A 144,179-nucleotide genomic window follows, 5' to 3' on the forward strand; every position below is an offset into this window, starting at 1 on the left:
TATGTCTTTTCTCCTCAAGTCAGCATAAGACTTCAGTCTATCTGAGGCAACCTTCAAATTAGCTTTGATTAATGTAACACCCTTTACCCGTCTGCAGTGTAGCCGAGCAAGGCATGCTACACGGCGTGTCAGAGCACCTAGTCTGTGCTTAACTCATTTCCTGAACTCAATTTGATTTTAAGAAGTCTTTTATGTAATAATCATATCATGCTGATATTATTTTCATACTTTAATAAAATTAGTGTTTCAAAAATGGTAATAAAAATCTGGCGAGGTCCCATCTGTATTTCGGATAAACTGTCCTTCCAAACCTGTTAAAAATAGTTCGATATGATAATATCAAAATCTCAATTATTTCATAGTCTCAATATTTCAACACAGTCTGTTGATTTTTACAATATTTAAATAGTTTTAAAATACAATCCATTTTAACTTAAATACATCCAGAAAATCTCCTTGTTATTTAATATGTACAAAATATTACAAACTTTAGAGCTTTCATAATATTACAAAATACAGGCCGAATTTCAAAAATACAATAGAAGTACAAAATACAAGATATCCTAAGTCCTACCATGTATGTAATGCAGTGCATATGACTCTGGACTCCTGTGCAGATCTGATGTCTCACCCGGTCATAGGTCTGCTGGGCTCCCTAGCTGTGTCTCCAATACCTACGCATTACAAAAGCAATGTGCTAAGCAATTTTGCTTAGTGGTGCCAAATATAAAGAAATATATACTAAAATAAAGTAAACAAATTATTTATGAATTTATGACATCGATATTCTTTACAGTTGTTGATTCTACTTTTATTTGCTAACTTTTCATTTTTGCTAATTTTGGTGGTGCTGTATGTTAGAAGACTGGATTTAGCTATTTGAATTTAATAGTGCTTAAATTAACTGCCCGTGTAGCCTATACACTGACCAGACTGGATAAACGGATATATTGGCATTGGGTACCTAGTACCTTGGGTCGTCACACCATCAGTCACAAAGTGTCTCCTAGTGTGCAAACAGTGTGGCTAAAAAGCCATATAGTTAATTTGGCGATAAGCCAAGTATAATAATACAGTATGTATAGCCGTAGGCTATTAAAGTCACAGTGTGGCATAATATGCCGTAAAAACACAGTATGACATAAAGCCATTTACAAAACAGCTATCAGAATCCTATTGGCATGCCAACCTATCCAAACTAGTCAACTAGGCAAACTAGGGCACATTATAAATTAATTTTTTAATTCTTCAATTTCTTGAGTTTACTAGCTATTATGTAATTTCATAAGTCAATGCATATGTTGACCTTTTTAGGTAATATAGATAAGTTGTTTCTAGCATCAACATATCACAATTTACAATTCAATATGTTGTCAATATAATGCAATTGACCTTTTTTATAAGTTGGCATTCATTGCCAAATTACCTTAAGCATCATTGTATGTAAATGTCAAATTTTTAATTTTTGTGTGCTAGATTGGTCTAGCTTAAAGTTCTATTTCTCTTAGTTTTTAGCTTCTGGTCAAAGAAGCAAAATTGTAGCTCTATGTCTTTCTGCACTCTAGTCAAAATTTCAGATCATTCTGAGTTGTATAGACCAAGATATGGTCAATTTACTAAAGCTGGACAGATTACACCTTTAGTACAAAATTTGGTCAATTTTAGGTCACTTTTAGTTCTGGCAGTTTTGGTACCCGAACTTGTGCAAGCTATTTGACTTGGTTATGGCCATTTCTGGGCTTTGGTATCTTTATAAGAATTGTAGCTATGTCTAAGCTATCCATGGTAAAAATTTCAGGTCAATTGGACCTGTTTGGAGTGAGTTATGGTCATCCCAATAACTACTGTTCATATGGTCAAAAATCTGGGTTTGCAAGTTTGCCATTCCGGATTTGGTCATTTTTAAGGTCAGTTTCTAGGCAGAATTTTGGCAACATTTTTGCATGAAAGTTGGCCTATTTGGTGTCTAGTTTCACCCCCCATTGGCCTCATACCAATTGGGTTCACAGTTTTGCACTTATAACCTAATTTAGGTACTGTCAACAACACACAACCTGCATAAGATAATTACACTTCTAATTTGACAATCCTTCTCCTCCTCATGACTTCATTATTCATTCATAGCACTTCTACAAATACTAAACACAATTCCAACAAGTATATTGGGCAGAACACTCAAGTGCTCAATGCACACAATTCACCATTAAAGTCCAACATTCAATTCCACCAAAATACAACATACTTCAACACCAATATTTCACATACATATCCATCAAAACTACACATGCTGCCCACTATTTAACACCATCACATTTCATCAATAATTCACATAAACTCACATACAATTTCATAGTATTATAGGCTGCCAAACATGGCAGTTTACCAAAGTATCAAGACCCATTTTCAAACCTTTAATTCAAGCACTAACATGCACATCCTTGGATATTAACTTACTACATCTTCCATTTGAGTTAATCAACCTTAATTTCCATCCATTAGAGGTAAGAAAAACTCAAACACTACAAACCTTCATGGCTGCTGAAAATGGCTCAATTCCAATACTCAACAATTCATCAAATTTTCTTCACCAAACAACATCCCTTAACTCAAGCATCACTTTTACTAAAGGAAGGAAGAGAATTGGACACTTACTTATTTTTGTAGCTTGCTCAAACCTCACTAAACTTCCTTATTTTTGCTCCAAGTATGCTGCCAAAGGTGTGTAGACAAGGTTTAGTGAAGGAACCTAGTGAAAAAGATGACTTGATCAAGGTTGCATAGAGGTCCTTCCATGGCCGGCTATGGAGTTCTTTCAATGGTGAGAGTTTCGGCTGGTTCTTGTGAAGGTTGAAAATGACCAATTTCTACCCAGTAAGACTTATTTTATGTCTCTCATAATGTAGTTAGTGGAGCACTAAACAATAATTTAATGTTTAATTATACAAGGTTTCCTTTATTTGCACATTTATCTCATTTTTTTTCACTATTTACATAATATATCACAATTAAATTTTTCATGACATTTCTAAAGTGTAATATCATTTATTTTAAATGGACATTGAGGTCAAAAGGCAACTCTAGGTGTCAAATGACCAAAATGCCTCTCTTCGAGTTGTATTCCCGATTTTTCGATAACACCGATTTTTGTCTGTTTCTCAATTTTTCATTTTTCTTTGTACTAATTTATTAATTTTTCTTTGATATTTCTAGTGTCAATTACATTTCAATAAACCTTTACCTATGTCCCAAGATTTAATTTTGAGGGTTCCTCACGGTCCTAGGGTAGGCAACGGCCTTCCCCGTGCGGTCACCGATCGCTGTGGTGCCGGCTCGTTTAACTTAGTTTCATTTTCTTTGTGACACCCCTTACCCGTCTAAAGTGTAGCCGAGCAAGATATGCCACTCAGTGTGCCGGAGTACCAATTCATGTTTCTACTATAATTTATCCCTTTTAATTCATTTATTTTCAATTTTTGATAAATCTGAAATTTTCTGCAAATTTTATAGAAAATCCGGCAGAGTGCCGGCTATAAATTGGAAAAACAGTTCTTCTGAACCTGTTTAAAAACACTTCCAATATAATTTCCAAATCCAAACTCCATTATACACATTCAAGTCAATCTCAAAATCTCAATCTCAAATCACAACACTATTTTTAGAAATTTTTCTTTTCTGTTCACATCATCACTGAAAGCACATTCATAAATATTTCTCAACATAATATACAGAAAATTTCAATAATATGAAATTTCACATATTTCTATTATTACATAATTACAAGAGCTTATAGTTACAATCCAAAACTAATACAAAATGCAAAATACAAAATGCTACCCAAAATCCTAATATCCTACCATATGCAGTGTAGATGTGAGGTGACTCTGGACTTTGAATGTAGCTCTGAATACTCACCCTGTCTGATGTCTGCTGGGATCCCCAGCTAGGTCTCCAGTACCTGCGCTTGGCAAAAGCGATGTGCTAAGCAATTCTGCTTAGTCGTGACAATATAAAATAAAATAAAATAACTAAAATAAAATAATATTCAGAATGTGTGTTTACATTTTTGGGTAGACTTAATTTCTGATATTATTTACAGTATTATCTGTTTAAAATTTTGTAAGGTTTATTATCATTGCCTGAGTTACCCATACTAGTTGACTGGACTGGATAAATGAGTAAACTAGCACTGGGCACTAAGTACCTCGGACCATCACACCATCAGTCACATTGTGTCTCCCGGTGTGCAACAGAACAGCTAATAAACTGTAATAATCATCAGGGTAAAAACCCAAGTATACCAACTCAAATAACATAACCAAAGGCTATTATGTCACAGAATGGCATGGGAAGCAATGAAACACAGAATGGCATGAAGCTATATGCAGTACTGCTAACAGAACCCTATTGGCATGCCAACCTATCCAAACCAATCTTGCTAGGTATACTAGGGCATTTTACACTTTTAAGTTTCACAATTTTTGAAATTTAAGTTTTAGTGTTACTATTCCATTCATTGGTCAACAAAAATGTTGACTTTTGCATAGGCAATAGGTACATTGGTTCTAATACTCCCAACATACCACATTTTGCATTCTAAATTTGTTGGTATTGATTGCCAATACCATTTCTAAGCTTAATGTTAATTGGACAGAATTTTCAGTTTTCATGCTTTGTCTTGACTGTTCCATTAGTCATTTTTGCAGTGGGAATTTTGCAAAATGATCAACATGAAAGTTGTTCCTTATTTTGTCTAGTTGCATTTACTTTTTCGAATCACTCCATTTGGAGTTTTTTTTGCAAGTTATGGCAAAAAAAAACACAACTGGATGGATGATGATTTCTCAAATTTCTGGGTGACCAAATCTATAGTGTTAGGAACAGTGACTGTAACTCACTTTTTGAATATGTTCTGGTCATAATTTGGGTTAGGTTCCTTCATGAAAGTTGTTGGTCTATATCTCATATTGTTTCTGGTAAAATTTCAGGTCAATTGGACCTTTCTACACTGAGTTATGGCCAAATGACCAAACACTGTTCATTTGGTCATTTTGCCCAGGCAGAATGCAGGTCACCCGGATTAGAGAAAACTTTTGGTCAGCTTGGTTTGGTTTTCTGGGCATGGTTTCTTCACCAAAGTTGTGCCATTATGTGTCTAGTTTCATGTCCAATTGGCCTTGCACCAATTGAACTTCTACAATTCAAGTTATTGCTGCCCAAACCTGCTGGACTCATGCCCATTCTTGCAGGTCACCAAGGGCAGCCACGCCAAACTCAAATCCCACTACACAATTCACTCCATTTTTTATTCAAACAGAACCAAATGGTCATTAATTGACCATTAAAACCTACTTTCATCATCACATGGTCAAGGTCTCATTTTCCACCCCAAACCCTATCTCAAACATTACAAATCATGTATTACCATTACACTCCATCACTCCACTTACAAGATGCATATTAAGGGCAGCCATACTAGTATGTTAGGTCCACAAAAATCATCACCGTATTACCCTAACCAAGGCTGCCGAAATTTAAGGATTACATACAAATGGTTTTCCATCAATTTCCTTATCATTTGCACTCATTCATAGTCTTAATACATGAATTTAAAGTGAAAGAACAAGGTTAGGTCACTAACCTCTATGAAGTGCAGTTTCCCACTTACTAGGGTCCTTGTTTTGTCACACCCTACCCCTCTGTAAGGCATAACATGATCCCGTAGTATACCTAATGAATTACCAACTTCGTCTACTGATAACCCATTAGATACACTACAAGGGATTTTAAAAACTTTTCTTACTTCTTTTACAGTGGTGAGCACTATTTACAGGTGTTAAAAACCTTTTTGAACTGAAGTGATAGAACTAACACATTTGAATTATTTGGAATTTCTGTAAAAATTTTGGCAGAGTGCCATCTATATTTTGGATAAAACAGTTCTTCAGAAAAACCTGTAAAAAGCACTTCAATATATATTTCCAAATCTCAACTCCATAGTAATTTTTCAAAGACTGAGATACCAGAAATATAATACAATTTTTACAAGTCAAAATAACTCATAATTTATTTTATAACTTACCACTTTTGAAATTCTTCAAAACCTCACCAAAACTTAAATTTCTTGCTGCCTATCTACTGCCCAAGTTGTATAGAACAACTTTAGTAAAGGACTCTTGAAGAAACTAGGGCTTGATCATGGAGGATTGGAGCTTCATGCATGAATGGCCATGGAGTTTTCTTTGGGATGCATTCGGCTGGTTCATTTGATGGAGGTTGAAGATGATGTTCAGCTGTCCAAAGTGTCTTTCATAGGCGGTCCAAGCTGCCTTAGTGGAGCACTTAATTTATTTTAATGTTTAATTATTCAAACTTTCTCAATTTTCATTTTTGTGCCCCAAACTTCCATCATTTATACTATGTACCACAATTTTAATTTTCATGACATTTTACAAATATAATATCATGTATTTTTAATGGACATTTAGGTCAAAAGACAACTTGGGGTGTCAAATGACCACAATGCCCCTGTTCGGGTTGCATTCCCGATTTTTCGGTAACACCGAGTTTTGTCCGTTTTTCGATTTCTCACTTTTCTTTGTACTAATTAATTAATTTTTATTTAATATTTCTAATAATATTTGTACTTCAATAGGGGTCTATTTAAGTCTAAAAAATATTTTTCAAGGTTCCCTGCGGTCCAGGGCTAGTCAACGGTCCACGCCGTGACTTCCCGGTGCGGTCACCCATCACTAGGGTTCTCGGCTCGCTTAACTTAGTTGCATTTCTTTACTATTATTTTTCCTTTATTTTTCTTGTATTTTCTTTTCTTGTATTTCATTATTTAATGTCTCCTCACTCATATCGAAGTGTAGTTCTAGGCATTCTAGCTGTCCGGACAACACTGGTCACCGGAATAGTAGAACGCACTACCAAACTTAGGGGTGTTACAATTCTCCCCCCCTTAAAATAAATTTCGTCCATGAAATTTTTCCCAATAGCCATCTTACAATAGTCATACGTTTATTTTTTCCTTTCTATATGATCATATAATCTTCTTTCTCTCGAATTTGTATAAGACTTTTAACAATCTAATACAACATTTAATTTGTTTGTATAACACCAATCTTCTCTTACTATTGTCCTGTCTAATATTTCGATTCATGTTCCTTCTTAAATGACCCTTGAGGTCATGTTAGAATCAATTATCTAGTCATTGGTCCTCTGACCATTCTAGTCCATAGTCTTCCTCACATTCGTAACATTTCTTTGTTATATTTGAACCAACTGTTCGAATTTTTACTTCCATAACTCTTTTTATCTGTCAATATTCTATAACTTACTTTCTTTTGTACTGAACTATAACCTTTCGATATTCTAACCTTTGAGTTTTAGATCCCTAAGTAGGATTTTCAAACTTATTTCTAACAATTAAATTCTGTCATGGCATAACTATACCAAAACAGATGCCGTTGGCAACTATTCTTATCTAGGTGTACTATCAGGTAGTACGTAGCTCTACACAATAATCCCAAGTCAGTAATGTAATCTGCAGCTTACAGTATAGACATCAAGAACATTTCATAGTTACTACGATACATCCCAATAGATCAAATTTTTCTATCTTTTATCCTTTTCGAATTCACTAATATCCCGAACTTATTATGATTACAATATCCATTAACAATTACTAACAGTGACATCCTTGCCCTCATCTAGAGCAATTCCATTACTGCATCTTACTTTTATGTCCTCTTGCCTTACATTAAGTAGGCTCGCCAATTAGCTTTATAATTTATGGTGTGTTAGAAAATACTTTTCGCCAATAAGCTCTTACAAAACTAATTTCACTTATTATCACAATCCTTATTTTAAAGGGCTAATCACTAATGCATCAAAATTTATTCCCTTGTAAAGGAATAACAATAGAACATATAGTTCTAACACTAACATAAAAGTATGCAGACCCCAGGTCAAACAATACATATATATATCTTAGTTACTATTTGAGAAAGTACCAGCAATAATATCAAAAGTCTCTGTCTCTTCTCTCTGCCATATAGCGTATACTCCAGCTGGAGCATCACCCTGTTCTGGCTGATTCACAGTACTCTGACTTCTAGGTGTACTACCCCTACCTCTACCTTTGCCTCTACTAACCAATGGTGAACTCTTTGGGGTAGAAACTTGGGTTGATCCCTTTGGTGTAGTAAATGATCCAGAACGACCTAGATTTACACAATCCCTAGCAAAATGGCCAGTCTCTCCACAATTCAAACATGCTCCTACGGCTCTATAACATACCCCACTATGTGGTTTACCACAAGTTTCACAAAGTCGATCTAACAGCGCATTCCTGGGTTTCTGTTGAGTTTGCTGATCGGATCGAGGTGGTTTCTGTCCAGAAGATCTATCTCTACCGGACTTCTTACTATCTCTGTTATATCCCCTAAAGTTTTTCCTCTTTCCAGTAAGACCACTAGAACTCTGTTCTACTGACTTTCTCTCTTTTTCTGTCTTCTCTGATTTCTTTTTCTCAGAAGTTGCTTCAGATTCAATTCTTTCTAATTCTAGTGCTTAAGAAATAAGTTTAGAGAAGTTGTTATGTTTGAATCCAACCACTTGTAATCTGATACTAGGCTTCAAGCCGGTTTCAAACCTCTTACATCTCTCCCTACTAGTAGAAAGTAAACTTACTGCATAATGGCTCAGGCGGAAAAATTCCCTTTCATATTCAGCCACTGATCTACTCCCTTGTTTCAGACTTAGGAACTCTTGCAGTTTCTGATCTACATAAGCATCAGGGACATATTTTTGTCTGAATTCCGTGAGAAAGTCACTCTAGGTTAGCACTGCAGGTTCTACCAGACTGTGGGGAATGGTTTTCCACCAGTCATAAGCATCCCTCTGTAGCAAAGATACCGAGTATTCAAATATGAGCTCCTCCGTGCAATGCAGTTTCTTAAATACCCTATCCATCCTCTCTAACCATTGTTCAGCCTCTAGAGGATCTACTGTCCCCTTGAACTTTGTAGCCCCATATTTCATCAATTTATCATACTGCCTAGCAGGAGACTGTGGTTGTACCACTGGTGTCTGTATTGGGACTTGAGTAGGCACATTACCAGTCATTTGTTGGAACATTGCAGCCATCTGCTGAGCGAACTGAGCAAGCTGCGATGCTGCGGGCGGTGTCTTCTGAACCACTGACATTATGCAGGGCTGGGGCATCCCCTTGCACCTCAGCCTCTATAGATTGATCGACTGAACGATCACCCTCTTCCATAGTCAATGCGAGGATCTTAGACCTCCTAAACAAATAACACAAGGAGATTTCCTCCCGTTAGTGCATATTTATAATGTAATGTACTGTATGTATCAGACAATGATATTAAGCAGTTGTACTATGAAGAAAGAATATTCAAGTAACATGTGAAAATAGAATTTAAAAACTAGCTCTGATACCACTAAAACATGTCACACCCTACCCCTCTGTAAGGCATAACATGATCCCGTAGTATACCTAATGAATTACCAACTCCGTCTACTGATAACCCATTAAATACACTACAAGGGATTTTAAAAACTTTTCTTACTTCTTTTACAGTGGTGAGCACTATTTACAGGTGTTAAAAACCTTTTTGAACTGAAGTGATAGAACTAACACATTTGAATTATTTGGATTTCTGTAAAAATTTTGGCAGAGTGCCATCTATATTTTGGATAAAACAGTTCTTCAGAAAAACCTGTAAAAAGCACTTCAATATATATTTCCAAATCTCAACTCCAACATATTTCTCAACTCAAATCCATAGTAATTTTTCAAAGACTGAGATACTAGAAATATAATACAATTTTTACAAGTCAAAATAACTCATAATTTATTTTACAACTTTAATGTAAAATTTTATTTTACAACTGCTCAAAACCAAGAACAATATATACATACAGTAAACATACATTACAGTACAAAATGCAAAATGTGGTATACTTAATATACCCGATGATCTCTCAATGTAGTACTAGCAGCCTAGTTTGCTGCCCTGTTAGTCTGTCTACCTGCGACAGCAATGAAAAGCTATCGCTGAGTAAAATTTACTCAGTGGTGCACAATAACAATTTGAAATGCGATATATAAATCTTTTATTGACAGTTCACAAATCAAATGATTCACAATTCCATTTCACAATTTACAAAATTCACCTAACACAAATTTGATCAAGTAATTGAATAATACCGTTTTGCAAATCAATAACACAATTCGATCAAATAACTGAATAATACAATGTTGCCAATCGATAACATAATTTAGGCCATGACACAATTTTTCCACACATGCCGTGTTGTACACCATGACAAGACACACTCACCCCAATAATTGAAATCAATGAGGGAGGAAGCTAGCTGAATAATGAGTACTCATCCACACTCACCTCAGACTGGGAAGTCAATGAGGGAGGAACATAATCACACTCACCCCAGACTGATAAGTCAAAGAGGGAGGAATATCACACTCACCCCATAAATGGAGGAGGAACATAGTAACAGTGTCATGCCAAGTGTGAATCAAAACAATTTCAAATCACAATATTTCATACAAACCATAAATCACATTTTATCTCAAAATTTCCATTTGCAAAGTTGGCAACACAATAATTTCCAAATAATATTCCCAAAACCAAAGCAATAAAAAATTATTCATAATTCATTTCTCCAAATAAATTTGCTAGTAAAAGCAGTGAATATAAAAGTATTGTGCACGGACACAATTTAAAACAATAACATACAAATAATTATAATTTACTTCAATTGAAAATTTCAAAAGAAATAACTATTGTGCACAAACACAATTTAAAACAATACAAATAATCATAATTTATTCCAATTGAAAAATTCAAAAGAATTAATTATTGTGCACAAACACAATTTAAAACATTAACTTACAAATAATTATACTTTATTTCAATTAAAAAATTCAAAAGAAATAGCCGTTGTGCACAAACCTCTGATAACTGTCTCTTGGCTCTGACTCAGTGTTTCCTTCCCCTCCCTGAGTCTTTGCTAACTGAGAAACACAATTTGAAGTGTTTCAGTACTCATTTAAACTGTCTCTAACGATAATGCTTGATAATTAATTCACTGAATTCATTTATTCGCTTAGTCAACCTACTATGTCGACCCTTGGTACATTCTAGGTAATTTAGGTTTTAATGTCATTAATATATCATATTCGATAGTCTTTTAGGGTTGGTACATGTTACCAATTTCAGTTCCGTGTATACTGCATTTTCTTGCAATTTGCTGGATTCCGGGATACTAGTTTGACCTAGCCGGACGACCTAGTTCCCTCGATTTTCGAGCTTCGGTAAAAACTATAAACTTGTAGATCTATGTCTTATTGCACGCGGGGCAAAATTTCAGGTCATTCTGAGTTATGTAGACCAAGTTATGGTCATTTTACTATTGCTGGTCAAATTGCACCAAAATTGGTCATTTTAGGTCACTTTAGGTCATTTTAGGTTCGGCCAGTTTTTGGACCCGAACTTGTGCAAGCTGTTTGACTTGCTTATAGTCATTTCTGGGCTTTGGTGTCTTCATAAGACTTGTAGATATGGATCTTAACTATTCATGGTTAAAATTTCAGGTCAATTGGACCTGTTTTGAGGGAGTTATGGCCTAAACACTAACTGCTGCCCAAATGGTCAATTTTCAGACCTCAATTGCACTTAATCCGGATTTGGTCATTTTTCAAGCTACCTTGCAAGCAGAATTTTGGCAAGCTTCCTTCATGAAAGTTGGCACATTTTGTGCCTAGTTTCACCTCCAATTAGTCTCATACCAATTGGAGCCACACACTTAAAGTTATAGGCCTAAAATGCATACTGCCCTATTGCACTTTCTTTATTACTCATCAAAGCTCACTTTTAGCATTTACCAATTCACACATTCTTACCCAATCTGGTTTGTACCATAACCTAAACATATTTTACCACATATTGTTGATCATTTTGGCAGCTTACAATCACATTCAACATACACCATAAAGTACAGAATTTACCAAGTCCAAGTTACACACAATTTAACTACATAATAAGCTCATTTACATGCCTAAACTCAAACCCTTGTACACATATACAATCTGCCATAGCAAGCACCATAATTCAAACATGTAGTTTCATAAACCAACCCATGAAATAACATTTTTTTGGTTCACAATGCAAGCTGCCAATTCATACATCACACTCCATTAATTTCCAAGCTTCAAATTTCAAATACACATCCACATATACTAAGTATACATCACCCAAATAATTTCCTACACACCTATACATTTAATCAATCTTTTAATCTACCATTTAGAAGCAAGAATAAGCTGTTCTCAAAGTGTTTCCATGGCTGCCAAAAATACAGCTCTCCCTTTAAACATCAAACCTCAAAATTCTTTCCACAATTTAAGTACCCATAACATCCACACAAACTTTAATGAAGCAAGCATCAAAAATACATACTTACCACTTTTGAAATTCTTCAAAACCTCACCAAAACTTAAATTTCTTGCTGCCTATCTACTGTCCAAGTTGTATAGAACAACTTTAGTGAAGGACTCTTGAAGAAACTAGGGCTTGATCATGGAGGATTGGAGCTTCATGCATGAATGGCCATGGAGTTTTCTTTGGGATGCATTCGGATGGTTCATTTGCTGGAGGTTGAAGATGATGTTCAGCTGTCCAAAGTTTCTTTTATAGGTGGTCCAAGCTGCCTTAGTGGAGCACTTAATTTATTTTAATGTTTAATTATTCAAACTTTCTCAATTTTCATTTTTATGCCCCAAACTTCCATCATTTATACTATGTACCACAATTTTAATTTTCATGACATTTTACAAATATAATATCATGTATTTTTAATTGAAATTTAGGTCAAAAGACAACTCGGGGTGTCAAATGACCACAATGCCCCTGTTCGGGTTGCATTCCCGATTTTTTGGTAACACCGGGTTTTGTCTGTTTTTCGATTTCTCACTTTTCTTTGTACTAATTAATTAATTTTTATTTAATATTTCTAATGATATTTATACTTCAATAGGAGTCTATTTAAGTCCAAAAAATATTTTCCAAGGTTCCCTGCGGTCCAGGGCTAGTCAACGGTCCACGCCGTGACTTCCCGGTGCGGTTACCCATCGCTAGGGTTCTCGGCTCGCTTAACGTAGTTGCATTTCTTTACTATTATTTTTCCTTTATTTTTATTGTATTTTCTTTTCTTGTATTTCATTATTTAATGTCTCCTCACTCATATCGAAGTGTAGTTCTAGGCATTCTAGCTGTCCGGACAACACTGGTCACCGGAACAGTAGAATGCACTACCGAACTTAGGGGTGTTACATGTTTTTCTTTTCTTTTTTCTCCGAAAAGAATCTACAAGGTGTAAGAACACTTTTTTGTGTTGGGAGTATAAGGTTAAGTGGGGTAGAAACTAGGGAGATCAAGCTTTGAAAAGCTTGTTTATGGTTAGCTATGGAGGAGGGTCACGGCAAGGAGAAGATGAGGAAAAAGAAGTTCTGATTTTTTTCAATTTTCCAGCCCATTTAATCTCTTTTAAGTAAAGTTATGCCATGTGTCAACATTGGGTTGGTTGGGAGAATTTTAATGACATCATTATGATGTCATAATGCTATTTTCTTTTATTTTCTCTCCTTTTCTTGTCTATTTAATTGAAATTAAATTTTTAACAACATTTATTCATATTTTTTGTTATATAAATTATTTATTCAATTGGACAAGTTGGCAAAAAATCATCTCTGAAGATGAAATGACCAAAATGCCCTCCGTTTGGCTTAACGAGCCAAAATTGTCTGTACCGATTGAAACATTTTTCTAAGCAGTTTCTTGGCATTCTAATGCCATAAGAATCTCAATGACCCTTCTCTGGAGTCCCAAAAATTATTTTATAATTTTTCCCCCGAGTCTAGGGCTCCTAGTTGTGAGAACCGCAACTTCTCACTAGGTTATTCATCACTAGGGCACCGGCTCATTTAACTTGGTTGTATTTTATTTCTAAAATTTTTCCTAAATTTTTCTTATTAATATTTGTGTTTATTATGGTTCCTCACTTTAGTTTAAATATTTTTCCGGACGTTCTAGCTATCCGGACCGACATTGGTCACCGGAACAGTAGACTGTACGGACTAGTTAAAGTGAGGATGTTACAACTCTTCCCCTCTAAGAAAAATTTCGTCCTCGAAATTTACCTGATGCAAATAGTTGAGGGAACTGTTGCCTCATTGTCTCGTCACTTCCCAAGTTGCCTCTTCTGTGTTGTGGTGCCTCCAAAGCACTTTCACCAGTGGAATTTGTTTATTTCTCAGTTCATTCACTTCCCGAGCTAGGATCTGTATAGGTTCTTCTGTATATGTCATGTCCGGTTGGATTTCAATCTCTTCCATGGAAATGACATGTGAAGGGTCTGAGCGATATCTCCTCAGCATAGAAACATATAATACATTATGAATTTTATCCAGTTCTGGTGGTAAAGCTAGCCGATAGGCCACTGGTCCCACACGTTCAATGACTTCATATGGGCCAATGAACCTAGGGCTTAACTTACCCTTCCTTCCAAACCTCAGTACTTTATTCCATGGTGAGACTTTGAGAAACACTTTATCGCCAATTGCATACTCTATCTCCTTTTCTTGTCTGTTTCACCAGGTCTAGTCCTACCAGCTTATCTTTGCCCAATTCAGGCCAACACACTGGGGTTCTACATTTCCTCCCATACAGTGCTTCATACGGAGCCATTTGAATGCTAGCTTGATAGCTATTGTTATATGTGAATTCTGCCAGTGGGAGGTATCTATTCTAACTCCCCTCAAACTCAATGACATAGCTCCTTAGCATATCCTCTAGGATCTATCACATAATTCACATTGTTACTATCACTTCAATTTATTAATTGCGAAAATTCAATTAGTTCTTAGGTTTACCTGGATTACTCGTTTTGACTGTCCATCCGTCTGAGGATGAAAAGCCATGCTAAAACGAAGTTGTGTGCCCCAGGCTTCTTATAACTTTTTCCAGAATCTCGATGTAAACCTTGGGTCTCGATCAGATATGATGGAAAGCGGGATTCCATGCAGTCTAACTATCTCACTGATATACAATTCTGCTAGCTTCTCTAGTAAGTAGTCAGTCCTAACTGGCAGAAAATGTGTTGACTTCGTCAATCTATCCACTATCACCCATACTGCATCATGCTTCTTTTGGGTGAGAGGTAGACCACTAATAAAATCCATAGTGACCCTGTCCCATTTCCATTCAGGTATGCTTATAGGCTGTAGCAATCCTGATGGAACTTGATGTTTTGCTTTAACTTGCTGACATGTCAAACACTTAGTCACATAGTCAGCTATATCCCTCTTCATACTAGGCCAACAATAATGAGGCTTCAAATCATTATACATTTTTGTACTTCCCGGGTGCATAGCATAAACACTAGTGTGTACTTCTTTCAGAATACTAGTCTTCAGTTCCCCATTATCTGGTACACACACTCTTCCTTTGTAGTACAGACACCCATTTGCTTTCACCTCATATTCAGTTTCCTTTCCCTCTGAAATTTTACCCACAATGGCTATTAATTTTTCATTTGTCCTCTGTCTATCTTGTATCTGCTGTAGTAGGGTTGGCCTCACTTGCAACTCAGCCAAAATAGCTCCATCTTGAGCTAAGGACAGACAGGCATTTAGTGATCTTAAAGCTGTGATGGACTTCTTGCTTAAAGCATCAGCAACTACATTTGCCTTCCCAGGATGATAATCTATATCATAATCATAATCCTTTAGGAACTCAATCCATCGCCTCTGCCTAAGATTGAGCTCCTTTTGGGTTGGCAAATATTTTAGACTCTTATGGTCTATATAGATGTAGCATTTTTCACCATATAAATAATGCCTCCATATCTTCAGTGCGAAGATAATTGCTGCTAATTCCAGGTCATGAGTAGGGTAGTTCTGTTCATGTGGCCTTAACTGCCTGGAAGCATAGGCGACCACTTTCCCCTCTTGCATCAATACACACCTTAGCCCATTATGTGAGGCATCACTATAGACCACAAAGTCTTTTCCCGACACTGGCTGTGTTAACACTGGTGCTTCTGTCAACATAGCCTTTAGCCTTTCAAAACTGGCTTGGCACTTGTCGTTCCAGCCAAATTTCACATTTTTGTGCAACAACTTGGTCATTGGAGCAGCTATAAGAGAAAACCCCTTCACAAATCTTCTATAATACCCAGCTAGCCCCAAGAAACTTCTGACCTCAGTTGTATTTCTGGGAGGCTTCCATTCCATCACTGCTTCTATCTTTTTGGGATCCACCCTAATCCCCTCAGCTGATACTATGTGTCCAAGGAAGGAGATTTCACTCATCCAGAAGTCACACTTAGACAGCTTAGCATACAGCTTCTTTTCTTGCAGGGTTTGCAGAACAATTCTCAAATGTTCATCATGTTCTTCCCTGGTCTTGGAATACACCAGAATATCATCAATAAAGACCACTACAAACCGATCTAGATATGGATGAAAGATATGGTTCATAAGGTCCATAAATGCTGCTGGTGCATTTGTTAACCCAAATGGCATCACTAGAAATTCATAGTGCCCATACTGGGTTCTGAATGCAGTTTTTGACACATCTGCATCCTTTACCCTCAACTGATGATACCCTGATCTGAGATCAATTTTTGAAAATACATTGGCTCCCTTCAACTGATCAAACAGATCGTCAATTTTGGGTAATGGATATTTATTCCTCACAGTTACTTTGTTCAACTTTCGGTAATCAATATACAATCTCAAAGTTCCATCCTTCTTTTTCACAAACAGCACCGGAGCTCCCCATGGTGACACACTGGGACGTATGAACCCCTTATCGAGTAACTTCTGCAACTGAATTTTCAACTCCTTTAATTCAGTGGGTGCCATCCTATAAGGAGCAATAGAAATGGGTGCTGTACCCGGCATTACCTCAATAAAAAACTCGACTTCCCTTTCCGGTGGTAAACCAAGCAACTCTTCAGGAAACACATCTGGGAAGTCTCTTACTATGGGTATATCACACAAGTTTGGCTTTGCCTGCCTAGTATCAACCACGTATGCTAGGTAAGCTTCACAACCTTTTCTCATCAATCTTCTTGCAACTGTGGCTGAGATAACATTGGACAGGAATTCTGTCCTTTCACCGATAATAGTGATCTCATTACCCTCAGAAGTTTTCAGAGAAATCCTCTTCAATTTGCAATCAACTATTGCCTGATGACGTGACAACCAGTCCATTCCCAAAATTACGTCAAACTCGTGGAAGGGCAATTCAATTAGGTCTGCTGAGAATTCATACCCCTGAATCCTCAACGGTCAACCTTTATACACCTTATTCACTACCACACTGTGCCCTAGTGGATTTGTGACCAGAATGTCTTGATCACTCTCCTCTACTGGAACTCCTCTCTCTATGGGTAGTTTGATGCAAATGTAGGAATGAGTGGATCTTGGATCCACCAATGAATGCACAGAAGTGTTGTAGAGGGAAAATGTACCCCTGATGACATCCGGGGCATCTTGCTCCCTCTGAGCTCTGATGGCATAGGCCCTGGTAGGTACTCTAGTGTCTGGCCTCTTAGCTGACTCAGATGCAGGCCTCAGTGATGGACCAGCTGCCTCAGATTTACCGGGCTTCCTACCCCTTTGTGGTGCAAGAGCAGGTCTGTCAGCTTGTGTCGGAGCAACAGTAGTAGTCCTCTTCGGAAAATTCTTGATCTGATGTTCTGTCAATCCACACCGTAAGCATGCACTGGTCACTCGCCAACAATCCCCCTTATGCCACTTCGGCAGATCTTGTGAGCGAGAAGATCGGGCTTATCCCCTAAACACCGTCCCTGGAGAGCTGCCCATTGATGGTGTGGACTGGCCTCTCCTAGGTGTGAACTGTGGTCTGGGCCCCTGTGATTGTCCCTGACCCTGTGGTGGTCCTGAACTCTGAGCAGGAAGACCCTTACTCTTCTTACTGGGAGCAGAAAATACACTGGATTGACTCGGACCCCTCTTCTGCTGTCTTTCCCTTCTATTTTGTTCATTGATTCGGACTCTTTCCACTTTTGATGCAGCATCTACTAGCTTAGCAAAATTTGTGATTTCCAATGCCGTGATCATTACTTTGATATTGTCATTAAGTCCTTCTTCAAACCTTCTGCACCTCTCTGCCTCTGTAGGGACTATCTCCCTCCCATATTGGCTCAGTCTGACAAACTTACGCTCATATTCCACCATTGACAATTGCCTCTGTCTCAGACTGATAAATTCTCTTCTTCGCTCTTTTAAATACACCTTGCTAACATATTTCTTCCTGAACTCTATGAGGAAGAATTCCCAAGTGATCCGTTCTGGTTGCACCTCACTAGTTATTATGTCCCACCACTAATATGCATCATCCTGAAGTAGGGATACAACATCCACTAGGTTCTGCTCGGGGGTGCAGTTTAGCTGTTTCAGCACTCTGATGGTTCTATCCAACCAATTTTCTACGGTCATGGGATCATCCTCCCTCTTCCCAAAGAAGTCTACAGCCCCATGTTTACGCAGTTTCTCCAGATGGGACTTCTGTGGTACTGGTGGAGGTTATGGCTGTGGTTGTGGTGGTGGAATTGCCCCCATCATTTGCTTATAGAATTCAGTCATTTGCTGAAATAGCGCACACTGAGGTTGGACAGGTGCCTCAGCTGCTGGTGGAGCAGATTCTCCCCTACCCCCAGATTCAGCCCTGGGTGGAGCACGACTCTCAACCTCTTCATCAACTGCTCTTTGCGAAGCAGGATCCATATTCTATTCAAAGTAAGAAAACAAACAGATCTGCATCAGTGTTACCTCAACACTTACAAATGCAATGCAATGGTATGCACTCTATCTAGGCCTAGAAACGCCTAAACCGATGCTCTGATACTACTAAATGTGACACCCCTTACCCGTCTACAGTGTAGCCGAGAAAGATATGCCACTCAGTGTGCCGGAGTACCAATTCATATTTCTACTACAATTTATCCCTTTTAATTCATTTATTTTCAATTTTTGATAAATCTGAATTTTTTTCGCAAATTTTATAGAAATCGGGCAGAGTGCCGACTATAAATTGGAAAAACAGTTCTTCTGAACCTGTTTAAAAACACTTCCAATATAATTTCCAAATCCAAACTCCATTATACACATTCAAGTCAATCTCAAAATCTCAATCTCAAATCACAACACTATTTTCAGAAATTTTTCTTTTCTGTTCACATCATCACTGAAAGCACATTCATAAATATTTCACAACATAATATACAGAAAATTTCAATAATATGAAATTTCATATATTTACATTATTACATAATTATAAGAGCTTATAGTTACAATCCAAAACTAATATAAAATGCAAAATACAAAATGCTACCCAAAATCCTAATATCCTACCATATGCAGTGCAGATGTGAGGTGACTCTGGACTCCGAATGCAGCTCTGAATGCTCACCCTGTCTGATGTCTGCTGGGCTCCCTAGCTAGATCTCCAGTACCTGCGCTTGGCAAAAGCGATGCGCTAAGCAATTCTGCTTAGTGGTGAAAATATAAAATAAAATAAAATAAAATAAAATAACTAAAATAAAATAATATGCAGAATGTGTGTTTACGTTTTTGGGTAGACTTAATTTCTAATATTATTTGCAGTATTATCCGTTTAAAATTTTGTAAGGTTTATTATCATTGCCCGAGTAACCCATACTAGTTGACTGGACTGGATAAACAAGTAAATTGGCACTGGGTACTAAGTACCTCGGACCATCACACCATTGGTCACATTGTGTCTCCTGGTGTGCAACAGAACAGCTAATAAGCTGTAATAATCATCAGGGTGAAAACCCAAGTATACCAACTCAAATAACATAACCAAAGGCTATTATGTCACAGAATGGCATGGGAAGCCATGAAACACAGAATGGCATGAAGCCATATGCAGTACTGCTAACAGAACCCTATTGGCATGCCAACTTATCCAAACCAATCTTGCTAGGTATACTAGGGCATTTTACACTTTTAAGTTTCACAATTTTTGAAATTTAAGTTTTAGTGTTACTATTCCATTCATTGGTCAACAAAAATGTTGACTTTTGCATAGGCAATAGGTAAATTGGTTCTAATACTCCCAACATACCACATTTTGCATTCTAAATTTGTTGGTATTGATTGCCAATACCATTTCTAAACTTAATGTTAATTGGACAGAATTTTCAGTTTTTATGCTTTGTATTTACTGTTCTATTAGTCATTTTTGCAGTGAAAATTTGGTAAAATGATCAACATGAAAGTTGTTCCTTATTTTGTCTAGTTGCATTTCTTTTTTTGAATCACTCCATTTGGAGTTTTTTAGCTCAAGTTATGGCCCAAAAACCACAACTAGCCGGATTGAAATTTCTCCAAAATTTCTGGACTGACCAAATCTACAGTGTTAAGAATAGTAATTGTAACTCACTTTTTGAATATGTTCTGGTCATAATTTGGGTTAGATTTCTTCATGAAAGTTGTTGGTCTATATCTCAGCTTATTGCTGGTAAAATTTCAGGTCAATTGGACCTTTCTACTCTAAATTATAGCTAAATGACCAAACACTATTTATTTGGTCATTTTGCCCAGGTAGAATGCAGGTTACCCGGATTAGGGCAAACTTTTGGTCAACTTGGTTTGGTTTTCTAGGCATGGTTTCTTCACCAAAGTTGTGCCATTATGTGTGTAGTTTCATGTCCAATTAGCCTTGCACCAATTAAACCTCTACAATTCAATTTATTGCTGCCCAAACCTACTGGACTTATGCCCATTCCTGCAGGTCACCAAGGGCAGCCACACGAAACTCAAATCCCACTACACAATTCACTCCATTTTTTATTCAAATAGAACCAAATGGTCACTAATTGACCATTAAAACCTACTTTCATCATGACATGGTCAAGGTCTCATTTTCCACCCCAAACCCTAACTCAAACATTACAAATTATGCATTACCATTACACTTCATCACTCCACTTACAAGATGCATATTAAGGGCAGCCATACTAGCATGTTAGGTCCAAAAAAATGATCACCATATTACCCTAACCAAGGTTGCTGAAATTTTGAGATTACATACAAATGGTTTTCCATCAATTTCCTTATCATTTTCACTCATTCATAGTCCTAATACATGAATTTAAAGTGAAAGAACAAGGTTAGGTCACTAACCTCTATGGAGTGAAGTTTCCCACTTGCTAGGGTTCTTGTTTTCCCTTTCTTTTTGCTCCCAAAAGAATCTCTAAGGTGTAAGAATACTTTTTTGTATTGGGAGTATAAGGTTTAGCGGGGTAGGAACTAGGGAGATCAAGCTTTGAAAAGCTTGTTTATGGTTAGCTAAGGAGGAGGGTCATGGCAAGGAGAAGATGAGGAAGAAGAAGTTCTAATTTTTTTCATTTTTCCAGCCCATTTAATCTCTTTTAAGTAAAGTTATGCCATGTGTCAACATTGGGTTGGTTGAGAGAATTTTAATGATATCATTATGATGTCATAATGCCATTTTCTTTCATTTTCTCTCCTTTTCTTGTCTATTTAATTGCAATTAAATTTTTAATAACATTTATTCATATTTTTTGTTATATAAATTATTTATTCAATTGGACAAGTTGGCCAAAAATCATCTCTGAAGATGAAATGACCAAAATGCCCTCCGTTTGGCTTAACGAGCCAAAATTATCTGTACCGATTGAAAAAATTTTCTAAGCATTTTCTTGGCATTCTAATGCTGTAAGAATCTCAATAACCCTTCTCTGGAGTCTCAAAAATTATTTTATAATTTTTCCCCTGGTTCTAGGGCTCCTAGTTGCGAGAACCGCAACTTCTCACTAGGTTATCCATCGCTAGGGCACCGGCTCATTTAACTTGGTTGTATTTTATTTCTAAAATTTTTCCTAAATTTTTCTTATTAATATTTGAGTTAATTATGGTTTCTCACTTTAGTGTAAATATTTTTCCGGACGTTCTAGCTGTCTGGATCGACATTGGTCACCAGAACAGTAGGCTGTACGGACTAGCTAAAGTGAGGATGTTACATTCTCTCTTTCATTTTTCTTTGATTTTTCTTGTATTTTTTTTATTTGTTTTATCATTATATGTCTGTTCACTATCACTGAAGTGTAGATCTAGACATCCTCACTTGCCTGGACTGATATTAGGCCACTGGAGCAATAGAACATACAGAACACGTACAGTGGGGATGTTACAATTAACTTCACTTTCTCCTCAGTCTATTTCTCCAGGTCTGGTCCCACAAGCTTATCTTTACCCAGTTTAGTCCAGCACAACGGTGTTCCACACTTCCTCTCATACAATGCCTCATATGGAGCTATCTGAATGCTAATCTGATTGCTATTGTTGTAAGCAAATTCTACCAGTGGGAGATATCTGTCCCAACTTCCCTCAAACTTAATAACACAACTCCTTAGCATATCCTCAAGCACCTATGACATATTTCATGTTATTACCATCATTTCAATTTAATACTTATGCTAATTCAATGAGTTTTAAGTTTTACCTGAATCACTCATTCTAACTGTCCATCTGTTTGAGGATGAAAAGTCATGCTAAAATGGAGTTGTGTGCCTAAGGCTTCTTACAACTTCTTCCAAAATCTAGATGTAAATCTCGAGTCTCGGTTAGATATAATGGAAATTGGGATTCCATGCAGTCTAACTATCTCACTAATATATAACTCTGCTAGCTTCTCGAGTGAGTAGCCAGTTCTGACTAGCAAAAAATGTGTTGATTTAGTCAATCTATCTACTACTACCCATATTACATCATGCTTCTTCTGAGTGAGAGGTAGACCACTAACGAAATCCATGGTAACCCGATGCCATTTCCATTCAGGTATGTTTATAGGTTGTAACAAACCTGATGGAACTTGGTGTTCTGCCTTGACTTGTTGACATGTCAAGCATCTAATTACATAGTCAACTATGTCCTTCTTCATACTAGACCACCAGTAGTAAGGCTTCAAATCACGGTATATTTTTGTACTTACCAAGTGCATAACATAAACACTATGGTGTGCCTCTTTCAAAATATTTATCTTCAACTCTCCATCATTTGGTACACGCATCCTTCCTTTGTAGTAAAAACACCCATCTGCTTTCACCTCTTATTCAGTTTCCTTTCCCTCTATGATTCTGCCTATAGCAATTTTTAATTTCTCATCCATCTTCTGCCCATCCTGTATCTGCTATAGCAGGTTTGGCTTCATTTGTAACTCAGCTAAAATAGCTCCATCATGAGCTAAGGATAAGTGGGTATTCAATAATCTTAATGCTGTAATGGATTTTCAGCTCAAGGCATCAATAACTACATTTGCCTTCTCAGGATGATAGTCTATCACACAGTCATAGTCCTCCAGGAACTCAATCCATCGCCTCTGTCTAAGGTTGAGCTCCTTCTGGGTTGGCAAGTACTTCAGACTTTTATGATCTGTGTATATATAGCACTTTTCACCGTATAAGTAGTGCCTCCATATCTTCAGTGCAAATATGATTGTGACCTTAGCTGTCTGGAAGCATAGGCGACCACTTTCCCTTCTTGCATTAGAACACACCCTAGCCTATTATGGGACGCATCATTGTAGAGCACGAAGTCTTTTCTCGACATTGGCTGTGTTAACACTGGTGCCTTTATCAACATAGCCTTCAACCTCTCAACATTGGCTTGACACTTATCATTCCAGTCAAATTTTACTTTCTTATATAACAACTTGGTCAGTGGAGCAGCTTTCAAAGAAAACCCCTTCACAAACCTTCTGTAATACCCAGCTGGCCCCAAGAAGCTTTTGACTTCAATTGCATTTTTGGGAGGCTTCCATTCCATTACTGCTTCTATCTTCTTGGGATCCACTGTAATCCCATCAGCTGATACTATGTGTCCAAGGAAAGCAATTTCATTCAACCAGAACTCACACTAGGGTAGCTCAGTATACAATTTCTTCTCTTTTATAGTTTGCAGAACAATCCTCAAATGCTCATCATGTTCTTCTTTGTTCTTGGAATACACCAGAATGTCATCAATAAAGACCACTACAAACTGATCTAAGTATGGATGGAAGATATGGTGCATTTGTCAACCCAAATGGCATCACCAGAAATTCATAGTGCCCCTACCGAGTCTTGAATGCAGTCGTAGGCACATCTGTATCCTTTACCCTCAGCTGATGATACCCTGATCTGAGATAAATTTTAGAAAATACGCCTGCTCCCTTTAATTGATCAAATAGATCATCAATTCTTGGCAATGGGTACTTGTTCTTCACAGTTACTTTGTTTAATTGCCTGTAGTCTATACACAACCTCAATGTTTCATACTTCTTCTTCACCAACAGCACTGGAGTTCCTTATGGTGACACACTGGGTTGTATAAACCCCTTATCCAGTAACTCCTGCAATTGGATTTTCAGCCCCTTCAATTCAGTGGGTGCCATCCTATAAGGAGCAATGGAGATTGGTGCTATACCCGACATTACCTTGATAGCGAATTCTACTTCCCATTCTGGTGGCAAACCAGGTAATTCTTCAATGAAGACATCGGGGAAGTTACATACAATGGGAATGTCATGGAGACTAGATCCAGCCTTTTTGGTATCAACAACATGAGCCAAGTAGGCTTCACAACCTTTCCTGATTAGTCTCCTTGTAGCAGTGGCTGAGATGACATTAAACAGAAAATTTGTCCTTTCCCCCACAACTGTTATCTCACCATTCTTAGGAGTTTTCAAAATAATTCTCTTCAATTTACAATCCACTATTGCTTGATGATGTGATAGCCAATCCATTCCAAGGATGACATCAAACTCATAGAAGGGCAATTCAATTAGGTCTACCAAGAACTCATACCCCTGAATCCTCAATGGGCAACCTTTGCACACTCTATTTACCATCACACTATGGCCTAGTGGGTTAGTGACTAGAATATCTTAGTCACTTTCCTCTACTTAAATTCCCTTTTCCATGGGTAACTTAATGCAAATATATGAGTGAGTGGATCCTGGATCCACCAATGCATGCACAGGTATGTCATAGAGAGAGAACATACCCCTGATGATATCTGGAGCATTCTGCTCCTCATGAGCCCTCATAGCATACGCCCTTGCTGGTGCCCTGGCCTCTGGCCTCTTAGTTGACTCTGATGCCGGCCTCTGTGAAGTTCCAGCTACCTCAGATTTACCCAGCCTTTTACTCTTTTCGATTCTGAGGGCAAGCACGTCTCAGTCTTTGGAGCGTTGTAATAGTTCTCCTTGGGCAATCTCTAATCTGATGCTCAGTAGACCCACACTGGAAGCATCCCCCAGTCACTAGCCAACATTCGCCTTTGTGCCACTTATGGCAATGTGGACAGACTGAAGAGATTGTTGGGGCTGGTCCCCTATATAACGTCCCTGGAGAGCTGCCCACTGATGGTGTGGACTGGCCTCTCCTAAGTGTGAACTGAGATCTGGCCCTCTAGGATTGGCCCTGACCTTGTGTCTGACTAGAACCCTGAGCAGGAGGACCTCTGAACTTCTTATTAGGTGCAGAGGATGAGCTGGTCTAACTCGGACCTCTCTTCTGCTGTCTATCCCTTATGTTCTGCTCATTAATTCTGACCCTTTCAACTTTCAATGCAGCTTCAACTAACCAACTGAGCAAAGTCCGTGATCCTTAAGGTAGTGATGAGTAATTTGATGTTATCATTCAACCCTTCTTCAAATCTTCTGCACCTCTTAGCCTCTGTGGGTGTCACACCTTACTCCTCTATAAGGCATAACATGATCCCGTAGAATACCTAATGAACTACCGAACTTCACCTACCGATAACTCATTAAGTACCGTATAAGGGATTTTAAAATAATTTTCTTAATTTTGGTAAGTGGTGAGCATTTTTTAATAAGTATTTAAAACATTTAATTGAGATTAAAAACTAGTTAAAACTTTTGGCCCATTTTATTTTTCCGCAAATTTTATAAAAATTTTAACAGAGTTCCGTTTATATTTTGAGAAAACAATTCTTCAATTACCTGTAAAAGCACTTCCAAAAATTTTCTCAACCACTACTTCAATTTCACAATCAATCTCAACAATTTCTCAAATCTCAAAATTCAACAGTCAACATTTTTCAATTTCCAAAATTCAATCATCAGTAAAATAATATCGATCAATCTCACTCAAATTAAAATAAAACATTTCCATTCATTAAAGATAACAATCTATATATATACATCATACCAAAATCTACAGTATGAAAATTTAAACTAAATTTTATTACAACTTTATGCAAACTTTGTATAAACTGCTCAAGACCGATTTACATGTCCATACATTTATTTGCAATACATATATCAAAATAAATATTTACAGTCAAGGTATAAATTATACCCGATAACTTCAAGCTGATAAATCCTCAATCCTCAGCAGTTCAGTCAGCTGCTCCTCTAGTCTCTATATCTGCGACAACAATAAAAGCTATCGCTGAGTACTAGGACTCAGTGGTGCACAACATACTAAAATAATCTTTATGCAGAACTTAAATCACATTTATTCAAAAATTTGACTGAACATGAGAATTAAATATAAATCATGCATTATGAGATTTTAATCCCAAACAATTTCATTTTGAAGTATCAAATCACATTTCATCAAACCCACAGTTAGATCAAGCCATTCGAAACAAATAGAATCTCAATAGCCAGAGGCTAAAGAGAAATCACATCACAAGGCTAGCTAGCTCAAATATATGGATATCCATTCACATCCTCTTCTACTGGCACACCTTAACACTTCTCCAGAGAAGGAATCAAAATTCGAAACTAATTACTCCCACTAGTCATGCTAGTGAGGTGTTCAAATATATGGTCATGATACTGTGGTTTCAAAACTTATCTTAACAATTTACTAAACATTGTCATTTCAAATATACACAATAACTTTCAACAATTTAAATTAAAACTTCATAAATAATATCACAAATAAACTTTCACAATTCAAAGCAAAAGTAAAATACATATTTCATTCACTTTATCAATGAATTTTAAAGCATAGTGATGTTGTGCACAAACCTCAAGCGAGTCGCCTCTTGGCCTTGACTCGGTTCCTTGGGTTCTTTTCCGGTATTCTTTTCAACTGAAACACACAATTTTACAGTGATTCAGTACCATAACTTAGCATAAATCCAAAAATAAATTTAACTTCACTTTTACTTAACTCTAACGTGCTAAACTCGACGTTCTTGAAATTTTGTGTTTCGAGGTTACTATTCACTACACTATTCAAGTCAAATTGTTGACTTTCTAAGGCTTAATAGGTATGGGAATTCCAACTTCACCCACATACCACATTTTGGTCACTAAATTTGTTGGTTTTGGTTGTTTATCCAAATTCTAAGTCTTTTAGGTAAATTTGATAAAATTTCAGTTTTGGTGTCTAAGGTTGCACTGTTCCATTAGTTATCTTACTGTTGGAATTTGGCAAGACTTTCTTCATAGAAAATGTTCCCTATTGTCTTAAGTTTATTCTCCTTTTTGAATCATTCCAATTGGAGTTTTTTAGCTCAAGTTATAGCCATTTGAACTATGGCTACCGGACTAGACACAACCCATAATTCTGGGCAATTTTTGGTGCTGGCAGTTTTGGGTCACCAAATTGGGGTGGCCAAATGACTTGGTTAATGGCATAACTTGGATTGGTATTCTTCATGAAAGTTTTAGGTATATATCTCATCTAACCATTGGTAAAATTTCAGGTCATTTTGACCTGCCTAGCTCAAGTTATGGCCAAATGAACAAATACTGTTCATTTGGTCATGTTTGTACAGAGGCAGACTGTGATTTTTCAAGTTTGGTCAATTTTTTTCACTAGGTTTTGGTCACTTTTTGGGCATGCTTCCTAAATGAAAATTGTGTCATTTAGTGTCTATTTTCATTCCCAATTGGTCTCATACGAATTGGACTTGTAGAATTTCATTTTTGGTCCCTCAAATGTAACTTGGTCATGCTACCAGCAGCATGACCACACTCAATCCGAATTGGCTTTTGATTCGAACACTCAGAACACACCTCATTAGGTCACAATTGACCATTTTTTTTCCTTAATCTAGGTCCAAGACATCATTTACAAGTTTCTCACATTTTTGTCTCTAACCCTAAGTGTCCCAAAACCCTGACTTACTAAATTATTGCATTTAACCACATTTAAGCATACCAATCTCATTAGCACATCCATACAAGCATGCCTACCATTTAAATTCCATCAAAACTCAAACATATGCATAGTAACCCTAGCTAGCCAAAATTCAGTTTGGTCCCTCAACAATGTTTTTATTTCATTTTAAGTTTATTTCTAAGTTAATTAGGTTATAAACACAAGTAATAAACTCATTTTGCAACTTAAATCACTAACCTTTGTGTAGCAACTTCTAACTCCCCTTGTCTCCAATTTTCTTTCTTTTTATTGCTCCTTTATACTCTTCAAGATGCAAGGATGAGGTTTAGTGGAGAATTTTAGGGGAATTTATGGTTAATTTAGGGTGTATAAAGCTTGAACTAAGAGCTCTAATGGAGGTTTGAGAGAGAGCTTTGGGAGAGAGAGAGAGGCCGGCTGGTTTGGGAGAGAAGATGAGAATAATTCCTTTTTTTTTTATGTTGTTTTTGTCTTATTTAAAAGATTTTTAACTTAGTCAAATTTCATTTTAAGTTTATTTCTAAGTTAATTAGGTTATAAACACAAGTAATAAACTCATTTTGCAACTTAAATCACTAACCTTTGTGTAGCAACTTCTAACTCCCCTTGTCTCCAATTTTCTTTCTTTTTCTTGCTCCTCTATACTCTTCAAGATGCAAGGATGAGGTTTAGTGGAGAATTTTATGGGAATTTATGGTTAATTTAGGGTGTATAAAGCTTGAACTAAGAGCTCTAATGGAGGTTTGAGAGTGAGCTTTGGGAGAGAGAGAGAGGCCGGCTGGTTTGGGAGAGAAGATGAGAATAATTTCTTTTTTTTTTGTTCTTATTTAAAAGATTTTTAACTTAGTCAAATTTGGTAGGAAAAGAATTTTTAATTATGACATCATCCTTGATGTCAAACATGATGATGTCACTACCTTTTTAACTTTTCTTTTTCTTTTTTTTTTAATTTATTTTTCTATTAGTTCTTTAATTTAATTCTCGATTCCAAAATTTTCGTTTCTCCGATTTTATTTGACAGTTAGGTCAAGAGTCAGCTCTCGGGGTCAATTGACTAAATTGCCCCTCGCCGGTTCATCTCGGTTTGCAATTAATTCAATATTTCTTCCGGCTCCCTGACCTAATTATTTGACTGGCTTAACAGCTCTTTTTCGTGATTTTCTCTTTTCCACTATGTTTTTAATAGTCCTAAGGACCATAGCGTTACATTTTACGGTTCGAAATTTGAGTTTAAATTGACTTCGCAGTTGTTCCCGAGAAGGTCACCCATCATTGTGACTCTCGGCTCGTTTAACCTCTTATGTTCTGTTTTTCTTATTTATACTTAACTAATTGACAATTACTAATTATTTGTGTTTATGGCTTATCTAGTTGTCTTAAGTGTGGTTCTAATCCCCTTAATTGTCCGGACTAACACCGGTCACCGGAACAGTGAAATACACCAGGCTATACAAATAGGGGTGTTACAATTCCCCCCCCCCCCTTAAAATAAATTTCGTTTCGAAATTTTACCTAGTATTAATCTCTGAATAGCTGTGGGTGTTATCTCCTCATGTCCTCCAAGATCTGAATTACCCTCTCGGACTGGCCATCTGTCTGTAGGTGGAATGCCGTACTGAAGTTCAATCTAGTTCCTAAGGCTCTCTGAAGACTACCCCAGAATCTAGAAGTGAACCTAGGATCTCTGTCTGATACGATGGATACTAGCACTCCATGTAGTCTCATAATTTCATCAATGTACAACTTGGCCAATCTTTCTAAATTGTAATCCATCCGAACTGGTAGAAAATGAGCAGACTTGGTCAGTCTGTCAACAATGACCCATACTGCATCATGACACTTCTGTGTCCTCGGAAGTCCCATCACAAAATCCATTGTTATTCTCTCTCATTTCCATTCTGGTATTAGTAGTGGATGTAACAACCCAGTGGGTACTTGATGCTCTGCCTTTACTTGTTGACAAGTTAAGCATTTAGAAACAAACTCTGCCACATCTCTTTTCATACCCATCCACCAGTAATGCTCCTTTAGCCCCCTATACATCTTTGTGCCACCAGGGTGCATGGTGAAAGGAGACTCATGTGCTTCTTTCAAAATGATCTGCCTCAATTCAACATCATTAGGAACACATATTCTACCCTGGTGTAGCAATAGACCATAATCTCTGATTGAGAATTCTAGTTTCTTGCCCTGCCGGACTTCTTCCAATAGCTTCTGATACCTTTCATCATTCTGAGCAGCTATTCTGATCTGATCAATCAACACTGGCTGTACATGCGATGCAACTGCTGTTTGCCCATCAACATTAATCTCTAAGCCAGTATGCAATGATCTTAACTGATGTACCAAAGACAAAGGAGTAACATGAAAAGCATGTTTAACTAAGTATAAATTTCATGAAATTAAAAAGAAAACCTTGAGGAAAGAAACCCTTGAATTTTGGTAGCCCTAAATGAAGTATGAAATTGATGTTGAGACTATTGTCGCCTAATTAAAGTGCTGTGAATGATAAATTGTGGTATGGGAGTAAGAAGGAATAAATATTGGGAGTGTTTCTCTTATGCAGGAAATTTGGACCTATGAGTCTAATGTATTGTTTGACCTATAACTGAAGTTGTGTGACTCCAATTAGTGTGAGGCCAATTTGAGGTGAAACTAAACTCAAAATATCCCATTTTTCATGAAGAAATTCTACCCAAATTCTGTCAAAATCTTGGTCAATTTACTGTCCCAATCCGGATACCCAAACACTGAACCCAGAAAAATGACTAAATGAACATATTCATATAGCCATAACTCCCTCTAGACAGTGTTAGTAGTATGCCCTAGAGCATATCATTTAGTATGTATCTTGTACATATTTTTATTAATAAAAGGCATTTCCACTTTTCTGTTTACATAATATATTTATGTGTAATAGAAAAGGTCCATTGATATTTTGTTAGAAATATTATTCTTAAGTTGTTAAGAATATGAGTGACAATATTTCTAGCACAAAGTATCATAAATAGGTTCACAATCGAGGATACTTCATAATAAGGACATGACTTATCCAGAAAGATTGTATTCATGTTTGTTCCCAAGTTATTTATATGAGATATAAATAAGATGGAATGGTGAGTCTCATGCCATATAACAAACATGATAGGCACTTATAAATGATAAGTAGGCCGAACCAGTGACACTTATGACAAGCACATGGAGTTTACTCTTGTCAATTTTTTGTCATAAATCATATCAGTGCATATAATCTTTAGACCTGAGATAGCACAGTTATCTTGTATATATGTAGTTTGAGTTTGATACTGCTTTCATACTTCTACTATGTATGGGTATATGGGCATGTGTTGGCTCCTACTATTTATATATGGAGGTAGGTGTTGATCAAGATGGAATCTGTTTCTCTAAGTAAATAGAGATAAAATCCTATGTTCATTTAATTGTTCTTGATGTTTCAAGTTCCTGGCCAGGACAGATAGATTTATTCAGAAAAGAGTTTCTGATGAGAAAATCTTTTTAATCAAGAACTGAAATTAAAAGAGAACATAAAATTCATAGCAAATGGAGTTTGACATAAACCATGACTCCAGCTTGAGTTGGGATTTTGTAACAGAGAGATTCTAGTGCATGGTAACATATGATTATAGGTTCATTTAAGGTAAACCTTATTACTAATTGGGTGGCCATGGCATGCTATGCTAGGTATTAACCATGGTCTATGAGGTTCATAAAATGATTTAGAGAAATCATTTATGGTAAGAAAGAGTACTGATGATATTAAGAGTTGATATCATGTCTCATTGCCAATTAGTGATGAGCCTAGTAAGTCACACACATACACAAGTTATCACCTATTTAAATATGATTTAATTAATTAAAGAGTTTAATTGATTAATTAAATAGGTTTGGTTTGCAATTAAATTGCAAAGTCCCTAGCATGACTTGAAACCAAATATAGATTATTGGATGTATAGTATAAGTTAAATTTATATTTAAAGTGTTTAAATATGAATTTAATTAATGAGAAATTAATTAACAGAGATTAATTAATTAATTTATATTTGATATAAATTGATTAGAAGAAGAAAAATAATTATTTTGGGTTAAGAACTCAAAATTAAGACACAGGGGCATTTTGGTCATTTCACAGTGTGACACGTGGCACCATGAGATGGTGACACATGGGATTACACATAAGCTTGCCCAATATTTTTTAATCATGTAAGATGATTAAAATCAAGATTAAATATAGGTTTGACACTTGGCACAATGTAATTGGGTCACTTAAACCTAGAGCTAATCAAAGGGTGACATGTGGCAAGGGTTTAATGTGTTAACCTAGCTATTTAAGTGTTGTTATGAAAAGAAAAGCAACCAGCAGCCACTCCTCTCCTTTGTCATGCCACTTTGAGGCTTTTCATCTATTCTTCTTCATCTCTCATCAATTCAAAGAGATTAGCCATCAATCTCTTGAATTAAGAACACTAGAAATTGTTTCTAGTGTCTTGTTTACATCTTTAATCTCTTAAAAAGCAGAACTTGAATTTCTAATTAATAGAAAAAGCTTTAGAAGCTGTTCAAGGGTTGCCATAGGTGTTCTTGGTGTGGACAAGCTAGAGGGATAACATCTGGTGTCCTGAAGACGAATTTCAAAAGCCCAGACACGCTGCAGTGCATCAAGAGGTTAGTGTAATCGTTCTTGATTTAATCTAGGGTTCTAAAATTAATCTGATTAATTTTAAAATCTTAAATGGCAAATACAGCTCCAAAAACATATTAAAAGAGTTTTAATATGTTGTTTATCATTGAAATCAAATAGATTAAAAAAAAATCTTGCATGATGCATGTGACCCTAGGTAAAAATTTTTGAATTCAATGGTATAAACTTGTGTTTTTCACTCTTCCGTTCCTTCATTGATCATATCCATAAAAGCAGCCAATGCATTAGTTAACGCAAATGGCATAACCAAAAACTCATAATGGCCATAACGGGTTCTGAAGGCAGTTTTAGCAATACTCTTCTCTTGTACTTTCAACTGATAATAACCTGATCTCAGGTCAATTTTGGAGAACACAGCTACACCCCTTAACTGATCAAACAAGTCATCAATGCGGGGCAATGGATATCTATTCTTTATTGTCACCTTATTCAACTGTCGATAATCAATACACAAGCAGAGAGTGCCATCCTTCTACTTAACAAACAACACTGGCGCTCCCCAAGGTGACACACTAGGGCGGATAAAGCCCAATTCTTGCAACTGCACTTTCAACTCTTTCAATTCTGCAGGTGCCATTCTATATGGCGTTATGGAGATTGGATCCACACCAGGCATAACATCAATCTCAAACTGCACCTCTCTTTCTGGAGGTAATCCTGACAATTCATCAGGAAATACATCCGGAAAATCACATACAGTAAGGATGTCCCTTAGTGCTAGACTCCCCACTTGGGTGTCTATCACATGTGCCAAGTATGCTTCACACCCCTTTCTGATCATCCTTCTGGCTAGTGCAGCCGAAATGATGTTTGATGGCAGTAAATGCCTCTCCCCATGTATTACCACATCACCGTACAAAGGAAGACCAAAAGTGACTGTCTTCAGTCTACAGTCAATCATGGCGTGATGCCTGGCTAACCAATCCATACTCAAGATGATATCATACTCTTTGAAGGGCATTTCAATCAAGTTTGACAGGAAAACATGTCCTTGGATCACCAAAGGACAGTCTCTATAAATTCTGTTGACCCGGACCTCTTGTCCTAACGGACTAGTTACTAGCACTTCAAAACCCATTTGCACACATGGAACAGCAAGTGAACAGACTATGCTAGCACTAACATATGAATGGGTTAAACCCGGATTAAACAATACAAATACTTCTTGATCAGAGATAGAGAATGTACCAGCTACCACATCGGAAGTCTCAGCCTCTTCTCGCTGTCTCATCGTGTAAACTCTGGCTGAAGCACTTCCTTGTGCTTATTGACCAACTGTGCCCTGACTGCCTAAAGTAGGGCCTATACCTCTGCCTTTTCCTCTGCCAACTGACTGTGAACCTCTGGGAGCAAGACTCTGAATAGATCCCTCGGCAGTAGTAGGAGCTGGACCATATCTTGGAGACGGAGCACTAGTGCAGTCTTTAGCTATATGGCCCTTGCCTCCACAGTTAAAATAGGCTCTAGTGGCCTAATAGCATTCCCCCTCATAAATCTTGCCACAAGTCTCACAGGCGTGAATGTGAACCCTGCTGATCACGACTGGACCTAGGGGGTCTCTATCCGGAAAATCTGCCCCTACCAAATCTTCCACCTCGACCCCGGCTGGGTCCACTAAATTTCTTCTTCTTCCTAGAAGTCTCACTAGAACTCTATTCTACTGACTTTTCCCCCTTGTCTTTTTCTGATTTCTCAGCTTTCTCTGATTTTTCTTTCACTGGGGTTGTTTCTAATTCTATTCTTTCCAACTCTAGTGCTTGAGACATGAGCTCCGAGAAGTTGCTGTATCGGAATCCCACAACTTGCATCCTTATGCTGGGCTTCAAACCCGTTTCAAATCTCTTTCACCTTGCCTTGCTAGTGGAAAGGAGACTCCCAGCATAATGACTTAAGTGGGAGAACTCCCTCTCATACTCTGCCACTGTTCTGTTGCCTTGTTTTAGACTCAGAAACTCTTGTAACTTCTAATCAACAAATGCATCTGGGATGTATTTCTATCTGAACTCTCTGATGAAGTCATCCTGTGTCAAGATCGTGGTTCAAATTAAGCCGTGGGGATGGTCTTCCACCAATCATATGCATCCCCTTGCAGTAGCGACACAGAATATTCAAACTTCAGTTCATCTTGGCAGTGTAGCTTTTTAAATACTCTGTCCATTCTTTCAAGCCATTGCTCTGTCTCTAAAGGGTCCACTGTACCCTTAAATTCTGCAGCCCCATACTTCAGTAATTTATCGTACTGTCTAGCTAGAGGCAGTGGTTGTGCCACAGGTGTCTGAGGTGGAGCTTGAGCAGGCATACCCCCAGCCATTTGTTGAAACATCGTAGCCATCTGGTGTGCAAACTGTATAGGAAACTGCGACATTTGTGGGGCTGGTGCTACTGACCCACTGACATTCGATAAAGCTGGGGCTTCCCCTTGTGCCTCAGCTTCAACAGACTGCTCAACTGAGCGATCCCCTTCTTCCATTTCAGTTCGAAGTTAGGGTATCTCCTGAACAAGTAACACAAGGAGATTTCCCTTTATTAGTTCATATTCAAGATGTAATGCACTGTATGTAACAAATATGGACATTGAGCAGTTGTACTTAACAAGAAAGACACAAATTCTCAAGTTAAAACATACTTCAAAAATTTTGCTCTGATACCACTAAAACATGTCACACCTTACCCCTCTAGAAGGCATAACATGATCCCGTAGAATACCTAATGAACTACTGAACTTCACCTACCGATAACTCATTAAGTATCCTACAAGGGATTTTAAAATAATTTTCTTATTTTTGGTAAGTGGTGTGCATTTTCTAATAAGTATTTAAAACATTTAATTGAAATTAAAAACTAGTTAAAAATTTTGGGCCATTTTATTTTTCCGTAAATTTTATAAAAATTTTGATAGAGTTCCGTTTATATTTTGAGAAAACAATTCTTGAATTACCTGTTAAAAGCACTTCTAAAAATTTTCTCAACCACTACTTCAATTTCACAATCAATCTCTACAATTTCTCAAATCTCAAAATTCAACAGTCAACATTTTTCAATTTCCAAAATTCAATCATCAGTAAAATAATATCTATCAATCTCATTCAAATTAAAATAAAATATTTCCATTCATTAAAGACAACAATCTATATATATACATCAAACCAAAATCTACAGTATGAAAATTTAAACTAAATTTTATTACAACTTTATACAAACTTTGTACAAACTGCTCAAGACCGATTTACATGTCCATACATTTATGTGCAATATATACATCAAAATAAATATTTACAGGCAAGGTATAAATTATACCCGATAACTTCAAGCTAATAAATCCTTAATCCTCAAGAAATTTCATCACGCTTCCTCTAGCTCTATATCTCATGACAAGAATAAAGCTATCACGAGTACTAGGACTCAGTGGTGCACAACATACTAAAATAATCTTTATGCAGAACTTAAATCACATTTATTCAAAAATTTGACTGAACATGAGAATTAAATACAAATCATGCATTATGAGTTTTTAATCCCAAACAATTTCATTTTGAAGTATCAAATCACATTTCATAAAACCCACAGTTAGATCATGCCATTCGAAACAAATTGAATCTCAATAGCCAGAGGCTAAAGAGAAATCATATCACAAGGCTAGCTAGCTCAAATATATGGATATCCATTCACATCCTCTTCTACTGGCACATCTCAACACTTCTCCAGAGAAGGAATCAAAATTCGAAACTAATTACCCCCACTAGTCATGCTAGTTAGGTGTTCAAATATATGGTCATGACACTATGATTTCAAAACTTATCTTAACAATTTACTAAACATTGTCATTTCAAATATACACAATAACTTTTAACAATTTAAATTAAAACTTCATAAATAATATCACAAATAAACTTTCACAATTCAAAGCAAAAGTAAAATACATATTTCATTCACTTTATCAATGAATTTTAAAGCATAGTGATGTTGTGCACAAACCTCAAGCGAGTCGCCTCTTGGCCTTGACTCGGTTCCTCGGGTTCTTTCCCGGTATTATTTTCAACTGGAACACACAATTTTACAGTGTTTCAGTACCATAACTTAGCATAAATCTAAAAATAAATTTAACTTCACTTTTACTTAGCTCTAACGTGCTAAACTCGACGTTCTTGAAATTTTGTGTTTCGAGGTTACTATTCACAATACTATTCAAGTCAAATTGTTAACTTTCTAAGGCTTAATAGGTATGGGAATTCCAACTTCACCCACATACCACATTTTGGTCACTAAATTTGTTAGTTTTGGTTGTTTATCCAAATTCTAAGTCTTTTTGGTAAATTTGATAAAATTTCAGTTTTGGTGTCTAAGGTTGCATTGTTCCATTGGTTATCTTACTGTTGTAATTTGAAAAGACTTTCTTCATAGAAAATGTTCCCTATTGTTTTAAGTTTATTCTCCTTTTTGAATCATTCCAATTGGTGTTTTGTAGCTCAAGTTATAGCCATTTGAACCATGGCTACCGGACTGGACACAACCCAGAATTCTGGGCAATTTTTGGTGCTGGCAGTTTTGGGTTACCAATTTGGGGTGGCCAATTGACTTGGTTAATAGCATAATTTGGGTTGGTGTTCTTCATGAAAGTTTTAGGTATATATCGCATCTAACCACTGGTAAAATTTCAGGTCATTTTGACCTGCCTAGCTCAAGTTATGGCGAAATGAACAAACACTGTTTATTTGGTCAGTTTGCACAGAGGCAGACTGTGATTTTTCAAGTTTGGTCAATTTGTTCACTAGGTTTTGGTCACTTTTTGGGCATGCTTCTTAAATGAAAATTGTGTCATTTAGTGTCTATTTTCATTCCCAATTTGTCTCATACCAATTTGACTTGTAAAATTTCATTTTTGGTCCCTCAAATGTAACTTGGTCATGCTGCCACACTCAATCCGAATTGGCTTTTGATTCAAACACTCCTAACACACCTCATTAGGTCACAATTGACCATTTCTTTCATTAAACTAGGTCCAAGACATCATTTACAAGTTTCTCACATTTTTGTCTCTAACCCTAAGTGTCCCAAAACCCTGACTTACTAAATTATTGCATTTAACCACATTCAAGCATACCATTCTCATTAGCACATCCATACAAGCTTGCCTACCATTTAAATTCCATCAAAACTCAAACATATGCATAGTAACCCTAGCTGGCTGAAATTCAGTTTGGTCCCTCAACAATGTTTTTATTTCATTTTAAGTTTATTTCTAAGTTAGTTAGGTTATAAACACAAGTAATAAACTCATTTTGTAACTTAAATCACTAACCTTTGTGTAGCAACTTCTAACTCCCCTTTTCTCCAATTTTCTTTCTTTTTCTTGCTCCGCTATACTCTTCAAGATGCAAGGATGAGGCTTAGTGGAGAATTTTAGGCGAATTTGTGGTTAATTTATGGTGTATAAAGCTTGAACTAAGAGCTCTAATGGAGGTTTGAGAAAGAGCTTTGGGAGAAAGAGAGAGGCCGGCTGGTTTGGGAGAGAAGATGAGAATAATTTCTTTTTTTTTTATGTTGTTTTTGTCTTATTTAAAAGATGTTTAACTTAGTCAAATTTGGTAGGAAAAGAATTTTTAATTATGACATCATCTTGATGTCACACATGATGATGTCACTACCCTTTTAACTTTTCTTTTTCTTTTTTTCTTTATTTATTTTTCTATTAGTTCTTTAATTTAATTCTCGATTCCAAAATTTTCTTTTCTTCAATTTTATTTGACAGTTAGGTCAAGAGTCAGCTCTCGAGGTCAATTGACCAAATTGCCCCTGCCGGTTCATCTCGGTTTGCAATTAATTCAATATTTCTTTCAGCTCCCTGACCTAATTATTTGACTGGCTTAACAGTTCTTTTTCGTGATTTTCTCTTTTCCACTATGTTTATAATAGTCCTAAGGACCGCAGCGTCACATTTTACGGTTCGAAATTTGATTTTAAATCGACTTTGCAGTCGTTTCCGAGAAGGTCACCCATCACTGTGACTCTCAGCTCGTTTAACCTCTTATGTTCTGTTTTTCTTATTTATACTTAGCTAATTGACAATTACTAATTATTTGTGTTTATGGCTTATCTAGTTGTCTTAAGTGTGGTTCTAATCCCTTTAATTGTCCGGATCGACACCGGTCACCAGAATAGTGAAATATACCAGGCTATACAAATAGGGGTGTTACAGTGGGTACTATTTCTCTTCTATATCCACTCAACCTCACAAATTCTCTTTCATACTCTGCCACTGATAGCTGTCTCTGCCTCAGACTGATAAATTTTCTTCTTTTTTTTTTCCAAATACACATTACTGACACACTTCTTTCTAAACTCCTCAAGGAAGAATTCCCATGTGATCTGATCTGGTTGCACCTCCCTGGATACTTTGTCCCACCACTGATAAGCATCATCTTGAAGCAGGGACATAGCACCCTCCAGGTTCTACTTTGGGGTGCAATGGAGTTGTCTCAGTACCCTTTTCATTCTTTTTAGCCAATTTTTGGTTATTACAGGATCATCCTTCTTCTTTCCTAGAAAATCCACAGCCCTATACTTTCTTAACTTTTCCAAATGGGACTTTTGTGGTGTTGATTGTGGTGCTAGGATTATTCGGATTGCCCTCGTCATTTGTCTGAAAAAGGCCGTCATTTGCTCAAATAACGCCTGTTGGGGTTGTGCAAGTCTCTCAGGTATTGGTGGAGCAGGAGCTCCCCCGCCTCCAGCTTCAGCCATAAGTTGAGCATGACTCTCCACCTCTTCCTCTACTGCTCTTCGTGAGCTTGGATCCATATCCTAACCAAAATAATAAAAAACAAATAGATCTGCATCAGTATCACCTCAACTTTTACAAATGCAATGCATGGTATGTACTCTATCTAAACCTAGAAATGCCTAAACTGTACTCTGATACCACTAAATGTGACACCCCTTACTCGTCTACAGTGTAGCCGAGAGAGACATGTCACACTCGGTGTCGGAGTGCCATAACTTATGTTATTTCATTTTATTTTATTTTATTAATTACATTTTATTTTATTAATTTAGGTTCAATTTATTAACCGGAGAAACTGACAGAGTTTCCCCTGACTTATTCATAATTTTGACGATTTCCACTTGTTAAAAATCTCAACAATGATTTCAATTATATGCATTTTTTTCACAATCTCAAATTTCATCTCAATATTCTCAAACTCAAATTTGTATTCATCCCATGCATAAATAAATAAATGCTCACTTTCATAAAGGAAATATCCAAATTTCATTAATTTATATAATTTACAAATGATTACATAAGCTCATAATTACAATGTCAAATGAATGTCTAACTACAAAATACAAAATACAAAAATTACAGATGAATGTCATACCAAAATGCACTGTAGAGGATGTGCCACTGGACTCAATGCAGAATTGAACTTTCACGATAATCCCAATCTATGGTCTACTGGGCTCTCGCTCTGTATCTCTAGTACCTACGCGTGGCAAAAGGCAAGCATACAACTTAGTGGTGCCAATATAATATAAAAATAAACTAAATAAATAAATGCAAGAAATTATTATTTTTTTCATGCAGACTGAATTTTTTTATAATTATTTGTAATATTCTTAATTTAGTGATTTTTTTATATTCATTATTTAATTGTAATTTTTTATGATTTATTTTATTTGCCTAAATAACCCATACTAGTTGACTGGATTGAATAAACGGGTGAACTGGTACAGGGTATCAAGTACCTTGGGCCGTCACACCATCGATCACATAGTGTCTGCCAGGTGTGCAACAGAACAGCTAACAAGCCATAATAATCATCGGGCATAAAGCCAAGTATATTAAGAATAGCAAAATGGCCATAGGCCATAATATCACAAAATGGCACTAAAGCCATGAATTACGAAATGGCGTAAAGCCATAGGCAGTACTGCAATTGGAACCCTATTGGCATGCCAAATTATCCAAACCAATCATTCTAGGCATACTAGGGCAAGTTGACAAAGTTAAGTATTTGGTTCTTTGCATTTGAAGTTGTGGTGATTACAATTCATATTACTATTCATGTAAAAATGTTGACTTTTTCATAATTAATAGGTATACCATTTTTAAACACATGGTCATACCACATTTTGGGTCACAATTTTGTTGGCATTGGTTGCCAATTGTAATTCAAAGCATATTGGAAGAAATTTCAAATTTTCAAATTTGGTCACTTATGTTTACTATTCCATTGGACCATTCTACAGTGGGAATTTGGCTAAACTTTCTTCATCAAAGTTGCTCTTTAATGTGTCTAATTTATTTTCCCTTTTTAAATCACTCTATTTGGAGTTCTGTAGCTCAAGTAATGGCATTTTTACCATAACTGGCTAGATTGGTCATTGTCTATGATTTCTAGACAATTTTGGTTCTACCAGATTTAGTGAGCTAATTTTTGTTAGCAATTTGAATAGGTTATGGTCAGAATTTGGATTTTTACTCCATGAAAGTTATTCTACTATGTCTAAGCTTGCCATGGGTTCAAGAATCAGGTCATTTGGACCTCTCTACACAAAGTTATGGCCTTTTGAACCAACACTATTTATTTAGTCATTTTCCAGGTCTAGATTTTTTATTACCCGAATTTAGGCAAATTTTAGGTTACTTTAAGTTAGTTTTCTGGTTAGGGTCTCTCCATAAAAAATGTGGCATTATGTCCTTAGTTTCCCCTTCAATTGGCCTTACACCAATTGAAGCTACACAAGTCAACTTATTGCTGCCCTAAACACACTAGACTCAAGTCCAGAATTTCTGGCACCTAGTGCAGCTTGAACATTTTACCATTCAATGCCACAATTCACTCCAAATTAAGGTTAATTCACCTCAAATGGTCACTAATTGACCATTAGAACACTAGTTCATCATCAATTTAGCAAAACCCTAATTTAGTTGAAACCCTAATTCTCAATTTCTGCATCTCACACTACACATGAAAATCAAAGTTCTAATACATATATTCTCATTCATGGCCATCACAACACACATTAATTCCATTAAAATTTATCCAATCCATCTTTAATTCATGGCTACCAAAAATTTAGGGAAAGTCTAACATGCATAATTTGTTAAATATAGTTCCAGACATTCTGGCTGTCTGGACGGATATTAGTCATCAGAAGAGTAGAATGTACAGACTATCTAAAATGAGGGTGTTACATCCTAAGTCAGTACTGGGTGTTCCACCAAACTATAGGGAATAGTCTTTCACTAATCATAGCATCCCCTTGCAGCAAAGAAATTGAATATTCGAATTTCAATTCATCCATGCAGTGTAGCTTTTTGAATACTCTCTCCATTCATTCTAGCCACTATTCTACTTCTAAAGGGTCCACTGTACCCTTAAATTCAATTGCCCCATATTTGATCAGTTTATCATATTGTCTTGCTGGAGGCTGAGGTTGCACTGCTGGTGTTTGGATCAGGGCTTGGACTGGCATATTTCCAGCCATTTATTGGAACAAAGCAGCCATTTGTTGAGCAAATTCTGTAGGAAACTGATGCATAGGTGGAGCTGGTGTAGCTAACCCACTAACATGCTGAGGAACTGGGGCTTCCCCTGTGGCTCAGCCTCAACTGACTGCTCAATTGAGCGATCTCCTTCTTCCATATTCAATTAGAGGATATTCTATCTCCTGAATAAACAACATTAGGAGATTTCCCTCCGTAAGTTTATATTCATAATGTAATGCACCGTATGTATCAATTAATGACATTTAGCAGTTGTACATATAAAAAAAAAAAATTCAAAATCACAATTCAAAACATGCTTTGAAAACTAGCTCAGATACCACTAAAACATATCACACCTTATCCTTATATAAGGCATGACATGATCTCATAACATATCTAATGAATTACCAAACTTTGCCTACCGGTAATCCATTAAATATATTATAAGGGATTTTAAACAATTTCAATTCATTTTTAAGTGTAAAGAAATGTTAAATAATTGTTAAAGAGCTCTTTAATGAGATTTATATAAGAAAACTGTAATTTTAATTAATTCAGAATTTTCAAAATTTTACAGAAATTTCGGTAGAGTTCTGTTCTAAAAATTGCGAAAATAGTTCTTCAAAACCTATTAAAAACACTCTCAATAATTATATTATCCACAACTCCATTAAATTCAACACAACTCAATCTCATCAAACTCAATCAAAGGTAGCAATTCATTAATTGAAAAATTAAAAAAGAAACTTAAATATTATATTAATCGGGATACATAAGTTTACATTATAAAAATTTACATGAACCAAAAATAAAATCTCAAACTTTTTATACACCTACTCAAGTTCTTTACATACATACATACAGATAGATATATATCAAAAGAAAATTTGCAAGGGTATAATCTATATACCTAGTATCAACTCCAAAATAATGCTCACTATATGCAACAAGTAGCTCACTCTGCTACTTTATCTATCTCCTTACCTGCGACAGCATAAACAAACAATTGCTGAGCCAAAACTCAGTAGTGCACAACTAAAAAAAATTAACACATCAATATAAATCACAATATTCCAAAACCAAATCAATTTTAATGTCAACACATGTAAAATCGTACCTTATTTCTAAAACAAGAGAATCATTTTGTGACACCCCTTATCTGTTTACAGTACCTTATTTCTAAACCAAATCACTTTGTGTCATATTCAATGCCGGAGCACCCTATCTTGTCTTGTCATGTACCTTATTAATTTAATGTTCATTTATTTATATTATCCCATGTGTAGAATTTTTTTTATCACATTTCATTTTTATGGAGATCCAAATGGAGTCTCCTCTGTTTTTATTAGCGCATGGCGGGTTCCATTATTTACCTGTTAAAACAATTTATATCCATTTCATATTTTCATATATCATCTCATTGCTCATATCAATTTCCAATACATTATATCATATCATAACTCATATAATTTTCAAGAAAACAAATTTCATTTCAGTCATATAAAATTCAGATACAATAGTTTACAAATTATTTACAATCACAAAATGATTTACATCATTTACTTATATATAATTACTAGAATGCAAAATCTAATATATATATATATATATATATATATATATATATATATATATATATATATATATATATATGAGCCCTACTAAAATGGACTATTGAGGTGATAACCTACACTGTAGCAAATCTGGTCAAAATCTTGTCTAGGCATTACTGCTACTGCTGGTGCTGGTCTCTTGTACCTACACGTGGTAAGAGCTAACGCGCTAAGCATATTGCTTAGTGGTGCATAAATTGAAATAAAAATAACTAACTAATTGAAATAATTATTCTACTTATAACCTTATAAAGAAATATAGAATTTTATGAATTTAAAATCTTTTACATGTTTATAGAACTTTGGAAGCAATTAAGTTAATCAGGATCTTTTCTGTTCATTTATTCCATGTTTAGTCTTATTACTCATACCTGTGATCTCTTTATGTACTTGTTTAAATTTAAGGCTTATTACTCTTATCTGTGCCCAAGTAACCTATAACAAATTATAAAGACTAGATGTAACACCCCTGTTTGCATAGCTTGGTATACTTCACTATTCTGGTGACCGATGTCAGCCCGGATTATTAAGGGGATTATAACCACATTTAAGACAACTAGATAAGCCCTGAAAACAAATATTAAGTAATTGTCAAATAGCTAAGTAAATAAGAAAAACAGAACACAAGAGGTTAAATGAGCCGAGAGTCACAGCGATGGGTGACCTTCTCGGGAACGACTGCGAGGTCGATTTAAACTCAAATTTCGAATCGTAAAATGTGACGTCGTGGTCCTTAGGACTATTGTGAACACAGTGAAATAGAGAAAACCACAAAAAAGAATGGTTAAGCCGGTCAAATAATTTGGTCAGGGATCCAGAAGAAATATTGAATTATTTGCAAACCGGGTCAAACCGGCGAGGGGCAATTTGGTCAATTGGCCCCTGGAGTCGACTCCTGACCTGACTGTCAAATAAAATTGGAGAAAAAAAAATTTTGAAGTTGGAAATTAAATTAAAGAACTAAAGAAAAATAAATGAAAAAAAAAAGAGAGGAAAAAGAAAAAGTGAAAAAGTGATTACATCATGCATGACATCATGCATGATGCAATAAATCTTATAATTAAAAATTTAAATTTTAGGGTAATTTTTGGTCTTACCAAAGGTTAAAAATTTATAAAAGAAAAAGAATAAAAAAAGAGGATTGTCTTCATCTTCTTTCCGTCTCCCATCTCTCTCCTCTCCCTCTCCAAAACCTCCATGAAAGCTCATTTGTGAGCTTGAAGAAACCAAAATCCCACCATAGAAAATTCACTTACCATGATTAAACTTTGTTTGGGCAACTAAAAAAGAAGATTAAAGGAGAAAGAAGGAAGAAAAAGTTGAAGGAAGTGAAGATTGAAAAGCTATATCAAGGTTAGTAAGCTAAACTTGAATTTCTAGTTGAATTAATTGTGTTTATAGTTGAATAAACCTAAAAATATACTTAAAATGAAATGAAAACAACTTTGGAGGACTAGGTTTGAATTCAGCCAGCTAGGATTTAAGTTGAGAATGCATGAGTTTGATTGAATTAAATATGTTAGAAAGCTTGAATGAGTTGAGAAATGGTGTTTGTATGCTTGGAACTAATTAAATGTAACAAATCAAGTGAGTTAGGGTTTTGGACCTAGGGTTTGGTAGACAAAACTTAGAGAATTGGTCAAATGGTGTGTTTGACCTAGTTTGAGTTGAAAAATGGTCATGTATGACCAATTGTAGTATGTTGGAAGTATTGGAATCAAGTGGAGATTCTGATTGGATATGACCATTATGCAGGCAGCAGGACCAAGGTCCCTTTCAGGGACCAAAAATGAAAATTTACCAACCCACTTGGTGTGAGGCCAATTGGGAATGAAACTAGACACAAAATGGCACATTTTTCATTTAGGAATCATGCCCAGAAAGTGACCATAGCACAGTAAACAAATTGACCAAATCCGGAATTGGGTGTTCTGCCCTGTACAAAAATGACCAAATGAACAGTGTTTGTTCATTTGGCCATAACTTGGGCTAGGCAGGTCCAAATGACCTGAAATTTTACCAGTAGAAAGTTGAGACATATTACTATAACTTTTATGAAGAATAAAAACCCAAATTATGCCCTTAACCAAGTCATTTAGCCACCCAAATTTGGTGACCTAAAACTACCAGAACCAAGTTGGTGCCCAAAAAATCTGGGTTAGGCCAATCAGGCTAGCCATGTTCAAATGGCTATAACTTGAGCTAAAAAACTCTAATTGGAGTGATTCAAAAAAGGAGAATAAAGTTAAGACAATAAGGAATAATTTCTATGAAGAAAACTTAGCCAAATTCTAACAGCAACATGACCAATGGAACAGTGAAAAATAGGACACCAAAACTGAAAATTTGTAATTTTGCCTAAAGGACTTAAAATTTCAGAAAACAACCAAAACCAACAAATTTAGTAACCAAAATGTGGTATGTGGGTGAAATTGGAATTTCCATACCTATTAAGCATTAGAAAGTCAACAAATTGACTTGAATAGTATAGTGAATAGTAACCCTGAAACACAAATTTTAAAGAACGCCAAGTTTACCATATTAAAGCTAGGTAAAAGTAAATTTGAAATTATTTTTGGATTTTTGATAAGTTATGATACTAAAACACTGTGAAACTGTGTTTCAGTGGAAAAGAATATCGGAAAAGAACCCGAGGGATCGAGTCAAGGGCAAGAGGCGACTCATATAAGGTTTGTGCACAACATAGAATTTTTGTAAATTTTCTTCTGCACATTGTTTTGAATGAATTGAGATATGAAATTGTGACATTATTGAATTGAAAAGTTTATTATGCTTTTGATTTAAATTGTTGAAAGATTAATTGTTTGTGTTTGAAATGGCAATAAATGTTTAGTAAATTGTTAAGATAGTTTTGAAATCACAGTGTCATAACCATATATTTGAATACCTCACTAGCATGACTAATGGGGGAAATCAGTTTCGAATTTTGATTCCTTCTCTGGCTGAAATGTTGAGGTGTCTGCCAGTAGAAGAAGAAAAAGAATGGGTTCCCATATATTTGAGCTATCTAGCCTTGTGATGTGACTTCTCATAAGCCTTTGGCTATTGAGATTAATATGTTTCGAATGGCATGATATAACTGTGTGTTTTTATGAAATTTGTTTTTAGACTTTTGAAATGAAATTGTTTGGATTAAAATTTTGTAAATCATGTTTTGAATTTTATATCTCATGTTCAGTTTAATTTTTGAATGAATATGTTTTAAATTCCGCATAAAGATTATTTTAGTATGTTATGCACCACTGAGTCCTAGTACTCAGCGATGGCTGTTATTGCTGTCGCAGATATAGAGACTAGAGGAGCAGCAGAGTGAGCTGCTGAGGATTGTGAAGCCACCTTCCCTGAAGTTTATTAGGTATATTTTATACCCTGATTGTAAAAATTATTTTGATGTATGTAATGTATGTAAATTTAGAAAATGGTCATGAGCAGTTGTATAAAACTTGTAATAAATTTTAGTTTGGATTTTTCCTAATGTAAATTTTGGAATGATATATGTAAATTGTTTTATCTTAAATGAAATATGAATGGAAGTATTTTGTTTTAATTTGAATGAAATTACTTAGTAGTATTTTTGATGATGTTGAATTTTGGAATTTGAGAAATAATGTTGAAATTGGTTGGGATGGATGTTGAATTGATGAAGTTGATGAGATAAATCATTCGAAGTGCTTTTTATAGGTATTTGAAGAAATGTTTTCTCAAAATACAGACGGCACTCTGCCGAAATTTTTACAAAATTTGCGAAAAAATAAAATGGGACAAAATTCTTAACTAGTTTTTAAACTCTAATTAAATGTTTTAATACTTATTAGAAAATGCCCAACACTTATAAAAGTAAGAAAATTGTTTTAAAATCCCTTGTAGGGTACTTAATGAGTTATCGGTAGGTGAAGTTTGGTACTTCCTTAGGTATTCTACGGGATCATATTATGCCTTACAGAGGGGTAAGGTGTGACATGTTTTAGTGGTATATGAGCGAATTTTTAAATAACATTTTAACTTGTGAATTTGTGTCTTTTCTTTACTAAGTACAACTGCTCAATGTCCTTATTTGTTACATACAGTGCATTACATCATAAATATGAACTAACGGAGGGAAATCTCATTGTGTTATTTGTTTAGGAGATATCCTACTCCAGATTGATATGAAAGAAGGGGATCGCTCAGTTGAGCAATATGTTGAAGCTGAGGCACAAGGGGAAGCCCTAGCTTTACATAATGTGAGTGGGTCAGTAGCACCAGCCCCATAAATGCCGCAGTTTCTTGCACAGTTTGCACAGCAGATGGCAGCAATGTTTCAACAAATGGCTAGAGGTATGCCTGCTCAAGCTCCACCCCAGACTACTGTGATACAACCACAGCCTCCAGCCAGACAGTATGACAAGTTGTTAAAGTATGGGGCTACGAAATTCAAGGGTACAATAGACCCTTTAGAGGCAGAACAGTGGCTAGAGAGGATGGATCGAGTGTTCAAGAAATTGCACTGCCCTGATGAGCTAAAATTTGAATACTCAGTATCGCTACTGCAAGGGGATGCGTATGATTGGTGGAAGACCATCCCCCACAGCTTGGCTGAACCACCAGTACTGACCTGGGATGACTTCATAAGAGAATTCAGACAGAAATACATCCCAGATGCATATGTGGATCAGAAACTACAAGAATTTCTGAGTTTGAAATAAGGCAACAGAACAGTGGCCGAGTATGAGAGGGAGTTCTCCGGCTTAAGCCACTATGCTGGGAGTCTCCTGTCTACCAGCAAGGAAAGGTACAAGAGATTTGAGACGGGTTTAAAGCCTAGCCTACGGACAAAAGTAGTGGGATTCAGACACAGTAATTTGTCAGAGCTCATCTCTCAGGCACTTGAGTTGGAAAGAATTAAATCAGAAGAGAACCCAGCAAAAGAAAAATCTAAAAAAGATAAAGGGGAAAAATCACTTGAGCAAAGTCCTAGTGGTACCTCTAGAAAGAAGAAGAAATTTGGGTCTTATGGTATTAGAATGCCAAGAAAATGCTTAGAAAATTTTTCTATCGATACACACAATTTTGGCTCGTTAAGCCAAACGGAGGGCATTTTAGTCATTTCGTCTTTAGAGATGATTTTTGGCCAACTTTTCCAATTAAATAAATAATTTATATAACATAAAATATGAATAAATGTTGTTGAAAATTTAATTGAAGTTAAATAGACAAGAAATGGAGAGAAAATGAAAGAAAATGGGATTATGACATCATAATGATGTCATTAAAATTCTCCCAACCAATCTAATGTTGACACATGGCATAAACTTATTTAAAAGAGACCAAATGGGCTGAAAATGAAAAAAAATCAGAACTCTCCTCTTTCTTCTTCTCTTTGCCGTCACACTCCCACCATTGCTAGCCATAAACAAGCTTTTCAAAGCTTGATTCCCTTAACTTTTACCCAATAAAACCCTAACCTAGCAACACAAAAAAGTGTTCTTACACATTGGAGAGTCTTTTGGGAGAAAAAAGAAAGGAAAAAGAGGAACCCTAGTAAGTGGGACATCTCACTCCATTAAAAGTTTGTGACCTAACCTTGGTTTTTACTTCAAATTCATGTTTATGGACTATAAATGAGTGCAAATGACAAAGAAATTGATGAAATATCATTTGTATGCCATCCCTAAATTACGGCAGCCTTGGTTGGGGTATGCTTGTGATGAGTTTTATGGAGCTAACATGCTAGTATGGCGGCCCTTAATATGCATCTTGTAAGTGGATTGATGAAATGCAATGAAAATGCATGGTTTGTAATGTTTAAGTTAGGTTTTGGGTGGAAAAATGGGACTTTGGTCATGTGATGATGAAAGTAGGTTTTAATGGTCAATTAGTGACCATTTGGTTCTGTTTAAATAAAAAAGGAAGTGAATTGTGTAGTGGGATTGGAGTTTGGTGTGGCTGCCCTTGGTGACCTGCAGGAATGTGCATGAGTCTAGCAGATTTGGGCAGCAATAAATAAAATTGTAGAGGTTGAATTGGTGCAAGGCTAATTGGACATGAAACTATACACATAATGTCACAAATTTGGTAAAGAAACCATGCCCAGAAAACCAAATCAAGTTGACCAAAATATTGCCCAAATCCTGGTGACCTGCATTCTGCCTGGGCAAAATGACCAAATGAATAGTATTTGGTCATTTGCCCATAACTTAGTGTAGAAATGTCCAATTGACCTGAAATTTTACCAGAAACAAGCTGAGATATAGATCAACAACTTTCATGAAGAAACATAACCCAAATTATGACCATAACATATTCAAAAAGTGACCTGAAATCACTACTCCTAACACTATAGATTTGGTCAGTCCAGAAATTCTGGAAATATCATAATCTAGCCAGTTGTGGTTTTTGGGCCATAACTTGAGTTACAAAAGTCCAAATGGAGTGATTCAAAAAAGGAAATGCAACTAGACAAAATAAGGAACAACTTTCATGTTGATCATTTTGCCAAATTCCCAATGAAAAAATGACTAATGGAACATTAAAGACAAAGCATGAAAACTGAAAATTATGTCCAATTAACATTAAGCTTAGAAATGATATTGGCAACCAATACCAACAATTTTAAAATGCAAAATGTGGTATGTTGATGATATTTAAATCAATATACCTATTGTCAATGCAAAAGTCAACATTTTAGTTGACTCATGAAATGAATAGTAGCCATAAAATTTCAATTTCAAAGAATTACATAAATTAAAAGTGTTAAATGCCCTAGTAGGCCTAATGTGATTGGTTTGGATAGGTTGGCATGCCAATAGGGTTCTGTTAGCAGTACTGCATATGGCTTCATGCCATTCTGTGTTTTATGGCCTCACGTGCCATTTTGTGATAAAATAGCCTTTGGCTATGTTGATTGAGATATTAAACTTGGATTTTATCCCCGATAATTATTACAGCTTATTAGCTGTTCTGTTGCACACCGGGAGAGACAATGTGACCGGTGGTGTGATGGTCCGAGGTATTTAGTACCCAGTGCCAGTTTACCCGTTTATCCAGTCCAGTCAACTAGTATGGGTTACTCGGGCAATGATAATAAACCTTACCAAATTTTAATCGAATAATACTGCAATAAATATCAAAAATTAAGTCTACCAAAAATGTAAACATACATTCTGCATATTTATTTTATTTTATTTTATTTTATATTGTCACCACTAAGCAGAATTGCTTAGCGCGTCGCTTTTGCCACGCGCAGGTACTGGAGACCTAGCTGGGGAGCCTAGCAGACCTCAGACTGGGTGAGCCTTCAAATTTGCATCCGGAGTCCAGAGTCACCTCACATCTGCAATGCATATGGTAGGACATTAGGCTTGTGGGGTAGCATTTTGTATTTTGTATTTTGTATTAGTTTTGGATTGTAACTATAAACTCTTGAAATTATTTGATGATGTAAATATATGAAATTTCATATTATTGAAATTTTCTGTATAATGTATATTGATAAATGAAATGTTGAGAAATTTTTATAAATGAGCTTCCAGTGATGATGTGAACAGAAAAGAAAAATTTTTGAAAATAATATTGAGATTTTGAGATTGAGTTGAGATATGTGTGTATAATGGAGTTTGAATTTGGAAATTATATAGGAAGTGTTTTTAAATAGGTTCAGAAGAACTATTTTTCCAATTTGTAGCCGGCACTCTGCCGAATTTTCTATAAAAATTTCGGAAAAATTCAGATTTATCAAAAATTGTAAATAAATGAATTAAAAGGAATAAATTGTAATTAAAACATGAATTGGTGCTCCGGTACACTGAGTGGCATATCCTACTCGGCTGCACTGTAGACGGGTAAGGGGTGTCACATTTAATGGTATCAGAGCATCGGTTTAGGCGTTTCTGGGCCTAGATATAGTGCATACTATTGCATTGCATTTGTAAGTATTGAGGTGACACTGATGCATATCTGTTTGTTTTATTATTTTGAATAGGATATGGATCCTGCTTCGCAAAGAGCAGTTGATGAAGAGGTGGAGAGTCGTGCTCCACCAAGAGCTGAATCTGGGGGCAGGGGAGAATCTGCTCCACCAACAGCTGAGGCACCTGCCCAACCTCAGTTTGCGCTATTTCAGCAAATGACTAAATTCTACCGGCAAATGATGGGGGCAATTCCACCACCACAACCACAACCACAACCTCCACCAGCACCACATAAGTCCCATCTGGAGAAACTACGGAAACATGGGGCTATGGATTTCTTTGGGAAGAGGGAGGATGATCCCATGACCATAGAAAACTGGTTGGATAGAACCATCAGAGTGCTGAAACAGCTAAATTGCACCCTTGAGTAGAACCTGCAGGGTGCTGTGTCTTACTTCAGGATGATGCATATCAGTGGTGGGACACAGTAACTAGTGAGGTGCAACCGGAACGGATCACCTAGGAATTCTTCCTCACAGAGTTTAGGAAGAAATATGTTAGCAAAGTGTATTTAGAAGAGCAAAGAAGAGAATTTATCAGTCTAAAACAGAGGCAATTGTCAATGGTGGAATATGAGCGTGAGTTTGGCAGATTGAGCCGATATGGGAGAGAGATAGTCCCTATAAAGGCAGAGAGGTGCATAATGTTTGAAGAAGGGCTTAATGACAATATTAAAGTCATGATTACAGCACTGGAGATGACAGATTTTGCTAAATTAGTAGATGCTGCATCAAAAGTAGAAAAGGTCAGAATAAATGAGCAAACTAGAAGGGAAAGACAGCAGAAGATGGGTCCAGGTCAGTCCAGTACATTTTCTGCTCCCAGTAAGAAGAGTAAGGATCCTCCTGCTCAGAGTTCAGGACCACCACAGGGTCAGGATCAGTCTCAGGGGCCCAGACCACAATTCACACCTAGGAGAGGCCAGTCCACACCATCAGTGGGCAGCTCTCTAGGGACGGTGTTCAGGGGACAAACCCCAGCATCTTCTGCCTATCCGTACTGCCAGAAGTGGCATAAGGGGGACTATTGGTGAGTGACTGGTGCATGCTTACGGTGTGGATCTACAGAACATCAGATCAAGAATTGTCCGAAGAGGACTACTACAGTTGCTCCAACACAAGCTAACAGACCTGCTCCTGCACCACAAAGGGGTAGGAAGCCCGATAAATCTGAGGCAGCTGGTTCATCACTGAGGCCTGCATCCATGTTAGCTGAGAGGCCAGACACTAGAGTACCTACCAGGGCCTACGCCATCAGAGCTCAGGAGGAGCAAGATGCCCCGGATGTCATCAAGGGTACGTTTTCCCTCTATAACACTTCTGTGCATTTATTGGTGGATCCAGGATCCACTCATTCCTATATTTGCATCAAACTAGCCGTAGAAAGGGGAGTTCTAGTAGAGGAGAGTGATCAAGACATTCTGGTTACAAATCCACTAGACCACAGTGTGGTAGTGAATAAGGTGTATAAAGGTTGCCCGTAGAGGATTCAGGGGTATGAATTCTTGGCAGACCTAATTGAATTGCCCTTCCACGAGTTTGACATGATTTTGGGAATGGACTGGTTGTCACATCATCAGGCAATAGTTGATTACAAATTGAAGATGATTTCTTTGAAAACTTCTGAGGGTAATGAGATCATTGTTGTGGGTGAAAGGACAGATTTCCTGTCCAATGTTATCTCAGCCACAGTTGCAAGAAGATTGATGAGAAAGGGCTATGAAGCTTACCTAGCACATGTGGTTGATACTTAGCAGGCTAAGCCGAATCCGTGTGATATACCCACAGTAAGAGACTTCCCAGATGTATTTCCTGAAGAGTTGGTTGGTTTACCACCAAAAAGGGAAGTCGAGTTTGCTATTGAGGTAATGCCGGGTATAGCACCAATTTCTATTGCTCCTTATAGGATGGCACCCACTGAATTGAAGGAGTTGAAAATTTAGTTACAGGAGTTACTTGATAAGGGGTTCATACGCCCCAGTGTGTCACCATGGGGAGCTCCGGTGCTATTTGTGAAGAAGAAGGATGGAACTTTGAGATTGTATATTGATTATCGGCAGTTGAACAAAGTAACTGTGAAGAATAAATATCCGTTGCCCAGAATTGACGATCTGTTTGATCAGTTGAAGGGAGCCGGTGTATTTTCAAAAATTGATCTCAGATCAGGGTATCATCAGTTGAGGGTAAAGGATGCAGATGTGTCAAAAACTGCATTCAGAAACCAGTATGGGCACTATGAATTTCTAGTGATGCCGTTTGGGTTAACAAATGCACCAGCAATTATGGACCTTATGAACCGTATCTTTCATCCATACTTAGATTGGTTTGTAGTGGTATTTAAGAATGATATTCTGGTGTATTCCAAGACCAGGAAAGAACATGATGAACATTTGAGGATTGTTTTGCAAACCCTGCGAGAAAAGAAGCTGTATGCTAAGCTGTCCAAGTGTGACTTCTGGATGAGTGAAATCTCCTTTCTTGGACATATAGTATCAGTTGAGGGGATTAGAGTGGATCCCAAAAAGATAGAAGCAATGATGGAATGGAAGCCTCCCAGGAATACAACTAAGGTCAGAAGTTTCTTAGGGCTAGCTGGGTACTATAGAAGATTTATGAAGGGGTTTTCTCTTATAGCTGCTCTAATGACCAAGTTGTTCCACAAGAATGTGAAATTTGGCTGGAACGACAACTGCCAAGCCAGTTTTGAGAGGCTAAAGGCTATGTTCACAGAAGCACCAGTGTTAACACAGCAAGTGTCGGGAAAAGACTTTGTGGTCTACAGTGATGCCTCACATAATGGGCTAGGGTGTGTATTGATGCAAGAAGGGAAAGTGGTTGCCTATGTTTCCAGGCAGTTAAGGCACATGAACAAAACTACCCTACTCATGACCTGGAGCTAGCAGCAATTATCTTCGCACTGAAGATATGGAGGCATTATTTATATGATGAAAAATGCTACATCTATACAGACCACAAGAGTCTAAAATATTTGCCAACCCAGAAGGAGCTCAATCTTAGACAGAGGCGATGGATTGAGTTCCTAAAGGACTATGATTGTGTGATAGATTATCATCCTGGGAAGGCAAATATAGTTGCTGATGCCTTAAGCAGAAAGTCCATCACAGCTTTAAGATCACTAAATGCCTGTCTGTCCTTAGTTCAAGATGGAGCTATTTTGGCTGAGTTACAAGTGAGGCCAAACCTGCTACAGCAGATACAAGATGGGCAGAAGGCAGATGAAAAATTAATGGCCATTGTGGGTAAAATTCAAGGAGGAAAGGAAACTGAATATGAGGTGAAAGCAGATGGGTGTCTGTACTATAGAGGAATAGTGTGTGTACCAGATGATGGGGAACTGAAGACTAGTATTCTGAAAGAAACACACACTAGTGTTTATGCTATGCACCTGGGAAGCATAAAAATGTATAATGATTTGAAGCCTCATTATTGGTGGCCTGGTATGAAAAAGGATATAGCTGACTATGTGACTAAGTGTTTGACATGTAAGCAAGTTAAAGCAGAATATTAAGTTCCATCAGGATTGCTACAGCCTATAAGCATACCTGAATGGAAATGGGACCGGGTCACTACGAATTTTGTTAGTGGTCTACCTCTCACCCAAAGGAAGCATGATGTAGTGTGGGTGATAGTGGATAGATTGACGAAGTCAGCACATTTTCTGCCAGTTAAAACTGACTACTCACTAGAAAAGCTAGCAGAATTGTATATCATGAGATAGTTAGATTGCATGGAATCCCACTTTCCATCATATCTGATCGAGACCCAAGGTTTACATCGAGATTCTGAAAAAAGTTGCAATAAGCCTTGGGCACACAACTCCATTTTAGCACGGCTTTTCATCCGCAGACGGATGGACAGTCAAAACGAGTAATCCAGGTAAACTTAAGAATTAATTGAATTTTCATAGTTAATAAATTGAAATGATAGTAACAATGTGAATTATGTGATAGATCCTGGAGGATATGCTAAGGAGTTATGTCATTAAGTTTGAGGGGAGTTTGGATAGATACCTCCCACTGGCAGAATTCACATATAACAATAGCTACCAAGCTAGCATTCAAATGGCTCCGTACGAAGCACTATATGGGAGGAAGTGTAGAACCCCAATATGTTGGACTGAATTAGGCAAAGATAAGCTGGTAGGACCAGACCTAGTGAAATAGACTGAGGAAAAAGTAAAGATAATCAAAGCTAACTTGAAGGTTGCCTCAGATAGATAGAAATCTTTTGCCGACTTGAAGAGAAAAGAGATAGAGTATGCAGTTGGTGATAAAGTGTTTCTCAAAGTGTCACACCTTACTCCTCTGTAAGGCATAGCATGATCCCGTAGAATACTTAATGAACTACCGAACTTCACCTACCGATAACTCATTAAGTACCCTACAAGGGATTTTAAAATAATTTTCTTACATTTTGGAAGTGGTGAGCATTTTGGTAGGAATTAAAAACCATTTATTCAAAGTTTAAATACTAGTAAAAATTTTTGTGTATTTTAATTTCGCCGCAAATTTTATAAAAATTTTGACAGAGTTCCGTTCGTAATTGGAGAAAACAATTCTTCAAATACTTGGAAAAAAAACACTTCCAATAACTTTCTCAACTCCCAACCTCCAATGAATCTCAAATCAACTCAATTCAATTCACTTCAAAATAATTCCACAATCCAAATCAAAATTTATCATCTCAAAATATTTAATAACTTCATTCACAAGGCATAACGTATAAAATTCACAAGTACAAGATTAATTTACAGAAGGAAACACAAAAATAATATTATTACAATTTATTTTACAACTGCTCAACTTTACATTGATACATAAAACATTGCAATATTTACATCAAAATAACTTCAAGGGTATAAAATAATACCCGTACAAAAGACCGGTGAAGTTCTCAATTCAATAGCAGCTCACTCTGCTGCTTTCTCCTTGCTCTTATCTGCGACAGCAAAATAAGCTATCGCTGAGTATAAAAATACTCAGTGGTGCACAATAAAAATTTGAAATGCAATACATAAATCATTCATTATCAAAACACAGTTTAAATATTTCTCAATCACATTTCGCAAACTATTAGAGCTCATAATAACACAATTTAGTCAAGTAATTTAAGAAACACAGTGTTGTCAAAATCATACACAACCTAAGCCATGACACAAAATTTCCGATCAATGCCGTGTTGTACACCACGACAAAGCAATCTACAACTTCACTAATCGAAATCAATGAGGGAGGTGGCTAGCTAGCTAATGAGTACTCATCCGATCTCAACCTCAACTGGCAAGCCAGAGAGGGAGGAAAATAAACGATCTCAACCCCATAAATGGAGGAGGAAAAATGTGATACTGTCATGCTAAGTGTGAACACAAAATCAATTCAAAACAATTTATTTAAATAATTTATGAGAAATCTGATCAATTTCCAAAGTCATATTTGCGATTATAAAATGGCAACACAGTACATAATTAATCACAGAAGTCAAATTTTTGAGAATAAAATATTTAAACAAGAATTATTGTGCACAGACCTGACGTGAGTCACCTTTAGACCTTGACTCAGTCTCTCCGAGCTTCCAAGTCTTTTTCAGTTGAAACACACAGTTTCATAGTGTTTCAGTACCATAACTTAGCATAAATCCAAAAATAAATTTAACTTCACTTTTACCTAGCTTTATTGTGCTAAACTCGACCTTCTTGAAATTTTTGTGTTTCAGGTTACTGTTCACTACACTATTCAAGTCAAATTGTTGACTTTTTAAGGCTTAATAGGTATGGGAACTCCAACTTCACCCATATACCACATTTTGGTCATTAAATTTGTTGGTTTTGGTCCTTTTCTCAAAGCTTAAGTCCTTTAGGCAAAATTGTCAAATTTTCAGTTTTGGTGTCCCTAATTGCACTGTTCCATTGGTCATTCTACTCTTGAAATTTGGCAAAACTTCCTTCATAGAAAATGTTCCTTTTTGTCTTAAGTTTATTCTCATTTTTGGATCACCCAAATTGGAGTTTTGTAGCTCAAGTTATGGCCATTTGAACCATGGCTGCCGGATTGGACACTACCCAGATTTTCTAGGCAATTTTGGTGTTGGCAGTTTTGGGTCACCAACTTGGGGTGGCCAAATGGCTTGGTTGCTTGCAGAATTTGGGTTTGTGTTCTTCATGAAAGTTTTAGGTCTATATCTCATCTAATCACTGGTAAAATGTCAGGTCATTTGGACCTGCCTAGCTCGAGTTATGGCTAAATGAACAAATACTGTTCATTTGATCAGTTTGTACAGGGCAGCCTGTACTTTTCCAACTTTGGTAAATTTGTTCACTAGGTTTTGGTCACTTTTTGGGCATGGTTCCTAAATGAAAATTGTGTCATTTTATGTCTATTTTCATCCCCAATTGGTACCATATCAATTGGACTTGTAAAATTTCATTTTTGATCCTTCAAAGCTGACTTGGTCATGCTGCCAGCAGCATGACCACACTCCCTCCGAATTTAACTTTAATTCCAACCATTCCAACGCAACTCATTTGGACACAAATGACCATTTTTCACTTCATAATAGGTCAAAGACATTGTTTACTCATTTCTCACATTTTTGGTTCATAAACCCTAAGTCCCAAAACCCTAGTTCACAATTTCTTTGCATTTAACCAAATCTAAACATTTCAATCTCATTACCACATTCACATAAACTTGCCTAACATAATAAATTCAATCAAAACACATGCTTTTCATCACAAACCCTTGCTGCCAGAATTTCCATCTAGTCCTCCAACAATTAATTTCTTTTCATTTTAAGTTTATTTCTAAGTTAATTAAGCTATAAACACAACTAATTCAACTAGAAAATCAAATTTAGTTTACTAACCTTAGTGAAGAATTTTCTTTCCCTTCAAACCTTTTCCTTTCTTCTTTCTTTATTCTTCAATCACCTCTTCTAGTTGCCAAAACAAGCTTTAACCATGGTAGAGTAATTTTCTATGGTGAGATTTTTGGTTTTTCAAGCTCAAAGATGAGCTTTCATGGAGGTTTTAAGGGTGAGAGAGCTTTGGGAGAAAGAGAGCTACGGGAAAGAAGAAGATGGATCTTTTTATATATATTTTTTTTTCATTTAATGTGTATTTATGGAAAATTTGACTTAGTCAAATTGTTAATTAAATTAAAATTAATTTTGATGTCATATCTTATGTCATTTGGTGATGTCATTATTCAATTTTCTTTTTTTTTTCTTTTTCTTTTATGTGTTTTTTTTAAATATTTAGTAAGACAAAATTATCCTAAAATTTAAATTTTTAATTATTAAGTTTATTGCATCATGCATGATGTCATGCATGATGTAATAAGCTTTTTCACCTTTTCCAATTTTTTTTTTTTCATATATATTTCTATTAGCTCTTTAATTTAATTCTCGATTCTGAAATTTTCTTTTCTCCGATTTTATTTGGCAGTTAGGTCAGGAGTCAGCTCTCGGGGTCAATTGACCAAATTGCCCCTCGCCGGTTCATCTCGGTTTGCAAATAATTCTATATTTCTTCCGGCTCCTTGACCTAATTATTTGACTGACTTAACAGTTCTTTTTCGTGATTTTCTCTTTTCCACTGTGTTCATAAGGTTCCTAAGGACCGCAGCGTCACATTTTACGGTTCGAAATTTGAGTTTAAAATGACTTTGCAATCCTTCTCGAGAAGGTCACCCATCGCTGTGACTCTCGGCTCGTTTAACCTTTTATGTTCTGTTTTTCTTACTTATACTTAACTAATTGGTAATTACTAATTATTTGTATTTATGGCTTCTCTAGTTGCCTTAAGTGTGGCTCTAATCCCCTTAATTGTCCGGACCGACTCCGGTCCCTGGAACAGTGAAATATACCAGGCTATACAAATAGGGGTGTTACAATTCTCCTCCCCTTAAAATAAATTTCGTCTCGAAATTTTACCTAGTATCAATCTCTGAACAGCTGTGGGTGCTGTCTCCTCATGTCCTCCTCTCGTTCCCAAGTAGCTTCTTGGCCTGAATGATGGTTCCACAACACTTTTACTAATGGTATCTGCTTGTTCCGTAGCTGCTTCACCTCATAAGCCAGAATCTTTATGGCTTCTTCCTCATATGTGAGGTCTGGATTCACTTCAATTTCTTCTACTGGTAATACATGAGATGGGTCTGATCGATACCTCCTCAACATAGACACATGGAAGACATTATGTATCTTCTCCAACTCTAGAGGTAGTGCCAACTGATATGCCAAAGGACCCACTCTTTCCAGAACCTCATATGGCCCGATAAAACGAGGGCTTAGTTTCCCCTTTTTGCCGAATCTCATAATCCTCTTCCAAGGAGAAACCTTGAGGAAAACTTTCTCACCCACTGCATACTCAATATCCCTTCTTTTCAAATCAATATAGAACTTCTGACGGTCTGATGCAGTTTTAAGTTGATCTCTGATCACCCTGATTTTCTCTTCAGTCTGTTGAACAATTTCGGGTCCAATCATTTTTCTTTCACCCACGTCATCCCAACACAACGGGGTTTTACATTTTCTGCCATACAAAGCTTCATATGGAGGCATCCCAATGCTTGATTGGTAACTGTTGTTGTAAGCAAACTCAATCAAAGGCAAGTGTGTATCCCAACTACCCTCAAACTCAATCACACAAGCTCGTAGCATATCCTCCAAAATCTGAATTACCCTCTCAGACTGGCCATCTGTCTGTGGGTGGAATGTGGTACTGAAGTTCAATCTAGTTCCTAGGGCTCTCTGAAGACTACCCCAGAATCTAGAAGTGAACCTAGGATCTCTGTCTGATACAATGGATACTGGCACTCCATGAAGTCTCACAATCTCATCAATGTACAACCTGGCCAATCTGTCTAAACTATAATCCATTCGGACTAGCAGAAAATGATCAGACTTAGTTAGTCTATCGACAATGACCCATACTGCATCATGACTCTTCTGTGTCCTCGGAAGTCCCATTACAAAATCCATAGTTATTCTTTCCCATTTCCATTCTGGCACTGGTAGTGGATGTAACAACCCAGTGGGTACTTGATGCTCTGCCTTTACTTGCTGACAAGTTAGGCATTTGGATACAAACTCTGCCACATCTCTCTTCATACCCATCCACCAGTAATGCTCCTTTAGCCCTCTATACATTTTTGTACCACCAGGGTGCATAGCAAAAGGAGACTCATGTGCTTCCTTCAAAATGATCCGCCTCAAATCAACATCATTAGGAACACACATTCTATCCTGGTGTAGCAATAGACCATCATCTCTGATTGAGAACTCTGGTTTCTTGCCCTGCCGGACTTCTTCCAATAGCTTCTGATACCTTTCATCATTCTGAATAGCCATTCTGATCTGATCAATCAACACTGGCTATACATGCCATGCAACTGTTGTCTGCCCCTCATCATTAATCTCTAAACTGGCATGTAATGATCTCAATTCATGTACCAAAGACAAAGGGGTAACCCGTAGACTTGCCATAGTCTTACAACTTAAGGCGTCAGCTACAACATTAGCTTTCCCTAGCTGATAGTCTATCAGGCAATCATAGTCTTTTATCAACTCTAACCATCTCCTCTGTCTCAAATTCAACTCTTTCTAGGTGCCCAAATACTTCAAACTCTTATGATCTGTGTAGATGTAGCACTTCTCCCCATACAAATAATGTCTCCAGATCTTAAGAGCAAACACAATGGCTACCAGCTCTAAGTCATTTGTCAGATAATTTCTCTCATGCGGCTTTAGCTGGCGTGATGCATAGGCAATGACATTTCGATCTTGCATCAATACACAACCTAACCCATTGTGAGAAGCATCGCTGTAAACTGTATATTCTTTACCCGGTGTAGGTAAAGTCAGGACTGGAGCCTCTGTCAAACATCTTTTCAATTCATCAAAACTTTGCTGGCATTTGTCCGTCCACTGAAATTTCACATCGTTTCTAAGTAGCCTGGTCAATGGAGATGCCAACATGGAGAATCCCTTCACAAATTGACGGTAGTATCCAGTTAACCCCAGAAAACTGCGAATCTCTGTGACATTTATGGGTGGCTTCCAATTAAGGACGGCTTCAATCTTGCTAGGATCTACCTTAATACCCTCTGCTGATACTATGTGCCCCAAAAAGGATATCTCCTTCAGCCAAAATTCACATTTCGATAATTTGGCGTATAGCTGTTTCTCCCTCAAAGTCTGTAGTACAATCCACAGATGTCTATCATGCTCTTCTGCATTCCTCGAATAGACCAATATATCATCAATAAATACAACAACAAACTGGTCGAGGTATGGTCTGAAGATAGTGTTCATCAGATCCATAAAAGCAGTTGGAGTATTAGTTAACCCGAATGGCATAACCAAGAACTCATAATGGCCATAGCAGGTTCTGAAGGCAGTTTTAGGAATACTTTGCTCTTGTACTTTCGGCTGATAATAACCTGATCTCAGGTCAATTTTGGAGAACACAGTTGCACCTCTCAACTGATCAAATAAGTCATCAATGCAAGGCAATGGGTATCTGTTCTTTATTGTCACCTTATTCAGCTGCCGATAGTCAATGCATAATCGGAGAGTGCCATCCTTCTTCTTTACAAATAACACCGGCGCTCCCCAAGGTGACACACTAGGGCGGATAAAGCCCTTGTTAAGCAACTCTTGCAATTGTACTTTCAATTCCTTTAGTTCTGCTGGTGCCATTCTGTATGGCGTTATGGAAATTGGGTCTACACCTGGCATAACATCAATTTCAAACTGCACTTCTCTTTCTGGAGGTAATCCTGGCAATTCATCAGGAAATACATCCGGAAAGTCACATATAGTAGGAATGTCCTTTAGTGCTGGACTCCCCACTTGGGTGTCTATCACATGTGCCAAGTACGCCTCACACCCTTTTCTAATCATTTTTTTGGCCAGTGCAGCTGAAATGATGTTTGAAGGCAATAACTGCCTCTCCCCATGTATTACTACATCACTATACTGAGAAAGACCAAAAGTGACTATCCTCAGTCTACAGTCAATCATCGCATGATGCCTGGCTAACCAATCCATGCCCAAGATAATGTCATAATCTCTGAAGGGTATTTCAATTAAATCAGATAGAAAAGTGTGTCCTTGGATCACCAAAGGACAATTCCTATATAATTTATTTACCCTGACCTCCTGGCCTAATGGACTTATTACTAGCACATCATAATCCATTGGTACACACTGAATAGCAGTAGAACACATCACACTAGCACTAACATACGAATGTGTAGAGCCAGGATCAAATAACACATGTACATGTTGGTCAATGATGGAGAAAATACCAGCTACTACGTCTGATGTTTCAGCCTCCTCCCTTTGATGCATGGTATACACTCTGACTGGTGCGCCACTGGGTACTGGCTAGTTAACAGTGCTTTGATTTCCAGGAGTGTTACCAGGACCCCTACCTTTGCCTCTACCTCTAGCAGCTGACTGTGACCCTCTAGGTGCAGAGACTTGGGCTGATCCTTCAGATGTAGCAGAAGGTCCAGACCGACACGGACTAGTACAATCTTTAGCAAAATGTTCGCTTCCTCCACAGTTAAAACATGCACCGGTGGCCTTGAAACAAACCCCACCATGAGTTCTCCCACAAGTTTCACACTATTGCACTAATAGAGCTCCTCGGGGTGCTTGCTGGGTCTGCTGACCAGACTGAGGTGGTCTTTGGCTAGAAAATCTGCCTCTGCTAGATCTACGGGAGCTGGATCCCCCAAACTATTTCCTCTTTCCAAAACCACTCTCAAATGTTTGTCCCGTAGTCTTTTCAGTCTTCTCTTTTTCTTGTATACCCTTATTTACTGCCCCTTCTGATTCTATCCTTTCCAGTTCCAGGGCCTGTGAGATCAACTCAGTGAAATTCTGATGTCAGAAACCTACAACTTGCATCCTCAAATTCGGCCTTAATCCAGACTCAAACCTCTTACATCTATCTCTGGGGGTGGAGACTAAGCTTCCAGCATAGTGGCTTAGCCTTGAAAAGTCTCTCTCATACTCTGCTATGGTTCTGTCTCCTTCTTTCAAACTAAAAAATTCTTGTAATTTCATATCTACATACGCATCAGGAACCCATTTCTGCCTGAATTCCCTCAGGAAGTCTGTCCATGTCAGCACAGGTGGCTCAACCAGGCTGTGGGGGATGGTTTTCCACTATTCATACGCATCCCCTTGCAACAAGGAAACAGAATACTCGAACTTCAGCTCTTCCGTACACTGCAGCTTTCTAAAAACCCGTTCCATTCTTTCCAACCATTGCTCTGCCTCCAGTGGATCCACAGTGCCTTTAAACTCGGTGGCCCCAAATTTCATCAATTTTTCATATTGTCGAGCTGAGGGCTGTGGTTGTGCTACAGGTACTTGCATCTGAACTTAGGGTGGCACATTACCTGCCATTTGCTGGGAAAACGTAGCCATTTGCTGTACAAACTGAGCAGGGAACTGCGATGCTGGAGTAGGAGCTGGAGTGGCTGACCCACTCACGTTCTGGAGTGCTGGGGCTTCCCCTTGAACCTCAGCCTCTACAGATTGTTCTTCGGAATGATCTCCTCCTTCCATTCCGTTTTCCCAAATTTTCTACTTCTTGAGATCAAACATAAGGAGATTGACCTCCGTTAGTGCATATTCATGATGTAAATATGTCATATGTATCAATTAAAAATACTTGAGCAGTTGTACTTATCAATAAAATATTCATACACATAGTCAAAATTTATTAAAAAAACATGCTCTGATACCACTAAAACATGTCACATCTTACTCCTCTGTAAGGCATAGCATGATCCCGTAGAATACTTAATGAACTACCGAACTTCACCTACCGATAACTCATTAAGTACCCTACAAGGGATTTTAAAATAATTTTCTTACATTTTGGAAGTGGTGAGCGTTTTGGTAGGAATTAAAAACCATTTATTCAAAGTTTAAATACTAGTAAAAATTTTTGTGTATTTTAATTTTGCCACAAATTTTATAAAAATTTTGACAGAGTTCTGTTTGTAATTGGAGAAAACAGTTCTTCAAATACCTGGAAAAAAAAAAAAACACTTCCAATAATTCACTTCCAATAATTTTCTCAACTCCCAACCTCCAATGAATCTCAAATCAACTCAATTCAATTCACTTCAAAATAATTCGACAATCCAAATCGAAATTTATCATCTCAAAATATTTAATAACTTCATTCACAAGGCATAACGTATAAAATTCACAAGTACAAGATTAATTTACAGAAGGAAATCCAAAAATAATATTATTACAATTTATTTTACAACTGCTCAACTTTACATTGATACATAAAACATTACAATATTTACATCAAAATAACTTCAAGGTTATAAAATAATACCCGTACAAAAGACCGGTGTAGTTCTCAATTCAATAGCAGCTCACTCTGCTGCTTTCTCCTTGCTCTTATCTGCGACAACAAAATAAGCTATCGCTGAGTATAAAAATACTCAGTGGTGCACAATAAAAATTTGAAATGCAATACATAAATCATTCATTATCAAAACACAGTTTAAATATTTCTCAATCACATTTCGCAAACTATCAGAGCTCATAATAACACAATTTAGTCAAATAATTTAAGAAACATAGTGTTGCCAAAATCATACACAACTTAAGCCATGACACAAAATTTCCGATCAATGCCGTGTTGTACACCACGACAAAGCAATCTACAACCTCACTAATCGAAATCAATGAGGGAGGTGGCTAGCTAGCTAATGAGTACTCATCCGATCTCAACCTCAACTGGCAAGCTAGAGAGGGAGGAAAATAAACGATCTCAACCCCATAAATGGAGGAGGAAAAATGTGATACTGTCATGCTAAGCGTGAATACAAAATCAATTCAAAACAATTTATTTAAATAATTTATGAGAAATCTGATCAATTTCCAAAGTCATATTTGCGATTATAAAATGGCAACACAGTACATAATTAATCACAGAAGTCAAATTTTTGAGAATAAAATATTTAAACAAGAATTATTGTACACAGACCTGACGTGAGTCGCCTTTAAACCTTGACTCAGTCTCTCCGAGCTTCCAAGTCTTTTTCAGCTGAAACACACTGTTTCATAGTGTTTCAGTACCATAACTTAGCATAAATCCAAAAATAAATTTAACTTCACTTTTACCTAGCTTTATTGTGCTAAACTCGACGTTCTTGAAATTTTTGTGTTTCGGGTTACTATTCACTATACTATTCAAGTCAAATTGTTGACTTTTTAAGGCTTAATAGGTATGGGAACTCCAACTTCACCCATATACCACATTTTGGTCATTAAATTTGTTGGTTTTGGTCATTTTCTCAAAGCTTAAGTCCTTTAGGCAAAATTGTCAAATTTTCAGTTTTGGTGTCCCTAATTGCACTGTTCCATTGGTCATTCTACTGTTGAAATTTGGCAAAACTTCCTTCATAGAAAATGTTCCGTATTGTCTTAAGTTTATTCTCATTTTGGGATCACCCCAATTGGAGTTTTGTAGCTCAAGTTATGGCCATTTGAACCATGGCTGCTGGATTGGACACTACCCAGATTTTCTGGGCAATTTTGGTGCTAGCAGTTTTGGGTCACCAAGTTGGGGTGGCCAAATGGCTTGGTTTCTGGTAGAATTTGGGTTTGTCTTCTTCATTAAAGTTTTAGGTCTATATCTCATCTAACCACTGGTAAAATTTCAGGTCATTTGGACCTGCCTAGCTCGAGTTATGGCCAAATGAACAAATACTGTTCATTTGGTCAGTTTGTCCAGGGCAGCCTGCACTTTTCCAAATTTGGTCAACTTGTTCACTAGGTTTTGGTCACTTTTTGGGTATAGTTTCTAAATAAAAATTGTGTCATTTTATGTCTATTTTCATCCCCAATTGGTCCCATATCAATTGGACTTGTAAAATTTCATTTTTGGTCCTTCAAAGCTGACTTGGTCATGCTGCCAGCAGCATGACCACACTCCCTCCGAATTTAACTTTAATTCCAACCATTCCAACACAACTCATTTGGTCACAAATGACCATTTTTCACTTCATAATAGGTCAAAGACATTGTTTACTCATTTCTCACATTTTTGGTTCATAAACCCTAAGTCCCAAAACCCTAGTTTACAATTTCTTTGTATTTAACCAAATCTAAACATTTCAATCTCATTACCACATTCACATAAGCTTGCCTAACATAATAAATTCAATCAAAACACATGCTTTTCATCACAAACCCTAGCTGCCAGAATTTCCATATAGTCCTCTAATAATTAATTTCTTTTCATTTTAAGTTTATTTCTAAGTTAATTAAGCTATAAACACAACCAATTCAACTAGAAAATCAAATTTAGTTTACTAACCTTAGTGCAGAATTTTCTTTCCCTTCAAACCTCTTCCTTTCTTCTTTCTTTATTCTTCAATCACCTCTTCTAGTTGCCAAAATAAGCTTTAACCATGGTAGAGTAATTTTCTATGGTGAGATTTTTGGTTTTTCAAGCTCAAAGATGAGCTTTCATGGAGGTTTTAAGGGTGAGAGAGCTTTGGGAGAAAGAGAGAAAGAGAGCTACGGGAAAGAAGAAGATGGATCTTTTTATTTTAATTTTTTTTTCATTTAATGTGTATTTATGGAAAATTTGACTTAGTCAAATTGTTAATTAAATTAAAATTAATTTTGATGTCATATCTTATGTCATTTGGTGATGTCATTTGGTGATGTCATTATTCAATTTTCTTTTTTTTTTCTTTTTCTTTTATGTGTTTTTTTTTAAATATTTAGTAAGACAAAATTATCCTAAAATTTAAATTTTTAATTATTAAGTTTTTTGCATCATGCATGATGTCATGCATGATGTAATAAGCTTTTTCACCTTTTCCAAATTTTTTTCTTTTTCATATATTTTTCTATTAGCTCTTTAATATAATTTTCGATTCCGAAATTTTCTTTTCTCCGATTTTATTTGACAGTTAGGTCAGGAGTCAGCTCTCGGGGTCAATTGATAAAATTGCCCCTCCCCGGTTCATCCCGGTTTGTAAATAATTTAATATTTCTTTCAGCTCCCTAACCTAATTATTTGACGGACTTAACAGTTCTTTTTCGTGATTTTCTCTTTTCCACTGTGTTCATAAGGGTCCAAGGGTCCTAAGGACCGCAGCATCACATTTTACGATTCGAAATTTGAGTTTAAAATGACTTCGCAGTCCTTCCCGAGAAGGTCACCCATTGCTGTGACTCTCGGCTCGTTTAACCTATTATGTTCTGTTTTTCTTACTTATACTTAACTAATTGGCAATTACTAATTATTTGTATTTATGGCTTCTCTAGTTGTCTTAAGTGTGGCTCTAATCCCCTTAATTGTCCAGACCGATTCCGGTCACTGGAACAGTGAAATATATACCAGGCTATACAAATAGGGGTGTTACACAAAGTGTCATCGTGGAAGAAAGTACTGAGGTTTGGGAGAAAGGGTAAGTTATGCCCTAGGTTCATTGGCCCATATGAAGTCATTGAACATGTGGGACCAGTGGCCTATCGGCTAGCTTTACCACCAAAACTGGATAAAATATATAATGTATTCCATGTTTCTATGCTGAGAAGATATCGCTCAGACCCTTCACATGTCATTTCCATGGAAGAGATTGAAATCCAACCGGACTTGACATATACAGAAGAACCTATATAGATCCTAGCTCGTGAAGTGAAGGAACTGAGAAATAAACAAATTCCACCGGTCAAAGTACTTTGGAGGCACCACAACACTGAAGAGGCAACTTAAGAAAGTGAAGAGACAATGAGGCAATAGTTTCCTCAACTATTTGCATCAGGTAAATTTCGAGGACGAAATTTTTATTAGAGGGGAAGAGTTGTAACATCCTCACTTTAGCTAGTCCGTACAGTCTACTGTTCCGGTGACCAATGTCAGTCCGGGCAGCTAGAATGTTTGAAATTTTAAATAGACTAGAGTGAGGAGTTATAAAGAAACTAAATAATGCTCATAAAAATCCAGTAAAAATTTTAGAAACGAAATACACTGAGGATAAACGAGCCGAAACACCAAGGATGAGTAACCCGAAGGGGAAGTGACGGTGAAGGCCGTTAGCAACCCTAGACCCTGGGGAAAAATTATAAAATAATTATTGAGACTTCAGGGAAGGGTCATTGAGGTTCTTATAGCATTAGAATGCTAAGAAAATGCTTAGAAAAATTTTTCTATCAGTACACACAATTTTGGCTCGTTAAGCCAAACGGAGGGCATTTTGGTCATTTCATCTTCAGAGATGATTTTTGGCCAACTTGTCTAGTTAAATAAATAATTTATATAACATAAAATATGAATAAATGTTATCAAAAATTTAATTGAAGTTAAACAGACAAGAAATAGAGAGAAAATGAAAGAAAATGGGATTATGACATCATAATGATGTCATTAAAATTCTCCCAACCAATCTAATGTTGACACATGGCATAAAATTATTTAAAAGAGACCAAATGGGCTGAAAATGAAAAAAAAAATTCAGAACTCTCCTCTTTCTTCTTCTCTTTGCCGTAACACTCTCACCATTGCTAACCATAAATAAGCTTTTCAAAGCTTGATTCCCTTAACTTTTACCCAATAAACCCTAACCTAGCAACATAAAAAAGTGTTCTTAAACCTTGGAGAGTCTTTTGGGAGCAAAAAGAAAGGAAAAAGAGGAACCCTAGCAAGTGGAAAATCTCACTCCATTAAAGGTTTGTGACCTAACCTTAGTTTTTAATTCAAATTCATGTTTATGGACTATCAATAAGTGCAAATGACAAAGAAATTGATGAAATATCATTTGTATGCCATTCCTAAATTTCAGTAGCCTTGGTTGGGGTATGCTTGTGATGAGTTTTATGGAGCTAACATGCTAGTATGGCTGCCCTTAATATGCATCTTGTAAGTGGATTGATGAAATGCAATGAAAATGCATGGTTTGTAATGTTTGAGTTAGGGTTTGGGGTGGAAAAATGAGACTTTGGTCATGTGATGATGAAAGTAGGTTTTAATGGTCAATTAGTGACCATTTGGTTCTGTTTAAATCAAAAAGGAAGTGAATTGTGCAGTGGGATTGGAGTTTGGTGTGGCTGCCCTTGGTGACCTGCAAGAATGGGCATGAGTCTAGCAGGTTTGGGCAGAAATAACTAAAATTATAGAGGTTCAATTGGTGCAAGGCTAATTGGACATGAAACTAGACATATAATGGCACAACTTTGGTGAAGAAACCATGCCCACAAAACAAAACCAAGTTGACCAAAAGATTGTCCAAATCCGGGTAACCTGCATTCTGCCTGGGCAAAATGACTAAATGAACAGTATTTAGTCATTTGGCCATAACTCAGTGTAGAAAGGTTCAATTGACCTGAAATTTTACCAGCAACAAACTAAGATATAGATCAACAACTTTCATGAAGAAAGTTAACCCAAATTATGACCATAACATATTCAAAAAGTGACCTGAAGTCACTGCTCCTAACACTATAGATTTGGTCAGTCCATAAATTCTGGAAAAATCATAATCCGGCCAGTTGTGGTTTTTGGGCCATAACTTGAGCTACAAAACTCCAAATGGCATGATTCAAAAAAGGAAATGCAACTAGACAAAATGAGGAACAACTTTCATGTCGATCATTTTACCAAATTCCCACTACAAAAATGACTAATGGAACAGTAAAAACAAAGTATGAAAATTGAAAATTCTGTCCAATTAACATTAAGCTTAGAAATGGTATTGGCAACCAATACTAACAATTTTAAAATGAAAAATGTGGTATGTTGATGATATTTAAATCAATATACCTATTATCAATGCAAAAGTCAACATTTTAGTTGACTAATGAAAGGAATAGTAGCCATAAAATTTCAATTTCTAAGAATTACATAAATTAAAATTATTAAATGCCCTAGTAGGCCTAATGTGATTGGTTTCGATAGGTTGGCATGCCAATAGGGTTCTGTTAGCAGTACTGCATATGGCTTCATGCTATTCTGTATTTTATGGCCTCACATGCCATTTTGTGATAAAATAGCCTTTGGCTATGTTGATTGAGATATTAAACTTGGGTTTTATCCCTCATAATTATTACAGCTTATTAGCTGCTCTGTTGCACACCGGGAGACACAATGTGACCGATGGTGTGATAGTCCGAGGTACTTAGTACCCAATGCCAGTTTACCCGTTTATCCAGTCTAGTCAACTAGTATAGGTTACTCGGGCAATGATAATAAACCTTACCAAATTTTAATCGAATAATACTGCAATAAATATTAGAAATTAAGTCTACCAAAAATGTAAACATACATTCTGCATATTTATTTTATTTTATTTTATCACCACTAAGCAGAATTACTTGCCACGCGTCGCTTTTGCCCAGCAGACATCAGATAGGGTGAGCCTTCAGATTTGCATCCGGAGTCCAGAGTCACCTCACATCTGCAGTGCATATGGTAGGACATTAGGGCTGTGGTGTAGCATTTTGTATTTTGTATTTTGTATTAGTTTTGGATTGTAACTATAAACTCTTGAAATTATTTGATGATGTAAATATATGAAATTTCATATTATTGAAATTTTCTGTATAATGTATGTTGATAAATGAAAAGTTGAGAAATATTTATGAATGAGCTTCCAGTGATGATGTGAATAGAAAAGAAAAATTTCTGAAAATAATATTGAGATTTTGAGATTGAGTTGAGATATATATGTATAATGGAGTTTGGATTTGGAAATTATATAGGAAGTGTTTTTAAACAGGTTCAGAAGAACTGTTTTTCCAATTTATAGCCAGCACTCTGCCGGATTTTCTATAAAAATTTTAGAAAAATTCAGATTTATCAAAAATTGTAAATAAATGAATTAAAAGGGATAAATTGTAATTAAAACATGAATTGATGCTCCGGCACACTGAGTGGCATATCCTGCTCGGCTGCACTGTAGACGGGTAAGGAGTGTCACACTTATGGCAAGATTCATGGGGGAGAATGCTATTGGGCAACAGGAGCCTACTTTAACTATGGAGGCAAGGGCCATCTTGCTAAAGACTACACTAGTGCTCCTAGATTCAGTCCAGCTCCTACTACTGTAGAAGTATCTATTCAGAGTCCTGCTACCAGAGGTTCACACCCAGTTAGTAGAGGAAGAGGCAGAGGTAGAGGCAATGCTTTAAGCAGTTAGGGTACTGTTGGTCAGTCAGCACAAGGAAGTGCTTCAGCCAGGGTTTATACGATGAGACAGCGAGAAGAGGCTAAGACTTCTGACATTGTGGCTGGTACATTCTCTATCTCTGATCAAGAAGTATTTGTGTTGTTTGATCCAGGTTCAACCCACTCATATGTTAGTGCTAGCATAGTAACTCACTTACTGTTCCGTGTGTCAAAATGGGTTTTGAAGTGCCAGTAACTAGTCCATTAGGACAAGAGGTTTGGGTCAACAGAATCTATAGAGACTGTCCTTTGGTGATCCAAGGACATTTTTTTCTGTCAGATTTGATTGAAATGCCCTTCAGAGATTATGATATTATCTTGGGCATGGATTGGTTAGCCAGGCATCACGCTGTGATTGATCAGAGAAAACGATCACTTTTGGTCTCCCTCTGTACGGTGATGTGGTAATACATGGGGAGAGGCAATTACTGCCATCAAACATCATTTTGGCTACACTAGTCAGAAGGATGATCAGAAAGGGGTGTGAAGCATACTTGGCACATGTGATAAACACCCAGGTGGGGAGTCCAGCACTAAGGGACATTTCTACAGTATGTGACTTTCCGGATGTGTTTCCCGATGAATTGCTAGGATTACCTCTAGAATGAGAAGTGCAGTTTGAGATTGATGTTATGCCTGGTGTGGACCCAATCTCCATAACACCATATAGAATGGCACCAGCAGAATTGAAAGAGTTGAAAGTGCAATTGCAAGAGCTACTTGATAAGGGCTTTATCCGCCCTAGTGTGTCACCTTGGGGAGCGCCAGTGTTGTTTTGTAAAGAAGAAAGATGGCACTCTCCGGTTATGCATTGACTATCGCCAGTTAAATTAGGTGACAATAAAGAATAGATATTCATTGCCCCGCATTGATGACTTGTTTGATCAGTTGAGGGGTGCAGCTGTGTTCTCCAAAATTGACCTATGATTAGGTTATTATCAGCTGAAAATACAAGAGCAGAGTATTCCTAAAACTGCCTTCAGAACCCGCTATGCCCATTATGAGTTCTTGGTCATGCCATTCGGGTTAACTAATGCTTTGGCTGCTTTTATGGATCTGATGAACACTATCTTTAGACCATACCTCGACCAATTTGTTGTGATATTCATAGATGATATATTGGTCTATTCGAGGAGTGCAGAAGAGCATGATGGACATCTGCGGATTATACTACAGACTTTGATGGAGAAATAACAATATGCTAAATTGTTGAAGTGTGAATTTTGGTTGAAAGAAATATCCTTCTTGAGGCACATAGTATCGGCAGAGGGCATCAAGTGTAACACCCCTATTTGCATAGCCTGGTATATTTTACTATTCCGGTGACCGGTGTCGGTCCGGATAATTAAGAAGATTAGAACCACATCTAAGATAACTAGATAAGCCCTAAATACAAATAATTAGTAATTGTCAATTAGTTAAGTATAAATAAGAAAAACAGAACATAAGAAGTTAAATGAGCCGAGAGTCACAATGATGGGTGACCTTCTCGAGAAGGACTGCGAGGTCGATTTAAACTCAAATTTCTAACCGTAAAATATGATGCCGCGGTCCTTAGGACTATTGCGAACACATTGGAGAATAAAAAATCACGAAAAAGAATTGTTAAGCCGGTCAAATAATTAGGTCAGGGATCCAAAAGAAATATTGAATTATTTACAAACTGGGTCGAACCGGCGAGGGGCAATTTGGTCAATTGACCCCTAGAGCTGACTCCTGACCTAACTGTCAAATAAAATTGGAGAAAAGAAAATTTCGGAGTCGGGAATTAAATTAAAGAACTAATGAAAAAATAAATAAAAAAAAGGAAAAAGAAAAAGTGAAAAAGTGATGACATCATGCATGATGCAACAAACATTATAATTAAAATTTTAATTTTGGATAATTTTTGGTCTTCCTAAAGGTTAAAAACATAAAAGAAAAAGAAAAAAATAAAAAAACAACAAAAGTCTTCTTCCTCACCCATAACTGTCTCTCATCCCTCACCCTCTCCCTCACCAAAACCTCCATTGAAGCTCATTTTTGAGCTTGAAGAAAATCAAATCCCACCATAGAAAATTTACCTAACATGATTAAACCTTGTTTGGGCAACTAGAAAAGAAGATTGATCAAGAAAGTTTGGAAGAAGAGTGAAAGATTTGGAAATTTGAAATTCAAAGTGAGGTTAGTAATCTAAATTATAATATTTTAGTTAAATGTTTATGTTCTTAGTTGAATAAACCTAGAAATATATTTAAAATGAGAAGAAAACATCTTTGGAAGACTATGTGTGATTTTGGCTAGCCATAGATTTATGAGAATATGATGTGTTTTGATTGAATTAAAAGTGTATGTAAGCTTAAATGAGTGTGTAGGTAATGTGTATACATTTTAATTTCAAGAATTAAGTCAAGTAGCAAAGTTAGGGTTTTAGACCTAGGGTTTGGAAGACAAAATTTTGAGAATTGGTCAAAAGGTGTGTTTGACCTAGTTTGGGCTGAAAAATGGTCATGTGTGACAAATTGTGATGTGTAGGAAGTGTTAGAACCAAATTGAAATTCGGATTGGATATGGTCATTATGCAGGCAGCATGACCAAGGTCCCTTTCAGAGACCAAAACTGAAAATTTACCAACCCAATTGGTGTGATTCCAATTGGGGATGAAACTAGACACAAAATGACACATTCTTCATTTAGGAATCATGCCCAAAAAGTGACCATAGCATAGTGAACAAATTGACCAAATCTGGACTTAGGTATTCTACCCTATACAAAATGACCAAATGAACAGTATTTGTTCATTTAGCCATAACTTGGGCTAGGTAGGTCTAAATGACCTGAAATGTTACCAGTAGAAAGCTGAGATATAGTCCTACAAATTTCATGAAGAATAAAAACCCAAATTATGCCCTTAACCAAGTCATTTAGCCACCCAAAGTTGGTGACCTAAAACTGCCAGAACCAGTTTTGGTGCCCATAAATCTGGGTTAGGGCAATCTGGCCAGCCATGTCCAAATGGCTATAACTTGAGCTAAAAAACTCCAATTGGAGTGATTCAAAAAGGATAATAAAGTTAAGACAATAAGGAACAATTTCTATGAAGAAAACTTGGCCAAATTCTAACAGTAACATGACCAATGGAACAGTGCAAAATAGGTCACCAAAACTAAAAATTTGAAAGTTTGCCTAAAAGGCTTAAGTTTTGAGAAAATGACCAAAACTAATAAGTTTGGTAACCAAAATGTGGTATGTGAGTACAGTTAGATTTTCCATACCTATTAAGCATAAGAAAGTCAATATTTTGACTTGAATAGTACCATGAATAGTAACCTTAACATGAAAATGTTCAAGGATGAAGTTTAATCTATAGGAATTAATTTTTGGAATTATTGTGAGGCAAAGTTACCGAGACACTAAAAATTTTGTGTTTCAGCTGAAAAAGACCCGAAAGGTCTAAGGGACTGAGTCAAAGCCTAGAGGCGACTCACATTAGGTTTGTGCACAATAAACTTTAATTTATCGTTTTCTCATAGAAAATTTGTTTAGTTATGCATTGTGAAATTATTGTGTTAATTATGGGTTTTGAGAACTATTGTATTGCCACTTTGGGAATGGAATTTTGACTTTGGAAATCGAATGTGTTTTGCATAAAATATTTAAATAACTTGATTTAAATTGTTTTTAATTCACATGGCATGGTAATATTAATATGTTCCTCCTCCACTTGTGGGGTGAGTTTGATAGTTGATTACTTTCCTCTCTCTTTGGCTTCCCAGTCTGAGGGGTGAGTTTGGATGAGTACTCATTAGCTAGCTAGCCACCTCCCTCATTGATTTCGATTAGTGGGGTGAGTTTGCCTTGTTGTGGTGTACAACAAGGCATGTTGGGAAATTTTGTGTCATGACCTAAGTTATGTTATTGATTGGCAATACTATGATTATTAAATTGTTTGATCAAATTTGTGTTATATTAAGTTTTGAAATTTGTGAAATGTTTAAATTGTTATTTGAAAAAAAATTTGTCAAATGTGATTGTGAAATATTTGAACTATGAATTAATGACAAATGTTTTATATTTTGCATTTTATATTTATTGTGCACCACTGAGTATTTTTATACTCAGCGATAGCTTTTTTTGCTGTTGCAGATAGAGAAAAGGACATAGCAGCAGAGTGAGCTGCTACAGTCAGAAAGGAGCACAGTTGAAGAATTTTTATATGGGTATTTGTTAATACATTTGTAATTATTTTGATGTAAATGATTTAGTGTCATATGTATTAAGGTAGATTGAGCAGTTGTACAGTCAATGTATAATAATATTATTTTTGAGATTTTGCGTCTATAAATTAACTTATGAATGTAAATTAAATATTTAAAATGCAATGTGCATGAGTTTATAAAATGTTTTGAGATATCAATTCTTGATTTGAAATTTAGATTTTGAATTGAAGTGTTGCTATTGCTGTTAATTTGAAGTTTGTTGGCTGCAAATGGGGTTGAAATTAATTATTTAGAAGTCTTTTTCACAGATTTTGAAGAACTATTTTTCCCAAATACAGACGGCACTCTGTCAAAATTTTTATAAAATTTGCGAAAAAATAAAATGGGATAAAAATCTTAACTAGTTTTCAAACTTTAATAAAATATTTTTAATTCTTACCAAAACGCTCACTACTTTAAAAAAAGTAAGAAAATTGTTTTAAAATCCTTTGTAGTATATTTAATGGGTTACCAATAGGCAAAGTACGGTAGTTCATTAGATGTACTACGGGATCATGTTACATCTTACAGAAGGGTTGGGTGTGACATCAAGGTAGATCCAAGTAAGATAAAAGCTATCCTTAATTGGAGACCACCCAGAAATATCATGGAGATTCGCAGTTTTCTAGGTTTAGCTGGATACTACCGTCGTTTTGTGAAGGGATTTTCCATTTTAGCATCTCCATTGACCAAATTACTTCGAAAAGATGTGAAATTTTAGTGGACGGATAAATGCCAGCAGAGTTTTGATGAGTTGAAAAGGTGTTTGACTGAGGCTCTAGTCCAGACTTTATCTACTCTGGGTAAAGAATACACAATTTAAAGTGATGCTTCTCACAATGGGTTAGGTTGTGTATTGATGCAAGATCGAAATGTCATTGCCTATGCATCACGCCAGCTAAAACCGTATAAGAGTGCCACAAATTTTATAAATATGAATTTATCCGCAAATTTTATAGAAAATCTGGCAGAGTGCCGGCTGTAAATTGAAAAACAGTTCTTCTGAACCTATTTAAAAACACTTCCAAAATAATTTCTAAATCCAAACTCCATTATGCACATTCAAGTCAATCTATAAAATCTCAATCTCAAATCACAATACTATTTTCAAAACTTTTTCTTTTCACTTCATTGCTGGAAGCATATTCATAAATATTTCTCGACATTTCATTTATCAAACATACATTATGCAGAAAATTTCAATAATATGAAATTCATATATTTACATCATTACATAATTAGAAGAATTTATAGTTACAAACCAAAGCTAATACAAAATGCAAAATATAAAATGCTACCCAAAATCCTAATGTCGTACCATATGCAGTGCAGATGTGAGGTGACTCTGGACTCCGGATGCAGCTCTGAAGGATCACCCTGTCTGGTGTCTGCTGGGCTCCCTAACTAGGTCTCCAGTACCTGCGCGTGGCAAAAGCGACGCGCTAAGCAATTCTGCTTAGTGGTGATAATATAAAATAAAATAAAGTAAAATATAATATTAACTTCTTCATGCATTTTATTAATTGTTTCCTTGATGATTTTGAGCTTCTTTGTATTTTATTGTAATCATTCTTGATATTTAATTTCCGTATTTTCCTTAATAATCGGTTCAATTACAATTATACTTTTTCATGCACAAGTAACCTATACAAGTTGACTGGACTGGATAAATGGATAAACTAGCACTGGGTACCAGGTACCTCGAGCCGTCACACCGTCGGTCACAATGTGTCTCCCGGTGTGCAAACAGAATGGCTAATAAAGCCATAAAAGCAATAAGGCATAAAGCCAAGTAAAACATCATAATCAGTATAGCCATAGGCTATCACATCACAGAATGGCATTGAAGCCATACATCATACGCAGTACTGCTATCAAAACCCTATTGGCAAGCCAAGCTATCCAAACCAATCTTGTTAGGTATAATAGGGCATATTACATTTTTAAGTTTTACAATTTTTGAATTTCAAGTTTTAGTGTTACTATTCACTTACATTAGTCAACCAAAATGTTGACTTTTGCATAGACAATAGGTACATTGGTTTTAATACTCCCAACATACCATATTTTGCATTTAAAATTTGTTGGTATTGGTTGCCAATACCATTTCTAAGCTTAATGTTAATTAAGCAGAATTTTCAGTTTTCATGCTTCATCTTTACTGTTCCGTTAGTCATTTTTGCAATGAGAATTTGGCAAAATGATCAACATAAAAGTTGTTCCTTATTTTGTCTAGTTGAATTTCCTTTTTTGATTCACTCAATTTGGAGTTTTGTAACTCAAGTTATGGTCCAAAAACGGCAACTGGCCGGATTGAAATTTTTTTAGACTGACCATATCTACAGTGCAGTGAATAGTGACTGCAACTCCCTTGTTGGATAGGTTCTACTCATAATTTGGGTTAGGTTTCTTCAAGAAAGTTATTGGTCTATATCTCAGCTTGTTGCAGGTAAAATTTCAGGTCAATTGGACCTTTCTACATTGAGTTATGGCCAAATGAACAATCACTGTTCATTTGGTCATTCTGCAGAAACAGACTGCAGGTCACTTGGATTAGAGCAAGCTTTTGGTCCACTTGGTTTGGTTTTATGAGCATGGTTTCTTCACCAAAGTTGTGAAATTATGTGTCTAGTTTCATGTCCAATTGGCCTTACACCAATTGAACCTCTACAATTCAAGTTATGGCTACCCAAACCTGCTAGACTCAAGTCCAATTCTGCAAGTCACTCCACTTTCATGGCAGCCACACCAAAGCCAATCCCATCACTCAACACACTTCATTTTTAATTTAAACAGAACTAAATGGTCACTAATTGACCATTAAAACCTATTTTCATCATCACATGATCAAAATCTCATTTTTCCACCCCAAACCCTAACTCACACATTACCCTTCATGCATTTTCATTGCATTTCTTCAATACACTTAGTAAATACATATTATGGGCAGCCATGATAGTCTTTTAATTTCATTAAACTCAACACAATCAAACCCTAACCATGGCTACCAAAAATCTAGGGTTTGCATCCCAATGGTATTCAACAATTTTTCTTTGCAATTTACACATATTCAAGTTCTTTACATGAATTTAAAAAAAAATTCATGGTTGGGTCACTAACCTCAAAGGAGTGAGATTTTCCCACTTGCTAAAGCTCTTGTTTTCCTCTTCTTTTTTGCTCCCAAAAGAATCACCAAGGTGTAAGAGCAAGTTTTTATGTTAAGAAATTTAAGTTTTAATGGATAGAAACCCAAGAAATCAAGCTTGGGTAAAGCTTGGTTATGGAGGGAAATGGTGGAGGTTTTACGTCAAGGAGAATAAGAGAGAGGAGGACTGATTTTTCTTCTTCACTTTCTGCCCATTTAGTCTCTTTTATATACCTTAGTGACATGTGTCAACACTTGATTGGGTTGGAGACTTTTAATGACATCCTTATGATGTCATAATTTCAATTTCTTGCATTTTTCCATCCTTTTCTTGTCCATTTAATTTCAATTAAATTTTTAACAACACTTAATCATATTTTTTGTTATATAAATAATTTATTTAACTGGACAAGTTGGCCCAAAAATCATCTCTGAAGACGAAATGATGAAAATGCCCTCCATTTAGCGTAACGGGCCAAAATTGTCTTTACCGATTGAAAAAATTTTCTAAGTATTTTCTTGGCATTCTAATGCCATAAAAACCTCAATGACCCTTCTCTGGAGTCCCAAAAATTATTTTATAGTTTTTTTTTTGGGCGTTCTAGTTGTCCGAACTGACACTGGTCACTGGAACAGTATACTGTACGGACTAGCTAAAGTGAGGATGTTACAACTCTTCCCCTCTAAGAAAAATTTCGTCCTCGAAATTTACCTGACTTAAGTAATTGTGGAGTTGCTACCTCCTTGTTTCTTCACTTCCTTGTATCGCCTCATCAGTGTCTGGGTTTGGCTCTTCCTGAGCTTCTATAGCATATACTTGTGGTGCCACCCTGACTTCGGGCCTTTTTACTGTCTCAGAAACAATCTTCTGTGAAATGTCAGCCGTTTCTGCTCTACCCGATCTTTTACCCCTTTGAACTGTAGGGGAAGGTTTATCAACTTGTACCGGAGCTATTGAACCACTTCTCTGAGGGAAATCTCTTATGAAATGATCCGTAGCCCCACACTTGAAATACTCTCCAGTTAACAGTCGACACTCCCCTCTGTGTCTCCTACCACAATGCATACATTCAGGCACTAGGGTTGATCCCCTTGTTATTGTGCTCAGGGAGCAAGCTATAGATATTCCAATCTAGCTTCTGTGGCCCTGTGTCTGATCTTGTGAACTAGAACCTTTAAACTTCTTACTATCAGTCGATATACTTGACTGCCCTGGTCCAAATTCCCTCTTACGCTGCCTATCTTTCTTATTTTGTTCACTTACCCTGACCCTTTCCACTTTTTATGCAGCATCTACTAGCTTAGCAAAATCCGTGATCTCCAGTGCTGTGATCATGACTTTGATGTTGTCATTGAGCCCTTCTTCAAACCTTCGACACCTCTCGGCCTCTGTAGGGACTATCTCCCTTCCATATCGGCTCAGTCTGACAAACTCACGCTCATACTCAGTCACTGACAACTGTCTCTGTCTCAGACTGATAAATTCCCTTCTTCGCTCTTTTAAATACACTTTGCTCACATATTTCTTCCTGAACTTTGTGAGGAAGAATTCCCAGGTGATCCGTTTAGGTTGCACCTCACTGGTTACGTGTCCCACCACTGATATGCATCATCCTAAAGTAGGGACACAAAACCCACCAGGTTCTGCTCGAGGGTGTAATTTAGCTGTTTCAGCACTCTGATGGTTCTGTCCAACCAGTTTTCTACGGCCATGGGATCATCCTCCCTCTTCCCAAAGAAGTCTACAGCCCCATGCTTCCTCAACTTCTCCAAATGAGATTTCTGTGGTACTGGTGGTGGTTGTGGCTGTGGTTGTGGTGATGGAATTGCCCCCATCATTTGCCGGTAAAACTTGGTCATTTGTTGAAACAGAGCAAACTGAGGTTGGGCAGGTGCCTCAGCTGCTGGTGGAGCAGATTCTCCTTTGCCCCCAGACTTAGCCCTTAGTGGAGCATGACTCTCCACCTCTTCATCAACTGCTCTTTGCGAAGCAGGATCCATATCCTATTCAAAATAAGAAAACAAACAGATCTGCATCAGCGTCACCTCAACACTTACAAATGCAATGCAATGTTATGTACTCTATCTAGGCCTAGAAACACCTAAATCGATGCTCTGATACCACTAAATGTGACACCCCTTACCCGTCTACAGTGTAGTTGAGCAAGTTATGCCACCCAGTGTGCCGGAGCACCAATTTATGTTTCTATTACAATTTATCCCTTTATAATTCATTTATTTTCAATTTTGATAAATCTGAATTTATCCGTAAATTTTATAGAAAATCTGGCAGAGTGCCGGCTGTAAATTGAAAAACAGTTCTTCTGAACATGTTTAAAAACACTTCTAAAATAATTTCCAAATCCAAACTTCATTATACACATTCAAGTCAATCTATAAAATCTCAATCTCAAATCACAACACTATTTTCAGAACTTTTTCTTTTCACTTCATTGCTGGAAGCACATTCATAAATATTTCTCAACATTTCATTTATCAAACATACATTATACAGAAAATTTCAATAATATGAAATTTCATATATTTACATCATTACATAATTACAAGAATTTATAGTTACAACCCAAAGCTAATACAAAATGCAAAATATAAAATGCTACCCAAAATCCTAATGTCCTACCATATGCAGTGCAGATGTGAGGTGACTCTGGACTCCGGATGCAGCTCTGAAGGCTCACCCTGTCTAGTGTCTGCTGGCTCCCACCTAGGTCTCGATACTGCGTGGCAAAAGTGACGCGCTAAGCAATTCTGCTTAGTGGTGACAATATAAAATAAAATAAAGTAAAATCTAATATTAACTTCTTCATGCATTTTATTAATTATTTCCTTGATGATTTTGAGCTTCTTTGTATTTTATTGTAATCATTCTTGATATTTAATTTCCGTATTTTCCTTAATAATCGGTTCAATTACAGTTATACTTTTCCATGCCCAAGTAACCTATACAAGTTGATCGGACTGGATAAATGGGTAAACTAGCACTAGGTACCAGGTACCTCGGGCCGTCACACCATCGGTCACAATGTGTCTCCCGGTGTGCAAACAGAATGGCTAATAAAGCCATAAAAGCAATAAGGCATAAAGCCAAGTAAAACATCATAATCAGTATAGCCATAGGCTATCACATCACAGAATGGCAATGAAGCCATACATCATACGCAGTACTGCTATCAAAACCCTATTGGCAAGCTAAGCTATCCAAACCAATCTTGTTAGGTATAATAGGGCATATTACATTTTTAAGTTTTACAATTTTTGAATTTTAAGTTTTGGTGTTACTATTCACTTACATTAGTCAACCAAAATGTTGACTTTTGCATAGACAATAGGTATATTGGTTTTAATACTCCCAACATACCACATTTTGCATTTAAAATTTGTTGGTATTGGTTGCCAATACCATTTCTAAGCTTAATGTTAATTAAGCAGAAATTTCAGTTTTCATGCTTCATTTTTACTGTTCCATTAGTCATTTTTGCAGTGGGAATTTGGCAAAATAATCAACATGAAAGTTGTTCCTTATTTTGTCTAATTGAATTTCCCTTTTTGATTCACTCCATTTAGAGTTTTGTAGCTCAAGTTATGGTCCAAAAACGACAACTAGCCGGATTGAAATTTTTCTGGACTGACCATATTTACAGTGCAGTGAATAATGACTGCAACTCCCTTGTTGGATAGGTTCTGGTTATAATTTGGGTTAGGTTCCTTTATGAAAGTTGTTGGTCTATATCTCAGCTTGTTGCTGGCAAAATTTTAGGTTAATTGGACCTTTCTACATTGAGTTATGGCCAAATGAACAATCACTGTTCATTTGGTCATTCTGCAGAAACAGACTGCAGGTCACCCGGATTAGGGTAAGCTTTTGGTCTACTTGTTTTAGTTTTATGAGCATGGTTTCTTCACCAAAGTTGTGCCATTATGTGTCTAGTTTCATGTCCAATTGGCCTTGCACCAATTGAACCTCTACAATTCAAGTTATGGCTGCCCAAACCTGCTGGACTCAAGTCTAATTCTGCTGGTCACTCCATTCTGTAGGTCACTTTCATGGCAGCCACACCAAACCCAATCCCATCACTCGACACACTTTATTTTTAATTTAAACAGAACTAAATGGTCACTAATTGACCATTAAAACCTATTTTCATCATCACATGGTCAAAATCCCATTTTTCCACCCCAAACCCTAACTCACACATTACCCTTCATGCATTTTCATTGCATTTCTTCAATCCACTTAGTAAATACATATTATGGGTAGCCATGATAGTATTTTAATTTCATTAAACTCAACACAATCAAACCCTAACCATGGCTACCAAAAATCTAGGGTTTTCATCCCAATGGTATTCAACAATTTTTCTTTGCAATTTACACATATTCAAGTTCTTAACATGAATTTAAAGAAAAATTCATGGTTGGGTCACTAACCTCAAAGGAGTGAGATTTTCCCACTTGCTAAAGCTCTTGTTTTCCTCTTCTTTTTGCTCCCAAAAGAATCACCAAGGTGTAAGAGCAAGTTTTTGTGTTGAGAAATTTAAGTTTTAAAGGATAAAAACCCAAGAAATCAAGCTTGGGTAAAGCTTGGTTATTGAGGGCAATGGTGGAGGTTTTACGTCAAGGAGAAGAAAAGAGAGGAGGTCTGATTTTTCTTCTTCACTTTCTGCCCATTTAGTCTCTTTTATATACTTTGGTGACATGTGTCAACACTTGATTGGGTTGGAGACTTTTAATGATATCCTTATGATGTCATAATTTCAATTTCTTGCATTTTTCCATCCTTTTCTTGTCCATTTAATTTCAATTAAATTTTTAACAATATTTAATCACATTTTATGTTATATAAATAATTTATTTAACTGGACAAGTTGGCCCAAAAATCATCTCTGAAGACAAAAATGACCAAAATGCCCTCCATTTGGAGTAATGGGCCAAAATTGTCTTTATCGATTGAAAAATTTTTCTAAGTATTTTCTTAGCATTCTAATGCTATAAGAATCTCAATGACCCTTCTCTGGAGTTCCAAAAATTATTTTATAATTAATTTTTTTTTTCCGAGCGTTCTAGCTGTCCGGATCGACACTGGTCACCGGAATAGTATACTGTATGGACTAGCTAAAGTGAGGATGTTACACAGTGTCATGACCATATATTTGAATACCTCACTAGCATGACTAGTGGGGGAAATTAGTTTCGAATTTTGATTCCTTCTCTGGCTGAAGTGTTGAGGTGTGTGCCAGTAGAAGAAGAAAAAGAATGGGTTCCCATATATTTGAGCTAGCTAGCCTTGTGATGTGACTTCTCATAAGCCTTTGGCTATTGAGATTAATATGTTTCGAATGGCATGATATAACTGTGTGTTTTTATGAAATTTGTTTTGAGACTTTTGAAATGAAATTATTTGGATTAAAATTTTGTAAATCATGTTTTGAATTTTATATCTCATGTTCAGTTTAATTTTTGAATGAATATAACTTAAATTCCGCATAAAGAATATTTTAGTATATTGTGCACCACTGAGTCCTAGTACTCAGCGATGGCTGTTATTGCTGTCGCAGATATAGAGACTAGAAGAGCAGCGGAGTGAGCTGCTGAGGATTGTGGAGCTACCTTCCCTGAAGTTTATCGGGTATATTTTATACCCTGATTGTAAAAATTATTTTGATGTATATAATGTATGTAAATGTAAAAAATGGTCATGAGTAGTTGTACAAAACTTGTAATAAATTTTAGTTTGGATTTTTCCTAACGTAAATTTTGGAATGATGTATGTAAATTATTTTATCTTAACTGAAATATGAATGGAAGTATTTTGTTTTAATTTGAATAAAATTACTTAGTAGTATTTTTGATGATGTTGAATTTTGGAATTTGAGAAATGATGTTGAAATTGGTTGGGATGGATGTTGAATTGATGAAGTTGATGAGATAAATCATTTGAAGTGCTTTTTACAGGTATTTGAAGAACTGTTTTCTCAAAATATAGACGGCACTCTGCCGAAATTTTTACAAAATTTGCAGAAAAATAAAATGGGACAAAAATCTTAACTAGTTTTTAAACTCTAATTAAATGTTTTAATACCTATTAGAAAATGCTCACCACTTATAAAAGTAAAAAAATTAATTTAAAATCCCTTGTAGGGTACTTAATGAGTTATCGGTAGGTGAAGTTCGGTAGTTCATTAGGTATTTTACGGGATCATATTATGCCTTACAGAGAGGCAAGGTGTGACACTGGATATACGGGAGTATACTAGTTAAATATCCACATGTCTAACATGTATACATCTGTCATGTCAGTCACAAGGCCAAAAATAAAATCAGGCATAATGGCATAAAGCCAGTAGAACAACCATCTTAGACATATAATTTCTATCAATGATTATTTCTGTGGGCAGTACTACAATCTGTAATCCCTAATTGGTATGCCAATCGATCCATGCTATATATATAAGTCTAGGTATACTTTGGACAAATTAGTATTATTATGTACTTGTAGTTTCATTATTTCATGTTATGTACTAATTGTGTTTCATAGCATTTTCATGTCACTTGTAATGGAAAACATAAGTCCCACATACATATTCATGTCATATTTATGTTTAGAAAGTCATTTTGATTAATTTCACATCATATGCTAAGTTGTTTTATGAACCTTTCTCAAGGTCCAGATTTGGTGTCTTTACTTCACCTAACAAATTAGTTAAGATGTGGCCACTGTTTGGTCACACTTCCTTCATCGAAGTTGTTCTTCTATGTCTTGTATTTGTTTTCCTTTTCGATTCACGTCATTTGGAGTTTTAGAACTCAAGTTATGGTCAAATAACCAAAACTAGTTCATTAACTCATTCTAATTCTAGAACCAGGCAGATTCTGGAGTCAAATTTATCTAATTATTTGGACATGTTACAACTACTTTTAGGCCTAATGTTCTTCATAGGAGTTGTTACTCTATGTCTTAGGATCACTCATATTTAAGATTTGCAATTTTTCAAATTTTTTAGAATTCAGGTCAATGGGTTTGTCTCCCATTTTAGGGTTCTTACACTCAAACTCTAAGGAAGGTTTTGAAATCAAAGTTTGATCCCTGTCTCTTAGGTTTCCAGAACAGTTGGGCTCATCCCATTTGGAGTTTTCTACGAAAAGTTATGGTATAAACACTGTTCTAGAGTCAAGTGGTTATTTGGTTCATTTCAGGTTTTGGTATGCTGACTTGTCCTAGCTAATTGGCCTAGTTCCATTAGTTTCTGGATTTTGGTCAAAATACCAAAGTTGTATTTCTAAGTCTTATAGGGGTTTTAGCTTTGGTTAAGTATTCAATAAGAGATAATTGTACTTCTTTTGGCTTTGATCGAGTCATGCATTGGAATGTGAATTTTCTTGGACTGAAGTTTGTTTAATTTGAGAGTTTCATATTTAATTTTAGCTCTTAATTTTTTATTTTTTATTTCCTCTTTGGACTATGAATTACCACCCTCCCCAACTTTTGTTTCTTTTTTCCATTACACAAGTGCACGAAATTTAGTAATTCAGTCTCTAGGGTTCAATCTAGATTTATCAATTATTGCATAAAATATTTTATAGCTGGTAATTTCAGTTAATTTAAATTTTGGTGGATTCGACATTGTTACACCTTACCCCTCTGTAAGGCATAACATGAACCCGTAGAATACCTAATGAACTACTGAACTTCACCTACCGAGAACTCATTAAGTACACTACAAGGGATTTTAAAACCATTTTCTTACATTTTAGAAGTGGTGAGCATTTTAGTAGGAATTAAAAACATTTAATTAAAGTTTCAAAACTAGTAAAAATTTTGCCCATTTTTATTTGTCCGCAACTTTTGGAAAAATTTCGGCACAGTGCCGTCTGTATTTTGAGAAAACAGTTCTTCAAAAACCTGTAAAAACACTTCCAATACTTGTTTCCACAACTCCTAACCACCAAAATTACCCAGTTCAACATAACTTAAATCAATTCAACAATTCAATCAAAGTTTGTCATCTCAAAATATTTCATAATTTCATTCACATTGCATTTAAAATTTAATTTACATATACATATATGGGCCTTAATTTACAAAAAGAAAATCAAAAATAACATTATTATAATTTACTGTACAATTGCTCAACTTTACATTAATACATAAGATATTACAATATTTACATTAAATAACTACAAGGGTATAAATAAATACCCATACAAAAAGATCAGTGAAGTTCTTGTCAATTCAGTAGCTCACCATGCTATTTTCTCCTTGCCCTTATCTGCGATAGCAAAATAAGCTATTGCTGAGTATAAAAATACTCAGTGGTGCACAATAAAAATTCGAAATGCAGTACTTAAAACATTCCTTAATAAATCATAGTTTGAATATTTCACAATCATATTTCATAAATTATCAAAACTCATTATAGCACAATTTTGATCAAACAATTTAATAAACATAGTATTGCCAATTCATACACAACTTAAGCTATGACACAAAATTTCCGATCAATGCTGCGTTGTACACCACGACAAAGTAATCTACAACCCCACTAATCAAAATCAATGAGGGAGGTGGCTAGCTAGCTAATGAGTACTCATCCGATCTACAAACTCAATTGGTAAACCAGAGAGGGAGGAAAATAATCAATCTCAATCCCATAAATGGAGGAGGAATAATAAGGCACTGTCATGCTAAGTGTGGATCCGAAATCAATTTAAAGCAATTTGTTCAAATATTTCATGCAAATCTCACTAAATTTCCAAAGCCACCTTTTCATTCACAAAGTGGCAACACAAAAATTCTTAAACTCGTAATTAACACAGAAATTTCATAATGCGTACTACATCAATTTTTCAATGATAAAAATACTTAAATAAGGTTTATTATGCACAAATCTGACGTGAGTCGCCTCTTGCCTTGACTCAGTCTCTTAGACCTTCCGGGTCTTTTTCAGCTGAAACACGAAATTTATAATGTCTCAATATCTTTGCCTCATAATAATTCCAATAATTAATTTATATATGTTCAATTCTAGCCCCAATATGCTTAAACTTATATTCTTGAAAATTTTCATGTTGAGGTTACTATTCATAATACTATTCAAGTCAAAATATTGACTTTCTTATGCTTAAAAGGTATGGGAACTCCAACTATACTCACATACCACATTTTGGTCGCCAATTTTGTTGGTTTTGGTTGTTTTCTTAAAACTTAAGTCTTTTAGGCAAAATTACAAATTTTCAATTTTGGTGTCCTATTTTGCACTGTTCCATTGGTCATGTTGCTGTTAGAATTTGGCCAAGTTTTCTGCATAGAAATTGTTCCCTATTGTCTTAAATTTATTTCCGTTTTTGAATCACTCCATTTGGAGTTTTGTAGCTCAAGTTATAGCCATTTGAACATGGCTGGCCGGATTGGCCTAACCCAGATTTTCTGGGCACCAAAACTGGTTCTGGCAGTTTTAGGTCACTAAATTTAGGTGGTTAAATGACTTGGTTAAGGGCATATTTGAGTTTGTATTCTTCATGAAAGTTGTAGGTCTATATCTCAGCTCTTTACTGGTAAAATTTTAGGTCATTTAGACCTGCGTAGCCCAAGTTATGGCCAAATGAATTCATTTGGTCATTTTTGTAGAGGGCAGAACACTCAATTACAGATTTGGCCAATTTGTTCACTATGCTATCGTCACTTTTTGGGCATGATTCTTGAATGAAAAATGTGTCATTTTGTGTCTAGTTTCATTCCCAATTAGCTTCACACCAATTGGGTTGATAAATTTTCAGTTTTGGTCCCTGAAAAGGGCATAATGACCATATCCAATCCGAATCTCCATTTGATTCCAACACTTCCAACATACCACAATTGGTTATATATGACCAATTTTCAGCTCAAACAAGATCAAAAACACCATTTGACCAATTCTCAAAGTTTTGTCTCCCAAACCCTAGGGCCAAAACCCTAACTTCCTTAATTTGTTACATTTTATTAATTCCAAGCATACAAACATACTTTCTCAATTCATTCAAGCTTTCTAACATGTTTAATTCAATTAAACTCATGCATTCTCAACTTAAACCCTAGCTGTCCGAATTCACACATAGTCCTCCAAAGATGTTTTCTTTTCATTTTAATTATATTTCTAGGTTTATTCAACTATAAACACAATAATTCAACTAGAAATTCAAAGTTTAGCTTACTAACCTTCTCTTTGAAATTCAACCACCCAAATCCTTCCTTTTCTTCTTTTCTTTTCTTGCTCAATCTTCTTCTCTAGTTGCCAAAACAAGGTTTAATTAAGGAACTTGCAATTTTTATGGCTGAAATTAGGTTTCTTCAAGCTCACAAATGAGCTTTCATGGAGGTTTTGAGAGGGAAAGGGTGAGGGAGAGTGTCACAGCAATATGGAGAAGAAGAAGACTTTTGCTTTATTTTTTTTTCTTTTATTTTTTGTATTTTTAATCAACTTTAATCCACAATTATCCAATGAAATTTTTAAATTTTTAATTATTAATTTTATTGCATCATGCAATATGTCATGCATGATGTAATAACTTTTTCACTTTTTCTTTTTCTTTTTTTTTTCATTTATTTTTCTTTAGTTCTTTAATTTAATTCTTGATCCCAAAAATTTTCTTTTCTCCGATTTTATTTGACAGTCAGGTCAGGAGTCAGCTCCAGGGGTCAATTGACCAAATTACCCCTCGCCAGTTCGATCCGGTTTTCAATTAATTCAATATTTCTTCTGGATCCCTGACCTAATTATTGGACCTGCTTAACCATTCTTTTATGTGATTTTCTCTTTTCCACTATGTTCACAATAGTCCTAAGGACCGCGACGTCACATTTTACGGTTCGAAATTTGAGTTTAAATCGACCTCGCAGTCCTTCCTGAGAAGGTCACCAATCGCTGTGACTCTCAGCTCATTTAACTTCTTGTGTTCTGTTTTTCTTATTTATGGTTAACTAATTGATAATTACTAATTATTTGTGTTCAGGGCTTATCTAGTTGTCTTAGACATGGTTCTAATCCCCTTAATTATCTGGACTGACACTGGTCACCAGAATGTGAAATATATCAGGCTATGCAAATAGGGGTGTTACAATTCTCCCCCCATTAAAATAAATTTCGTCTCGAAATTTTACCTGGTATCAATCTCTGAAAAGTTGTGGGTGCTATCTCTTCATGTCCTCCTTTCGTTCCCAAGTAGGGTCTTGGCCCGAATGATGGTTACACAGCACTTTTACCAATGATATCTGCTTGTTCCGTAGCTGCTTCACCTCATAAGCCAGAATCTCTATAGGTTCTTCTTCATATGTGAGGTCTGGATTCACTTCAATTTCTTCTACTAATAGTACATGAGATGGGTCTGATCGATACCTCCTCAACATGGAAACTTGGAAGACGTTATGTATCTTCTCTAACTCTTGAGGTAGTGTCACACCTTACCCCTCTGTAAGGCATAACATGATCCCGTAGAATACCTAATGAACTACCGAACTTCACCTACCAATAACTCAATAAGTACCCTACAAGGGATTTAAAATCATTTTCTTACTTCTTGGAAGTGGTGAGCATTTTAGTAGGAATTAAAAACATTTAATTGAAGTTTTAAAACTAGTAAAAAATTTTGTCCATTTTTATTTGTTGGCAAATTTTGGAAAAATTTCGGCAGAGTGCCGTCTGTATTTTAAGAAAACTGTTCTTCAAATACCTGAAAAAAAAATACTTCCAATAATTATTTTCACAACTGTCAACCACCAAATTTACCCAATTCAACATAACTCGAATCAATTCCACAATTCAATCAAAGTTTGTCATCTCAAAATATTTCATAATTTCATTCACATTGCATTCAAAATTTAATTTACATATACATATACAGATCTTAATTTACAAAAAAAAATCCAAATAACAATATTACAATTTACCGTACAACTGCTGAACTTTACATTAATACATATGACATTACAATATTTACATCAAATAACTACAAGGGTATAAATAAATACCTGTACAAAAAGACCAATGAAGTTCCAACAATCAGTAGCTCACTCTACTACTTTTTCCTTGTCTCTATCTGCGACAGCAAAGAAAGCTATCGCTGAGTATAAAAATACTCAGTGGTTTGCAATAAAATACAAAATGCGTAATATAAAACATTTATGAACAATTCATAATTCAAAAATTTCACAATCACATTTCACAATTTTTTTAAATCACATTTATAGCAAATCATAATTTTCAAAGCTTAATATAATGCAAATTTAATCAAACAATTTAATAATCATAGTGTTGCCAATCAATAACACAATTTAGGCCATGACACAAAATTTCCAAACATGCCGTATTGTACACCACGATAAGGCAAACTCACCCCACTAATCGAAATCAATGAGGGAGGTGGCTAGCTAGCTAATGAGCACTCATCCAAACTCACCTCCTGACTGGAAAGCCAAAGAGGGACGAATATAGTCAAACTCACCCCATAAATGGAGGAGGAACATAGTGATATTGCCATGCCAAGTGTAAATAAAAAAAAACAATTTAAATCAAGTTATTTAAACATTTCATATCATTCACAAATCATATTTCATTCCAAACTTTTTGTTTACAAAGTAGGCAACACACTATTTTTCAAATAATATTTTCAAAGCCATAATAATCAAAATTATTCACAACATTTATTTCAAGAATTGTCAAGTAGAAACAAAGAATAAGTTTGTTGTGCACAAACCTGATGTGAGTCGCCTCTAGGCCTTGACTCAGTTTGCCCTATCCTTTTCCAGGTCTTTTTCAGCTGAAACATGAAATTTCTAGTGTTTCAGTATCTTATCTCACAATAATTCCAATAATTAATTTATATATGTTCAATTCTAGCTCCAATATTCTTAAACTTACATTCTTGAAAATTTTCATATTGAGGTTACTATTCATGATACTATTCAAGTTAAAATATTGACTTTCTTATGCTTAATGGGAAATCCAATTATACCCACATACCACATTTTGGTTACCTAACTTGCTGGTTTTGGTCATTTTCTCAAAACTTAAGTCTTTTAGGCAAACTTTTAAATTTTCAGTTTTGGTGACGTATTTTGACTATTCCATTGATCATGTTGCTGTTAGAATTTTGCTAAGTTACCTTCATAGAAATTGTTCCTTAATGTCCTAACTTTATTTCCCTATTTGAATCACTCCATTTGGAGTTTTGTAGCTCAAGTTATAACCATTTGAACATGGCTGGCTGGATTGGCCTAACCCAAATTTTTTGAGCACCAAAGCTGGTTTTGTGGCATAATTTGGGTTTGTGTTCTTCATGAAAGTTGTAGGTATATATCTCAGATTTTTACTGGTAAAATTTCAGGTCATTCAGACCTGCCTAGCCCAAGATATGGCCAAATCAACAAACACTGTTCATTTGGTCATTTTTGTACAGGGCAGAACACTCATTTCCGGATTTGGCCAATTTGTTCACTATGCTATGGTCACTTTTTGGGCATGATTCCTAAATGAAAAATGTGCCATTTTGTGTCTAGTTTCATTTTCAATTGGTCTAACACCAATTGGGTTGGTAAATTTTCAATTTTGGTCCCTGAAAGGGACCTTGGTCATGCTACCTACAGAATGACCATAAGGAATCCGAATTCAAACTTAATTCCAACACTTCCTACACACCATAACTGATCACATATGACCATTTTTCAGCTCAAACTAGGTCAGATACACCATTTGACCAATTCCCGAAATTTTGTCTCCTAAAAACCCTAGGTGCCAAACACCATAACTCATAAAATTCAAACCTAATGCATTCTAAACATCTATCCATAGTTTACATACTTGATTCAACCTAAGCAACCATTCAAATGCATCAAATTCACCCATTTCAATCCCTAACTAAGGCTGGCCAAAATTTATATATAGTCCCTCAACAATTGTTTTTATTTCTTTTCTTTAATTTCTAAGTTAATTTAAGTAGCTAAGCATGCATTTAAATAAGAAATTGAAAGTTAAAACACTAACCTCCTTCTTTGAATTTCCAATCTTCAAATCTCTATTTTTTTTCCTTCCTTTTTCTTGATTAATAGTTGAATTAAGGTGCAAAATCAAGGTTCAATTTAGTGGATTAGGGAAAGCTTGAATCAAGCTTTCATGGGGTTTCTTAAATGGAGAAAATGGGAGAGGTGGGGCGGCCAAAGGCTTAGGAAGAAGAAGAAGATAATTTTCTTTTTAATTATTTTGTCTTTTAACTTAGAAATTATCCCACAATTCCAATTTTGTAAATATTAGGTTTATTGCATCATGCATGATGTCATGCATGATGCAATTAACCTTTTTCAACTTTTTCTTTTTCTTTTTTTTTTCATTTATTTTCCTTTAGTTCTTTAACTTAATTCCTGATCCCAAAATTTTCTTTTCTTCGATTTTATTTGACAGTCAGGTCAGGAGTCGGCTCTAGGGGTCAATTGACCAAATTGCCCCTCGCCAGTTCGACCCAGTTTGGAAATAATTCAATATTTCTTCCTGATCCCTGACCTAATTATTTGACCTGCTTAACAATTCTTTTTTGTGATTTTCTCTTTTCCATTGTGTTTATAATAGTCCTGAGGACCGCTGCGTCACATTTTACATTTCAAAATTTGAGTTTAAATCGACCTCGCAGTCGTTCTCAAGAAGGTCACCCATCGCTATGACTCTCGACTCATTTAACTTCTTATGCTTTGTTTTTCTTCTTTATACTTAACTATTTGGCAATTACTAATTATTTGCATTCAGGGCTTAACTAGGTGTCTTAGACGTGGTTCTACTTTTCTTACTTGTCCGGACCAACACTAGTCACCGGAATAATAAAATATACCAAGCTTTGCCAATAGGGGTGTTACAATTCTCCCCCCCCCCCCCTCTAAAAGAAATTTCATCCTCGAAATTTCGTCCTCAAAATTCTACCCACTATCTGTCCTCAATTAGTCATATGTGTTATTTTCTCATGTTTTTCTCACATTTCCATGTAGCCTTATCGTCGGAATGATGGTCCATAGTACTTTAACTAATGATATTTACATACTAATTGCTCACCTTGTGTACCAAGTTCCTTATGAGCTTTTGTTATAAGTTAATTTTGAATTCATTTCAATTGTAGAGGTAAGCAAATCTGTGTGCTAACGGATTCACTTTTTTCTAGGACCTCGTATGATCCTAGATAATGAAAACTTAGTCTTATGATCCTAGATAATGAAAACTTAGTCTTTCTCCTTTTTATATAATCTTATAATCTTCATTCCTTTGAGTCTGTGTAAGACTTCTAACAATCTCATGTAACGTTTAATTTGTTTGTGCAATCATAATCTTTTCTTACTGTTGCTATAGTAATTATTTTCCTTTGTAATCTCCTTTTTTTTTTCATTCCAAAACTTAACTTTAATTATTTTATTCCTCAATCTTATTTCTTTCAAATCCCCTAATATCTTAAACTTATTTTGATTATGGTACCCACTAACATTTATCAACAATAATACCTTTACCCGCATCTAAGGTAGCTATATTACTATAACTTACTTTTAGGTTCTCTTGCCTTACCTAATTAGGCTTACTAATTAACTTTACAAATTCTTGTATGCTAGCAAATATTTTTCACTGACAAACTCTTCCAAAATTAATTTTAAAAAGACTAGTCACTAACATATCAATTTTTTTTTTTTTTACACATGTACATATCTTAGTTAAGAATCGAGAAAATACCAGCAACCATGTCAGAAGTCTCATCCTTGTCCCTCTGTCGCATAGTGTATACTCTCACTGGAGCATCACCTTATCCTAGTTGATTCACAGTACTCTGACATCCAGGTGTACTACCCCTACCTCTGCCTCTGCCTCTACCAACTGCTGATGAACTCTTCGGGGTAGAAACTTGGGCTGATCCTTCTGACGTGGTAAATGATCCATAACGGCGTGGACTTACACATTCCTTAGCAAAATGACCAGTCCCTCCACAATTAAAAATGCTCCTATAGCTCTATAACATACTCCACTATGTGGTTTACTAGAAGTCTCACAAAGTCGATCCAATAACGTATTTCTGTGTGTCTGCTGAGTTTGCTGATTGGATCGGGGTAGTTTTTGTCCAGAAGATCTACCTCTACCCGATTCGCGTGAACTAGATCCTCCAAAATGTTTTATTTTCCCAGAGCCAGTCTCAGTAGTTTGGCCAGTAACCTTTTTTGTTTTCTCTTTCTCTTTTGTACTCTTTTTCACTGCCCATTCTGATTCTATCCTTTCCAGTTCTAGGGCTTGTGAAATCAATTCAGAAAAATTCTGGTGTCAGAACCCCACCGCTTGCATTCTCAAGCTAGGCCTCAACCCAGCCTCAAACCTCTTACACCGGTCTCTGGGGGTGGTGACCAAACTTCTGGCATAGTGGCTTAGTCGAGAGAAATCCCTTAAAAAGTTTGCCCATATGAGGACTGGTGGCTCTACTAGGCTGTGGGGAATGGTCTTCCACCACTCATATGCATCCCTTTGCAGAAATGATACTGAATATTCAAACTTCAACTCTTCTACACACTGTAGCTTTCTGAAAACCCGTTCCATTCTCTCTAACCACTGTTCTGCCTCTAGTGGATCCACAGTGCCCTCAAACTCGGTGGCCCCAAATTTCATTAATTTCTCATATTGTCGAGCCGAGGGCTGTGGTTGTGCTGCAGGTGCTTGCATCTAAGCTTGAGGTGGCACATTTCCCGCTATTTATTGGAAAAACGCAGCCATTTGCTGTGCAAACTGAGCAGGAAACTGTGGTGCTGGAGTAGGAGCTAGATTGGCTGACCCACTCACATTATGGAGTGCTGGGGCTTCCCCTTAGACCTTAGCCTCAACAGATAGCTCCACGGAATGATCTCCCTCTTCCATTATGTTTCCCAAAAATTTATACTTCCTGAGATCAAACACAAGGAGGTTGACCTCCGTTAGTGAATATTCATGATGTAAATATGTCATATGTATCAATTAAAGACACTTGAGTAGTTGTACTTATCAAAGAAATATTCACATAGATAGTCAAAATTTATTGCTAAACCATGCTTTGATACCACTAAAACATGTCACACCTGACCCCTCTATAAGGCATAACATGATCGCATAGAATACCTAATGAACTACCGAACTTCACCTACCGATAACTCATTAAGTACCCTATAAGGGATTTTAAAACCATTTTCTTACTTCTTAGAAGTGGTGAGCATTTTAGTAGGAATTAAAAACATTTAATTGAAGTTTCAAAACTAGTAAAAAAATTTTCCCATTTTTATTTGTCCGCAAATTTTGAAAAAATTTTGGCAGAGTGCCGTCTGTATTTTGAGAAAACAGTTCTTCAAATACCTGAAAAAAGAAACTTTCAATAATTATTTTCACAACTGCCAACCACTAAATTTACCCTATTCAACATAACTCGAATCAATTCCACAATTCAATCAAAGTTTGTCATCTCAAAATATTTCATAATTTCATTCATATTGCATTCAAAATTTAATTTACATATACATATACAGATATTAATTTACAAAAGAAAATCCAAATAACAATATTACAATTTACTGTACAACTGCTCAACTTTATATTAATACATATGACATCACAATATTTACATCAAATAACTATAAGGGTATAAATAAATACCTGTACAAAAAGATAAGTGAAGTCCCAATAATCAGTAGCTCACTCTACTGCTTTTTCCTTGTCTCTATCTGCGACAGCAAAGAAAGCTATCACTGATTATAAAAATACTCAGTGGTGCACAATAAAATACAAAATGCGTAATATAAAACATTTATGAACAATTCATAATTCAAAAATCTCACAATCACATTTCACAATTTTTTTAAATCACATTTATAGCAAATCATAATTTTCAAAGCTTAACATAGCACAAATTTGATCAAACAATTTAATAATTATAGTGTTGCCAATCAATAACACAACTTAGGCCATGACACAAAATTTCCAAACATGCAGTGTTGTACACCACGACAAGGCAAACTCACCCCACTAATCGAAATCAATGAGGGAGGTGGCTAGCTAGCTAATGAGTACTCATCCAAACTCACCTCCTGACTGGAAAGCCAAAGAGGGAGGAATATAGTCAAACTCACTCCATAAATGGAGGAGGAACATAGTGATATTGCCATGCCAAGTGTGAATAAAAAAAAACAATTTAAATCAAGTTATTCAAACATTTCATACCATTCACAAATCATATTTTTTTCCAAACTTTTTTTTTACAAAGTAGGCAACACTATTTTTCAAAAAATATTTTTGAAGCCATAATAATCAAAATTATTCGCAACATTTATTTCAAGAATTGTCAAGTAGAGATAAAGAATTTTAAGTTTGTTGTGCACAAACCTGATGTGAGTCACTTCTAGGCCTTGGCTTAGTTTGTCCTATCCTTTTCCAAGTCTTTTTCAGCTGAAACATGAAATTTATAGTGTTTCAGTACCTTATCTCACAATAATTCCAATAATTAACTTATATATGTTCAATTCTAGCTCCAATATGCTTAAACTTACATTCTTGAAAATTTTCATGTTGAGGTTACTATTTAAGTTAAAATATTGACTTTCTTATGCTTAATAGGTATGGGAAATCCAATTATACTCACATACCACATTTTGGTTACCTAACTTGTTGGTTTTGGTTATTTTCTCAAAACTTAAGTCTTTTAGGCAAACTTTTAAATTTTCAGTTTTGGTGACCTATTTTTCACTATTCCATTAGTCATGTTGCTATTAGAATTTGGCTAAGTTATCTTCATAGAAATTGTTCCTTATTGTCTTAAATTTATTTTCCTTTTTAAATCACTCCATTTGGAGTTTTGTAGCTCAAGTTATAGCTATTTGAACATGGCTGGTCAGATTGGCCTAACCTAGATTTTCTGGGCACAAAAGCTGGTTCTGGCAGTTTTAGGTCACTAATTTTGGGTGGCTAAATGACTTGGTTAAGGGCATAATTTGGGTTTGTGTTCTTCATGAAAGTTTTAGGTCTATATCTCAGATTTTTACTGGTAAAATTTCAGGTCATTTAGAACTGCCTAGCCCAAGATATGGCCAAATGAATAAACACTATTCATTTGCTCATTTTTGTACAGGGCAGAACACTCATTTCTAGATTTGGCCAATTTGTTCACTATGCTATGGTCATTTTTTAGGAATGATTCCTAAATAAAAAAATGTGCCATTTTGTGTCTATTTCATTCCCAATTGGCCTCACACCAATTGGGTTGGTAAATTTTGAGTTTTAGTCCTTGAAAGGGACCTTGGTCATGCTGCCTGCGGAATGACCATAAGCAATCCGAATTCAAACTTAATTCCAACACTTCCTACACACCATAATTGGTCACATATGACCATTTTTCAGCTCAAACTAGGTCAAACATATCATTTGACCAATTCTCAAAATTTTGTCTCCCAAACCCTAGGTGCTAAAAGCCCTAACTCATAAAATTCAAACCTAATGCATTCTAAACATCTATCCATAGTTTACATACTTAATTCAACCTAAGCAACCATTCAAATGCATGAAATTCACCCATTTCAAATCCTAACTAATGCTGGATGAAATTTATATATAGTCCCTCAACAATTATTTTTGTTTCTTTTCTTTAATTTCTAAGTTAATTTAAGTAGCTAAGCATGCATTTAAATAGGAAATTGAAAGTTAAAACATTAACCTCCTTCTTTGAATTTGCAATCTTCAAATCTCTATTTTTCTTCCTTCCATTTCTTGATTAATAGTTGAACTAAGGTGCCAAATCAAGGTTTAATTTAGTGGATTAGGGAAATTATGGCCTAAATGAGGGTTTTGAAAAGCTTGAATCAAGCTTTCATGGGTTTCTTAAATGGAGAAAATGGGAGAGGTGGGGCGGCCAAAGGCTTAGGAAGAAGAAGAAGATAATTTTCTTTTTAACTATTTTGTCTCTTAACTTAGTAATTATCCCACAATTCCAATTTTGTAAATATTAGGTTTATTGCATCATGCATGACGTCATGCATGATGTAATTAACCTTTTCAAAATTTTCTTTTTCTTCTTATTTATTTATTTATTTTTCTTTAGTTCTTTAACTTAATTCTTGATCCCAAAATTTTCTTTTCTCCAATTTTATCTGACAGTCAGGTCAGGAGTCAACTCTAAGGGTCAATTGACCAAATTGCCCCTCGCCAGTTACACCCGGTTTGCAAATAATTCAATATTTCTTTCGGATCCTTGAACTAATTATTTGACTTGCTTAACAATTATTTTTCATGATTTTCTCTTTTCCACTGTGTTTGTAATAGTCCTAAGGACTGCGGCGTCACATTTTACATTTCAAAATTTGAGTTTAAATTGACCTCGCAGTCATTCCCGAGAAGGTCACCCATCGCTGTGACTCTCGGCTCATTTAACTTCTTATGCTTTGTTTTTCTTCTTTATACTTAACTATTTGGCAATTACTAATTATTTGCATTCAGGGATTAACTAGGTATCTTAGACGTGGTTTTACTTCTCTTACTTGACCGGACCGACACCGGTTACCGGAATAGTAAAATATACTAGGCTATGCCAATAGGGGTGTTACAGGTAGTACCAAACGATATGCCAAAGGAACCACTCTTTCCAGAATGTCATATGACCTAATGAAATGAGAACTCAATTTCCCCTTTCTGCCAAATCTCATGATTTTCTTCCAAGGGGAAACCTTGAGGAATACTTTGTCACCGACTGCATACTCAGTATCCCTTCTCTTCAGATCAATATAGGACTTCTGACGGTCTGATGCAGTCTTAAGTTGATCTCCGATCAACCTAATCTTCTCTTCAGTTTGCTGAACAATTTCAGGCCCAATCATCTTCCTTTCACCTATATCATCCCAACACAGGGGAGTTCTGCATTTTCTAGCATACAAAGCTTCATATGGAGGCATTCCAATGCTTGATTGGTAGCTGTTGTTGTAAGCAAACTCAATCAAAGGCAAGTGTGTGTCCCAACTACCCTCAAACTCAATCACACAAGCCCGTAGCATGTCCCCCAAGATTTGAATTACCCTCTCAGACTGGCCATCTATCTATGGGTGGAATGCCGTACTGAAGTTCAATCTAGTTCCTAGGGCTCTCTGAAGACTACCCCAGAATCTAGAAGTGAACCTAGGATCTCTATCTGACACAATCGATACTGGCACTCCATGCAGTCTTACTATCTCATCAATGTACAACTTGGCCAATCTTTCTAAACTGTAGTCCATCCGAACCAGCAGAAAATGAGCAGATTTGGTTAGTCTGTCAACTATGACCCATACTGCATCATGGCTCTTCTGTGTCCTCGGAAGTCCCATCGTAAAATCTATTATTATTCTCTCCCATTTCCATTCTGGTACTGGTAGTGGATGTAACAACCCAGTGGGTACTTGATGCTCTGCCTTTACTTGCTGACAAGTTAGGCATTTGGAAACAAATTCTGCCATATCTCTTTTCATACCCATCCATCAGTAATGCTCCTTTAGCCCTCTATACATTTTTGTGCCACCAGGGTGTATGGCAAAAGGAGACTCATGTGCTTCCTTCAAAATGATCTGCCTCAAATCAACATCATTAGGAACACACATTCTGCCCTGATGAAGCAGTAGATTGTCATCTCTTATTGAGAATTCTGGTTTCTTGCCCTGCCGGACTTCTTTCAATAGCTTCTGATACCTTTCATCATTCCGAGTAGCCACTTTGATCTGATCAATTAACACTGGCTGTACATGCCATGCAACTACTGTCTGCCCCTCATCATTAATCTCTAGGCTAGCATGCAATGATCTCAACTCATGGACCATAGACAAAGGAGTAACCAGTAGACTTGCTATAGTCTTGCGACTTAAGGCATCAGCCACAACATTAGCTTTCCCTGGCTGATAGTCTATCAGACAATCATAGTCTTTTATCAACTCTAACCATCTCCTCTGTCTCAAATTTAACTCCTTCTGAGTGCCCAGATACTTCAAACTCTTATGATCTGTGTAGATGTAGCACTTCTCCCCATACAAATAGTGTCTCCAGATCTTAAGAGCAAACACAATAGCTACAAGCTCCAAGTCATGTGTTGGATAATTCCTCTCATGCGATTTCAGCTGGCGTGATGCATAAGCAATGACATTTCGATCTTGCATCAATACACAGCCTAACTCATTGTGAGAAGCATCACTGTAAACTGTGTATTCCTTACCCGGAGTAGGTAAAGTCAGGACTGGAGCTTCAATCAAACATTTCTTCAATTCATCAAAACTTTGCTGGCATTTATCCGTCCACTGAAATTTTACATCTTTCCTAAGAAGCTTGGTCAATAGAGATGCCAACATGGAGAACCTTTTCACAAAACGGCGGTAGTATCCAGCTAAGCCCAGAAAACTACGAATTTCTGTGATATTTCTGAGTGGCTTCCAATTAAGGATAACTTCTATCTTGCTAGGATCTACCTTAATAACTTTTGCTGATACTATGTGCCCTAAAAAGGATATCTCCTTCAGCCAAAATTCACACTTCAACAATTTGGCGTATAGCTATTTCTCCCTCAAAGTCTACAGTACAATCCGCAGATGTCTATCATGCTCTTCTGTACTCCTCAAATAGATCAATATGTCATCTATGAATACCACAACAAACTGATCGAGGTATGGTATGAAGATAGTGTTCATCAAATCCATAAAAGCAGCTGGAGCATTAGTTAACCCGAATGGCATGACCAAGAACTCATAATGGCCATAGCGGGTTCTGAAAGTAGTTTTAGGAATACTCTGCTCTTGTACTTTCAGCTGATAATAACTTGATCTCAGGTCAATTTTGGAGAATACAGCTACACCCCTCAACTGATCAAATAAATCATCAATGCGGGGCAATGGATATCTATTCTTTATTATCACCTTATTCAACTGCCGATAGTCAATACATAAGCGGAGAGTGCTATCCTTCTTCTTTACAAACAACATTGGTGCTCTCCAAAGTGACACACTACGGCAGATGAAGCCCTCGTCAAGCAACTCTTGCAACTGCACTTTTAATTCTTTTAGTTTTGCTAGTGCCATTCTGTATGGTGTTATGGAGATTGGGTCCACACCAGGCATAACATCAATCTCAAATTGCACTTCTCTTTTTGGAGGTAATCCTGGCAATTCATTAGGAAACACATCCGGAAAGTCACATGCTGTGGGGATGTCCCTTAATGCTGGACTACCCACTTGGGTGTCTATCACATGTGCCAAGTATGCCTCACACCCCTTCCTAATCATTTTTCTAGCTAGTGCAGCTAAAATGATGTTTAACGACAATAACTGCCTCTCCCCATGTATTACTACATCACCATACTGAGGGAGACCAAAAGTGATTATCTTCAATCAACAGTCAATCATTACATGATGCCTAGCTAACCAATCCATGCCCAAGATAATATCATAATCTCTGAAGAGCATTTCAATCAAATCTAATAGAAAAACATGTCCTTAGATCACCAAAGGACAGTCTCTATAGATTCTATTGACCCTAACCTCCTGACCTAATGGACTAGTTACTAGCAGATCATAGTCCATTTGTATACACTGGATAGTAGTAGAACACATCACACTAGCACTGACATATGAATGTGTGGAGCCAGGATCAAATAACACATATGCATCTTAGTCAAGGATAGAGAAAATACTAGCTACTACATCTGATGTTTCAGCCTCCTCTCTCTATTTCATGGTATAGACTCTAGCTGGTGTACCACTTGGTTCTGGCTAGTTAACAGTACTCTGACTTCCATGAGTGCTACCAGGACCCCTACCTCTGCCTCTACCTCGACCAGCTGGTTGTGACCCTCTAGGTGCAGAGACTTGGGTTGATCCCTCAGATGTAGCAGAAGGTCCGGATTGGCATAGACTAGTACAATCCTTAGCAAAATGTCCGCTCCTTCCACAGTTAAAACACGCACCGGTGGCCTTGAAACACACCCCACTGTGTGTTTTACGATAAGTCTCACACTGTCAGACTAATAAAGCTCCTTGAGATGCCTGTTGGGTCTATTAATCAGACTGGGGTGGTCTTTGGCCAGAGTATCTGCCTCTGCCGGATCTGCGAGAGCTGGATCCCCCAAACTGTTTCCTCTTCCCAGAACCACTCTCAATAGCCTGACCCGTAGCCTTTTCAATCTTTTCTTTCTCTTGAGTGCGTTTCTTCACTGCCCCTTATGATTCTATCTTTTCCAGTTCCAGGGCTTGTGAAATCAACTCAGAAAAATTTTGGAGTCTGAATCCCACAACTTGCATTTTTAAGCTAGGCCTCAACTCAGCCTCAAAACTCTTACATCTGTCTCTAGGGGTGGAGACTAAACTTCCAGCATAATGACTTAGCCTTCAAAAGTCCCGCTCATACTCTCCTATTATTCTGTCCCCTTGCTTCAAGCTCAAGAATTCTTACAATTTCATATCTACATAAGCATCGGGAACCCATTTCTGCCTGAATTCCCTTAGGAAGTCTGTCCATGTCAATACAGGTGGCTTAACTAGGCTATGAGGGATGGTCTTCCACCATTCATATGCATTCCCTTGCAATAGAGAAACAGAGTACTTGAACTTCAGCTCTTCTACACACTGTAGCTTTCTGAAAACCCGTTCCATTCTCTCTAACCACTGTTCTGTCTCAAGTGGATCCATAGTGCCCTTAAACTTGGTGGCCCCAAATTTCATTAATTTTTCATATTGCTGAGCCGAGGGCTGTGATTGTGCTGCAGGTGCTTGCATCTGAGTTTGAGGTGGCACATTTCCTACCATTTGTTGGAAAAATGCAGCCATCTGCTATGCAAACAGAGCAGGAAACTGCGGTGGTGGACTGGGAGCTGGAGTGGCTGACCCACTCACGTTCTGGAGTGCTGGGGCTTCCCCTTGGACCTCAGCCTTGACAGATTACTCCACGGAATGATCTCCCTCTTCCATTCCGTGTCCCAAAAATTTCTACTTCCTGAGATCAAACACAAGGAGGTTGACCTCCGTTAGTGCATATTTATGATAAAAATATGTCATATGTATCAATTAAAGACACTTGAGCAGTTGTACTTATCAAAGAAATATTCACATACATAGTCAAAATTTATTGCAAAACCATGCTCTGATAGCACTAAAACATGTCACATCTTAACCCTCTGTAAGGCATAATATGATCCCGTAGAATGCCTAATGAACTGCCGAACTTCACCTACCGATAACTCATTAAGTACACTACAAGGGATTTTAAAACCATTTTTTTACATTTTGGAAGTGGTGAGCATTTTAGTAGGAATTAAAAACATTTAATTGAAGTTTCAAAACTAGTAAAAATTTTGTCCATTTTTATTTGTCTGTAAATTTTGGAAAAATTTCAGCAGAGTGCCATCTGTATTTTGAGAAAATAGTTCTTCAAAAACCTGTAAAAATACTTCCAATACTTGTTTCCACAACTCCCAACCACCAAAATTACCTAGTTCAACATAACTCAAATCAATTCCACAATTCAATCAAAGTTAGTCATCTCAAAATATTTCATAATTTCTTTCACATTGCATTTAAAATTTAATTTACATATACATATACGGGCCTTAATTTACAAAAAGAAAATCCAAAATAACATTATTACAATTTACTGTACAACTACTCAACTTTATATTAATACATAAGATATTACAATATTTACATCAAATAACTACAGGGGTATAAATAAATACCTGTACAAAAAAATCAGTGAAGTCCTTGTCAATTCAGCAGCTCACCCAGCTGTTTTCTCCTTGCCATTATCTGCGACAGCAAAATAAGCTATCGCTGAGTATAAAAATACTTAGTGGTGCATAATAAAAATTCAAAATGCAGTACTTAAAACATTCATTAATAAATCACAGTTTGAATATTTCACAATCACATTTCATAAATTATCAAAACTCATTATAGCACAATTTTTGTCAAACAATTTAATAAACATAGTATTGCCAATTCATACACAACTTAAGCCATGACATAAAATTTCCGATCAATGCTGTGTTGTACACCACGACAAAGCAATCTATAACCCCACTAATCGAAATCAATGAGGGAGGTGGCTAGCTAGCTAATGAGTACTCATCCGATCTACAACCTCAACTGGTAAACCAGAGAGGAAGGAAAATAATCGATCTCAACCCCATAAATGGAGAAGGAATAATAAGGCACTGTCATGCTAAGTATGGATACGAAATCAGTTTAAAGCAATTTGTTCAAATATTTCATGCAAATCACACTAAATTTCCGAAGTCACCTTTTCATTCACAAAGTGGCAACACAAAAATTCTTAAACTCATAATTAACATAAAAATTTCATAATGCGTACTACATCAATTTTTCAATGATAAAATGCTTAAATAAGGTTTATTGTGCACAAACCTGATGTGAGTCGCCTCTAGGCCTTGACTTAGTCTCTTAGACCTTCCGCGTCTTTTTCAGCTAAAACACGAATTTTATAGTGTCTCAATATCTTTGCCTCACAATAATTCCAATAATTAATTTATATATGTTCAATTCTAGCCCCAATATGCTTAAACTTACATTCTTGAAAATTTTCATGTTTAGGTTACTATTCACAGTACTATTCAAGTCAAAATATTGACTTTCTTATGCTTAAAAGGTATGGAAACTCCAGCTATACTCACATACCACATTTTGGTCACTAATTTTATTGGTTTTGGTTGTTTTCTCAAAACTTAAGTCTTTTAGGCAAAATTACAAATTTTCAGTTTTAGTGTCCTATTTTTTACTGTTCTATTGGTCATGTTGCTGTTAGAATTTGGCCAAGTTTTCTACATAGAAATTGTTCCTTGTTGTCTTAAATTTATTTCTCTTTTTGAATCACTCAATTTTGAGTTTTGTAGCTCAAGTTATAGCCATTTGAACATGGCTAGTCGGATTAGCCTAACCCAGATTTTCTGGGCACCAAAACTGGTTCTGGCAGTTTTAGGTCACTAAGTTTTAGGTGGCTAAATGACTTTGTTAAGGACATAATTTGGGTTTGTGTTCTTCATTAAGGTTTTAGGTCTATATCTCAGCTTTCTATTAGTAAAATTTCAGGTTATTTAGAACTGCCTAGCCCTAGTTATGGCCAAATGAACAAATACTGTTCATTTGGTCATTTTTGTACAGGACAGAACACTCAATTCTGGATTTGACTAATTTGTTCACTATGCTATGGTCACTTTTTGGGCATGATTCCTAAATGAAAAATGTGACATTTTGTGTCTAATTTCATTACCAATGGCCTCACACCAATTGGGTTGGTAAATTTTCAGTTTTGGTCCCTGAAAGGGACCTTGGTCATGCTGCCTGCATAATGACCATATCCAATCCGAATCTCCATTTGATTCTAACACTTCCAACATACCACAATTGGTTATATATGACCATTTTTCAGCTCAAACAAGGTCAAACACACCATTTGACCAATTCTCAAAGTTTTGTCTCCCAAACCCTAGGTCCAAAACCTTAACTTCCTTAATTTGTTATATTTTATTAATTCCAAGCATAGAAACATACTTTCTCAATTCATTCAAGCTTTCTAACATATTTAATTCAATCAAACTCATGCATTCTCAACTTAAACCCTAGCTGGCCGAATTCACACATAGTCCTCCAAAGATGTTTTCTATTCATTTTAATTATATTTCTAGGTTTATTCAACTATAAACACAATAATTCAACTAGAAATTCAAAGTTTAGCTTACTAACCTTCTCTTTGAAATTCAACCACCCAAATCCTTCCTTTTCTTCTTTTCTTTTCTTGCTCAATCTTCTTCTCTAGTTGCCCAAACAAGGCTTAATTAAGGAACTTGCAATTTCTATGGCTGAAATTAGGTTTCTTCAAGCTCATAAATGAGCTTTCATGGAGGTTTTGAGAGGGAAAGGTTGAGGGAGTGTGTCACAGCAATATGGAGAAGAAGAAGAGTTTTGCTTTATTTTTTTCTTCTTTTCTTTTTTGTGTTTTTAGTATACTTTAATCCACAATTATCTAATGAAATTTTCAAATTTTTAATGATTAAGTTTACTGCATCATATATGATGTCATATATGATGTAATAACTTTTTCACTTTTTCTTTTTCTTTTTTTTTTCATTTATTTTTCTTTAGTTCTTTAATTTAATTATTGATTCAAAAATTTTCTTTTCTCCGATTTTATTTAACAGTCAGGTCAGGAGTCAGCTCCAGGGGTCAATTGACCAAATTGCCCCTCGCCAGTTCGATCCGGTTTGCAATTAATTCAATATTTCTTCTGGATCCCTGACCTAATTATTTGACCTACTTAACCATTCTTTTCTATGATTTTCTCTTTTCCACTGTGTTCGCAATAGTCCTAAGGACCGCGGCGTCACATTTTATGGTTCGAAATTTGAATTTAAATCAACTTTGCAGTCCTTCCTGAGAAGGTCACCCATCGCTGTGAGTCTCGGCTCATTTAACTTCTTGTGTTCTGTTTTTCTTATTTATACTTAACTAATTCACAATTACTAATTATTTGTGTTCAAGGCTTATCTAGTTGTCTTAGTCGTGGTTCTAATCCCCTTAATTATCTGGATGGACACCGGTCACCTAAATAGTAAAATATACCAGGCTATGCAAATAGGTGTGTTACAGACATTCACCAAGTTGGATGGCAACAAAGGGTGTTTTCTTTCTCTCCTAATTTCTTCCATTGATGCTTGAAATAAAGCTTGCTTTCTTTCTTGAATAAAAAATTTAGAAATTGTTTCTAGCCACTTACATCCATTAGAAAATCACCAAAAGCAAACACCCTAATAGTTAGTGGTTGGCAAATACCTAAGAGAGGATTTGGGTTGCCAAAGGTGATCTTGGTGGTAATTTGTGGTGGACAAACTAGAGGAGCTACAAGTGGAGCTCTGGAGACTACCAAAGGGAGCAAGAAGTGTGATTCTGCACCTTTGAGGTTAGTCTTCTTCAAACCTTTTTTAATCTAGGGTTGAATTAGTTTAATTGTTAAACTACAATCTTTAATGGTAAATGAAAGAATCATGCATGTTAAAAGTGTGTTTTAACATGCCTTGGGTGCTTAAGGTGGGTTAGGATCATAAAACATATTGTATGTTTGCATGAAACCCTAGAAAAATTTTGAAATCTAGCCCTCAAACCGCTTCCATTGCGCCTTCAATTGGTATCAGAGCCACTATATTTGCCATTAGGATTGATTATGGGACTTAATTGTGTGATTGGGTGAGATTTGGGGTGATTTGAATGAGATTTGAATTAAGAAAAACCTGAGAAAACCTTATTGCTGCAAGAAATACAACCTGGGCGTGTCCCAGGCCACGGGCTATGTTTCTGGGTTTGTGGCACACAGAATGGGCAGAAGGTTACATGGGCGAACTTATTGTGTTACACGAGCCGTGTAATTGTTACACAGGCTGTGTTATTTAACATGGGGGTGTTTTCTTCTGCTAGGGCCGTGTTATGGGTGTTTTTGGGAACTTTTATGCAATTGTTGAATAGTTGATGACCTAAAATCATGCTTAAACCTAATTAAATGGTTTAATTAGGATTTCCAATCATACAAATAAATTTTGAAAATTGTTTTCATGAAAATTAAATTTTGAGAAAGTTCCTAAATTTGAGATTAATTTTGAATGAGATTCAAAATTGAGCTCTAAATTGGATATATGAAATTCAATTTAATTATGCATATATATTTATGTTTAACTGTTAAATGTTTATATGCATGATGGATGATCATGGACAATAAAAGACCAGTGTGATTGGATTTAATTCTTTTATTTTCTTTGGGATGTAATAATTAATTTTATTTATAGAGGCATGTAATATAAGTATTATATTACTTAGGATGTAATTTCATTTGTTTAAGGACTCTAAAGTCCATATTTTGTAAACTCACCTTAGTATGCCAAGGGTTACTTTGTAATTGGATTACAAAAAGGGATGAGGAGATTAAGAACATTGGTGGGACTAGTGGGAGCACATCAAGATCAAGGGTTGATTATGTACTCCTTCAGCATCTCTTGTAATAGAATAGATGAAATGCATCAAGGAAATGCCTTAATTCAATTCTTGGTGGCTCAGAATTGAATCCCTTAGAAAGTCCATGATCATGCCATTTTATTTAATTGTCCATATATGCATGAGATGTGTATGAATGGATGCTTGTATGTGATATATGCATGCGAAATGGATAATGTACAAAGTGAGACCTTAATATTAATTATGCCGACCACAAAATCTTCCAATTAAATAATTAAGTTGGTAATAAAATAATTATGATAATTATATCATGGCTCTCCACTAGGGCAATTAAATTTGGAAATTTTAGACACTTAGATTGTCAACTATGGATACATAGGGATAGTTTTTGTGGTCTAAGAGATTTTCTAAATTTAATTGTTAAAGCATGTGATGTTGTGAGTATGTGGGTACTTTGATTGCTAAGAATGGACGTACCTAAGGTTATCTATAACATCCTCCCTGTACGTAGTCTGTACATTCTGTTGCTCTGGTGACCTAATGTCTGTCTGGACAAGTCAGGATGTTTGGAACTAAATTTCAGTAAGAGTAAATAGGCATAAAATGATGAAATAAACAAAAAAAATACAAGAAAAAGTACGAAAAAATAAAAGAGAGGAAATGAAACTAAGTTAAACGAGCCGGCACCATAGCGATGGGTGACCGCACCGGGAAGTTACGACGAAGGCAATTGCTGACCCCAAGACTGCGGGGAACCCTCGGAATTAAATTTTGACACATAAATAAAGGCTTATTGAGGAATAATTAATATTAGAAATATCAAAGAAAAATTAATGAATTAGTACAAAGAAAAACGAAAAATCAAGAAAATGACAAAAATCGGTGTTGCCGAAAAATTAAAAATACAACTCGAAAAGGGGCATTTTGGTCATTTAACACCTAGAGTTGCCTTTTAACCTCAATGTCCATTAAAAATAAGTGATATTACACTTTGAAAATGTCATGAAAAATAAAAATGTGGTACATTATATGAATAGTGGAAGAATGGAGGCAAATGTGTAATTTATGAAACTTTGAATAATTAAACAATAAAATTAACTTAAGTGCTCCACTAACTCATAAATTGGGACACATATATAAGACTTTGGGACAACAGAATACTCATCTTCAACCTTGAGAAATAACCAGCTGAGAGAAACCCCATTGAAGTCCACCATGGCCGAATGAGTTCCATCACCATGCACCATTGATTTAGCCATTATTTCCACTTGGTTTCTTCATTAAAGCTTGCACACTCACCTTGAGGAAGCATTTGGGAGCAAGAAAGGAAGGATTTGGTGAGGTTTGGGGAACGCTCTCAAGAGGTAAGTGTCCAATTTCTCTTCCTTTCTTTCGTAAAAGTGATGCTTGAGTTAAGGGATGTTATTTGGTGAAGAAAATTTGATGAATTGTTGAGTATTGGAATTTGGGCCATTTTCGGCAGCCATGAAAGCATGAATTGCTTGAGCTTTTCTTACCCCTAATGGATGGAAATTAGGGTTGATTAAGTCAATTTGAGTTGTAGCAAATTAATTTCCATGTATGTATATGTTAGCATTTGAATTTAGGGGTTTGAAAGGAAAACTTGATACCTTAGTAAATTGCCACTTTTGGCAGCCTTTAAATTCATTAATTAATGTTTGATTTCATGAAATTCATTGATGAATTATGGTGATGATGAATTGAGGGCAGTGTGTATGAATGATAGTGGAAGCGTATGTACAAATCAAGTGATTATGTGCATGGATATTGTGTTGAATTTAACTTTGAGAATTAGGGTTGTAAAGTATGCATTGAGCACTTGTGTGTTCTGCCCAAATTGCCTTAATTGAGTTTTGATGAATGGTATAGAAGTGCCATGAATGCAGTACAGTAGTATTTAAAGGAGGAGAATTATCAAATTGGAAGTGTATTTTTCATGTGCAGGTTGTGTTGTTGTTGGCAGTAGATAAATTGAGTTATAAGTACAAAATTGTGATCCCAATTGGTATGAGGCCAATTGGAGGCAAAACTAGATATAAAATAGGCCAACTTTTATGTAGAAATATTGCCAAGAAGTGACCTAAAACAAATGACCTAAACCGGAATTATAACTTTGAAAACCCATAATTTGACCATATGAACAATAGCCATTCAATTGGCCATAACTCACTCAAAACAGGTCCCAATGACCTGAATTTTATATCAATGGAAAGCTTAGAGATAGAGCTATAACTCTTAAGAAGAAACCAATGCCTAGAAATGACCAGAACCAAGTCAAATTGATTGCCCAATTTAGAGTACCAAATTTGCCAGAATTGAACTTGACCTAAAGTTGCATTGAAAATGCAATCTGTCCAGCTTTAGTAAATTAACCATATATTGGTCTATACAACTCAGAATGACTTGAAATCTATGCCAAAAGTTCAATAAGACATAGAGCTACAAATTTGCTTCTTTGACCAGAAGCTAAAAATCAATGGAAATACGACATTTAGCTAGATCAATCTAGCATACTAAAACTGAAAAATTGACAATAATATGCCATGAAGCCTAGAAATAATTTGGCAATAAATGCCAACTTGTGAGAATTGTAAATTGCACTATACTGGCAATATATTGAAATGTGAATTGTGACATGTTGATACTAGAATCAACTTATCCATGATGTATAAAAAGGTCAACATTTTCATTGACGAGTGAATTGTATAATGACCAGTAAACCCTAAAAATAAAGAAATAAATATTTAATCTTGTAATATGCCTTAGTTTGCCTAATTGACTAGTTTGGATAGGTGTCATGCCAATATGATTTTGATAGCTATTCTGTAAATGGCTTCACGCCATACTGTGTTTTCTGGCTTATTATGCCATACTATGATTTTAATAGCCTATGGCTATACGGATTGTGTTATTATACTCGGCTTAATACCTGATTGATTATATGGCTTTCTAGCCATACTATTTGCACACCGGGAGATATTTTGTGATCGATGGTCTCGAGGTACTAGGTACCCAGTGTTAGTATATCCGTTTATCCAGTCTGGTCAGTGTATAGGCTACACGGGCAGTTAATTTAAGTATTATTAAATTCAGACAGTTAAACTAAGTGTATTGACATGCAGTACAACTAAATTAAGTATAAATGAAATATGCTTAATAAAAATATGAAAAGCTTTAGAAGAACAATCTTATTAAAGATTACTAAAGAATTAGTCTGCAAAGACTATAGGCATCGAAAATCATAAACAATTAATTTATTTTAGTTTAGTTTATTTCTCTTTATAATTGGCACCACTAAGCTGAATTGCTTAGCGCGTTGCTTTTGTAACGTGTAGGTATTGGAGACACAACTGGTGAGCCCAGCTGATCTACGACCGGATGAGAGATCAGATCTGCACAGGAGTCCAGAGTCATCTGCACTACATTGCATACATGGTAGGACTTAGTGATTTTTCTATTTTGTCTTTCTGTTGTATTTTGAAATGTGGCCCTGTATTTTGTAATATTATGAAAGCTTTAAAGTTTGTAATAATTTGTACATATTAAATAACATGGAGATTTTTTAGATGTATTTGAATTATTGTGGACTGTATTATGGAACTGTTTAATGACTGTGAAAGTTTATTGACTTTACTGAGAAATTGAGACTGTGAATGAAATTATGATTTTGAGAATACTATATTGAGACTATTTTGAATAGGTGCAGAAGGACTGTTTTTCTAATTTACCGATGGCACTTTGTCAAATTTTTGTTAAAAATTTTGCAACACTCAGTTTCATCAAAACATAAAATAATAAACAATCCTGATGTAAATTTAACATAATGGTTTCCTAAATCAAATTGAGTATTCAGAAAATAAGATAATCACAGACTAGGTGCTCTGGCACGCCGTGTGGCACACCTTGCTCGGCTACACTGTAGACGAGTGAGAGGTGTTACATTTAGTGGTATCAGAGCACGGTTTAGGCATTTCTGGACCTAGATAGATTGTATACCATGCATTGCATTTGTAAGTGTTAAAATGACTCTAATGAAGATCTTTTGATTGGTTATTTTGATCAGAATATGGACTCCACATCGTAGAGAGCAGTTGATGAGGAGGTGGAGAGTCATGCTCCATTTATGACTGAGCTAGGAGATAGGAGGGTACCTGCTCCACTAGTACCAGAGGCACCAGCCACATTTCAGCAAATGGCTGAGTTCTTTAGACAGATGGCAGGAGTTATGCCACCACCACCTCCACATAAAAAATCTCATTTGGAAAAACTCAGGAAGTTTGGAGCGGTGGATTTTCTAGGCAAGAGGGAAGATGATTCTGTCACAGCTAAAAACTGGTTGGACAGAACAGGAAGAGTTTTGAAACAACTCCACTATACTCTAGAGCAGAATTTGGAAGCTGTTGTTTCACTACTGCAAGATGGTGCATACCAATGGTGGGATACAGTGTCTAGTGAAGTTCCACCAAAGCAAGTAACTTGGGACTTCTTTCTCACTAAGTTCAGAAAAAAGTATGTGGGCAGTGTAAACTTGGAAGAGAGGAGAAGGGAATTCATTACCCTACGATAGAGATAGCTGACAGTGGCTATATATGAAAGAGAATTCGTCAGACTGAGCCGCTATGGGCGGGAAATAGTCCTTAATGAGACCAAGAGGTGTAGGAGATTTGAGGAAGGGCTCAATGATAATATTAAAATAATGATTACAGTATTGCGGATTACTGACTTTGCCACATTAGTTGAAGTTGTACTAAAAGTAGAGAGAGTCAGAGTAAGTGAACAGAGCAGGAAAGATAGGCAGTGTAAGAGGGAAGTTGGACCAGGGCAGTCCAGTATATCAACTGATAATAAAAAGTTTAAAGGTTCACAGGACTAGACACAGAGTCAAAGAAGTCAGTTTGGAATATCTGTAGATAGCTCCCCGGGTATAGTAACAAAGGGATCAACCCCAATGCTAGAATGTATGCACTGTGGTAAGAGACACAGAGGAGAATATCGACTGTTAAAGGGAGAGTGTTTCAAGTGTGGGGCTATGGATCATTTTATAAGAGATTGCCCACAGAGGAGTGACTTAACAGCTCCTGTACAAGCTGATGGACCTGCCCCCACAATGCAAAAGGGTAGAAGATCTGTTAAAGTAGAGATGGCTGAAATTTCACAGAAGGCTATTTCTGAGATGGTCGAAAGACCCGAAGTCAGAGTGACACCAAGAGTGTATGCCATGGAAGTTAGAGAGGAGAAAGACCTAGACATTGATGAAACAACATAAGGAAATGAAGAAGCAAGGAAATAACAGACACATCAAGTAAATATACTATATTATCTGTAAAGAAAGAAATTCAAATTCAAATGGATAAATCTAAACAAGATATTCTAGTTATTAACCATTAGACCACAGTATGATGGGAAATAGGATCTGGTTTCTGAAAAATTGAGCCGAGATGGGAGGTATTATTATTAACTGACAGAATTAGAGTGGATTTTAAGACGATACTAGCCATAGTAAAATGAAAATCACTTACAAATATTAAGTTGAGTGGAATAGTAAATATTTAAAAAGGTAACTCATTCCAAAAAGTGAATTCAAGAAAGATAAAACATTAGAAAATCTGATCTATTGGGATATACCTTGGTAACTACGTAATATTCCAGATATTTATGCTGTAAGCTGCATATTACAATACCGACTTGGGACTGTTATGTAGAGCTACGTATTTCCGATAGTAAATCAAGATAAGGATAAAATTTTAAAACTAAGATTAGTAAGAAAGATTAAAGAGGAAGTAAAGTATTATAATACACAAAAATGCGCAAAGACAAAGAGATAGCTGTTCCTCGATTATTTACACTAAATAAATTTCGAGGACGAAATTTTTATTTAGAGGGGAAGAGTTGTAATATCCTTCCTGTACGTAGTCTGCACGTTTTGTTGCTACGGTGACCTAATGTCTGTCCATTTTAATTTATCCCTTTTTATTCATTTATTTACAATTTTTTAATAAATCTGAATTTTTTCGCAATTTTTATAAAAAATCCGGCAGAGTGCCGGCTATAAATTGGAAAAACAGTTCTTCTGAACCTGTTTAAAAGACACTTCCAATATAATTTCTAAATCCAGAACTCCATTATACACACATCTCAACTCAATCTCAAAATCTCAATACTATTTTTAGAATTTTCTTTTTCTGTTCACATCATCACTTGAAGAACATTCATAAATATTTCTCAACATTTCATTTTTCCACATAATATACAAAAAATCTCAATAACATGAAATTTCATATATTTACATTATCAAATAATTTCAAGAGTTTATAGTTACAATCCAAAACTAATACAAAATGCAAAATACAAAATGTCACCCAAAGTCCTAATGTCCTACCAAGTGCACTGCAGATGTGAGGTGATTCTGACTCAGTATGTAGCTCTGAAAGTTCACCTGATCGATGTTTCGGGCTCCCACTATGTCTCGATACTGGCGTGGCAAAAGCGACGCTCTAAGCAATTCTGCTTAGTGGTGACAATATAAAATAAAATAAAATAACTAAAAGAATATAAATATGCAGAATGTATGTTTACATTTTTTTTTTTAGACTTAAGTCCTGGTATTTATTACAGTATAATTTGATTAAAAATTTGTATGATCCATTATCATTGCCCGAGTAACCCATACTAGTCGACTGGACTGGATAAATGGGTAAACTGGCACTGAGTACAAAGTACCTTGGACCATCACACCATCGGTCACATTGTGTCTCCCGGTGTGCAACAGAATAGCTAATAAGCTGTAATAATCATCAAGGATATAATTCAAGTATAATAACTCAATTATCATAGCCAAAGGCTATTTTATGTGACACCCCTTACCTGTCTACAGTGTAGCCGAGCAAGTTATGCCACTCAGTGTGTCAGAACACCAATTCATGTTCCAATTTCAATTAATCCTTTTCAATTCATTTATTTATAATTTTTGATAAATCTAAATTTTTTTGCAAATTTTATAGAAAATCTGGCAGAGTGTCGGCTATAATTGGAAAAATAGTTCTTCTGAACCTGTTAAAAACACTTCCAATAATATCATCACATTATTCTCAATCAACCTCCAATATATTCTCAACAATTTCTCAATTCACTTCAGTATCGCAAAAATTCAATTCAATTCAAAACACAATCAATTCAATGAAAAATGCTCAATTTATTACTGAACATATTCCATAGATACTTACATCAAAAGCATAATTACATGAATTTATAATATACATTACAGAAGGTTACAAAATACAAAATATCAAAATATCAAAATATCAAAATGGCCTAATGTCCTACCAAATGCACTGCAATGTGAGGTGACTCTGAACTCTGAGTGCAGATATGAAGGCTCACCCTGTATGAGGCCTGCTAGACTCCCCAGCTATGTCTCCAGTACCTGCGCGTTGCAAAAGCGACGCGCTAAGCAATTCTGCTTAGTGGTGACAATATAAAATAAAATAAAATAAAATAAAAACATGTGTACATAATGTATGTTTACATTTTTGGGTGAACTAAGTCTCAAATGTTTATTGCAATATTATTCAATTGAAGTTTGGTAAGATTTATTAATGCTGCTCGAGTAACCTATACTACTTGACTGGACTGGATAAATGGGTAAACTGGTACTGGGTACTAAGTACCTCGGACCGTCATACCATCGGTCACATTGTGTCTCCCGGTGTGCAACAGAACAGCTAATAAGCTGTGATAATTATCGGGGATTAAACCCGAGTATAACAACTCAATATCATAGCCAAAGGCTATTATGTCATAGAATGGCATGGGAAGCCATGAAATACAGAATGGCATGAAGCCATATGCAGTACTGCTAACAGAACCCTATTGGCATGCCAACCTATCCAAACCAATCACGTTAGGCCTACTAGGGCATTTAACACTTTTAATTTGTGTAATTCTTTGAAATTGAAATTTTTATGACTACTATTCGTTTCATTAGTCAACCAAAATGTTGAATTTTGCATTGACAATAGGTAAATTAGTTTAAATATCATCAACAAACCGCATTTTGCATTTTAAACTTGTTGGTATTGGTTGCCAATACCATCTCTAAGCTTAAAGTGAATTGGATAGAATTTTCAGTTTTCAAGCTTTGGGTTTACTATTCCATTAGTCACCTTTGCAGTGGGAATTTGGAAAAATGATCAACATGAAAGTTGTTCCTTATTTTGTCTAGTTGAATTTCCTTTTTTGAATCACTCCATTTGGAGTTTTGTAGCTCACGTTATGGCCTAAAAACCATAACTGGCCGGATTGGACAGATTCCAAAATTCTGGGTAAAATTGTTTCTGCCAGATTTGGTAACTCAAGTTTGGTTGGCAATTTGACTAGGTTATGGTCATAATTTGGTCAGGTTTCTTCATGAAAGTTATTGGTCTATATCTCAACTTGTTGCTGGTAAAATTTCAGGCCAATTGGACCTTGCTACATTGAGTTATGAACAAATGACCAAATACTGTTCATTTGGTCATTTTGCCCAGGCAGATTGCAGGTCACCCGGATTGGAGCAAGGTTTTGGTCCACTTAGTTTGGTCTTATGGGCATGGTTTCTCTACCAAAGTTGTGCCATTTTGTGTCTAGTTTCATGTCGAATTGGCCAAACACCAACTGAACCTCTACAATTCAAGTTATGGCTGTCCAAACAGGCTGGACTCACATCCAAACCTGTAGGTCACACAAGGCAGCCACTCCAACCTCAAATCCCACAACCCAATTCACTTCATTTTTTATTCAAACCAAACCAAATGGTCACTAATTGACCATTAAAACCTACTTCCATCATCACATGATCAAAGTCTCATTCCTCAACCCAAACCCTAACTCAACATTTTAAAACCATGCGTTATCATTGCATTTATCAATTCCCTTATGAGATACTCATTAAGGGCAGCCATACTAGCATGTTAACTCCCCAAAAATCATCACCATATTACCCTAACCATGGCTGCCAAAATTTAGGGTTAGCAAACCAATGGTGTTTCATCAAATTTCTTTGTTATTTACACATATTTATAGTTCGTAAACATGAAATTAAAATGAAATTCAAGGTTTAGGTCACTAACCTCTTAGAGAGCTAATCCAAGCCAACCAAAACTTTAATTGTTGTTCAAAATTTTGCTGCCCAAAAGAATCTCCAAGGTGTAAGAAGATTTTTTTGCGTTGCTAGATTAGGGTTTTGTTGAGTAAAAGTGAGAGAAAGCAAGCTTTAAAAGCTTGATACTAGTGAGAATGGGAGAGGGTTCACGGCAAGGAAGAAGAAAGGGAGAGAGGGATCTGTTTTTTTGTTCATCTTCAGCCCATTTTTTCTCTTTAAGATAAGTTATGCCATGTGTCACCATGTAATTGGGTGAAGGCACACTAATGACATCATGTGATGTCATAAATTCCCATTTAATTCATTTTTTTTCTTTTCTTTTCTACTCATTTTCAATTCAATTTTTAGTAATATTTATTCACATTTTATGTCATAATAATTATTTACTTAACTGGACAAGTCGGCCAAAAATCATCTCTGAAGACGAGATGACCAAAATGCCCTCCGTTTGGCTTAACGGTCCAAAATTGTCTGTATCGATTGAAATTTTTTTCTAAATATTTTCTTGGCATTCTAATGCCATAGGAACCTCAATGACCCTTCTCTGGAGTCCCAAAAATTATTTTATGAATTTTTCGCCGGGTCTAGGGCTCCTAGTTGCGAGAACCGCAACTTCTCACTAGGTTACCCATCACTAGGGCACCGGCTCATTTAACCTGGTTGTATTTTATTTCTAAAATTTTTGCTAAATTTTTCTTATTAATATTTGAGTTAATTATGGTTGCTCACTTTAGTTTAAATATTTTTTTTTTGGAGGTTCTAGCTGTCCAGACCGACACTGGTCACCGGAACAGTAGAATGTTTGGAGTTGCTACAGGGAGGGTGTTACAACTCTTCCCCTCTAATTTAAATTTCGTCCTTGAAATTTACCTGATGCAAACAGTTGAGGGAACTGTTTCCTCATCGTCTCTTCACTTTCCTAAGTTTTCTCCTCGGTGTTGTGGTGCCTCCAAAGCACTTTCACCAGTGGAATCTGCTTATTCCTCAACTCTTTTACTTCCTGAGCCAGGATCCGTATAGGTTTCTCTTCATATGTCAAATCCGGTTGTACTTCAATTTCTTCCATGGAGATGACATGTGAAGGGCCTGAGCGGTATCTTCTGAGCATGGACACGTGGAACACATTGTGGATCTTGTCCAGCTCTGGTGGTAAAGCTAGCCTGTAGGCTACTGGTCTCACACATTCAATGACTTCATATGGGCCAATAAACCTAGGGCTCAACTTACCTTTTCTTCCGAACCTCAATATTTTCTTCCATGGTAAGACTTTGAGAAACACTTTATCACCAACTGCATACTCTATCTCTTTTCTCTTCAGATCGGCATAAGACTTCTGTCTATCGGAAGCAATCTTCAGGTTATCTTTGATTATTTTCACTTTTTCCTCAGTCTGTTTCACCAGGTCTAGTCCTACCAGCTTATCTTCGCCCAATTCAGTCCAACACACTAGGGTTCTACATTTCCTCCCATACAGTGCTTCATACGGAGCCATTTGAATGCTAGCTTGGTAGCTATTGTTGTATGCGAATTCTACTAGTGGGAGGTATCTACCCCAACTTCCCTCAAACTCAATGACACAACTCCTCAGCATATCCTCAAGGACCTGACATATGTTTCATGTTATTATTATCATTTCAGTTCAATATTTGCATTAGTTCAATTGGTTTTAGTTGTTTACCTGGATTACTCTTTCTGATTGCCCATCTGTTTGAGGATGAAAAGCTGTGCTGGAGTGGAGTTGTGTACCCAAGGATTCGTGCAACTTCTTCCAGAATCTTGATGTAAACCTTGGGTCTCGGTCAGATATGATAGAAAGTGGGATTCCATGCAGCCTAACTATCTCACTGATATACAATTCTGCTAGCTTCTCTAGTGAGTAGTCAGTCCTAACTGGCAGAAAATGTGCTGACTTCGTCAATCTATCCACTATCACCCATACTACATCATGCTTCCTTTGGGTGAGGGGTAGACCACTAACAAAATCCATAGTGACCCGGTCCCATTTCCATTCAGGTATGTTTATAGGCTGTAACAAACCCGATGGAACTTGATGTTCTGCCTTAACTTGCTGACATGTCAAGCATTTAGTCACATAGTCAGCTATATCCCTCTTCATACTAGACCACCAATAATGAGGCTTCAAATCGCTATACATTTTTGTGCTCCCCGAGTGCATAGTATAAACACTCGTCTGTGCTTCTTTTAGTATACTAGTCTTCAGTTCCCCATCATCTGGTACACACACTCTTCCTCTGTAGTATAGACACCCATCTGCTTTCACCTCATATTCAGTTTCCTTCCCCTTAGGAATTCTAGCCATAATTGCCATTAGTTTTTCATCTGTCTTCTGCCCATCTTGTATTTGCTGTAGTAGGGTTGGCCTCACTTGCAACTCAGCCAAAATAGCTCCATCTTGAGCTAAGGACAGACAGGCATTAAGTGATCTTAAAGCTGTGATGGACTTCCTACTCAAAGCATCAGTAACTACATTTGCCTTCCCAGGATGATAATCTATCACACAATCATAGTCCTTTAGGAACTCAATCCATCACCTCTGTCTAGGATTGAGCTCCTTCTGGGTTGGCAAATATTTTAGACTCTTGTGGTCTGTATAGATGTAGCATTATTCACCATATAAATAATGCCTCCATATCTTCAGTGTGAAGATAATCGCTGCTAACTCCAGGTCATGAGTAGGGTAGTTCTGTTCATGTGGCCTTAACTGCCTAGAAGCATAGGCGACCACTTTCCCCTCTTGCATCAATACACACCCTAGCCCATTATGTGGGGCATCACTGTAGACCACAAAGTCCTTTCCCGACACAGGCTGTGTTAACACTGATGCCTCTATCAACATAGCTTTTAACCTCTCAAAACTAGCCTGACATTTGTCATTCCAGTTAAATCTGACATTCTTATGTAACAACTTGGTCATTGGAGCAGCTATTAAGGAAAATCCCTTCACAAATCTTCTTTAATACCCAGCTAGCCCCAAGAAACTTCTGACCTCAGTTGTATTTCTGGGAGGCTTTCATTCCATCACTACTTCTATCTTTTTGGGATCCACTCTAATCCCCTTTGCTGATACTATGTGTCCAAGGAAAGAGATTTATCTCATCCAGAAGTCACACTTGGACAACTTAGCATACAGCTTCTTTTCTCGCAGGGTTTGCAGAACAATCCTCAAATGTTCATCATGTTCTTCCCTGGTCTTGGAATACACCAGAATATCATCAATAAAGACCACTACAAACCGATCTAAGTATAGATGGAAGATACGGTTCATAAGGTCCATAAATGCTGCTGGTGCATTTGTTAACGCAAACGGCATCACTAGAAAGTCATAATGCCCATACCGGGTTCTGAATGCAGTTTTTGACACATTTGCATCCTTTACCCTTAACTGATGATACCCTGATCTGAGATCAATTTTTGAAAATACACCAGCTCCCTTCAACTGATCAAACAGATCGTCAATTCTGGGCAATGGATATTTATTCTTCACAGTTACTTTATTCAACTGCCGGTAATCAATACACAATCTCAAAGTTCCATCCTTTTTCTTCACAAACAGCACCGGAGCTCCCCATGGTGACACACTGGGGCGTATGAACCCCTTATCAAGCAACTCTTGCAACTGAGTTTTCAACTCCCTCAATTCAGTGGGTGCCATCCTATAAGGAGCAATGGAAATGGGTACTGTACCCGGCATTACCTCAATAGCAAACTCGACTTCCCTTTCTGGTGGTAAACTAGGCAACTCTTCAGGAAATACATCTGGGAAGTCTCTTACTGTGGCCATATCATTCAGGTTTGGCTTAGCTTGCCTAGTATCAACCACGTGTGCTAGGTAAGCTTCACAGCCTTTTCTCATCATTCTTCTTGCAACTGTAGCTGAGATAACATTGGACAGGAAATCTGTCCTTTCACCCACAATAGTGATCTCATTACCCTCAAAAGTTTTCAGAGAAATTCTCTTCAATTTATAATCAACTATTGCCTGATGACGTGACAACCAGTCCATTCCCAAAATCATGTCAAACTCATAGAAGGGCAATTCAATTAGGTTTGTCAAGAATTCATACCCCTGAATCCTCAACGTGCAACCTTTATACACCTTATTCACTATCACACTATGGCCTAGTGGATTTGTGACCAGAATGTCTTGATCACTCTCCTCTACTGGAACTCCCCTCTCTATGGGTAGTTTGATGCAAATATAGGAATGAGTGGATCCTGGATCCACCAATGCATGTACAGAAGTGTTGTAGAGGGAAAACGTACCCCTGATGACATCCGGGGCATCTTGCTCCTCTTGAGCTCTGATGGTATAAGCCCTGGCTGGTATTCTAGTGTCTAGCCTCTCAGTTGACTCTGATGTAGGCCTCAGTGATGGACCAGCTGCCTCAGGTTTACCAGGCTTCCTACCTCTTTGTGGCGCAGGAGTAGGTCTGTCAGTTTTTGTTGGAGCAACAGTAGTAGTCCTTTTCGGACAATTCTGGATCTGGTGTTCTGCCGATCCACACCGTAAGCATGCATCGGTCACTCGCCAACACTCCCCTTTATGCCACTTCTAACAGTACTGACAGGCAGAAGATGCAGGGGCTGGTCCCCTAAACACCGTCCCTGGAGAGCTGCCCATTGATGGTGTGGGCTGACCTCTCCTAGGTGTGAACTACGGTCTGCGCCCCTGAGACTGACCCTGACCCTGTGGTGGTTCTGAACTCTGAGCAGGAGGACCCTTACTCTTCTTACTGGGAGCAGAAAATGCACTTGACTGACCCGGACCCCTCTTCTGCTATCTTTCCCTTCTATTTTGTTCATTGATTCTGACCCTTTCCACTTTTGATGCAGCATCCACCAGTTTAGAAAAATCCATGATCTCCAGTGCTGTGATCATGACTTTGATGTTGTCATTGAGCCCTTCCTCAAACCGTCTGCACCTCTCTGCCTCGGTAGGGACTATCTCCCTCCCATACCGGCTCAGTCTAATAAACTCACGCTCATACTCAGCCACTGACAACTGTCTCTGTCTCAAACTGATGAATTCCCTTCTTCGCTCTTCTAAATACACTTTGCTAACATATTTCTTTCTGAACTCTGTAAGGAATAATTCCCAGGTGATCCGTTTAGTTGCACCTCACTGGTTATTGTGTCCCACCACTGATATGCATCATCCTGAAGTAGGGACACAGCACCCACCAGGTTCTGCTCGGGGGTGCAGTTTAGCTGTTTCAATACTCAGATGGTTCTGTCCAACCAATTTTCTACAGCCATGGGATCATCCTCCCTCTTTCCAAAGAAGTCTACAGCCCCATGTTTTCGCAATTTCTCCAAATGGGACTTCTGTGGGGCTGGTGGAGGTTGTGCCTGTGGTTGTGGTGGTGGAATTGCTCCCATCATTTACCGATAGAATTCGGTCATTTTCTGGAATAGAGCAAACTGAGGTTGAGCAGGTGCCTCAGCTACTGGTGGAGCAGATTCTCCCCTGCCCCCAGACTCAGCCCTTGGTGGAGCATGACTCTCCACCTCTTCATCAACTGCTCTTTGCGAAGTAGGATCCATATCCTATTCAAAATAAGAAAACAAACAGATCTGCATCAGTGTCACCTCAACACTTACAAATGCAATGCAATGGTATGTACTCTATCTAGACCCAGAAACGCCTAAACCGATGCTCTGATACCACTAAATGTGACACCCCTTACCCGTCGCCAGTGTAGCCGAGCAAGTTATGCCACTCAGTGTGTCGGAACACCAAATCATGTTTCAATTTCAATTAATCCTTTTTAATTCATTTATTTATAATTTTTGATAAATCTAAATTTTTCTGCAAATTTTATAGAAAATCCGGCAGAGTGCCAGCTATAAATTGGAAAAACAGTTCTTCTGAACCTGTTAAAAATACATCCAATAATATCATCACATTATTCTCAATCAACCTCCAATATATTCTCAACAATTTCTCAATTCACTTCAGTATCTCAAAAATTCAATTCAATTCAAAACACAATCAATTCAATGAAAAATGCTCAATTTATTACTGAACATATTCCATAGATACTTACATCAAAAGCATAATTACATGAATTTATAATATACATTACAGAAGGTTACAAAATACAAAATATCAAAATATCAAAATATCAAAATGGCCTAATGTCCTACCAAATGCACTGCAATGTGAGGTGACTCTAAACTCTGAGTGCAGATATGAAGGCTCACCTCAGATGAGGCCCGCTGACTCCCGACTATGTCTCCAAGACTGCAAGTGGCAAAGCGACGCGCTAAGCAATTCTGCTTAGTGGTGACAATATAAAATAAAATAAAATAAAATAAAAACATGTGTACATAATGTATGTTTACATTTTTGGGTGAACTAAGTCTCAAATGTTTATTGCAATATTATTCAATTGAAGTTTGGTAAGATTTATTAATACTGCCCGAGTAACCTATACTACTTGACTGGACTGGATAAACGAGTAAACTGGTACTGGGTACTAAGTACCTCGGACCATCGCACTATCGGTCACATTGTGTCTCCCGGTGTGCAATAGAACAGCTAATAAGCTGTGATAATTATCAGGGATTAAACCCGAGTATAACAACTCAATATCATAGCCAAAGGCTATTATGTCACAGAATGGCATGGGAAGCCATGAAATACAGAATGGCATGAAGCCATATGCAGTACTGCTAATAGAACCCTATTAACATGCCAACCTATCCAAACCAATCACGTTAGGCCTACTAGGGCATTTAACACTTTTAATTTGTGTAATTCTTTGAAATTGAAATTTTTAAGACTACTACTCATTTCATTAGTCAACCAAAATGTTGACTTTTGCATTGACAATAGGTAAATTAGTTTAAATATCATCAACATACCACATTTTGCATTTTAAACTTGTTGGTATTGGTTGCCAATACCATCTCTAAGCTTAAAGTGAATTGGACAGAATTTTCAGTTTTCAAGCTTTGGGTTTACTGTTCCATTTGTCACCCTTGCAGTGGGAATTTGGAAAAATGATCAACATGAAAGTTGTTCCTTATTTTGTCTAGTTAAATTTCCTTTTTTGAATCACTCCATTTGGAGTTTTGTAGCTCACTTTATGGCCTAAAAACCATAACTGGCCGGATTGAACAGATTCCAAAATTCTGGGTAAAATTGTTTCTGCCAGATTTGGTAACTCAAGTTTGGTTGGCAATTTGACTAGGTTATGGTCATAATTTGGGTCAGGTTTCTTCATAAAAGTTATTGGTCTATATCTCAACTTGTTGCTGGTAAAATTTCAGGTCAATTGGACCTTGCTACATTGAGTTATGGCCAAATGACCAAATATTGTTCATTTGGTCATTTTGCCCAGGCAGATTGCAGGTCACCCGGATTGGAGCAAGGTTTTGGTCCACATAGTTTGGTCTTATGGGCATGGTTTCTTCACCAAAGTTGTGTTATTTTGTGTCTAGTTTCATGTCCAATTAGCCAAACGCCAAATGAACTTCTACAATTCAAGTTATGGCTGTCCAAACAGGCTGGACTCACATCCAAACCTGCAGGTCACACAAGGCAGCCACTCCAACCTCAAATCCCACAACCCAATTCACTTCATTTTTCATTCAAACCAAACCAAATGGTCACTAATTGACCATTAAAACCTACTTCCATCATCACATGATCAAAATCTCATTCCTCAACCCAAACCCTAACTCAACATTTCAAAACCATGCATTATCATTGCATTTACCAATTCCCTTATGAGATACTCATTAAGGGCAGCCATACTAGCATGTTAACTCCCCAAAAATCATCACCATCTTACCCTAACCATGGCTGCCAAAATTTAGGGTTAGCATACCAATGGTGTTTCATCAAATTTCTTTGTCATTTACACATATTTATAGTTCTTAAACATGAAATTAAAATGAAATTCAAGGTTTATGTCACTAACCTCTTAGGGAGCTAATCCAAGCCAATCAAAACTTTAATTTTTCTTCAAAATTTTGCTGCCCAAAAGAATCTCCAAGGTGTAAGAAGATTTTTTTATGTTGCTAGATTAGGGTTTTGTTGAGTAAAAGTGAGAGAAAGCAAGCTTTAAAAGCTTGATAATGGTGAGAATGGGAGAGGGTTCACGGCAAGGAAGAAGAAAGGGAGAGAGGGATCTGTTTTTTTGTTCATCTTCAGCCCATTTTGTCTCTTTAAGATAAGTTATGCCATGTGTCACCATGTAATTGGGTGAAGGCACACTAATGACATCATGTGATGTCATAAATTCCCATTTAATTCATTTTTTTTCTTTTCTTTTCTATTCATTTTCAATTCAATTTTTAGTAATATTTATTCACATTTTATGTCATAATTACTTAACTGGACAAGTCGGCCAAAAATCATCTCTGAAGACGAAATGACCAAAATGCCCTCCGTTTGGCTTAACGGGCCAAAATTGTTTGTACCGATTGAAAAATTTTTCTAAATATTTTCTTGGCATTCTAATGCCATAGGAACCTCAATGACCCTTCTCTGGAGTCCCAAAAATTATTTTATGAATTTTTCCCCTAGTCTAGGGCTCCTAGTTGCGAGAACCGCAACTTCTCACTAGGTTACCCATTGCTAGGGCACCGGCTCATTTAACTTGGTTGTATTTTATTTCTAAAATTTTTGCTAAATTTTTCTTATTAATATTTGAGTTAATTATGGTTTCTCACTTTAGTTTAAATATATATATATATATATATATATATATATATATATATATATATATATATATATATATATATTTTTGGACGTTCTAGCTGTCCGGACCGACGCTGGTCACCGGAACAGTAGAATGTTCGAAGTTGCTATAGGGAGGGTGTTACATTTTATCACAGAATGGCATGGGAGGCCATTAAACATAGAATGGCATGAAGACATATACAGTACTGCTAACAGAACCTTATTGGCATGCCAGCCTATCCAAACCAATCTTGCTAGGTGTACTAGGGCATGTTACACTTTTAAATTTTACAATTCTTGAAATTTAAGTTTAGGTGTTACTATTCATTTCATTAGTCAACTAAAATATTGAATTTTGCATAGGCAATAGGTACATTGGTTCTAATACTCCCAACATACCATATTTTGCATTCTAAAATTATTGGCATTGGTTGTCAATACCATTTCTAAGCTTAATGTTAATTGTTCAAAATTTTCAGTTTTCAAGCTTTGTATTTACTGTTCCATTAGTCATTTTTGTAGTGGGAATTTGGCAAAATGATCAACATGAAAGTTGTTCCTTATTTTGTCTAGATTCATTTTCTTTCTTGAATCACTCCATTTGGAGTTTTGTAACTCAAGTTATGGCTTAAAAACCACAACTGACTGGATTATGATTTTTCCAGAATTTCTGGACTGACCAAATCTACAGTATTAGGAGCAGTGACTTCAGGTCACTTTTTGAATTTGTTATGGTCATAATTTGGGTTAGGTTTTTTCATGAAAGTTGTAGTCTATATCTTAGCTCATTTCTGGTAAAATTTCAGGTCAATTGGACCTTTCTACACTGAGTTATGACCAAATGACTAAATACTAATCATTTTGTCATTTTGCCCAGGCAGAATGCAGGTCACCCAGATTAGGGCAATCTGTTGGTCAACTTGGTTTGGTTTTCTGGGTATGGTTTCTTCACAAAAGTTGTGCCATTATGTGTCTAGTTTCATGTTCAATTGGCCTTGCACTAATTGAACCTCTACAATTCTAGTTATCGCTGCCCAAACCTGCAGGACTCATGCCCAGTCCTGTAGGTCACCAAGGGCAGCCACACCAAACTCAAATCCCACTACACAACCCACTTCATTTTTTATTCAAAAAAAACCAAATGGTCACTAATTGACCACTAAAACCTACTTTCATCATCACATGATCAAAGTCTCATTTTCATCCCAAACCCTAACTCAAATATTATCAACCATGCATTATCATTTGCATTTCATCACTCCACTCAAGAGATGCATATTGAGGGCAGCCATACTACCATTTTCACTCCATAAAAATCATCACAATCTTACCCCAACCAAGGCTGCTAAAATTATGGGATGGCATACAAATGGTATTTAATAAATTTCTTTGTAATTTGCACTTATTCATAGTTCTTAAACATGAATTTAAAGTGAAAACCAAGGTTAGGTCACAAATCTCTAATGGAGTGGAATTCCCACTTGCTAGGGTTCTTCTTTTTCTTTTCTTTTTGCTCCCAAAAGACTCTCCAAGATGTAAGAACACTTTTTTGTTTTGGGAATATAAGGTTTAGTTGGGTAAAAGCTATGGAAATCAAGCTTTAAAAAGCTTGCTCATGGTGGCCATGGAGGGAAAGGTGACAGCAAGGAAGAAGAATAGAGAGAGTTCTAATTTTTTTTCTTCATTTTTCTGCCCATTTAGTCTTTTAAAATAAACTTATGCCATGTGTCAACATTGGATTGGTTGGGAGAATTTTAATGATATCATTATGATGTCATAATTCCATTTTCTTTCATTTTCTATCCTTTTCTTGTCTATTTAATTTCAATTAAATTTTTAACAATGTTTATTCACATTTTATGTAATATAAACTATTTACATAAATGGATAAGTCAGTCAAAAATCATCTCTGAAGACGAAATGACCAAAATGCCCTCCGTTTAGCTTAACGAGCCAAAATTGTGTGTACAGATAGAAAAATTTTTGTAAGCATTTTCTTGGCATTCTAATGCCATAAGAACCTCAATAACCCTTCTCTGGAGTCCCAAAAATTATTTTATAATTTTTCTCCCTGGTTTAGGGTTGCTAACGGCCTTCACCGTCACTTCCCCTTCGGGTTACTCATCACCGGGGTTTCGGCTCGTTTAACCTTAGTGTATTTGGTTTCTAAAATTTTTCCTTACTTTTTATGAGCATTGTTTAGTTTCTTTATAACTCCTTACTCTAGTCTATTTATAATTTCAAACATTCTAGCTGCCCGGACCGACATTGGTCACTAGAACAGTAGATTGTACGGACTAGCTAAAGTGAGGATGTTACAACTCTTCCCCTCTAATAAAAATTTCGTCCTCAAAATTTACCTGATGCAAACAGTTGAGGAAACTGTTGCCTCATCGTCTCTTCACTTTCCCAATTTGCCTCTTCAGTGTTGTGGTGCCTCCAAAGCACTTTCACCAGTGGAATTTGTTTATTTCTCAGTTCCTTCACTTCTCGAACTAGGATCTGTATAGGTTCTTCTGTATATGTCAAGTCCAGTTAGATTTCAATCTCTTCCATGGAAATGACATGTGAAGGGTCTGAGCGATATCTTCGCAGTATAGAAACATGGAATACATTATGGATTTTATCCAGTTTTAGTAGTAAAGCTAGCCGATAGGCCACTGGTCCCACACGTTCAATGACTTCATATGGGCCAATGAACCTAGGGCTTAACTTACCCTTCCTTCCAAACCTCAGTACTTTCTTCCATAGTGAGACTTTGAGAAACACTTTATCTCCAACTGCATACTCTATCTCTTTTCTCTTCAAGTCGGCATAAGATTTCTGTCTATCTGAGGCAATCTTCAAGTTAGCTTTAATTATCTTTACTTTCTCCTCTGTCTGTTTCACCAGGTCTGGTCCTACCAGCTTATCTTCACCCAATTCAGTCCAACACAGTGGGGTTCTACATTTCCTCCCATATATTGCTTCATACGGAGCCATTTGAATGCTAGCTTGGTAGCTATTATTATATACAAATTCTGCCAGTAGGAGATATCTATCCCAACTCCCCTCAAACTCAATGACACAACTCCTTAGCATATCCTCCAGGATCTATCACATAATTCACATTGTTACTATCATTTCAATTTATTAACTATAAAAATTCAATTAGTTCTTAGGTTTACCTGGATTATTTATTCTGACTGTCCATCCGTCTGAGGATGAAAAGCCGTACTAAAACGGAGTTGTGTGCCTAAGGCTTTTTGCAACTTTTTCCAGAATCTCGATGTAAACCTTTGGTCTCGGTCAAATATGATGGAAAGTGGAATTTCATGCAGTCTAACTATCTCACTGATATACAATTCTACTAACTTCTCTAGTGAGTAGTAAGTCCTAACTGGCAGAAAATGTGCTGACTTCGTCAATCTATCCACTATCACCCATACTGTATCATGCTTCCTTTGGGTGAGAGGTAGACCACTAACAAAATCCATAGTGATCCGGTCCCATTTCCATTCAGGTATGCTTATAGGCTGTAGCAATTCTGATGGAACTTGATGTTCTGCTTTAACTTGCTGACATGTCAAACACTTAGTCACATAGTCAGCTATATCCTTTTTCATACCAGGGCACCAATAATGAGGCTTCAAATCATTATACATTTTTGTGCTTCCCGAGTGCATAGCATAAACACTAGTGTGTGCTTTTTTTAGATTACTAGCCTTCAGTTTCCCATCATCCGGTACACACACTCTTCCTCTGTAGTACAGACAACCATCTGCTTTCACCTCATATTCAGTTTCCTTTCCCTCTGGAATTTTACGCACAATGGCCATTAATTTTTCATCTGCGCTCTGCCCATCTTGTATCTACTATAGCAAGGTTGGCCTCACTTGTAACTTAGCCAAAATAGCTCTATCTTGAGCTAAGGACAGATATGCATTTAGTGATCTTAAAGCTGTGATGGACTTCCTGCTTAAAGCATCAGCAACTACATTTGCCTTCCCAGGATGATAATCTATCACACAATAATAGTCCTTTAGGAACTCAATCCATCGCCTCTGTCTAAGATTGAGCTCCTTCTGGGTTGGCAAATATTTTAGACTCTTGTGGTCTGTATAAATGTAGCATTTTTCACCATATAAATAATGCCTCCATATCTTCAGTGCAAAGATAATTACTGCTAACTCTAGGTCATGAGTAGGGTAGTTCTGTTCATGTGGCCTTAACTGCCAGGAAGCATAGGCAACCACTTTCCTCTCTTGCATCAATACATACCCTAGCCCATTATGCGAGGCATCACTATAGACCACAAAGTCTTTTCCCGATACTGGCTGTGTTAACACTGGTGCTTCTGTCAACATAGCCTTCAGCCTCTCAAAACTGGCTTGGCACTTGTCGTTCCAGCCAAATTTCATATTCTTGTGCAATAACTTGGTCATTGGAGGAGCTATAAGAGAGAACCCCTTCACAAATCTTCTGTAATACCTAGCTAGCCCCAAGAAACTTCTGACCTCAGTTGTATTTCTAGGAGGCTTCCATTCCATCACTGCTTCTATCTTTTTGGGATCCACTCTAATCCCCTTTTGCTGATACTATGTGTCCAAGGAAAGAGATTTCACTCATCCAGAAGTCACACTTGGACAGCTTAGCATACAGCTTCTTTTCTCGCAGGGTTTGCAGAACAATCCTCAAATGTTCATCATGTTCTTCCCTGGTCTTGCAATACACCAGAATATCATCAATAACGACCACTACAAAACCAATCTAAATATGGATGAAAGATACGGTTCATAAGGTCCATAAATGTTGCTAGTGCATTTGTTAACCCAAACGGCATCACTAGAAATTCATAGTGCCCATACCAGGTTCTGAATGCAGTTTTGACACATCTGCATCCTTTACCTTCAACTACTGATACCCTGATCTGAGTTCAATTTTTGAAAATACACCGGCTCCCTTCAACTGATCAAACAGATCGTTAATTCTGGGCAATAGATATTTATTCTTCATAATTACTTTGTTCAACTGCTGGTAATCAATACACAATCTCAAGGTTCCATCCTTCTTCTTCACAAACAGCACCGGAGCTCCCCATGGTGACACGCTGGGGCATAAGAACCCCTTATCGAGTAACTCCTGCAACTGAATTTTCAACTCCCTCAATTTAGTGGGTGCCATTCTATAAGGAGCAATATAAATTGGTGCTGTACCCGGCATTACCTCAATAGCAAACTCGACTTCCCTTTCTGGTGGTAACCAGGCAACTCTTTAGGAAATACATCTGGGAAGTCTCTTATTGTGGGTATATCACACAGGTTCGGCTTAGCCTGCCTAGTATCAACCACGTGTGCTAGGTAAGCTTCACAGCCTTTTCTCATCAATCTTCTTGCAACTGTGCTTGAGATAACATTGGACAGGAAATCTGTCCTTTCACCCACAACAGTAATCTCATTACCCTCAGAAGTTTTCAAAGAAATCCTCTTCAATTTGCAATCAATTATTGCCTAATGACGTGACAACCAGTCCATTCCCAAAATCATGACAAACTCGTGGAAGGGCAATTCAATTAGGTCTGCCAAGAATTCATACCCCTGAATCCTCAACGGGCAACCTTTATACACCTTATTCACTACCACACTGTGGCCCAGTGGATTTGTGACTAGAATGTCTTGATCACTCTCCTCTACTGAAACTCCCCTCTCTATGGGTAGTTTGATGCAAATGTAGGAATGAGTGGATCCTGGATCCACCAATGCATGCACAGAAGTGTTGTAGAGAGAGAACGTACCCCTGATGACATCTGAGGCATCTTGCTCCTCCTGAGCTCTGATGGCATAGGCCCTAGCAGGTACTCTAGTCTCTGGCCTCTCTGCTGACTCGGATGCAGGCCTTAGTGATGGACCAGCTGCCTCAGATTTACCAGGCTTCCTACCCCTTTGTGGTGCGGGAGCAGGTCTGTCAGCTTGTGTTGGAGAAACTATAGTAGTCCTCTTTGGACAATTTTTGATCTGATGTTTTGTAGATCCACACCATAAGCATGCACCGGTCACTCACCAACAGTCTCCCTTATGCCAACTTCTGGCAATACAGATAGGCAGAAGATCTTTGGTGGCCCCTCGAACACCATCCCGAAAGTCGCCCACCGATGGTGTGGGTGGCCTCTCCTAGGTGTGAACTATGTTCAGGCCCCGAGACTCCGACCACGACCTTGTGGTTGTCTCGAACCACGAGCAGAGGACCCTTACTCTTCTTCGAAGCGAGAAAATGTCTTTGGGTGACTGGACCCCTCTTCTGCTGTCTTTCCCTTCTAGTTTGCTCATTTATTCGGACCCTTTCTACTTTTGATGCAGCATCAACTAGCTTAGCAAAATTCGTATTCTCCAATGCTGTGATCATGACTTTGATGTTGTCATTGAGCCCTTCTTCGAACCTTCTGCACCTCTCTGCCTCTGTAGGGACTATCTTCCTCCCATACCGGCTCAGTCTGACAAACTCACGCTCATACTCTACCACTGATAATTATCTCTGTCTCAGACTGATAAATTCTCTTCTTCGCTCTTCTAAATACACTTTGCTAACATATTTCTTCCTGAACTCTGTGAGGAAGAATTCTCAGGTGATCCATTCTGGTTGCACCTCACTGGTTACTGTGTCCCACCACTAATATGCATCATCCTGAAGTAAGGACACAACACCCTCCAAGTTCTGTTCAGGGGTGCAGTTAAGCTATTTCAGCACTCTGATTGTTCTATCCAACTAGTTTTCTGCTGTCATGGGATCATCCTCCCTCTTCCCAAAGAAATCCACAGCCCCATGTTCTCGCAGTTTCTCCAGATGGGACTTCTGTAGTGCTGGTGGAGGTTGTGGCTGTGGTTGTGGTGGTGGAATTACCCCCATCATTTACCGGTAGAATTTGATCATTTGCTTAAATAGTGCAAACTGAGGTTAGGCAGGTGCCTCAGCTGCTGGTGGAGCAGATTCTCCCCTGCCCCCAGATTCAACCCTTGGTGGAGCATGACTTTCCACCTCTTCATAAACTGCTCTTTGAGAAGCAGGATCCATATCCTATTCAAAATAAGAAAACAAACAGATCTGCATCAGTGTCACCTCAACACTTACAAATGCAATGCAATGGTATGCACTCTATCTAGGCTTAGAAACGCCTAAACAGATGCTCTGATACCACTAAATGTGACACCCCTTACCCGTCTACAGTGTAGCTGAGCAAGATATGCCACTCAGTGTGCCGGAGCACCAATTCATATTCCCATATAATTTATCCCTTTTTATTCATTTATTATAATTTTTTAATAAATCTGAATTTTTTCTCAATTTTTAATGAAAATCCAGCAGAGTGCAAAATATAAATTGGAAAAACAGTTCTTCTAAACCTGTTTAAAAGACACTTCCAATATAATTTCTAAATCCAGAACTCCATTATACACACATCTCAACTCAATCTCAAAATCTCAATACTATTTTCACAAATTTCTTTTTCTGTTCACATCATCACTTGAAGCACATTCATAAATATTTCTGAACATTTCATTTTTCTACATAATATACAAAAAATTTCAATAACATGAAATTTCATATATTTACATTATCAAATAATTTCAAGAGTTTATAGTTACAATCCAAAACTAATACAAAATGCAAAATACAAAATGCCACCCAAAGTCCTAATGTCCTACCAAGTGCACTGCAGATGTGAGGTGACTCTGGACTTAGTATGCAGCTCTGAAAGTTCACTCAGTCTGATGTCTGCTGGGCTCCTCAGCTATGTCTCCAGTACCTGCGCGTGGCAAAAGCGACGCGCTAAGCAATTCTGCTTAGTGGTGACAATATAAAATAAAATAAAATAACTAAAATAATATAAATATGCAGAATGTATGTTTACATTTTTTTTTTGTAGACTTAATTTCTGGTATTTATTGCAGTATAATTTGATTAAAAATTTGTATGATCCATTATCATTGCCCGAGTAACTCATACTAGTCGACTGGACTGGATAAATGGGTAAACTGGCACTGGGTACTAAGTACCTCGGACCATCACACCATCGGTCACATTGTGTCTCCCGGTGTGCAACAGAACAGCTAATAAGCTGTAATAATCATCGAGGATATAATTCAAGTATAATAACTCAATTACCATAGCCAAACGCTATTATGTCACAGAATGGCTTGGGAGCCATGAAACACAAAATGGCATGGGAGCCATGAAACACAGAATGGCATGAAGCCATATGCAGTACTGCTAACAGAACCCTATTGGCATGCCAAGCTATCCAAACCAATCTTGTTAGGTATACTAGGGCATTTTACACTTTTGAGTTTTATAATTTTTTGAATTTCAAGTTTTGATGTTACTATTCACTTCATTAGTTAACCAAAATGTTGACTTTTGCATAGACAATAGGTATATTGGTTTTAATACTCCCAACATACCACATTTTGCATTCAAAATTTGTTGGTATTGGTTGCCCATACCATTTCTAAGCGTAATGCTAATTGAGCAAAATTTTCAGTTTTCATGCTTCATATTTACTGTTTCATTTGTCATTTTTGCAGTGGGAATTTGGCAAAATGATCAACGTGAAAGTTGTTCCTTATTTTGTCTAATTGCATTTCCTTTTTTGAATCACTCCATTTGGAGTTTTGTAGCTCAAGTTATGGCTCAAAAACCACAACTGGCCGAATTATGATTTTTCCAGAATTTCTAGACTGACCAAATCTACAGTATTAGGAGCAGTGACTTCAGGTCACTTTTTAACTCCACTCAAGAGATGCATATTGAGGGCAGCCATACTATCATTTTAACTCCATAAAAATCATCACAATCTTACCCCAACCAAGGCTGCCGAAATTATGGGATGGCATACAAATGTTATTTAATAAATTTCTTTGTAATTTGCACTTATTCATAGTTCTTAAACATGAATTTAAAGTGAAAACCAAGGTTAGGTCACAAACCTCTAATGGAGTGAAATTCCCACTTACTAGGGTTCTTCTTTTTCTTTTCTTTTTGCTCCCAAAAGACTCTCCAAGATGTAAGAACACTTTTTTGTGTTGGGAATATAAGGTTTAGTTGGGTAAAAGCTATGGAAATCAAGCTTTAAAAAGCTTGCTCATGGTGGCCATGGGGGGAAGGGTGACGGCAAGGAAGAAGAATAGAGAGAGTTCTGATTTTTTTCTTCATTTTTCTGTCCATTTAGTCTTTTAAAATAAATTTTATGCCATGTGTCAACATTGGATTGGTTAGGAGAATTTTAATGACATCATTATGATGTCATAATTCCATTTTCTTTTATTTTCTATCCTTTTCTTGTCTATTTAATTTCAATTAAATTTTTAACAATAGTTATTCAAATTTTATGTCATATAAATTATTTACATAAATGGACAAGTCGGTCAAAAATCATCTCTAATCATCGAACAACTAGAAGTTCCTATTCTGCCCGTTTCTGCCATGTTTGTGGTAAGCTACATGGAGGTATTTGTCGTAAGGCCTCTAGAGCCTGCTACAATTGTGGAAAGCTTGGACACTTTGTTAGAAATTGTACTAGAGTACCTCGATCTGCTCTCAAAATTTCATAGACAGTTAGTAGAGGTCGAGATAAAAATAGAGTTGGTACTCCTCACAACCATAACATAGTGAATCAACTCGAACATAGTAGCACATTAGTTAGAGTGTCCACTATGCGCCAAGGAGAAAGAACAGAAACTTTAAATGTAGCTGCTGGTAAGTTCTTAATTTTTGAAAGAAACAATTAATTATTTTTGTTTGATCCCAGCACTACTTAGTTGTATGTTAGTGTTAGAACTATATGTTCTGTTGTTATTCCTTTACAGGGGAATAAATTTTAATGCATTAGTGATTAGTCCTTTAAGATAAGGATTGTGATAATAAGTGAAATTAGTTTTGGAAGAGTTTATCGACGAAAGGTATTTTCTAACACACCATAAATTATAAAGCTAAACGGCAAGCCTACTTAATGTAAGGCAATATGACGTAAAAGTAAGTTACAGTAATAGAATTGCTCTAGATGAGGGCAAAGATGTTATTGTTAGTAATTGTAAAGGGATATTGTAATCAGAATCGGTTTATGATATTAGTGGATTCAAGAAAGATAAGATGTTAGAAAACCTAGTCCATGAGGTTATAACGTAGTGACTATGTAATGTTCTCGATGTTTGTATTGTAAGCTGCAGATTACAGTATCGACATGGGATTATTGTGTAAAGCTACGTACTACCTGATAGTACACCAAGATGAGAATAGTTGCCAACGGCATCTGTATTGGTATAGTTATGTCAGGATAAAATTTTATTGTTGGAAATGAGTTTGAAATTCCTACTTAGGGATTTAAAAATCAAAAGTTAGAATATCGAAAGGTTATAGTTTAGTACAAAAGGAAGTAAGTTATAGAATATTAATAAATAAAAAGAGTTGTGGAAGTAAAAAATTTGAACTGTTGGTTCAGATATAACAAAGAAATGTTATGAATGTAAGTAAGATTATTGACTAGAATGATCAAAGGACCCGTGATTAGATAAGTAATTCTAATACGACCATAATGGTCATTCAAGAAGGGAATATGAATCGAAATATTAAACAGAACGATAGTAAGAAAAGATTAGTGCTTTATAAACAAAGTAAATGTTATATTAGATTGTTAAAAGTTTTACACAAATTCAGAGGAAAGAAGATTATACGATCATATAGAAAGGAGAAAATAAACGTGTGAATATTGTAAGACGGCTATTGGGTAAAATTTCGCGGACGAAATTTACTTTAAGGGGGGGGGGGGGGGAGGGGAGAATTGTAACACCCCTATGTTCGGTAGTGCGTTCTACTGTTGCGGTGACAGTGTCTGTCCGGACAGCTAGGATGCCTAGAACTACATTTAAGTGTTAGCGAGAAGACATAAAATAATGAAATACAAGAAAGGAAAATACAAGAAAAACAAAGAAAAAATAATAGCAATGAAATGAAGCTAAGTTAAATGAGCCAGCACCGCAGCGATGGGTGACCGCACGGGGAAGTTATGGCACAGGCAATAGCCGACCCCAGGACTGCAGGAAACCCTCAGAATTTAGTTTTGAGACATAATTAAAGACTAATTGAAGTATAAATGTCATTAGAAATATCAAAGAAAAATTAATTAATTAGTACAAAGAAAAACAAGAAAATTGAGAAAATGACAAAACTCGGTGTTACCTTAAAATCGGGAGTACAACCCGAATAGGGGTATTTTGATCAATTGACACCTCGAGTTTCCTTTTAACCTAAATTTCCATTAAAAATAAGTGACATTAAAGTTGGAAAGCCCCAAAAAAAAATGAAATTGAAATGAAAAATAAATAAGGAACTTTTGGGGTAAGGTTTTGAATAATGAAAAGTTTAACATTAATTTATCATTAAACTATGTTAGTGGACCATTATACATCATATAATATCATAAGTGGACAGAAATATCCACCAACAGTCTACAATTCATCTTCTTCACTTGAAAAATTCATTTGGCCAAATGAAAGCTCTCAAAACCTCTCCCATGGCCAACCACCTTTCAAGCCTAAATCTCCATGATCAAGCCATTATTTCCCACACTTGTCATCATTAAAGTTTACCCCCACCTTGCAAGGAAGAAGTTGATAGTAATTTTAAGAGTTTTTGGTGAAGTTTGGGCAAGCTCACAAGAGGTAAATGTCCATTTCTTCTTCCTTTCTTTGTTAAAGTTTGTGTGGGTGTTGTGGTGAGTTGATTTATGAAGAAACTTTGAGGTTTTAATGAGTTATTGGAAGGTATTGTTTTTGGCAGCCATGGAATATCAAGGTTAATGAATTATTTTTACATGTAAATGGTAGTTTGAGGTGTTGATTTAAATGTTTAATTGTATTGAAGTTGAATTCCATATATAAAGTTTGATTTGTAAGCTTAAAAAGTAAAAATGGAAGTTGATGTGTATGTGTAATTTTTGGGCAGCCTCAAAATGGAAATTGGTAAGGTTCAAATTCATGAAATGTTGTTGAAATATTGTACAAAAGAATGGCAGCATATATGTGTGTGGAATAGTAGTGATAGGTATGTAATTTGATGATGGAGGTTTGTGTGATAATTAGAAGTATTTATGTGTATATATTGTTGGGATTGAACTTTGTGAATGGTGACTGCATTTGGTATATTTGAAGTGGTTATATTCTGTCCAAGTTGACCTATAATGTAGAGAATGGAATGGTTTTGGTTAGTGCCAAATGCAGAATGGTATGGGAAGTGAAAATCTAATTGGTAAACATGTGTTTGATTTGGTGTTTGAAAAGCATGTAGAGGGCAGTGTGCCAATGGACCTATAACCTTAAGTGTGTGACTATAATTGTTATGAGATCAATTGGAGGTGAAACTAGGCACAAAATGTGCCAACTTTCATGAAGGAAGCTTACCTAAATTCTGCCTAGAAGGTAACTTGAAAAATGACTAAATCCAGATATGTGACTTGAAAACCTAAAAATTTACCATTTGGATAGTAGTTAGTGTTTTGACCAGAATTTACTCAAAACAGGTCCAATTGACCTAAAATTTTTACCATGAATAGTTTAGACATAGATCTACAATTATTATGAAGACACCAAAGCCCAGAAATGGCCAGAACCAAGCCAAATAGCTTGCATAAGTTCAGGTACCAAAACTGGCCGAACCAAAAGTGACCTAAAAATGACCTAAAGTTACCATTTTGATGCATTCTGTCCAGCATTGGTAAATTGACCAAAACTTGGTCTACACAACGTAGAATGACCTAAAATTTTTCCCCACGTGCAATAAGACATAGACCTACAAGTTTGTAGTTTGGACCGAAACCCGAAATGTAACACCCCCATTTGTATAGCCTCGTATATTTCACTATTCCGGTAACCGGTGTCGGTCCGAACAATTAAGGGGATTAGAATCACATCTAAAATAACTAGGGAAGCCATAAACACAAATAATTAGTAATGTTCAATCAGTTAAGGAGAAATAAGAAAAACAGAACATAAGAAGTTAAACGAGTTGAGAGTCATTGCGATGGGTGACATTCTCGGGAACGACTGCGAAGTCATTTTAAACTCAAATTTCGAACAGTAAAATGTGACGCCGCGGTCCTTAGGACCCTTATAAACACAATGGAAAAGAGAAAATCACGAAAAAGAACTGTTAATCCAGCCAAATAATTAGGTCAGGCAGCCGGAAGAAATATGGAATTAATTGCAAACCGGGATGAACCGGCGAGGGGCAATTTGGTCAACTGACCCCAAGAGCTGACTCCTGACCTAACTGTCAAATAAAATCGGAGAAAAGAAAACTTCGAGATCGAGAATTAAATTAAAGAACTAATAGAAAAATAAATAGAAAAAAAAGAAAGAGAAAATGGAAAAGTCAAAAGGTGATGACATCATGGATGACCTCATGCATGATGCCATAAAGAATAAAAATTAATTTATTTACTTATTTGGATTTTTGGTCTTCCTAAAGAGATAAAAGACAAAAGAAAAGAAAATAAAAAAAAAAAATAAAAGCCTCATCTTCCTCAAAGTGCCGCCTCCCATCCTTCTCTCTCCCTCACTATTGCAAATCTCATTTAAAGCTTGCTTCAAGCTTTGAAACCATCATTAAACCCCAAATCCTCCCATACTTGCTTCACAAAAACTTGATTTAATCACTTGAGAGGAAGATTGGTCATCAAAGAATTGAAGAAAATTGAGAGAAAGTGAAAGTTCAAAGACACCTAACAAGGTTAGTAATGCAAACTTCAAGTTTTTAGTATAATTAGTGTATGCATATCATCAAGAACATAGAAACAAACTTAAAATGAAAAGAAAAATTGGTTGAGGGACTAAACTAATTTTTGGCCAGCTTGGTTATGAGGATGATTTGCATGAATTGAATGGTTTGAAAGGGGTATATAAACCTTAGTTAGTTGAATGACTATGGTTAAAGGCATGGAATCAAGTAAATGCAAAAATTAGTGTGAATTAGGGTTTGGACATTAGGGTTTAGGGACCAAAAATGTGAAGAAGTGCTAAATGATGTCTTTGACATATTTTAAGAAGAGAAATGGTCATTTGTGACCTAATTAAATGTGTTAGAAGTATTTGAATTAAAGCCAAATTCGGATTGGGTATGCACTATGACCAAAAGTCAACTTTGAGGGACAAAAAATGGAATTTTACAATTCCAATTGGTATGAGACCAATTGGGAATGAAAATAGGCACTAAATGACACAATTTTCATTCAGGAAGCACGCCCAAAAAGTGACTAAAACCTAGTGAAAAAATTGACAAAAGTTGAGAAATCACAGTCTGCCTCTGCACAAACTAACCAAATGAATAGTCTTTGTTCATTTGGTCATAACTAGAGCTAGGCAGGTAAAAATGACCTGAAATTTTACCAGTGGTTAGACGGAATATAGATCTAAAACTTTCATGAAGAACACCAACACAAATTATGCCATTAACCCAATCAAATTACTGAGCAAAATTGGTGACCTGAACCTGCAGAACTACAGATTTACCATATGAACAGTAAAGTTTCAATGGCTATAACTCTCTCTAGAAAACTCCGATTTAGGTGATTCTTGAACCAATGGAAAACTAAGACATAGTAGAACATTTCATATGAAAAAAATTAGACCAAATTATGGACTTAACTTGATCAAATTGCTGAACGAATTTGGATCAATAAATCTACAGAACCAAATTCTGCAGCATGAACAGTAACCGTAATTTGAGTATAACTTGAGCTAAAAAACTCCAAATGGAGTGATTCAAAAAGGAGAATAAACATAAGACAATAGGGAACATTTTATATGAAGAAATTTTTGCCAAATTCAACAGAAAAGTGACCAATGGAACAGTACAACCTTAGACACCAAAAACTGAAAATTGACAATTTTGCCTAAAAGACTTAAGTGTTGAGAAAATGACCAAAACCAACAAATTTGGTGGCCAAAATGTGGTATGTGGGTAAAGTTGGAATTCCCATACCTATTAAGCCTTAGAAAGTCAATAATCTGACTTAAATAGTGTAGTGCATAGTAACCCAAAACACAAAATTTCAAGAACGTCGAGTTTAACACGTTAGAGCTAGGTAAAAGTGAAGTTAAATTTATTTTTGGATTTATGCCAAGTTATGGTACTGAAACACTATGAAATTGTGTGTTTCAGTGGAAAAGAATACCGGAACTGAACTCGAGGAGTTGAGTCAAGGCCAACAGGCGACTCGTTTGAAGTTTGTGCACAACGTATACTTTTTATAATCATCTTTTGCATACTGTTTTGAATAATGTGAAATATTGGATTATGGCATTATTATGATGTTTGATTTAAATTGTTGAAAGTTATTATGTATATTTGAAATGACAATGTTTAGCAAATTGTTAAGATAAGTTTTGAAACTACAGTGTCATGACCATATATTTGAACTCCTCACTAGCACGACTAGTGGGGGTAATTAGTTTCGAATTTTGATTCCTTCTCTGGAGAAGTGTTGAGGTGTGCCAGTAGAAGAGGATGTGAATGGATATCCATATATTTGAGCTAGCTAGCCTTGTGATGTGATTTCTCTTTAGCCTCTGGCTATTGAGATTCTATTTGTTTCGGATGGCATGATTTAACTGTGGGTTTTATAAAATGTGTTTTGAAACTTTGAAATGAACTTGATTTGCGTTAAAATTTCATAATTCATGTTTTGTTTTTAATGCTCATGTTTAGACAAATTTTTGAATAAATGTGATTTATATTTTGCATAAAGATTATTTTAGTATGTTGTGTACCACTGAGTCCTAGTACTCAGCGATAGCTTCTATTGCTGTTGCAGATACAAAGACTAGAGGAGCAGCAGACTAAGCTGCTAAGGATTATAGATCATTCAGCTTGAAGTTATCGGGTATAATTTATATCCTAATTGTGAATATTTCTTTTGATGTATGTATTGCATATAAAAGTATGGATATGTAAATGGGTCTTGAGTAGCTTGTACAAAATTTGAATGAAGTTTGTAATAAAGTTTAGTTTGTATTTCTTTTGATGTAAATTTTGTAAGGATGTATATAAATTGTTTTGTCTCTAATGAAAAATGAGTGGAACTATTTTATTTAATTTGAATGAAATGTATTGCTAGTATTTTGAGGATTATTGAATTTTGAACTTGAGAAATTGATTGAAATGATTATGGAGTTGTTGAAATGGATTGAGTTTGATTGTGAAATTGAAGTAGTTGCTGAGAAAACATTTTTAGAAGTGCTTTTTTTTACAAGTATTTGAAGAACTGTTTTCTCAAAGTATAAACGAACTCTGTCAAAATTTTTATAAAATTTGCGAAAAAATAAAATGGGCCAAAAGTTTTAACTAGTTTTTAATTTCAATTAAATGTTTTAAATACCTATTAGAAAATGCTCACCACTTATCAAAAACAAGAAAATTATTTTAAAATCCCTTGTAGGGTACTTAATGAGTTATCGGTAGATGAAGTGCGGTAGTTCATTAGGTATTCTACGGGATCATGTTATGCCTTACAGAGGGGTAAGATGTGACATGTTTTAGTGGTATTAGAG

The sequence above is a fragment of the Hevea brasiliensis genome, chromosome 4, assembly GCF_030052815.1.
Source record: "Hevea brasiliensis isolate MT/VB/25A 57/8 chromosome 4, ASM3005281v1, whole genome shotgun sequence".
Taxonomy (NCBI): domain Eukaryota; kingdom Viridiplantae; phylum Streptophyta; class Magnoliopsida; order Malpighiales; family Euphorbiaceae; genus Hevea; species Hevea brasiliensis.